Source organism: Pongo abelii, chromosome X, assembly GCF_028885655.2.
Source record: "Pongo abelii isolate AG06213 chromosome X, NHGRI_mPonAbe1-v2.0_pri, whole genome shotgun sequence".
Classification (NCBI taxonomy): domain Eukaryota; kingdom Metazoa; phylum Chordata; class Mammalia; order Primates; family Hominidae; genus Pongo; species Pongo abelii.
In genome coordinates, this window is record NC_072008.2 from 140,793,937 (window position 1) to 140,906,905 (window position 112,969).

At 40.8% G+C, this 112,969-nt stretch overlaps 2 protein-coding genes across 31 annotated transcripts; one reads left to right on the top strand and one right to left on the bottom strand.

Annotated features, from left to right (window-relative positions):
• Positions 1 to 665: 665 nt before the first annotated feature.
• On the bottom strand, positions 666 to 27,444 carry PABIR2 (PABIR family member 2). 18 transcript variants are annotated; one of them, XM_063721415.1, is made up of 11 exons: positions 27,336 to 27,444; positions 26,319 to 26,566; positions 24,026 to 24,104; positions 19,797 to 19,853; positions 19,440 to 19,483; positions 19,302 to 19,356; positions 18,947 to 19,048; positions 18,236 to 18,297; positions 16,640 to 16,704; positions 12,604 to 12,700; positions 666 to 3,382 (listed from the first exon to the last, which is right to left on the bottom strand). In XM_063721415.1, the coding sequence occupies exons 2-11, from the start codon at positions 26,414 to 26,416 to the stop codon at positions 3,238 to 3,240; spliced, it is 804 nt and encodes a 267-aa protein (XP_063577485.1). In that variant the 5' UTR covers positions 26,417 to 26,566; positions 27,336 to 27,444; the 3' UTR covers positions 666 to 3,237. The 18 variants fall into 18 exon arrangements, with proteins under 18 accessions (XP_063577485.1, XP_054401081.1, XP_009233548.1 ...); XM_054545106.2 differs by having other exon boundaries at positions 666 to 2,454; positions 27,336 to 27,430; XM_009235273.4 differs by having other exon boundaries at positions 16,640 to 16,701; positions 24,014 to 24,104; positions 27,336 to 27,430.
• PABIR3 (PABIR family member 3) lies at positions 26,960 to 80,570 on the top strand. Of its 13 annotated transcripts, none has more exons than XM_054545091.2 (12): positions 26,960 to 27,079; positions 34,375 to 34,521; positions 37,810 to 37,978; positions 44,953 to 45,031; positions 59,509 to 59,565; positions 70,689 to 70,732; positions 70,836 to 70,890; positions 72,871 to 72,963; positions 73,371 to 73,459; positions 74,658 to 74,719; positions 78,296 to 78,392; positions 79,596 to 80,570. In XM_054545091.2, the coding sequence occupies exons 2-12, from the start codon at positions 34,473 to 34,475 to the stop codon at positions 79,720 to 79,722; spliced, it is 921 nt and encodes a 306-aa protein (XP_054401066.1). In that variant the 5' UTR covers positions 26,960 to 27,079; positions 34,375 to 34,472; the 3' UTR covers positions 79,723 to 80,570. The 13 variants fall into 13 exon arrangements, with proteins under 13 accessions (XP_054401066.1, XP_054401068.1, XP_024096499.1 ...); XM_054545093.2 differs by lacking the exon at positions 79,596 to 80,570 and adding an exon at positions 78,585 to 79,587; XM_054545092.2 differs by lacking the exon at positions 26,960 to 27,079 and adding an exon at positions 30,974 to 31,312.
• The last annotated feature ends 32,399 nt before the right edge of the window (positions 80,571 to 112,969 follow it).

The window sequence follows — 112,969 nt, forward strand, 5'->3', positions numbered from 1 at the left end:
TTTTTGCCTGTTTTTTGTTTTTTTAAGATGGAGTCTCGCTCTGTCACCAGGCTGGAGTGTACTGCCACAATCTTGGCTCATAGCAACCTCCACCTCCTGGATTCAAGCGAGTCTCCTGCCTCAGCCTCCCAAGTAGCTAGGACTACAGGTGTGCACCACCATGCCCAGCTAATTTTTGTATTTTTAATAGAGATGGGGTTTCACCATGTTGGCCAGGATGGTCTTGATCTCTTGACTTCGTGATTTGCCTGCCTCGGCCTCCCAAAGTGCTGGGATTACAGGCGTGAGCCACTGTGCCCGGACCCTTTTGCCTGTTTATCTACCCTCATCTTTTTCTAAAAATAATTTATAGAGGCTTATCAATATGTAAAAATTTTAACAAGATAAACTAAATTGAAAACAAGGAAGAAAGATGTATGACCCTGGCAAGAACCTTCTAAGTTGTCAAATTCTACAAAATACTCTTGAAAATTTGATTATGTGGAGAGGTTTCACTTCGTTTTGGCAAACGGCCCCAACTTCATCATAGCTATTCGTTCTTTTGTGTTTCTGATATCCTTTTATTCAAACTTGACCTGCAATTAGACACAGAGAATAAACTACTGGGATATAGGGGCAGAAAATAATTATTATTAAGAACAAAGGACAGACTTTTAAAACACTAGTAAATTTTATGCATGTATACACACTTTATTAAATTTGCATTCTAAGATATACACAAGGCCAGCATTTCACAAAACTTCCTATTATTCCAAAAGCAGTAATCATGAAACAGTGATTATATAAGTCAATCAAGCAAAAAACATTATCTATAGGGTTTTATCATATCATCTCTTATACCTGTTTTCAAATAGAAGCCTGAAATATATGATATCTATTAGAATAGGAAGAGAGAATTTTACTTTATAACAATCACTTTTCAAATATTAGACTTTATATAAAAATAAAGGGGTCTTAACAAAGTTCATCTGTGAGTTAGCATATCTCTTTATTTCAAAACAATCCCTGCAAAAACTTAACTTTCCAGTCCATTTAAACAACAAAAACTAAAAATGAAGCTTGGTTTAAATAATAAAGTGAATCATCTTGTCTCCTAGTTCTCACACCATTGGAACAACTTCCATTTCCCGACCTAATTCTATCCCACCATTGAATTTCAAAAATTAATGTAAATACCATCATATTTCAGTTATTTCTTAACAGTGTTAAGTTCGAGCCTAAAAATGATGGCCAAGTGTCCCTTTAAGGCAAAGAAGACAGTAGGTGGATAAATCTCCTGAAAGACAAAACCATCTATTATCATTATAGAGGCAGAACATTTTGACATGATCTTTTACAAACAGAATAGATACACTGCATACCATCGAAGAATTTTTTCTTTATAATGGCATACTAGGGGACAAGCTTCATAATAGATTTATGTTACGTTTGAAGAAGTAGAGACTTTTCCCAGATGAGAGCAATACAAGAAATAAAGCCATTAATGGCTGTTATGGTTACAATTTAAAATAAAGGACACATCGGATGCTGTAACAGAACTACCGCACGCTAAGTGATGCTCTCTTGTAATTGAAAGAGAATGGGTTTCCCTTCAAGCCACATGCTATTACTAGTCTCTGAGTGCCTTCAAAGCACATACTCTTCCTTTAAAATCCAAGGATCTTTGCCTTCAAAAGACACAAATGCAGTAGTTTTCATTTCTTACATTCACTTAAAAATGGATTATGATTCCAGCAGGCAAATCTGCATATTAAATATAGACAACCCAACCACAGTATCTGAACATTAAAAGAAATCTATCACGACAGACATTTTACCTAGTTATAAATAACATAACAATAGATTACACTCAGATTTCTTAAACAGCTCACTCAGGAGTTTCCTCTTTTAAAAATTAAATAACTTATGGTACCTCACACTTATAGCACATACACAGTTCATAGCTGAAACAGCTTCTTAAAAGCAGAATGCACAATCACACTGACTTTTTCAGCTCCTAAAAGCTTCTTTGTAGATATTAAACTGCCCTCACTACAAGGCAGTATGAACAAGAACTGGATTCTGATTCTGGTGGCAACACAATAACTATAAGGCAGTAAGAACAAGAACTGGATTCTGATTCTGACAGCAACACAATAACTAAAACACCATTCACCACATGACAAAACAAACAAATCCAATGACAAAAAGGAATCGGGAAAAAAGCAGCAACAGAAACAGTATGTGGCAATCATACACATAAGGCCCCTCTTCCACCATACCTTATGATATACATCCCTTATAGCATGACAATGTACCCCAAGGCACCTGAGGCCTCATAATACCACCCGAGACACTGACAGCTCCATGGACGCTTTTGTACACAGTGGTTTGTGTGTAAATAACTATTCATTCATTTGTAGATGCTCCACACATCTGGTCAAGGCAGGAATTTCTTCTCCTTGATAACACCACCTAGAAATATCAACAATATTTTATATATTCCTTACGGCAACAGGTTTGAGGAGAAATATATCAACTGTGGTAGCAAAGTCATAAGAACCTGTGGTGACTAATCCAAGCATCCTGTAAGTCCGTTTACATTCTCAGCACTAAAATCAATGCTCACTTCACACACCCCAACAGCAAAGAAGCAATAAGAGTAATGAAAGCAACTACATATTTCTTCCCCTCTGTGAGAAATGGCATAAGCGGCTCAAACAGGAAAGGGAAACAAAATAATGAACTTTAAGCTGATGCAGAAAAATAAAAATTTAATATAATTAAAAGCAATTTATATATCATCATGAAATAAAGAGAGATTTGAAACTATGTAGTCAACAGAGGACAAAAAAAATCTCTCAAGCAAGAGAATTTCTGATCAAATCTGTCATATCACTGCTGCGGAAAAGGACCATTAAAGGCAATACATATCAGTGCCTTTCTTAAATGTATAGACTCAAAATAGGTGTTTTTTGAGGCACTAAGAAAAAAAATTCCTCTAAGCAATCAAAAATGAGCATTTGAGATTTCATCACTAAATCCAAAATGAGATCAGCAAAACCAGATATTAGTAAGGTCACTGGGCTCACAAAATTGAACTTTGGAGAAGAGAGATGCCAAAGAGTAATAATAGCATCAGAATGCGTGAAATCTGTAAAACTTTAATCCTCATTATGGATCAAAGTTCTCTGCGTTCCCCACTAAACATTTTATGTAGGAAACAGCAGTTAAAACGTTGAATCAGAAATGGTTAAGTCACTTGGGTGAGAGATCATCCATCAAGATGAACGAAGAGCATGAATTGGAGCATGCTACTGGAGACTCTGCGGTAGCGCTGCCTTTAGCCAGCGGGTCTGAGGATAAGCCACTGCTGCTACTACTGCCATCCAAAATATCTGAACTGAAGACAAAGCAAAAAGAATTATAAGCAAATGCAACTATCAGGGTAAACATAACATGCAATGACACAGTTTCAAGAGCTCACAAATCAGTAAATCACTTGTAAATAATAAAAAAAGCATAAAGCCACAGCAATGAACTACATAATATACTACACTATAAAGCCACAGAAATCCAAAGTAAGACTCTTTGAGGTCCTGTATCATTTGATTGTCCCCCCTGGAGGCACCAGACCGCCCAACCTACATTAAACATTCCTCGTGACATGCCGTGGTTTTCGGGAGGGAGTTCCTTCACTTCAGCTCAAGAAATTTCTATCCTTATGTTTACCTTCCCATCAGGCTTGGAGCAAGAGGAATGGTTACTTATTGAGGTAACCATACTCGGACTATCAGAGGTGTTCGATCAAGTACACTGCCTCATAGTTCCTCTACTCTAAAACAAAGTCTTTCAACTCCCCTAGAGTTGATCACTTCCCCATTCCCAAAGGGCCTTCAATTCAAACACATTTTTAAAATGATTTCCCCCTCCAATTCTATGCCATTTATAATTCCTTACACTATTTCCTTTCTTCTTGCTTTCAAAACCCAAAGGTCTATTTCTAGAAGAGTCCCTTTCTTTGATCCCTTCAGTTATTCTCCAGTTAAGCTTCTACAATGTATAATCTACACTCATGGTCTCAATACCCGTTGTCTATTGCCTCTTTATCCTGACAACTGGCTCCTGTTCCTATCCTTCCAGTAAAACTCCAGATCTGGACATCAAGAACCTCTATACCCAGCCCAGGGATTGCTTCCCTATCCAGCCCAGGGGCTCACTGTTCCCCAACCATCAACCTGGCCTGACTCATGAATCTGGCTCCATACTTCAGCAAGGAACTGAGAGCCTTTACAGTCTGGCATCAAGCTGCCTTTCTGGCTTTGGTTTCCATCAATCCAGTAATAAGCTCTATGCTTTATATTTGCCCTGAATTCAATCATTCACTTATTCTAATATTTACTGAGTGCCTGCCAAGTGCAGGAAGCACACTAGATATTAGAAATACAACGGTGTTTAAAACAGACGTGATCCCAGCCCTCATTGAATTTACAGTATTGTGCAGGAGACAGACATTTAAATAATCATGCTAATAAATATATAATTATAATTTGCAATAAAAGTGATAAAGGAAAGATACAAGGGGCTATGACAATATATAACATGGGTAACCTAATCTAATTCGGAGGAATGAGAAAAGGTTCCCCAGAGATGATGTTTGCTATAATCTGAAGGATGAGCAGGCATTAACTAGTTAAGATTTGGGAGGAAGCAAGGGTAGTTCCAGGAATCAAACAAAAGCAGACTACTGTGGCTGGGGTACAGAGAGTGAAGAAAACACAGTGACAGACAAAGCGGGAGAGGTAACTGGGCAGTTTTAGAATTTACACAGACACTTTTTATTTTTGAAAAGGAAAAAAGCATCGAATTGGAGAAGGAATTATGAATCAGGAAACGTGGGCTCTAGTTTAAGTTTGGTTACTAGCTCCTTTGAAAAAGCCCATTCCAGTCTAACATGCTCTGAGTCTAAATGTTAGGAGTCTTTAATATTATCATTTTTCTGAATGTCCAAGTTAATGTACTTCTAGTGTTAAAAGTAACCTATGGTACATTAGAAAGTTTCTGGGCCCTGTACTACCCTCAATGAAATATATCACCCCCACCCTCGCTTCTCTACTCTTCTACTTTTCTTTAAAATGTCATTTCATTCTATTGCTTGTGGATTGTTTTTAGATGGAGACAGACTACAAACAGGCTTCAGAAAAGTAAAAGTAAAAATGGAAACAGTATATTCCACACTACTCCTACTCTACACTCACTGCTGTCAAATGCATCATTAATAATACCACTTTTAAGTAAGAAGTTTGGAAATTTTAGCTGGCTCCGATATTTTTTCAACCAAATGGCAAAATGGATCTAAAATATGAATTACTCAAACTACTGAAAGAAAGTTGCACAGATAATCCAAGACATTGGAAAATCAAAAGACCTTTCTATTTGCCTTTGGAACATATGTGATTTTTCCTCCTGCAGCTTTTTGCCTAGACTAATATTAAAATGAATTTACTTTCCTAAAGCACATATTGGCCGGGCAAACGAAGGACACGCTCTTTGCTACTTGGCAGGAAGAAATGGGCTTAGATTAAAACTTGGCCACCAAGCAGATAATCTGAATATAAATAAAGAATTCTTTATTCCAACCACCAGACTTACGGTGAGCCCTGGGTTAAAAGATTCCATTTGTAATAAGGCCTGCTTGCTTGGGTGAATCCTGTATTCATTCAAAAACACAAAACATGACTCATGCAGTGAAATTTGACTTCTAACACTGCTGATTACCTTAAGAGAAATAAGCTAATTGAGGAGCAGAGAAAAAAAAGCCCTGAACATTTTATTTCAGAATGTCTTCCCTATTATTAAAATATAAATACATATAATTTTGTTCATTAACAGAAAATAGCACACTTACATTTAGTCTCCACTGCAATTTAGATTCAGAACTTGGTAAATCTTTAACCAGACATTTTCACTTAACTAAAATCTAGTTTCCGTTTGAAATAATCTGGTACAATTACTCATGGTCATGGAAGCAGAGACTTCACGTCACAAATCACTCATTGTTATTCTATCCATGTCAAGTAAGACTTACATGATTTTTTAACCCACAGCAACATCACTGCACAAAAGTAATTTTCACAGTCTACTATTAAATCTTCTACCAGAGCTTCTAAAAGCAAGAGGTCTGGTCTAATTTGAGTTTATCTCTTCTTTCTTTCCTAGCTTAAGCTCTGATGGAAGTGCTAATGAGCCTTACTTAGACTAATGGCCGAAAGCCAGACAACAGTAAAAAAGGATCCGGACAATTCAAATTGGACATAGGAATCCCTGAATCAAAACTGAACGAATTCGTTCCAGCCACTGAATATACATATTGAGGCAATATTTGAACCACACAACCAAAAGTACTTATGACTTGGCTGGGCGCGGTGGCTCATGCTTGTAATCCCAGCACTTTGGGAGGCCGAGGCGGGCAGATCACGAGGTCAGGAGATCGAGACCACGGTGAAACCTCATCTCTACTAAAAATATAAAAAATTAGCCGGGCGTGGTGGCGGGTGCCTGTAGTCCCAGCTACTCAGAGAGGCTGAGGCAGGAGAATGGCGTGAACCCAGGAGGCGGAGCTTGCAGTGAGCTGAGATCGCACCACTGCACTCCAGCCTGGGTTGACAGAGCAAGACTCCATCTCAAAAAGGAAAAAAAAAAAAAAAAGTACTTATGACTTAAAGTAGTGCCCTCTGTCTAGAAAAACTAAGGATGAAATATGAGCGACTCATTAAAACAGTCCAATGATAAAGTAATAAGAAAGGTAGGATGTCCAGTGTGATTCATGCCATCACCCCATCTGGCTGAGCCACTTTGTGCCTTGTCTAGTCAATAAGCTGGGTCCTATCAGATTAATGACAGGCAGGTAAATGCACTAGAAATTAGTCACAGCCCTATCAAGCCTAGCACAGATTTTGGTATAAGGTATGACTATAGGGCATCCCCACACCCCTTGCTCTGGGTTAAACTGATATATATGGCATGTTCTCTGGTCTCTACTATCTTACCTTAAGGGTCCCAGTATTATCCTTCTGAATAACCTCTAAGTTTCTAAGATCACATATTTAAATATCAGTCCACAGTCATGCTGAGGACAGGAGTGTTTTTGTTTTTTTTGTTTTAACTTGCTCATTTTTACGGTGAAGGTAGAGAGTAGTTTTAAACTATCAGCATAGATGTCTAAGTTGCTCACATAAACATCTCTAAAGTGTGAGTGTGTGTGTATACTCATGTACTTTAGAGATGTGTACAGACATACACATTCCTGTTAATTAATGATTAAAACTTATTTTTTGTACTTGTCACATATTCATGATGAAATTTTGACATGACACATATAACATTAAAAATAGTGTTAGAACCACCAAGACAAATTTAACAAAAAATGTGTTAAAACTATCACATTAACACTGAAGCACGGGGTAAGAAAATTCGTAAGTTTTCTGTTCATAAAAAAGAAAGAGACTATCATTTAATCATCACCGTATGGCCAGCAGCCCTGAAAATTCCTTTATTTTATATAGTATGCTGCAGACACACACAGTCTCACTCCCAACAGAATGAAGAGCAGATTAAGAGCTCCCAACATGCAGAAAGAAAGAATCAAAGGTAGACTTCTGAGTTATGCTCAAATTTTGATGTCCATAAGGACTAAATGCAGAATGACATAATTCCTGCCTTGTGGTTGATAATGTCCTCCAGATTTGGTTGGCAAAGACTTGGGAATTTTCATTTAGTAAAAGAAAAGAAAAGAAAAAAAAAGTATGCCTAACTGGACACAAACTCCAAATGGGTCCACACTCAAACTTCAAACTTAATTTATGCTTCAAAAGATGTCGGATTTTAAAGATTGTTATCTAGTATATAAACTTTAATCTAAAGGCTGTAAAAGCCATCTCTCCTTTTGTTGGGTGGGGCAGGGAATAGACTATAAATACTTAAGTGGCAAGATAACATCTAATGATCTGATCCTTTTTCTGCTCTCTAAAAGATAGAGGGCAGTTGTTTCTGTAGTTTCATTAAAATAGCAAATCATTAAAACCATCCAATGATAAAAGTACTCACAAAACTAAGATACCGGTTTGATTCATGCTATCACCCCATCTGGCTGAACCACTTTGTGCCTTGTTCAGTCAATAAGCTGGGTTCTATCAGATTAACAGCAGGTAGGTAAATAAACAAAAAATTAGCCGCAGCCCTATCAAGCCTAGCACAGATTCCTTAGTTTTGTTATCAAGTAGGTTGCCAACCTTGGTAGCAGAAACCAGAACACAGTTGATTCCTATCTCTATCCCCATTTCTAAGAATATGAACGTCTGATTCTGATTAATGAAACTACATTAAAGAGATAAAAGAGGCTGGGGGCGGTGGCTCATGCCTGTAATCCCAACACTTTGGGAGGCCAAGGCACGCAGATCACTTGAGCGCAGGAGTTCAAGACCAGCCTGGGCAACATGACGAAACCCGGTCTCTACAAAAACAGAAAAATCAGCTGGGCGTGATGGTGCACACCTGTAGTCCCAGCTATTCGGGAGGCTGAGGTGGGTGGATGGCTTGAGCCCGGGAAGCAGAGGTTGCAGTGAGCCATGATCACACTACTGTACTCTAGTCTGGGCAATAGACCAGATCTTATCTCAAAAAAAAAAAAAAAAAAAAAAGGCCAGGCGCAGTGACTCACACCTGTAATCCCAACACTTTGGGAGGCCGAGGTGGGTGGATCACCTGACGTTGGGAGTTCGAGACCAGCCTGACCAACATGAAAAAACCCCATCTCTACTAAAAATACAAAATTAGCCCGGCGTGGTGGCACATGCCTGTAATCCCAGCTGCTCGGGAGGCTGAGGCAGGAGAATCATTTGAACCCAGGAAGCGGAGGTTGCAGTGAGCCGAGATTGCACCATTGCACTCCAGCCTGGGCAACAAAAGCGAGACTCCGTCTCAAAAAAAAAGTTTCTGCAAAAGCAGGATCCAGTTTTTGTTTGTTTGGGTTTTTTTTTTGAGACAGAGTCTGGCTCTGTTGCCCAGGTTGGATGGAGTGCAGTGGTGTGATCCTGGCTCACTGCTACCTCTGCCTCCCAGGTTCAAGCAATTCTCCTGCCTCAGCCTCCCGAGTAGCTGGGAATACAGGCATGTGCCACCACGCCCAGCTAGTTTTTGTACTTTTAGTAGAGACAGGGTTTCACCATGTTGTCCAGGCTGGTCTTGAAACTCCCAACCTCAAGTGATCCGCCCACCTCGGCCTCCCAAAGTGTTGGGATTACAGGCGTGAGCCACCGTGATTGGCCAGGATCCAGTTTTTATATAAAAGAAATAAATCATATTTAAAAATCTCTTAATTATAGGCAAAAATGTCAGCATCATTAGTATATAAGGTGTCCCCAAAGTCTTAGCACAATTGTAAGCTTTAATAACCTCAGAAGTACAGTTGGTGCAAACTGATTAAAAACATCATCTGGAAGTTTAATTAATGACTTAACTATCTTTGACACTTAGTTTTGTGAATTTTGAGTAACAGATTTCTTTTTCAGATTATTTGAACCACACTTGGCTTGCTGACACTCTATGAGGGGCTGTGAATAAAGCAAATGTCTCTTGTGTGAGGCAAGAACTTTTTTTTTTGAGACAGTCTTGCTCTGTCGCCCCGGCTGGAGTGCAGTGGCGCGATCTCAGCTCGCTGCAAGCTCTGCCTCCCGGGTTCACGCCACTCTTCCTGCCTCAGCCTCCCGAGTAGCTGGGACTACAGGCACCCGCCAGCACGCCCGGCTAAGTTTTTTGTATTTTTAGTAGAGACGAGGTTTCACCGTGTTAGCCAAGATGGGCTCGATCTCCTGACCTCGTGATCCACCCGCCTCAGCCTCCCAAAGTGCTGGGATTACAGGCGTGAGCCACTGCGCCCAGGCACAACAGCTTTTTACGTTTAAGAATCAAAAGTTGGCCAGGCGCAGTGGCTCATGCCTATAATCCCAACACTTTGGGAGGCCAAGGTGGGTGGATCACCTGAGGTCAGGAATTCAAGACCAACCTGGAGAACACGGCAAAACTCCATATCTACTAAAAATACAAAAATTAGCCGGGTGTGGTGGCACGTGCTTCTAATCCAAGCTACTCAGGAGGCTGAGACAGAAGAATAGCTTGAACCCAGGAGGCGGAGGTTGCAGTGAGTCGAGATTGCACTGCTGCACTCCAGCCTGGGCAACAGAGCGAGACTCTGTCTCAAAAAAATAAAATAAAATAAAAAGTTTCCTTCATCACCAATGTTGACGTTCCCAGGGCTCTCCTAGCCATTCATGGGTCTACAGGGTAGGGGAGTAGTGACAAGGAAATAGAAGCCTCACAATAGTCACTGCTAGAGATGGTTTAGGTTGTGCTGCTCGGAGGAATAAATGTCTGGACAATGAGAGAAGACCCTTCGTAAATACCGCACCTTGTCTTTCCTTTCTTACTTATTTGCATGAACCTGTTTTACAGCATCCTGCACTGTCAGCCAAAGACAATAAAAAAATAAGTCACCTCACCCTGTATGTTTTTAGCTTGGTAAAATGCTGTCATATCTTTTACTTAACTTGGTCACTTGGTTAGTAACTAGGTAAGCAAACCTATTTATAGTCAAGTGCCTATTAAAACACACTTTACCATAAAAGTGATATGCACTTTCCACCAAGGATAGAGTTTCATCCAATAGTCCTCTTGACAAGCTTCAGAAGTTTTCTCTTTGCCATCATCTACATACCTGGAAAGGCACTCTGTACCAAAATTAGCACACTGAACTAGCAAGGACAGACAGCGATGAGAGGAAAAGAGACCATGGGGCTGAAAATAGCTAGAACAATCTAAAAGGCATCTATCTGTTCCAAGGCTAGAATAGTACTGATCAACAAGACTAACAAACTAGAATAATCTGTGACTTCTTGGTCAACTAGAAGTACAGGTTATTTCACACGAAACAATGAATAAGTGATTTGGGAAGAAGGGATCATCCATCCTTATAGCTTATAAGTGGCTTATACATTCCTTCCATTTAAGGGGTATGATCTTGCTATTTTTAAAGTGAGTGCTCTCATGGGCTTTTTAAAAAGACCTTCAGGCTGGGCATGGTGGCTCACACCTGTAATCCCAGCACTTTGGGAGGCCTAGGTGGGCGGATCACCTGAGGTCAGGAGTTTGAGACCAGCCTGGCCAACATGGTGAAACCCCATCTCCACTACAAATACCAAAAAAATAGCTAGGCGTGGTGGCCCATGCCTGTAGTCCCAGCTACTCGGGAGGCTGAGGCAGGAGAATCTCTTGAACCCAGGAGGCAGAGGCTGCAGTGAGCCGAGATCACACCACTGCAGTTCAGACTGGGCAACAGAGCGAGCCTATCTCAAAAAAAAAAAAAAAAAAATCCTCAGCTGTAAAACTCAGGGAACAAAAAAAAAAAATCTGAAAAACAGTACACAATTGATTACACAAGTATTCAGTGAGTTGATCAGAACATACTGAAATATTTCAAAATATTACCTGGTCACTGCTACTTATCCCTTCCCCTTCCTTCCAATGTGTACATAACCACTCAAGTGCTCAACTTCAGGTATCGGAAAAGAAGTTAACGTTCTCATGAAAACACTGAAGGCCCTTAAAGACCTAAACTAGGATGAGTAAGATTAAAAAAACACGTGTGTGACTAGACCGTAAGAATCAGGAAATGTTATTATAAAAATGAAACCTTAGCATTGTTATGAAATATTTCATAATTTTCTAAAAGATAACAATAGATAATGCTAATCAGAGAATACTATGCTTAAGAGAATCCTGGTATCCTCTGCTAAGTCAAAAGGACTGGATACAAAATGCAGGCAGAGCAGCTACAGTCAATACACATTACCCACAGCCACCCAGAGACTCTTTCTCACACCAGCCAGCAGTTGGCACTGCCACACCATTGGCAACTAATGACAGGCTGACCTAACAGGAGCTGGGAACGAAAGCAAAGGTGTCAGAAAGACATATACATTTCCAAACGAAATACTGTTGACTTTGAAATAATCTGTTTTTTCACATTCTCCTCCATAGAGATTTTCCCTTCATGGGAGCATGGATAAGAAGTTGAAAATATTTTAAATTAGAATCTTTGGACAATTTTGATGGTAAGGAGTTGGGGGGCAGAAAGCATAATTTTATTGAAGCTTCTTCAGACTTGAGGTGATGAAAAAATTTTAAAACTTGAGAAGCTTCTTCATTCACCGTAATAATTTTTAAAAATCTGTTAGTTACCAAGTCACCATGTTTTAGGACCACATTTCTGGATTCCTAGAGAATGCCATTTACTATGACTTGATAAAAATCTAAGTCCACTGCTATTCAGATTCATTTGCTATTAACGAAGCACCTGTATCAACTCTTGCTAATCTCTTTGCAACGGTGTTTTGAGTTTTGTCAGGTATCTGTTTTATAATATTGTCACATCCCCAAAATAATGATGTAAAAAATAAATATTAACAAAATTCAAAAAAAAATTTAAATTATCCCAATATACTTTCAATGTGGCTCTTTTAAAATGGATTATACTCTAATATACTTTTCATTTTATTTCATTTTTTTTACCATGAACTGAGATCAGACAATTGCGCGGCATCTGGAGATAACATATTGGTAGTGCCTTGGAAGAGTCTCTTGGGCTGACTTTCTGTCTCCATTTCACCTAAAACAGAAAGAGATGATGCTACTATAAAACAATTTTACAAATACCGGTGTGGTGCTAACATAGGATGACCTTTGTTTAACCAAAGCTCAGAATACTTCTTCAAACTACTGCTTAAAACTATTTTCCCATGTGCTTTAACATGGAAGAAATATGCTTCCACATAAACTCAATCAAAAAGTCAGCAGCCTTAAAAAACTTCTCACTCATTATCCACAGCGTGCTATGGACATATTCACATTAATACGAAAGTAGAACACTGACTGCATCAGGCAAAATGAAGCAAGGCTGACCACAGCAGAGATAAAGAATTCCCAAATAACTGAAACTCACAGTCAATATCGTATGCTACATGGTTAGCAAAGCCTATTGGTTTTATGTATTTTGATACCTGAACATTTCCTGAGATGGTGTCAAACTGGTTAAAAAATGTGTAGTCTGATAAGTAGTGTATAAGTAAAAAGTTGCTTTCACACTATTTAATGAAAATGAAGATTAAAAAGATAAGTTTGAAAACACATCTGTAATCAAAAGCAAATCTTACTCAATTCACAAAACTGGTATTGTACTGACCACCTCAATCATGCAGATTTTCTCAGAATTGCTAATAGAAAAACTTTGCACCAACAGGGATAATGCTTAACATTTTGCTACCAGCAGTACAAAGAGTAAAACCCTAAGTTAGAATAATCTCCTTTAAAATCAGGCTCTGATTTTCTTTAAAACATACACATTCCTTGGTTCTGAAGCTCTTCATCTGAGCTTGAAAACAGAATGTTCAAGACAATTTAATTCATGAGCCTGTCTATAATCCAGTAGAAAATTAGTAACTTTGAACTTAAAACTGTACAATTAGAATGAGCAAGAACAAACGCAACATTCATTTTGTCCATGTTATCAATTAATTCATATTATCTTTCCTCTGGGACTATTCTGAAAATTGCTGAAAATCTGCAAAAGTTGTTTTTTTCCATGCTTTAATATGCAGCTTTTAAAAGTTGCTGCTGGGCTTTTGAGTTCGCCTCACCAGCAAAAGACTTTAGCTCTTTTGTGCAAAGAATTCCTCCATCTGCTGGTGTATTTCGGAATAGCTGTAAAACTAGACAACCATACTAATTCCTTCAACTTCCTGCAACAAATTTTAAGTTAGTAATAATAACAACAATAATAGCTTTATTTCCAACTGTTATTTTCACTTACTGGCTACTGAGAACATTCCTAGGACTACAAATAACTCCCTACAAGATTAAGGAAAGACTGTTTATAAAATAAAACTTATACACTAAATACAAATATTGTCACCATATCAGGAACTATTTTCCAGAGCACACCATCTTTAATTTTAAGTTGTTTGAAATATAGCACTTTTGGAATCTGTGTATGATCCTATGACTGGAAAGTTTTCAAAGCCACAAATACCTGTTCCCCTAACATTAGAAAAGTTGGTCTGTTTAAAATTGGCCCTGAAGGTGATCCGCACAAAGAAACCACTTGCTGAATTGCTTTTAAAAGTACGGTTGGCCAGGTGCGGTGGCTCACGCCTGTAATCCCAGCACTTTGGGAGGCCGAGGCGGGCGATCACCTGAAGTCAGGAGTTTGAGACCAGCCTGGCCAACATGGCAAAACCCCATCTCTACTAAAAATACAAAATTATCCGGACGTGGTGGTGCATACCTGTAATCCCAGCTATTTGGGAGGCTGAGGCAGAAGAATAACTTGAACCCAGGAGGCGGAGGTTGCAGTGAGCCAAGATCACACCACTGCACTCCAGCCTGGGTGACAGAGCAAGACTCCGTCTCAATTAAAAAAAAAAAGTTATTGTTAATGACTGGTCTCAATTAAAAAAAAAAGTTATTGTTAATGGCTGGGCGCAGTGGCTCATACTTGTGTAATCCCTGCAATTTGGGAGGCCGAGGCAGGTGGATCACTTGAGGCAAGGAGTTTGAGGACAGTGTTGCCAACATGGCGAAACCCTGTCTCTACTAAAAATACAAAAATAAGCTGGGCATGGTGGTGCACTCCTGTAATCCCAGGTACTTGGGAGGCTGAGGCAGGAGAATCGTTTGAACCCAGGAGCCCAGGAGGCAGAGGTTGCAGTGAGCTGAGATTGCACCACTGCACTCCAGCATGGGTGACAGAGACCTTGCCTCAAAAAAAAAAAAGAGAAGTTATTGTTAAGACTCGTTTAAAATGACACCTGACACTTGCAATCATGTAGTCATATCCCCAGGAATAATGAATAAACCTGTGTTGCCGGCCGGGCGTGGTGGCTCACACCTGTAATCCCAGCACTTTGGGAGGCCAAGGCAGGTGGATCACCTGAGGTCAGGAGTTCAAGACCAATATGGTGAAACTCTGCCTCTATTAAAAATACAGAAAATTAGCCAGGTGTGGTGGTGGTGGGTGCTTCTAATCCCAGCTACTCGGGAGACTGAGGCAGGAGAATCGCTGAGCCCAGGAGGTGGAGGTTGCAGTGAGCCAAGATCACGCCGCTACACTCTAGTCTGGGCAACAAGAGTGAAATTCGGTCTCAAAAAACAAACAAAAACCTGTGTTGCTTTTTTTTTTTTTTTTTTTTTGAGACAGGGTCTCACTCTGTGGCCCAGGCTGCGATCTCGGCTCACTGCAACCTCTGCTTCCTGGGCTCAAGGAATTCTCCAGCCTCAGCCTCCCAAGTAGCTGTGACAACAGCACAAGCCACCAACGCCTGCTTAATTTTTGTATTTTTTGTAGAGACGTGGTTTTGCCATGTTGCCCAGGCTGGTCTCAAACTCCTGAGCTCAAAGCAATTCTCCTGTCTCGGCCTCCCAAAGTGCTGGTATTACAGACCTGTGTTGCCTTTTTAAAGAGATGCCATTAGGTGCCCTTTATAAGCATCTAACACTAGTGTTGACTGATACTAAACTATTTTAGCCTACTGCTTTGTGGTTCAAAATAAGGTAACTGAGAGCACCCTGTTATATAAAAAACTCTAGAATTGAATATAAGGCAATTCTTGCTTTGATGAAGCATAATTTGATGAGGGGGTAAACCTCACCTTATATTTGAGTATACGGCACATTTATGGATATGTTTGCTACGGCATTAGCATATATTTCTGCAGTTTATAAACTACGCATCTCTTTCATATTTAGATACCCGAGAGGCAATTTTTTTGAATATATAATGATAATATGAATATATGAATAAAACTGTTAAGAAGTATAAGAAAATATAGATGTATCAAATAACTCATTTACAAAATTGAGGATCAGCAGAGCAAACATTTGGAAGAATACTTTTGAGTTTCCCTAGAACACAAGAGAGCAATGCTGTTAGCTCATTTCAGACAGGAGTTCTAGTTTTTAATTCAAGCTTGGCTAGGTATAAGACCAGAAGCGTGATGCTTATCTTTTTCTTTTTCCCCCCAGCTTTACTGAAGTATAAATGACAAATAAATTTATATATATTTAAGGTATACAATGTGATGATCTGATGTATGTACATACTGTGAAATGATGATCACAGTCAAGTTTTTTTTTTTTTTTGAGATGGAGTCTCACTCTGTTGCCCAGGCTGGAGTGCAGTGGTGCGATCTCAGCTCACCACAACCTCCGCCTCCCAGGTTCAAGCGATTCTCCTGCCTCAGCCTCCCAAGTAGCTGGGATTACAGGCCCAGCTAATTTTTGTATTTTTAGTAGAGACGGGGTTTTGTCATATTGGCCAGGCTGGTCTCGAACTCCTGACCTGAGGTGATCCACCTGCCTCGGCCTCCCAAAGTATTGGGATTACAGGCGTGAGCTACCATGCCCAGCCCACAGTCAAGTTTTTAACACATCTTTTTCTTCACCTAGTTACCTTTTGTATGTGTGTGGTAAGAACACTTAAGATCTACTTTCTTAGCAAATTTCAAGTATGTGACACAGTAGCATTAACTATAGTCACCATGCTGCTACGTACCTTTTCTTTTAAGAGGACCAAGAACACTGGGTCTAATGCACTTGACTGGACTCTGACTTCTCCTGCTTTGATGAAAAAACAAACAGGATAATGTGAAGAACATCCAAGATGCAAGAGAAAACAGCAGTCCAGCCCAACAAATACATAAATAAAATGGACAATCATATAATGACTGAAATGGAAAATTCTTCTGTAATTGAGTAACTGAAATGCCAATACGTGATTTGACCCAGCATATGGCAACCTGGAATAATACAGCATTTTAAGTCATTTAAAAAATATTCTATATGACAAAATACCTCCAACAGTTTAAAGAAAAAAAGATACCTTATTTAAAAAGTATTTTGGGGCTGGGCCGCAGTGACTCACGCCTGTAATCCCAGCACTTTGAGAGGTCAAGGTAAGCGGACCATCTGAGGACAGGAGTTCAAGACCAGCCTGACCAACACGGTGAAACCCTATCTCTACTAAAAACACAAAAAATTAGCCAGGCGTGGTGGTGCATGCCTGTAATCCCAGCTACCCAGGAGGCTGAGACAGGAGAATCACTTGAACCCGGGAGGCAGAGGTTGCAGTGAGCTGAGATCGCACCATTGCACTCCAGCCTGGGCAACAGAAGCGAAACTCCATCTCAAAAATAAATAAATAAATATATAGATAAATAAATAAAGTAATTTGGATTTGACTGGTCTATGAACTTTAACATTTTTTCCTTATTCTTAAAAAGGATGTATTATTGTGGGGGGTGTGTGTGTGTGTGTGTGTTTCCCCACTAAATATAAATCAGCATTAAATTTCCCCTAAAAAACTCTGGGGCCGGGCACTGTGGCTCACGCCTGTAATCCTAGTACTTTGGGAGGCAGGAAGGCACGAGGTCAAGAGATCGAGACCATCCTGGCCAACATGGTGAAACCCCATCTCTATTAAAAATACAAAAATTAGATGAGGGTGGTGGCGCATGCCTGTAATCCCAGCTACTTGGGAGGCTGAGGCAAGAGAATTGCTTGAACCCGGGAGGCAGAGGTTTCAGTGAGCTGAGATCACACTACTGCACTCTAGCCTGGCGACAGAGCAAGATTCCAACTCAAATACAAAAAAAAGAAAAGAAAAAACTCTGGTAAAATGTTAATGGTAGACTATAGGCAGTGGGTATGTGGTTGTTCACCATGAAATTCTTTCACTTTTGATGTCTGAAAATTTCACAGTGAAATATTGGGAAAAAACGTTAATCTTTTTTTTTTTTTTTTGAGACAGAGTTTTTGCTCTGTTGCCCAGGCTGGAGTATAATGGTGCGATCTCAGCTCACTGCAACCTCCACCTGCTTGGTTCAAGCGATTCTCCTGCCTCAGCCTCCCGAGTAACTGGTGGCGCCTGCCACCAGGCCCAGCTAATTTTTCTATTTTTAGTAGAGATGAGGTTTCACCATATTGGCCAAGCTGGTCTTGAACTCTTGACCTCAGGTGATCCACCAGCCTCCGCCTTCCAAAGTGCTAGGATTACAGGTGTGAGCCACCACGCCCAGCCATAAAAAGCTAATCTGAGAGATAAATGTAATAAATGGCACTTCGACCACATTTAAAATTCAAGTTTGCTTACCTTGAAAATCGTCTTGGACTGGGAACTGGACTTGGTGGCAATCCACTGCTGCTCACAAACATCTGTAAGAATGGTGAAAAACATTACTAGAAAAAACATATTCAATATTAAAATAGTTCTAGCACTCCAGTTTTCTTTCTTTTTTCTTTTTTTTTTTTTTTAGAGACAGGGTCTCTCTTTTGCTCAAGCTGGAGTGCAGTGATGCGATCACAGCTTACTGCAGCCTCAAACACTTGGGCTCAAGCCATCTTCCTGCCCCACCTTCTTGATGAGCTAGGACTATAGGTGTGCGCCACCATGCCCGACTAATTTTTTTGTATCTATTTTTTTTTTAATGTAGAGATGGGGTCTCGCCATGTTGCCCAGGCTGCTCTCGACCTCCTGAGCTCAAGTGATCCTCCCACCTTGGCCTCCCAAAGAGTTGGGATTACAGGTACGAGCCACCATACCAGGCCCACAATCATTTTCAAAAGGCTCTTTTCAAAATGACAGAAACAGTATCTTTAGAATTGCTTGGCTGTCTGTGTGTCTCATAACTAAATTACATATATATATATATATAGGTATGTATATTTTCCAAATTACTACTGTAGATTTTCATTGATTTTTCTTCAAGGCATTGGATATTTTAAAAGTGGGGTGATTTGTGTGTGTTTTAGAGTAAACAGCTCAGTTTGTGAAATAGACTTAATATCTTGTCAATTATCTTACCTTTCCAAATCCCCTGGTGGGCGAAGGTGCTGGAGAAACTGGAGTGAAGTCAATTCTCTTAGGAGAATATAATTTCTCCGGCTTGTCAAAATCACTATCACTCTGTAAACATAAAGTGTCATCTCCTCATAATAAATTCAGCACATCACAGCTCTTATTTACTACTATAACACACCCAGATTTTCCAAGGAGAAAGGTATAGACTCTAATATTCTGCTGGAAAAGCAGAGATCAAAAAACAAGTATCAATTTGGAAGTAGAAGGGGAAAGAAATGTGCGAAAAAATTAATGAACCCAGTGAACAACATAAAAGTTTCTAGAAAATGAAAACCAAACAGACATGAGCAAACTTTACCAGGCTCAAGCTCTCATCCCATGATTGGCTTATCTGCATTGCCGTTTGCATTTCCCTAAAATAAACAAAGGGAAGGGCCGTCAGTGTTTACAAACAAGAAACTTATTAGGCTAGGCCCTGCTCTTGTAAAGCACTAACCTTTCATGTGCAGTTTCTCTGTTCACCATATCCAGGCCTTCTTCCTGCAAAGACAAACATATATGCTAAAAAGGCAGGATCACTGACAAAATATTAACTCTTCCACACACTGTAATTTTTATCCACATAGTTCTCTGCTTCAAATAAAATAAAAAGACTTTTTCTACCTCATTGACATAATCACAGTAGAGTGGAACATTCATGCCGCTTGTGTATTTTATCTGCACGCTCCAGAAGAATTATAATCTGTCTCCAACTAACCAGAGTTGCATCTTAACTCACTTTAATATCTAAATCTTTAAAATAAAAATGTAAAATCCAAAAAATTTCCAATCTGAGCTAGTAAGTAAAATTTACCCTTTTGATCTGATGCAGTCTGCTACTAGGAATACGATTAGGTGAGGATGACAGCAACTGGAAAGAAAAAGTAAACATTTACTATTTTCTGAATCACAAAGCAGCAGTCTGCTGTCAGTACTGGCGTACAACCTCTTCCTAGGTAAGTTTTCATATTCTTCTTCAAAATTTAGCTCTTTAGATCACTGAACATTAATGCACTAAAGGCAGTACATTTAGTCTTCAAAAAGTACACCAGGTGTCCAACCTTAAAGCGCCATCTGTTGCTAGACAGACACTGACTTCAGCACTTTTCCCAAATGAATGTGAAGCTACGTAAATTTAGAGAAATAAAGACTATGGGCCTTAGAAATATCCATTATCCCACTTATCTAAAATAAAGAACAATATGAGAAGGGAAAGAAAAAAAAACACCAATGCTATTAATTTTTATTATCAATGCAGCAATGGGGGAAGACAGGCTAATAAGTCTAGTATATAATATTTTGTCTATGATTGATGATTTTCAAAAACACTTTAAAACTGCAATAAGGAGGTTTTGCTTTCACGATCCAAATCCATTCTAAAATCTCATCATATGCTATCACTACAAATCTTACTAGTTAACAAAAAACAATTTGGAAAGACAAGGTGTATCTTTAAAATAACTGATGCTTTCCCTTAGATCATCATTTTTTAATAACACAAAGCAGAAATGATTTGGAGGCCAAATTATGTTCCTTCACAATAATTACAAGCTGGTCACAAACTGTAAGACACAATTCATATCAACGGGTCTTAGAGAGTTCTAGTGGTCATAACATAAACAACTACTATTTATTCTATAACAAAATGCAAGTGAACTTGTAATACTATAAAACCAAATAACAATTATCCTATTTAAGAGGCCCTACGCTATTAAAACTTATTTGAATACTAATGTAGTGAGCAGTACAAAATAGTGATAAAATGCTCTAAGTTTCTTTTTATTTTTTTTGAGACAGAGTTTCGCTCTTGTTGCCCAGGCTGGAGTGCAATGGCATGATCTCTGCTCACTGTAACCTCCGCCTCCCAGGTTCAAGTGATTCCCCTGCCTCAGCCTCCCGAGTAGCTGGGACTACAGGCACACACCACCACGCCCAGCGAATTTTTACAACCATTAAGGGAGACTGGAGTATAAGATAAATGTATTTTAGTAGAGACGGGGTTTCACCATGTTGGCTAGGATGATCTCGATCTCCTGACCTTGTGATCTGCCCACCTTGGCCCTCCAAAGTGCTGGGATTACAGGCGTGAGCCACTGCGCCCGGCCACTGGTGAACTCTTAATAAGATCATTTAGAAAACACTAAGCTACAAGGCAAGCAAATACAGCAGGAAGACTCTCCAACAGGAGACTGTGGAAGAGAGCACAGATGTGTCAGTTAGGGAAACCCAAGAAACTGAAGAAGCAGTGAAATGATCAGGAAAGCTGACATGAAGATGGCCAAAAACTAACTGGGGAGAAAGTCAGAAATTTACATGCTACATTTACATAATATACAACTTGACAATTTTAGACAAAACTGGAAAGTAGACCAGAAAGAAGAACAGAGCAAAGCTGTGTGTAGTACCAGAAACAACAGGGCAATGTATCGGCTTAAAAAAAAAAAAAGAAAAAGCCAGAACTCCAAGGAGGTGCTGGCTAATGGGGTTAAATAAAGCAAAGAGGTCAAGGGGGATAAGAAACGAGGCCCCTGACATTGGCAGTTAAGTGGGTACTGGTGACTTTCGCAAGAACAGTTTTTTAATGGAGTTGTGGTAGAAGCAGCATGATTACAAACTGGCCAGAAATGAGGAGACAAGGAATTAGAGGCAGTGGAGTGTAGATTATGCTTTGAAAGAGCTTGGAGAGGGGAAGGAAAAGGGAAGGAGAGACCTACGAAAAAGAAAACAGTTTGTTTTCCCCCATCAGATGCGTGAGTCTGGAGAAGGTGGAAAGAAGAGAGCCCATGAGGAATAGGGAAAAGATACAAGATAGAGAGGAGATGATAGACCGAGCAAAGCAACAGGAGAGTCAAAAGCGTATGAACCATTGGGGAGAAATGCCATATGTGAAGCTAAAGGCATTTCAAGGCAAAGAAAGCTGACATTTACACAAGATAGGTGTCTGTCTTCTTCGTAAAGTAAGAAGGGTCATCTGCTCGAAGTAAAAAGTGGTTACACTGGAAGCGGACAGAATCTTTTAAAAAAAAGTGAGAATACTGCTTTGAAGAACATCATGGGGCCAGAGGCACCTTAAATCCAATTATGTCCCAAAGAATTCATCTTCTTCCCCTTCAAACTACCAATCTCTACTCCTACTAAAGGCAGCACCAACCCCCGGTCACCAACATACAAAATTTCCATCACTTGGAGTTTTCCTTCTCTTAGTCCTTATATCTAATCAGCTGGTGAGCCACGAAGATCCTACATCTGCATATCCAGTCCATTTCATTTGTCAACACCTTACTCATCACAGGTTACCATGGGACACAGATAAACGTATTAAGATTTACAGCACATCCTGTGATAGAGTGTATATAATGTAATTAATATTATGATAGTTGTGGAAGCCTGCCCAAAGGAGATATAAGGATTAAACTGAGTTTTGGAAGACCAAAAAGCTAGAAAGGAGAGGGGTAGGAATGAAAAGATGCATCAGGATCAACAAAGAGCAGTGAGTCACCATGGCCCTTTCAGAAAACTAGGTATTTCAGTGAGAGATGAACCTAGACCACGGTTGATAAGAATCTTCTCATCTTACAAAAGAGATAAGTGAAGTGTAGAGAGGCAAATTCACTTTCCCTTCTTTGCTATGCTACCGTTATCAGGAGCATGGCTGTATAACATGTATAAACATTTTTCATATATCCAGCAAAAATAAGTAATATTTTCCAGTGTCCTCAGAGAAGGAGGTGAAATGAATCAAACCTCCAGATAGCTAACATTTCCCCCTGTAAGTATTTTCAGCCATTTCAGAAGGAAATCTTTCTACAATGTGTTCTATTTTTCCCTTTCTTAAACAAATTATACCAAACAGAATTGCACTGGGAGATCTCTATTCTAATCCCAGTTCTACCACTTACTAATTGTGCGATTCTGAGCAAGTGACTTCTAACGTCTTGAGTTTTAGCTGCTGCTTCTTTTAATTGGGAAAAATATCTTTGCCCTCCCTATTTCATATGGGCTGTTATGACAATTAAATGTGTGAAAGTACTTTGTAATATGTAAAATACTATACAAGTGTAGGTATTACTAGAATTTATGAATAAGTTAATGACCCAGGTATCCTTAAGAACATAAATTATTATATGATTCTACACCAGTGACATGCTTGGGGTGTACTGACAGGCTCTTAGCCCTTATACTAATTAGCCACAAACTAATTTTTTAAAAACGTCTGTTTTTCAGTTTTTCCCTCTCCTCCCTTGCTAGCAGCTATTAGTATACTTTTAACCAAAATGCATCTCTTCTAATTTGCTGCTTCTCACACACTATTGGATTGGAAGCTTATTATAATTGTGCATACATTTTAGATGATTCAGAGGTCAGAGGCTCTCCTATAAATAAACCGATGAACCTCTGTGCACAGACTATGGAAATCTAGTTCTGCCATTTAGGGATCTATCTTCTTTCATCTCGGATGTCTTCCAGAGAATTGAAGCTGCTGGATAAGTGAGTTCCACATGTGAACTGCCACTATATAAAAAACCTCATCATAATTTCTCCCAATGTGACCAACTAATAAAGCAATCCCTGACAGCTCTGGCTATAGAGATCAGTCACAATCAGTAACTCTTCAGAGAATATAAATACAAGCATTTTAAAGGAGTCTTCATTTTGGAAAACCAGCATTGTTTAACAGGTGTCAGAAACAAACACTCTGCTACCTCTAAGTGATTTGTGCATCCTACGACAAATGAAGACCACTGTTCTCAGCTATAATTAGGAGTTAATCCTGACTTACCTCACAAGCCTGATGCAAGTAGTGACAAATAATAATGAACAATTTTAAAAAATACAAAGTCACACAGCAAAGAAAAAATTTTAACCATGTATCCTTTTGGTACCAAAAGCTGAATGGCCACAGCATAAGCAGTAAACAACATAGGTAAGATCAATCTTTTCTTTCTTAAACAATTGTGCATAGCACATCATTTTAAGAAAGAACTCCATTTCAAAGCATTTTCCCCCATCTAAATCACTTCAGATACTTACTTCTATACTTACCAGGCTGTGACGGCTCATAATTGTTGTACTATTCCTCCGAGTTCTAAGTGTGTAAGGTTGAAAAACCTGTGAAAGGTCACTGAAAAAAACAAAAACAAACAAACAAAAAAACAAAATTAGTAATGTTTTCTAATGGAAGATCTCTTTCAAATACATTAGCATCAGTTCTCTAGTTAACAACGAAATCTTCCATGGCTCCTCATTTCATACAGAGAATGAACTCCTCACCGTCCTCTCTGCAGAGCTTCCCAAGTGGTATGCTGTGGATTACAGGTTTGCAGAGATACTGATCTCAGTGGTCGGGGGGCAGCTGGGAGAGGTGATGCAGGCGGAGCTCCAGACTGGTTGACTCTAGCTGCTTCTGGTCAGAGCTACGCCCTCAAACCGGTTACCACCAGACCTGAGCAGCCTCATCTGTTTACCCCAGAGAACCAATGAGTACTGTTTTCTGTGTTTGCCATGATGCGAAAAGGGGTGAGGAGCATTGTTCTACAATATGAGCTGGATCAAGACATCTCCCCCCTCACCCTAAACATGTGTCCTACCTTTGAACCCTGCTGATCGATGGAATAAACATAGCTGAGATTGTTGCCCCTTCTGCCTCAAATGCTCTCCCTCCTGCCACCATCTATTAAAATCCTTCCTGTCCTTCCACATCCATCTTGAATGCCATACCCTTCAGTGAAGGCATGGCACAAACCTCTCTTCAATCCACAAACGGAATGCAATCACTCTCTCCTTTGAACCCAAAGAGTACATTGGGAGATGAGATGCTTCTTGAGACACCTACTTTGTCTCTTAATTAAAGAGAAATGTGGATGTGTCTTAAACCCATTGGTAGAGAGGTGTTTTATTAATCTTTGTATAATATCCCTGCAGTGCCTAGCAGAGGGCGATGCCCACAATAAGGATGAGAATTCCAGAAGGATTTTCAGAACTGAACTGCACTGGGCTTTCAGGGCCCACTGAGATCACCTAATTCAGCTCTCTTAATTTTCAAATGAGAAAACAGACTCAGAAAGGTTAAATGACTCATTCGTGATCATAGCTAGTTAGTGAAAACTGGGACCAGGCCTGGTCTCCTTGCCCCTTCTTGTGTCACATCATGCTATGTTTTCAGTGATTATTTAAATCATGATTCAAAAAACAGTATGTTTTTGCTACAATAGTCTAAATACAGGTCAATAGAATTGCTGAAGTCCCTAGCAATTGCTTGCTCACGAGATTTCAAAAGACAATCAGAAAAAGACCAGTTTATTGTTATAGTAACCAAAATAAATGCAGGGCCAAGGACAGCAACAGGAAAGCAAAAAGTCACTCCTACATTCCCTCAGTTTCAAAATTATATTTAATAAATGAAAAAGTCAACCTGTTTTTTCCCCAAAATATGGATGTTATAATCAGTTCAACAGCAAGGATTATCTCTTTTTTTGCCCTCACTGTGCTTGATTAATATGTTTTTGGCTAATTGTACTCTCATCTCCTTTTTTGGACTAATGCCATTTCTACAGGGTCTCGCAAATTGGCTCTCTACCTAAGATGAATTGTCTCCTTATAAAAGTGAAATACAATAGGCTCAGGAGGTGAGCCAACCTAACCTTCACTATTACAAGATGCTACCTTAAAATAGACCCTCGATGACTTATTGACATGAAAACACAAGACCCTACCACTGAAATTGAAGAGTCGATTCTCTCCACCGTTTTCTAAAACCTGCCTTTTCACTGACCCTAAGCTACAGACCACCATTCTTTTTTATTCACTGCAATGCATTTCAGGCAGTTTTAGAACCCGAAAACATTAGGGCAAATCCAAATCACGTACTACGATGTGAACATACCACTTAATTACAGGTTATTAGATAAATTGTGATTTATTAAAGTAAACGTCTGTTAATGCCAGGATTCCTAAACTAAGCTTAGAAATAGCAGCTCTGAGAGACAGGTGTCAAGTTGCACATCTAGTTCCAGGGGCTTCGATCTGACATTCCCTGGTGTAAGTTAGTCGGGGCAAGCAACCTGTCAGAAGAGCCAGAAGCTTTCTGCAGTTCCTTTTACAGAGGGACAACATGGCCCCAGGTAGAGGGGGACCGTTTCCTCCACACTGCCCAAAGTTGGAGATTAAACTTTCACTCCACCATGGGACCCAAGTCACTGCCAAGCAAACAAGTCGCCACCCCCTCAGGCTGAAGAGCCCAAATGAGCTCAAACGTGCACTTTAAGGAAGGAAGATTGCTTGCATGGGGGCAAGGAGCCCCTGAATCCTGTACTCCATCCTCCCCAACCCTGCTCACCTGAGCCCATGGATTAGGGGAGCGCTGCTGGATCTCCTCAGGGTTCCCCCATAAGATGTGTCAGGCTCAAGGTCCAGCTCCATTTTCTCCTGAGCCATGTCAGACTTGCAGGCAGGCACAGCGGGCAGTGCTCAGCTCCTGGTGCTTAGCTATGGACTCCCAAGACTCTCACTGCAGGACTGAGCTGCTGGGGACTGGCAGCTGGGGGCGGGGGCTAAGGGGCGGAGGCTTGGGGACGGGGGCGGGGGCTGGGGGCGGAGAAAAGTAGGAGAGGAGGAGGGAAGGAGGATGATGATGAGGAAGGGAGGATGATGGTGAGGCAGGAGAGGAGGACGAAGAGGTGGTGGTGGAAGGCGACAGAATGAAGGAAAAGGATGGAGGAAAGAAGAAGGATGGAGGGAAAACAAGGATGGAGGGAGGAGGGAAGAGGGAGGGAAAAGGATAGATGGAAAAGCAGGAGGACACAGAGGATAAGAGGAGGAGGGCAGAGCGGGGAAAGGGAGAGGAAGGGGGCGGAGGAGGGAGGGGAAGGGAGAGGGCAGAGGGGAGGGAGGACAGAGGGTAAGGGAAAAGAAGCGCAGGGGCGGGAAAGAAGGAGGTGGTGTGGGGAAGAGGAGAGAGGAGGGAGAAGAGGAGGGGGAGGAAACTAGGCAGCGGCGGAACTCATGCTGCTATCTTTCCGGCTGAGGACCACAAGCGGGGCCGGGCTACAGATGCTGCGGCTGCCCGGGCAGCGCTAGCACCGAGGACCTGACAGTCGGGTAGGACCCGGCCGGGCGGCCTTGGCGGCTCCAGCTCCCCATGCTCGGGGACCCGGTCCAGCCCCCCATGCTCCCGGACCCGGTCCCGGAGGCTCCTCAGCCCTGGGATCGGTGCTTCTCCCCTCCCTGCCCCCCTCCCGCCTCGAGGACAGGTTGGGGGTTCGGCCTCTCAGCCGCCGCCGCGGTGCCTCCTCTTCCTCTCTCGGGTTCTAATGGTCTGGGGGAACCCGTTGGGGCCAAGACCAAAATCTACAACCTGCAGTCTCTTCCGCCTCCCACGCTTCAGAAGCGGGAACCTCCGCGGGGCCAGTTCTTCCGCGTCCGGGCACCCATCGGGTCCTGCGCACGCGTCCAGCGGCCACTCCAATGGGCCCGCGGGCACGGAGCGTGCGTGGGAGCCCCGCCTCGAAATCCGCCTCCAAAGGGGAGGAGCGTTTCCAGGGGGCCCGGCGCCTTCCTCGATGGCATTGGCCTGGGGACCCTGGCGCCCAATTTTGAAAAGAACCAATAGTTTGGAAATGCTGGAGCATCAGCTTTCAGGAGGAGTTTGGGCCAATATTCATGGGAAATAGAGAAAAACATGGGGTTTCCACGTTATTTCACTTCTAATTTGTACACTCCGACCTCTGTGATCCCCACTCATGCCTTAAATCCCTCGATTTTGCTGGTCTTTGTCTGGAGGGGCTGATTTCTTTTTCAGATCATCCATTCGGATGCACTAGACAAAAGAGAAGTGGGAAAACAAACGCAATGGGTAAAAATAAAGCGAATATCATGACAGTTCGTATAGCTAATGAGAAACTCAGCTCCATTTTGCAAGCACCTTTTTAGATTCAACAAAACTAGGAAAAGTCCTGAAGAACGGGTAGCAAGCAGAACCAAATGTTTTTTCTTACTAGGAATTACGGAGTCCCTAACAATCATGCCTCAGCGTGTGTGAGATCTGGATTTTTTTTTTTTTTTTTTTTAAACAGAGTCTCGCTCTGTCGCCCAGGCTGGAGGGCAGTGGCACGATCTTGGCTCACTGCAACCTCTGCCTCCACCCCCCCCACCCGGGTTCAAGCGATTCTCTTGCCTCAGCCTCCCAAGTAGCTGGGATTACAGGCGCCTGCCACCACGCCTGGCTAATTTCTTTGTATTTTTAGTAGAGACGGAGTTTCGCCATGTTGGCTAGGCTGGTCTCAAACTCCTGACCTCAGGTGATCCACCCCCCTCGGCCTCCCAAAGTGCTGGGATTACAGGCACGAGCCACCGCGCCCGGCCAAGGTTTGGATTTTTTATTTAACAAACACCTACACAACACTTGTTATGTGCTAGGCACTATTCTAAGAGTTTTAGAAATATTAACTGTCGTGGGTGTGACTGGCCAGTGGTGCAGGTGCTAAAGAAATTTACAGAGACAGTCATAGGTAACGAAAGGCAGATTTATTAGAGAAGATATGAAAATATGTTGCAAGGATGAAATGGGCAGCACTGCAGAGGAGCTGTCTGCAAAGAGGCAGGGGCTGGAGGGAAGTTTTATAGGGTCATGCTGGAGGCGGGTAGGTGCAGAAAGAGATCATGCTGCTGGGGCCACTGTGTGGAAGGTGTGCCCTCTGGTTGTTTGTGTTCATTGTTCTTCCCTATCTGGGGCCCACCTGGCCCCTTTCTCATTGTTGCTTACTTCTCAGGACTCCACATCCCACCCCCGTAACACCCCTCAGAACACCAATGACAAATCTTTGACATTGGGGCTGAGGTCTCATCTTCCAACTGCTTCCTGCTGATTAGGGGTGTAGAGTTGACCCTACCTATGGTTGTTGGTCTGTCAAGAGACCCTGTAGGTCATTGTCCCAGATTGTGGGACCTAGGATGTTGAATCTTGCTGGAGGAAGGGACTCATCACAGAGTAGGAGTATGTCAAGGCAAAACTGGTGACCAGCCGAATCCAGGGGAGACTCATAAAGGTAGCAGGGATCATTGGGGAGAGACTGATATCCCATTCACAGCATTACTTGAAAGTGAAACTGCTGAATTCTAGAAGATAAAAGTTTGTTTCTTAAGCCAGTTACTGGAAAGGACAACAAACAAACAAACCCCACAACCATTTGCAGTGTGACTCTTTTTCCTTATTGGGAGCCCATTTAGATAGCCTGGAAGTTAAACTCAATGAAAAAGTGTTTAAATGTAATTAGACACAAGAAGAGTGTATTCAGGGTTATGAATATAGCAGGTGAATACATGATTCTTAGGAAAAGCATGAAAAGTTTTTTGTTTTTTTTTTTTACATTGAGAATTTAGACATTTTTTAAAAGCCAGGGGTACAGAATTAAGTTATATTAGAGGAAAACATTGCTTAATTTTTTTGATTTTCAAGATGAAATATTTTAGCATTAGGCCATAATAACAGAATTGGAGGAAAAAGTTACAGGAGCTGACAAAAAATGAAGGAGAGAGTTATTATCTTTGGCATTCTCCAGGGAGAAAAAGCTGAAAGCAGCAGGGCACAGCAAAAGTTGAACTGAGATATTATTCTGTGAAGCTTTAACTTCTTACAGTTTTATTAAGACCAGATTAATATCTTAAGAAAATCTTGTTTTTAACATAGGGGACCAATGTTAGACTATCCTAAATAATTCCCTTTCAGTTATAACCAACTTAAACACATAGAAAATTCCTTTCATAACTTCTCCTTTGTGAACCTTCTCACTACTTGCACAGACCATTTATGACATGGACATTCTGACTTGGACACCAGGGCTTTCTGACTTGTCCTAAACACCCCTTTCTTAAACAACAGGTGATTTTACTTTAGGACAAAAATTTGTCATACAAGATCCTTTCTTGGCTGGGCGCTGTGGCTCATGCCTGTAATCCCAGCAGTTTGGGAGGCCGAGGCAGGCGGATAACTTGAGGTCAGGAGTTCAAGACCAGCCTGGCCAACATAACATGGTGAAACCCTGTCGCTACTAAAAATACAAAAATTAGCTGGGTGTGGTGGTTGGCACCTGTAATCCCAGCTACTCCGGAGGCTGAGGCAAGAGAATCACTTGAACCTGGGAGGCGGAGGTTGCAGTGAGCTGAGATCGCACCACTGCACTCCAGCCTAGGCAGACTTGGTGTAAAAAAAAAAAAAAAAAAAATCCTTTCTCATATATAATTTTTATTTAAAACCTTCCTTACCGGCCGGACGCAGTGGCTCACGCCTGTAATTCCAGCACTTTGGAAGGCCGAGGTGGGTGAATCACGAGGTCAGGATTTCGAGACCAGCCTGGCCAACATGGTGAAACCCTGTCTATACTAAAAACACAAAAGAATTAGCTGGGCATGGTGGCAGGTGCTTGTAGTCCCAGCTACTCGGGGAACTGAGGCAGGAGAATCGCTTGAACCCGGGAGGCAGAGGTTGCAGTGAGTTGAGATCACGCCATGGCACTCCAGCCTGGGTGACAGAGCAAGACTCCATCTCAAAAAAAATAAAATAAAATAAAATAGCCGGGCATGGTGGCATGTGCCTGTAAGTCCCAGCTACTCTGGTGGCTGAGGTGGGAGAATTGCTTGAACCTGGGAGGCGGAGGTTGCAGTGAGAGATCGCGCCACTGCACTCAGCCTGGGCAACAGAGCCAATATTTCTGGCTTTGGAATCTTTTACTAAAGGTAACCTCCTATGTGAAATTAAGAAGCCTTGGCCAGGCATGGTGGCTCACGCCTGTAATCCCAGCACTTTGGGAGGCCGAGGCCTGTGGATCACAAGGTCAAGAGATCGAGACCATCCTGGCCAACATGGTGAAACCCCGTCTCTACTAAAAATACAAAACTTAGCAGGGCATGGTGGTGCTCGTCTGTAGTCCCAGCTACTCAGGAGGCTGAGGCAGGAGAATCGCTTGAACCCGGGAGGTGGAGGTTGTAGTGAGCCAAGATCACACCACTGTACTCCACCCTTGCAACAGAGCGAGACTCCGCCTCAAAAAAATAACAAAGAAGCCTTAACTGAGGGGATGATTTAAACATGGACACATGAGGTGTCTCCAAAGAGATGGCAAGCAATTTATAAGATCTAGAACTGCCCGAAAGGTAACTCAGAGAAAAGAAAATTTCAAGAGGAAATCAGAAGCTGTCCATGGAGGGAAAAATAATCAATACATGGCAAAAGTACCACGAGTATTAAACCACGAAGGACTGACTTTCAAAGCCAGGAATTGAACCCAGGCGCCATTGTGATAGGGCAAAGCCTTAGCAACTGACCTACAGCACAAGGTGACTACTGTTGTTTTACTAGGAGTTTAGAGCATTTTCAAGCTTGCAAAAGGTTTTAACTGCTCAAGAGAATTTTCTAAGACTAGCCATGTTACTATTATGCATCCTTCTTTTAATTTAACCATTTTCTTTTCATGGTGCACTCAATTCCAATAGTGACTCAATCTAAATAAAAGCCTGTTAAAGTCCAGATAGTAATTTTCCAGGTTTTTACCACATAAGCAAAAGGTATTTCCAGAAAGGGGTAGAGGGGGCATCTCCATGATAGGCAGCTTTTTAACTCAAAAGGGAAGTTTATAATACTTGCCACCTCCAGAGTTGCCCTTGGCTTTGTTTTGTTGATGACTCGTGTTTGATCTGGAAGCTAGCCAAAGCAGAAAGCCCCCCTTCAGCTTAAGGCCTGATGATCATTAGGGGTTGGGATTATGTCCCAGGGACCCTTTGACCCTCCAGGGAAGTCCCATTTCCAGTGGCCAAGCTTGTCGCAGAGGGGGTAAGCCATGCGGGGGTTTTTCGTCATTCATGCCATAGGGCCAGTTTGCCTTCCAGTGGCCTGGGCTTCTGCACTGATGGCAGTTATCTGGAGGAGTATCCTTAGAGCAGCCTGGAATGGAGGCTGGGGGCTTGCAAAGCAGCCAACAGTTGAGCCTGCTTCTTGTCCCTGCATTTTTTTTCTTTCTCCTTAGCCCTGTCCTTATCCAGCTCTTGGTTATAAAAGACTGAGGAGACTAATTTGTGGTTTTCTGCATAGGGGCCATGCTGTATTACAAAAGAAAATTTGCCTCCTTTTTTTTTTTTTTTTTTTTTGAATCTGAGGGTTACATTTGTCTCAACGTTTTGGGATGCAACCCATAGGTGAGTCTGACGGAATAGAGGAAGTTTGTCCCATGGTGGGACTGGAAACGATGAGCTGCTGGGGGCTAATGTCTGCTGCGGACATGAACCACACTCTCTCGCCGCCCCCACCCCCCTGCCCCACCAGGAAGAGGGCTTAACTCACATCTGCTGAGGGATTCCAGTGCACTTTCTTTTCTTTTCTTTTCTTTTCTTTTGAGATGGAATCTCGCTTTGCCGCCCGGGCTGGAGTGCAGTGGTGGGATCTCGGCTCACTGCAACCTCCACCTCCCAGGTTCAAGCGATTCTCCTGTGTCAGCCTCCCAAGTAGCTGGGATTACAGGCATGCACCACTACGTCCGGCTAATTTTTTGTATTTTTAGTAGAGACGAGGTTTTGCCATGTTGGCCAGGCTGATCTTGAACTCCTGACCTCAGGTGATCCACCCACCTTGGCCTCCCAAAGTGCTGGGATTACAGGCGTGAGCCACCGCTCCCGGCCTCAAGTGCACTCTCTAAAGCGGCATCCCACCTATTAGAAAGGACATCTCAGCTCTGGGGCCTTACGCTGGATGGTTAGCCCAGGTACAAGGAAAAAGGGTGAAGGAAGAACTCAGCCTGGTCCCATCCCAGGAGAGAGGACCAGAATGGGGAGACTCACTGCTCTGAGGCTGCTTGCAATCACCTAATTTGGGAACGTCCAGAGCAGGAGGTCTGGCTGTTTTTGCAGGACTATTTAGAGTAAGAAAGAGGGGCTCTGAGCGCCCCAAAACATATGTGCCAATTGCACTACATAGGGATTGCAGAGCTTTTCACCAGAAGAGATAGGAGAGGGCCTTCTTCCCTTCTAGGCAAGGCAGCCAAACCTGTTCACACCCACTGGCCTTGAGGCCACACCAGGAAATGGCCCTGACCAGTTGCCATCAATTGCCAGAGGGATACTAGAATTTGTCCTCTGGAAGACTGAAAATTAAAGCAAATTCTGAACTCTCACAGAATCGTGGGACAGCAGTCTGGTGTCTTTCCACCAGGACCTTCTGGTTCCCTGGGGAGCAGCCCCGGCCAGGGACTTAAAATTATCTCAGGGTTTTGACGCTGTCCAACGAGAGGTTGGAATTGGAGGAAAGGGAGAAAGTAGGGGAGAGGCCCATACGGGCCACCAAAATGTTGCAGGTGCAGCTGGCCAGTGGCGCAGGTGGTAAAGGAATTGACCAAGACAGTTGTAGGTAAAGAAAGGCAGATTTATTAGAGAAGGTATGAAAATATGTTGCAACGAGGCAAAGGGCAGCACTGCAGAGGAGGAGCTGTCTGCAAAGAGGCAGGGGCTGGAGGGAGCTGGAGGGAACTGGAGGGGGCTGCATGTGGAAACAAGTCATGCTGCTGGGGCCACATGTGGAAGGAGGTCGTTGTGCCCTAGGTCTCTTAGAACAATTTTTCATTGTTCTTCCCCACCTGGGGCCCCTTTCTCATTGTTTCTTACTTATCTTATCAGGACTCCACAAACTCTTTTAATCCTCACCACTTGAATGGCCCTGGGGAAGAGAAGGCCATTGCATTGAAATGTAATAGTTCTGAAATTGCTTTCAAAATTCAGCCAGAAATAATAATTTTGCCTGCCTCTTTTCAATTATCCCATACTAAACTTGCCAAGGCCAATTGTCATTTTATTCCTCACTGTTTATGCTTTCTGCCTGCAGTATGAGGGATTTGTAAGTACTTTCAGATAGTTTCCTTTAAATTGCCTGTATTTTTCTCCCAGCTAGATTAGAAACAACAACCTCTGTTTTTGAGCAACTTAGGTATCTCTTTTTATCTCAAGGTCTCAGCAACCCTTAAGGCCAGCCCCACCTCCTACTCCCTGCTCAAAAGAAATTATAATACATTCTTTTGTTCACAATAGCTACTAAACAATCATTTGTTGACCGCATGCATGCACTGACCTCAGGAGCTTAACAATTTAGGAGAACGCGAGGAGAATAATGCTACTTTGGCCATCATTTCTAGGTTTTATTCACATCATTCTTGCCTGCTAGTTTTTTTTTTTTTTTTTTACCATTCATGTAAATCTTTTGGGAAGGTTTGGGGTGTTTGTGGTTTGTAGATTTGGGTTCGACTTGTATTTGACTTGCTCTTGTGGTAACTAAAGGTTACAACGTAGCTTCAAGGTTGTCATGACAACTGGTAAAATAAAGAGCTGATTATCACATGTTTGTTGGTTCCCTTTTATAGGTGAGGGCCTGGGACAGACGGCAGCAGACTGGGATATGCAAAGAGAAGAGTAGCCTAATTGTCAAGTCTAGATCTAACAAAAGCAGTGTCCCAAGATCATGGCATATTTCCCTGGAACTGGAAGAACTGATCAAGAAACACAGCTAGGTTGGTATAATAATGTGTGCGTAGAAATGGGGAAAAGTTAAAACAATTTCTTTAATGTTGTGTTTGCCATTGTAGCATATAGAATTCTTGCTGTTTTTGTATTACTTGTTCCTTTTGATATTCCAATTTGTGTATGTACTATGAGTCCTATTTATATCTTTACAGGTTTGGGGTTCTTGACATGCAGCTGTTCTTTTGTAAAAGAGAGCTCCTTCTCTTTGATAATAGCTGTAAACTTATTACCATCTCATATATTTAGTTATTTCATATTACTCCTTTTCTTAGAAACATAGTCCCTTAGTCACTCTTCCCTTGTCATTTTATTATACCTATTTTCTTAGTGGTGTTGTACTTATTTAAAAATTAGATACTTGTAATGCTTAGGCAGGATGAAATTTTGTCTATTTATTCAAAATATACGTATGAAACCTTACTAACCTGCCAAGAATACTAGCAAAAGTTGAAAATTAAAATGAACACAATGGAGGTAAGATTCCCTTGTTCACTGGCCTGCTTCATATTTTTCTGTTATTCAGACAATTTGTTTTTTGACTCTGTTCTGTCTTTAATCACTGCCTTCTGCATTCATCCTGAATTTACTCGGCTTTAACCACCATCTTTTATAAATGTTCAGGTACCCTGGGAATTTTAACAGTGGCTTTTAGGACATCTTGATACTAGCCTGAATTCTGCCGCTATCTAATTATGTGCCATTAATCTCTTTGGAATTTTATCCAACTGTAAAATAGAAATGATTTACCTACTTTACAAGATAACTATGAAAGATAGGCTATTTAAACCTGCATTTATTCATAAAATAATTTCAGAAGTATTTATCAAGTGCTTATGAGTACAGAAATTCAAGGAGATATTCTGAGGCATCTCATTTTTTTTTTTACTTAAACAGAAGGGCAGAGGAATCTTGGCTTTGCCACTTAGTAGTTGTAATTTGAGTGAACCCCTCTGGGCTTTGGTTTCCTCCTGTGAAAAATGGGCATTGTGATGGTGTCTACCTCAAAGAATTATTGTAAACTTTGAATGCAATCACCTATTTAAAGTGATTAGGACAGTACCTGGCACATAGTAAGTGCCCAGCCAACGGTAGCTATTACTAATCTGTCTTATATCAGGAATGGAGACTCCACATCATCCTCATGTCTGGGATTTAAGTAATCTAATTCTGCCTAATATACTCAAGTTTGTCTTATTCTATTCCCAGAATGAACAAAGAATACATATTTATTACCTTACATGTCATAACTTGTCACGAACTATCTCAAGACTGTCCCATTATTTTAAGTTCACCACTGGGTAGCTGAGCAGGGTTGATGATTGAACCAATCCAGATAAGTATGTGAAAACATTTTGTAGGCCAGGCGTGGAGGCTCATACCTGTAATCCCAGCACTTTGGGAGGCCAAGGCGGGTGGATCACCTGAGGTCGGGAGTTCGAGACCAACCAGACCAACATGGAGAAACCCCATCTCTACTAAAAATGCAAAATTATCTGGGAGTGGTGGCAGGTGCCTGTAATCCCAGCTACTCTGGAGGCTGAGTCAGGAGAATCGCTTGAACCCGGGAGGTGGAGGTTGCGGTGAGCCAAGATTGTGCCATTGCACTCCAGCCTGGGCAACAAGAGCGAAACTCCGTCTCAAAAAAAAAAAAAAAAATTGTTATCTGTAAAGTGCTATACCAGTGTTATGACTATTTTAATTAATAACTCCCATTTCACTAGGTTTATTTGCCTTCTCTGCCAGTTCCCTATATGGTTACTAAAATGTGTGGTTTTACAAAATTATTAGCATGGAGTTAAGATTTCAGTACTCAGTGTGGCTCATTAAGTGATGGTGAAAAGTTCTAAAAGAGTAGTTCTTAAAATGATATGAGCCATGGCAGCATTCTTAGAATGTATGTAGCTTCTAATACTACCTGAAATGAAAACACTGATTTGCATTGATACTAAATTCTGAGATATTTGTTTTTAAAAAAGCCTCACTGCTTTAACTCAAATCTTTGTAAATTAGCTGAGGTCTTTATTTTTTATATGAATAGCTGTGAGGAGCCAGATTATATATAATGTAAAAATACACACTGAGGCAGGCGCGGTGGCTCGCGCCTGTAATCCCAGCACTTTGGGAGGACGAGGCGGGCAGATCACCTGAGGTCCAGGAGTTTGAGACCAGCCTGGCCAACATGGTGAAACCCCGTCTCTACTAAAATACAAAAATTAGCCAGGCGTGGTGGCGAGCACCTGTAATCCCAGCTACTCGGGAGGCTGAGGCAGGAGAATTGCTTGAACCTGGGAGGTGGAGGTTGCAGTGAGCCGAGATTGCGGCCACTGCACTCCAGCCCGAGCAACAAGAGCGAAATTCCATCTCAAAACAAACAAACAAACAAACAAACCGTACAATTATGGTTTAAAAAAGAAAGACAGAAACCACACTGAAAACAGTAATTCGTTTGCCAAATGAGCTCAGTTAGGTTAGCACCTTAGCAAGACCCTTTAGGACCAAGTGGCCTCTAAGCACTTAGGTAGCAGTAGCTTTTTTTTTTTTTTTTTCAGACTTTTGCTTTTCTAAAATTACAAAGGTGTAGTGTGTCTGCTGTTACAGGATAGAAAAATGCATCATAGGAGGTTAGAAGCTTGTTGGCCTCAGTCATAAAGGGATAAGAAAAATGAGAATTAGGCATAGGGCAGAAAGGACCTCACTCCTCCCAACGCTTTCATTTCTAAATAATGCTTAAGGAAACCATGCCAGGGTTAGTAAAAGAGTAGAGGCACAACCACGGTGAGTGGTCATTGGAGAAAGAAGGAGGGCAGGACATGGGGATAAAGCGGCTTCTTAACTGCGCGTGCGCCCCTGGCAAAGCTGACTAAGGCGCGTGAAGTGACGTCATTGCCTGCGTCCAACACGCGTCGTCCTGCTGATAGCTTATCGCAGGCTCTGAGGGGCGGGACCCAACTGATTGTCAAAGGCGGCAGATTGTAGTTTTTGTTTTGGCCAGAAAGGCTTACCATGAGTTGCCAGGGCTGAGAGAGATGGAGAAGGATTCGCGGCGGTGACAGATTAAATTCCCCAGTTACATTATAGACTTGGAGGTGGGGGATCTTCTCATCGTTAGAGGCCCTGATCATGGGAGATAGGCGGTTCGGAGCCAGTCCTGCCTAACTTTGTGTTCACTAATGTTAGGGCTGCAAAGGTGGGCACCCCTACTCGTCTAAGAGCTTTCTCCTCTCTTCTCTTTTTCCCTTTTGTCTCTCTCCTTACATCACCTGCCCACTGAGTAGACTTGTCCTTGTGTGAACGGGAGCCGGAAAGCCTTGAGAACTTATTCCTCGACCCGGACATGGCACAGGAGAAAATGGAACTAGGTTTCAAGTCGCTGCCGAGTTCCACTACCGCAGACGGCAACATTCTGAGAAGAGTCAACAGTGCCCCTTTGATCAATGGACTTGGGTGAGCCGGGTTGAGATACTGGAGGAGGCAAGCGGGTGGGGAGGAGGTGTTCGGGAAAGTGATTTCCTATAGAATTCCCGTCCCTTTATTTGTTGAGGTTCTGCAGGTAACTCCGTTGTTCTGGTGTCCGGAGATCCCACCCTCAACTTTGGGTGGGGGTAGTGGGATGGGCTGACCTGAGGGGGAGCGTGCACCCACCCTGAGGTTGACAAACATCTGAATCTGAACATCCTCCCCGATAGTCCACTCGGACCGGAAAGCAGCAGCCAATTGGTGTGGAGCACGGCTTTTTTCTAACTTCACCCCATTTCTTACCCACTCCTTTGAAGAAACTTAGCATCCTCCCCCACTCACCTCCAGATCTTCTGCCATGACTGTAATATTTGTCATTTCAGCTGCTTTGTCACCTCTGACCTTCACCTCCAGCCGCTTGAATGGAAATGGTTGTCAAGCAAATAAGGTTTGGACTTTTTTACATCTTTTTTTTTTTTTTGAGACGGAGTCTTGCTCTGTCGCCCAGGCTGGAGTGCAGTGGCACGATCTCAGCTTACTGTAACCTCCGCCTCCTGGGTTCAAGCAATTCTCGTGCCTCAGCCTCCCTAGTAGCTAGGATTACAGGCGCCCGCCACCACACCCGGTAATTTTTTGTATTTTTATTTATTTATTTATTTATTTATTTATTTATTTATTTTTTGAGACGGAGTCTCGCTCTGTCGCCCAGGCTGGAGGGCAGTGGCACGATCTCGGCTCACTGCAAGCTCCGCCTCCCGGGTTCACGCCATTCTCCTGACTCAGCCTCCCGAGTAGCTGGGACTACAGGCGCCCGCCAACACGCCCGACTAATTTTTTGTGTTTTTAGTAGAGATGGGGTTTCACCATGTTAGCCAGGATGGTCTTGATCTCCTGACCTCGTGATCTGCCCGCCTTGGCCTCCCAAAGTGCTGGGATTACAGGCGTAAGCCACTGTGCCCGGCCTAATTTTTTGTATTTTTAGTACAGACAGGGTTTCACCATGTTGGCCAGGCTGGTCTCGAACTCCTGGCCTCAGAGGATCCGCCTGCCTCAGCCTCCCAAAGTGCTGGTATTACAGACGTGAGCCACTGCTCCTGGGCTACACCTTTTTTTATTGGAGCAAAAAGTTTTGGTACCACAGAAGCTTGATCTCCTAAATTACACATTCTCACTGGGTGATACTTCCCCCAAGGGGAGGAGAAAATAGTTCTTGGGGGAGTGTGAAAAATTTTTACTCTTTTTATGTATAAAGCACAGATATACATACAGTCTGTACACAGATATATAGTATATATGTGCTATTAAAATTTCACGGAGGGGGAGCAATTAGGGGAAAAAATGTCTAAAAAGGCTTTTTAGAGGGTCAATAATGAAAAAAGGATTTAGAAACACTGCACTAAATGATGGTTAACTGTATTTCTGAAGATCTGGGATTACTAAATCTTGTTTCCTTTTTTTTTTTAAGACGGAGTCTCACTGTGTCGCCCAGGCTGGAGTGCAGTAGCGTGATCTCGGCTCACTGCAACCTCTGCCTCCCGGGTTCAAGCGATTCTCCTGCCTCAGACTCCCGAGTAGCTGGGACTTCAGGCACCTGCCACCACGCCCACCCAATTTTTTGTATTTTTAGTAGGGACGGGGTTTCACTGTGTTAGCCAGGATGGTCTCGATCTCCTGACCTTGTGATCCGCCCGCCATGGCCTCCCAAAGTGTTGGGATTACAGGCATGAGCCACCACACCTGGCCTAAATCTCACTTCTTAAACTAGACTTTTAAAATGAGATTTTGGATTTCACATTTCAGTATTATAAGGTTTTCCAGATACCGTAAAAATGTCTGAAAAATGCATTCACTACATACGTTACTAACTTTGCTCTTCACCTTTTGTGGCATCATACTAATTGATAGTTGTAATTCACAGTACCATAGACTATCAGGAAGGGATTCAGAGACCAGCTTTACCCTCCTTGTTTAACATGTGAGGAAACTGAGGCCCATAAATCTCCAAAATGACATGTTTAGTGACAGAGCCAGTACTAGGAACCTCTGTTTCCTGACTCCTAAACTACTGTTCTGGCCGCTACTAACCAATACCGAAGCTGAGTAACTCTAAATAAATGCAGCTTTTGGGTCATTTGAGGTAGGAGAGAATATATTGTTCACAAAATGAAAAGCAAACTAAGATTGACCAAAAAAAAATACATTACCTTTTTAAAATAGGCAGGTAGAAAAACATAGAAGGGGGACTCTCCATGTTGTGCTGAGAACAAGAACATTTTATTCACTCAGGATTTTGCTCTAATCCTGTTGTAGGAATAAAGGAATTATGGAACCCACTCTACTAGTAGAAGACAGCAGTAGGGAGAATGTTGGGTTTATTGAAGACAATATAAAAAGAAATAGGTTGCAAATAGACGATGGAAGATGTGTACCAGAGGGAACCTGTGGATCCTCTTTAATGTATTAAATACACCAGAGAAGGAGTGGACCCTTCCCTAATCCTCAAAGCCCTGGAAACAGAGAGATCTCAGTTATCCCTTCATACCTTGCTTTGTTCTGCAAAGGATTTTTTTGTTTTGTTTGTTTGTTTGTTTTGCTTTTATCATATTAGAGCATAGCTACAGTGTTAAATTCCATAGCTTAAGATCCTGATGCATGAAGTAAAATTTGTACAGAAAGATAAGGGCCACTAGCATATTTCTCTAGTAGGAGTTTAAAGATATAGAAACCACAAAGTGGACGGAGTCCAGGGACTCTAGTCTGTCAGAAAGAAGTAACATAGGAATGATGTGTGACATCCCTGAGATTAGGGGACTTGCCCAGATGATCTGAGGGCATATTTTGTGCTGTTGTAGAAAATGTAGGGCATAGTCAGAGAAGTTATTCTGAAGCAAGAAAAATTTAGAGTAGGATTACACTGAGCCTTAGTTGAATTCATTTTCACCTCAGTTCTCATTTGCATATGTATACTGCTCACTTTTCTCCCTTTTTTTTTTTCCTTCCTTGGCCCTCTAATACTTGTGTACTTCCTCTTTCTAAACTATACCTGTCAGTAAAGCATTATTTTCAGAAAGGTGAAAGTCACTAGCGTATTTCTTTAGTAGGAGTTAAAGATATAGAAACCACAAAGTGGACAGAGTTCAGAGACTCCAGTCCATCAGAAAGAAGTGACATAGGAATGATGTGTGACATGCCTGAGGTCAGGGAACTTGCCCAAATGATCTGAGGGCATGTTTTATGCTGTTGTAGAAAATATTTAGCTTGCTAAACATTGTTGCACCTCTTTCAAGTAATTTTCGAACTTTGCTTGATGTTTCTTCTATATAAAGACCCTCTTGCACCAGCATTTGCAGAATTAAATTCCTTACATTTGTTTCTTTCATATCAACTCTTTAATACAGTATTACTGTTTTAAAGAAGTATCCGCACTGTTTTATGTATATCTTGAACTAATAAAAATTCCAACGTCAAAAGTTTTGAACCTCTTGGTTCTTTATACTCTTTATCCCTGTAGTTGGCTGACTTTATTACTGGTGTCAGTAACTATATTTAAAGCTAGGAGTGTTTTCTTCTCTTTATCTGATCCTTATTCAAAGACTCAGAGATTAGGTTCTTGTATTCCTGCCAGTGCCTCCCTACCTTAAAAACCTCTACCTTGACCCTGCATTTAAACTGTTACTGCCTCAATTCTTTTTTTTTTTTCTGAGATGGGGTCTTGAGGCTGGAGTGCAGTGGTTCAATCTCAGCTCACTGCAACCTCTGCCTCCTGGGCTCAAGCGATTCTCCTGCCTCAGCCTCCCGAGTAGCTGGGACTACAGGCATGCACCACCATGCCAGGCTAATTTTTGTATTTTTAGTAGAGACGGGTTTCACTATGTTGGCCAGGCTGGTCTTGAACCCCTGACCTTGTGATCCACCCACCTTGGCCTCCCAGAGTGCTGGGATTACAGGCGTGAGCCACCGCTCCTGACCCTCAATTCTATTTGAAAGGCAAATTACTGCCCCAGAGCCAAATGCAGCCCACCACCAGGATTTGCAAATAAAATTTTATTGGAATGGAACCATCCCCATTTGTTTAGTTGTTATCTATGGCTACTTTCCCACTGCAGTGGCAGAACTGAGAGTTACAACAGATACTGTATGGCCCACAAATCCTAAAATATTTACTCTCTGGCCCTTCGCAGAAAAAGTTTGCCCATTCTTGTGGAAGAATAGCAGCCATGAAAAATGATTGCTTTGGGAATATAAGTGACATAAATCTATTATAGTTTAGACAGAGCTGTTTATTGATCATTTGATGTGGAACATTGAACATCCATCCAGTTATACTACTTCTGCTTTTTCCGAGTTAAAAGTAGCACTTAGTTCAGATATCAGCTAGGGTTTTATAAATTCATGTTGAATGATGCATACCAGTTGAAGTATATATTGCCTGAATTCTTTCTTTCAGTTATAGTCTTACTAAAATTGGCAAACAAATTTAGGGTAGAATATATCATTGCCAGCCCTAAGTATTAAGCCCCCTACACATGTACACAAAAAAGAGTTGAAAGAAATAGCCCATTAGTGTCCCTCCAATTTTCTTATGAGTGACTGCCAGAACATATTCTTATTCTGACAAAGAAAATGACTGGGAAAGGAAGTAGAATTAGATACATCCATATACCTTCCATTCACAAAATATTAAGTTACTGCCTGTTATATGCAAATTATGATGTTGCAAAGATGTATCTCAGGGCTCAATAAGCTTTAATAGGGAATATAAATACTCGAAGGACTTAAATGTATGGTAGAGTAAGATAAGTGCGTAGGGAGCTAAAGAAAGTGCTAGGGGAATTCAAAGAAGGCAGGGAGAAATTACAGCAGGACTGGTGAGGGAGAAGGAAAAATTTATGAAGAAGGTGGCATTTGAGATGGGCCTTCATGGATTGATAGGATACACCCTGGAAAAGAGGGGGAACAATGGTTGGGATAGTATTTTAAGTATTATATATAGAACAGACTTGAAGGCAGAACAGCATAGATGTGTTCCAGAGAACTGAATGGTCCACTTTGCCTGAACCCCTGACTCCCAAATGTTCATCTGCTGATCAGTGCTGATCTCAGGTGAAGTTTTTTACCAATCCGTGCTTTTAAAAAAGTTAAGTACAGCATAATTAAAGATGTCATTATGTAGTTGTTAATTATCCTTCCTGGGCAGGACTGTACCGTACTCTGAGATTGTTATTCTCTTATTTTCTTAATACCAAAGGGTCATTTTAAAAATGAAATGATGGTGTTGGTCAATGGTGGGATTTAAAAAAAAATGACTTGGCAAAAGAAAAAGGTGGCAACTGTATGTTTCTGCCTAGATTTTGTTTTGAAATTGTACTAGTCCTTGAAATTGAAGAGTCTGGAGCCAAACTGGACAGCTTTGAATGTCATAGTAAAGACCGTAACTGAATTTGACAGGCACTGAAGAGAGTCACTGAAAGTTGTGAGCAAACTGTTCTTTAGGAGGATGCCCCTGGTAGTCTGTTAGCCTAGAGAAGGAAAGAAGAGAGGTGAGGAGCCCAATTATACTATGCAGTCTGTAGAAAAGGAAAAAGACCTTGAATTGGTTTTTGGCAAGGAGCCTGACAAGAATCAGGTGGATATCAGAGAGAGTATAGAAGTAAAATCTAAAATACTGGCAGTTGATTGGATATAGGCAGCTAAAACAAAAGTATTACAGATGATTTCTCACATTGGAGGAACCTGGATGAAGGGTACATGTGAACCATCTGTATTCTTTTTGCAACTTCTTGTGAGTCTTAAACCGTTTCAAAATAAAAAGTTATAATAAAAAGGAAACGATGCCAGGCACAGCTGGGATCTGTAGTCCTAGCTACTTGAGAGGCTGAGGCAGGAGCATCGTTGAGCCTAGGAGTTTGAGGGCAGCCTAGGCAATATATAGCGGGACCACGTCTCTGAAAAAAACAATGAAATGATGATTTCTTCAGGATTACAAGGTCAAATAGGACCGAGTTCACTTGGGTGGGCAACCATCAAAGCTGAGGACACAGACCTGTCTTCAGTGGGCAGCAGCTGCACAACTTCAGTCCATTGTTATCATGGGAATGTGGCCCAGTGTTGCAAAACCTTGCAACTTTTCAGTAGAAGCCAGAACGTTGGAATCTGGGTGCTTTTTTTTTTTAATTTGAAATCTCACAGTGTACAAAACAAATTCAAAAACGTTTTTAACACTGTGTAGGCCAAACCAAACACATCTGTGAAAAATCTGAGTTCCATCAACCCCTGCTGTTGGTTATTCCTCTTATTCATGTGAAACTTCGGGAGTTGAGCGGAATTGGTATTTGCACGTTGTATCTCTGATCATAAATTTAAATCATTTACAGGTTTACACTGAAAATGATGTATTTCCAAGTTCACAATAAACTATATTCATTCTCCGTAGCATGATTAGGAGTAAAGTAGTGTGCTTGAGAATCCCTTACCTTATATGGAGACTTGTTTAGGCCCAGCCAACCAAGGCTGTATGTGTGTGTGTGTTTTAATTTCTACCTTCGCACAGCTTGCCTTTACCCTTGCTGTTTAGGTATTTGAAATCTTCTTTAAAAGAATTTTGTGGCCGGGCATGGTGGATCACGCCTGTAATCCCAGCACTTTGGTGGGCTAAGGCGGGTGGATCACCTGAGGTCAGGAGTTCGAGACCAGCCTGGCCAACATGGTGAAACCTCGTCTCTACTAAAAATACAAAAATTAGCTGGGCATGGTGGTGCGTGCCTGTAATCCCAGCTACTAGAGGGGGCTGAGGTAGGAGGATTACTTGAACCTGGGAGGCAGAGGTTGCAGTGAGCTGAGATCATGCCACTGCACTCCAGCCTGGGCAACAGAACAGAGCGAGACTCTGTCTCAAAAAAAAAAAAAAAAAAAGAATTTTGTAATGGATTTTATATAACACATGTTTTCATTTTTCTTTTTAGTTTTAATTCACAGGTGTTGCAAGCTGACATGTTAAGAATTAGGACAAACAGAACAACGTTTAGGAATCAACGCTCTCTGGTAAGAAAATGCTTATAGTGGCCTCCCTGTCCAAGACTTGTGCTTACTGGTTTTAACCAATGGTCTTCAAACTTGAGCATTCACAGGGAGGGCTTATTAAAACACAGATGGCCAGCGGGAGTCTCACCCCCAGGGTTTCTGATTAAGTAGATGGGGATGGAGCATGAGAATTTGCATTTCTAACAAGTTCCTACTTTGAGAAACACTGCTCTAAACATTACTGAAGGAAAAATAAACACATTGACTACAGTTATGATTGCTGCAGCTGCAACAGAATTAATTTTTAAATCCCATATGGATTTAACATTGAGATTTTATGTATAAGCCCATCTGGTTTCCCATTTTTTTTTAAAGAAAATTCTAACTTTGAGAGGAAAATTTGTAGACTCTCCTAAAAGTAATTTTCAGGCTTTTAGACTTTTATCTCACATTTATCTTGAATTGTAAATAAGATTTGCTTTTCATGGTATTATCATGCAATCTCTAAATTATAACTCTTTTCTACTAATTATCCTGTAAACATAGGGAATATACTTGTAGATCAGTAAGCCAAGGTGAATACGTGATTCATTATATGATTTTTTTTATTGAGATGAAATTCACATAACGTTCAACTAACTGTTTTAAAGTATACAATTCAATGGCATTTAGTGCATTCAGAATGTTGTTCAACCAGTACCTCTCTCTAGTTTCTAAAGTGCATACATATCCTTGTCTTGTTCCTCATCATTGAATATGATTTTAGCTGTGAGTTTTTGGTAAATGTCCTTTATCATGTTAAGGAAATGTCCTTCTACTCCTACTTGCTGAGTATTTTTCTTTTTCTTTTCTTTTTTTTTTTTTTTTTTCTTTTTTTTGAGACAGAATCTCACTTTGTCCCCCAGGCTGGAGTGCAGTGACGTGATCTCGGTTCACTGCAACCTCCACCTCCTGGGTTCAAGCTATTCTTCTGCCTCAGCCTCCCAAGTAGCTGGGATTACAGGCACGCACCACCATGCCCAGCTAATTTTTTTGTATTTTTAGTAGAGACAGGATTTCACCATGTTGGCCAGGCTGGTCTCGAACTCTTGACCTCAAGTGACCTGCCCACCTCGGCATCCCAAAGTGCTGGGATTACAGGTGTGAGCCACCGAACCTGGCCTTGCTGAGTATTTTTATCATGAAAGTGTGTTGAATTGTTTCAAGTGCTTTTTCTGCATCTCTTGGGATGATCATGTGTTTCCCCACCTTGTTCGATTAATATGGTATATTACATTGATTTCCATGTTGAACTACCCTTGCATTCCTGGGATAAATCTTTTTGCATCTGTATTCATAAGAGATATTGACCTGTTGTTTTCTTGTGGTATCTTTTGCTAGCTTTGGTATCAGGGTAATGCTGGCGTCATAGAATGTATTGGGAGGTGCTCCTTTGTCTTCTACTTTTGTAAGAGCTTCAGTAGGATTTTATGTTGATTCTTGTTTTTTGTTTGTTTGTTTTTGTTTTTGTCTTTTTGAGATGGAGTTTTGCTTTTGTTGCCCAGGCTGGAGTGCAGTGGCATGATCTTGGCTAACTGCAATCTCTGCCTCCCGGGTTCAGGCGATTCTCCTGCCTCAGCCTCCTGAGTAGCTGGGATTACAGGCACCTGCCACCATGCCCAGCTAATTTTTTGTATTTTTAGTAGAGACGGGGTTTCATCATGTTGGCCAGGCTAGTCTCAAACTCCTGACCTCAGGTGATCCACCCGCCTTGGCCTCCCAGAGTGCAGGGATTACAGGTGTGAGCCACTGTGTGGCCTGGTGTTGATTCTTTAAATGTTTGGTAGAGTTCAGCATTGAAACTATCTGGTCCTGGACATTTCTTTGTTGGGAAGTTTTTGATTACAGACTCTATCTCTTGTTATATGTTTGTTGAGATTTTCTATTTCTTCTTGAATCAGTTTGGTAATTTATGTGTTATGTGTTATGTATTATAGATTTCTTTTATAATATGATTTTTAATGTGATAGAATCTATAGTATACATTTTAGTGAAATGTTATAGCTTGATACCAATTTAAAAATATTGCTCGTGGCCAGGCGTGGTGGCTTACACCTGTGATCCCAACACTTTGGGAGGCCAAGGCGGGAGGATCATCTGAGGTCAGGAGTTCGAGACCAGCCTGGCCAACATGGTGAAACCCCGTCTCTACCAAAAATACAAAATTAGTTTGATGTGGTGGTGCATGCCTGTAATCCCAGCTACTGGGGAGGCTGAGGCAGGAGAATCGCTTGAACCCGGGAGTTGGAGGTTGTGGTGAGCCAAGATCGCGCCACTGCACTCCAGCCTGGTGACAGAGTGAGACTTTCTCTCAAAACAAACAAACAAACAAAAAATATTGCTTGCTAATCTTAAAACTGGACATTATCTTCTTCATAGAATGATATTCAATATTGTTCCCACAAATGCATTAATTTTATAGTGGGAGAAATTATAACTGTTCATTAAATAAATATTTCTTCTTTCTACTCATTTACTCATTCATTCAACGATATTTGTTGAGCACCTGCTTGCCTCTCAAAGCCTTCCATACCTATCCAGTCTTCTACTCAGTGAAGCCAACATAGTGGTTTAGGACCCACTATGTATTAGGCCCTGATCTAGTTGCCAGGGTTGATCTAACCAAGTTCGGGGAGGAGATAACATCTTAGTTGAGATCTTACTGATGTGAGAGGGTTAGCTAGTTTGGGATATTGGTGGCAGGGGTAGACAATATTCCTGGTAGAAAACAGCATGCTTGAAGTCCTGGAAAAGGAAGTGTGGTGTATAGATAAAAGAGTGTATATAAAATTTGAAAGAAGTGCATTTTAGCTACAGTGAAAGTAAAGATACAGTGGTGAGAGATGTGGTTGAAGAAGTAGACTAGTGCAATATCTTGTAGGGCCTTCAAGTCATGTTAAGTATTTTGCACTTTATCCTAGGGTCAGTGAGAAGCCATGGAAGAGTTTTGAGCCAATGATTGACATGATCAGATTTGTTAAAAGATTGCCCTGGCTGCAGAGTGGAAAGTGGATTGGAAGAGGGCAAACGTATATGCAAGAAGATCAGATAGGCTACTGCAGTAACCCTGGCAAAGAGCTGATGGTAGCTTGGACTAGTGTGATGGTAGTGGAAATGGAGAAAAGTTCCAGATTCAGGAGAAATTTCAAAGATGGAATCAATGGACGGTGGGAAACAGTGGAGGCAAACCTGACTCCTAGGTCTCTAGCTTGGGCAGCTGATGGGATGATGGTGCCACAGAATAAGAAGGGACCATTGCAAGAAGAGTAGATTTACAAAGGAGGATGAGTTTAGCTTTGTACATGTTACATTTGAGGTTCTCTTGGACCTGTAAACTAGTGATGTTCGATGTACTAGTTTGAAGCTCAGGAGTGAGATCTGGACTAGAGATAACCATTTGGGAATCATTGGTAGATTGTTATTTAAAGCTGTGGGAATTAATGATATGACCTACAAAGACGGTATAGACAGAACAGAGAAGAAGTTGCAGGACAAAACTTTAAAAATCACCAACACTTAAAAATCAGTCAAAAGAAGAGTGATGGACTAAGTAGAGAGGCAGGAGGAGGCTTCAGAAGAGAGTAGTACCATGAAAAAACAAGGAAAAGTAGTAAGTCATATGCTGTCAAGCTGTCAAACAGACTGAAAAGTGTCCTTTAAATTACCAAAACAGATATTACTCATGAATTCTTATATTTGAAAGCACTTTCAGTAGAAGGAGGAGTGGGGTGAGATTAAGCCAGATTTGATTTTGAAGAATAACTGAGAGCCAAGGGCCTATAAATGGCACTGTACATCCAAGCTGTTATTTGCGGGGCAAATTCCTCTTCTGTAAAATGGGAATGTAAAAGTAACTGCTTTGTAGGTTTGTTGTGGATTACCTTGATCAGTATAAAGCACTCAGCACAGCACTGGCCCATACTAAATGCTCAATAAATATGTGGTTTGTTTTTATCAGTAATAGTACATATAATCAGCAACCAGTGTACCTGGCTTTTTAAAAATTATAATTTTAAAATCTTTTTTTCTAGTACCAAACACTTAAAGGTTTTTTTTTTTCTTTCTTTCTTTTTTTTTTTTTTTTTTTTTTTGAGACAGATCTCTTGCCCAGGCTGGAGTGCAGTGACGTGATCTCGGCTCATTGCAACCTCCGCCTCCCAGGTTCAAGCGATTCTTCTGCCTCAGCCTCCTGAGTAGCTAGGACTACAGGCATGCACCACCATGCCTGGCTAATGTTCGTATTTTTAGTAGAGATGGGGTTTTACCATATTGGCCAGGCTGGTCTCAAACTCCTGACCTCGTGATCCGCCTGCCTCGGCCTCCCAAAGTACTGGGATTACAGGCGTAAGCCACTGTACCCGGTGATTCTTGGCATTTTAAAAATGCATAACGTTCCTTAGGAATTCTAGGCTCTTAATTTGCATAATGTTCAGTTTAATATAATGTATATTTAAAATAAACCATCTTATATAACAGATTGTGTTTGGCAGAATTGAAGTCATTTTAACTTATTGGATGATGGGGATTTCAAGGCTTGTTGGTTTAGCTTGCTATAACAATACTATGCATATGCTTTTATTGTGTCTAAGTATCACTTCATTATTATTATAAGACATAAGTAAGTATATACTTACCTTTAGTATAGAACTGCTGAATTATCTAGGAGAATGACATGAATTAGAATGCTTTTGGCAAAAGCAGTAAAATCCAGTTAGAAGAGACTTAAACAGCCTGGGCGAGGTGGCTCATACCTGTAATCCCAGCACTTTGGGAGGCCAAGGTGGACGGATCACCTGAGGTCGGGAGTTCAAGACCAGCCTGGCCAACATGGTGAAACCATGTCTCTCCTAAAAATACAAAAATTAGCTGGGTATGGTGGCATGCGCCTGTAATCCCAGCTACTCAGGAGGCTGAGACAGGAAAATCACTTGAACCCGGGAAGTGGAGTTTGCAGTGAGCCGAGATCACACCACTGCACTCCAACCTGGGTGACAGAGTAAGACTCTGTCTCAAAAACAAAAACAAAAGCAAACAAACAAACAAAAAACAGAGAGACTTAAACAATAAGGAGCAATAAGGAGCATTATTATCTCAAATAGTAAGAAGCCCCAAGAAAAGGAAGTTCTAGGCCAGGTTAGTTCAGTGGGCCAATGACGTCATCAGAGACCCAGGTTCCTTCTATCTCTCTACCCTACCATCTTCAGCAGCCACAGTTAATTATGTAACTAGTAATTAGACCCAGGGTTCAAAATCAAGCTCTTATATATATTTATATAGGCAAGCTCTTATATATATTTACAGATGTCGAGAAGGATATCTATCAACCTATCTTTAGTAGATCTCTCTGGAGCATGACATTATCGGCAGAATTTTATTTTTACTTCATGCATTTCTATACTAGTTGGATGTTTTTCACAAAGCATGAGCAATACAGGTGTTTTCATTTCTAGTAGATATTATATTACAAAATAGAAATATTATTCTTGAAAAAATACAAATATTATTGAATGATATCATAAACTATAAGTTTAATGGTTATGTCCTATACTGGTCTATCCTTAAAATTGGTGCCACAGGCATCTAAAGTAGCCAAATTCATAGACACAGAAGGTAGAATGGTGGTTGCTAGGGGCTGGGAGGAGGAAGGAATGGGGAGTTGTTGTTTAAAGGATACAGTTTTGCAAGGGTACAATTCTAAAGGGTTTCAGTTTTGCACGATGAAAAGAGTTCTGGAGATTGGCTGCACAACAATGGGAATGTACTTAACACTGCTGAACTGTATACTTCAAAATGGTTAAGATGGTAAGTTTCATGTTAGTATATTTTACACAATTTTAAAAATTGGTGCTGCTTTTCGTGTATTTAAATATAGGTAAAACAGGCTGGGCGCAGTAGCTCACGCCTGTAATCCCAGCACTTTCAGAGGCCGAGGCGGGCGGATTACTTGAGTTCAGGAGTTTGAGACTAGCCTGGCCAACATAGTGAAACCCCGTCTCTACTAAAAATACGAAAAATTAGCCAGGTCTGGTGGCACGCGCCTGTAATCCCAGTTACTTGGGAGGCTGAGGCAGGAGAATCTCTTGAACCCGGGGGGTGAAGCTTGCAGTGAGCCGAGATCCCGCCACTGCACTCCAGCCTGGGCAACAGAGACAGAGACAGACTCCATATGAAAAAAATATATATACACATATATATATGTATATATATATATATTTTTATATTGTGTCTGTGTGTGTGTATATATATATATGGGTGTGTGTGTGTATACATACATATATAGGTAAAACAGTGTTTTAGAAACAAATCACTGTGACAGAGGGCATTGAGGAGCCATGGGTTTCATTCAACACAAAAATAAAGATGCATATTTTCCAAGCATTGTAAAAAAAAAAAAAAAAACTGTTCCCTCACAATTATTTTGTTTAATTAAGTGCAAATATTTTCTTCACTTCTCTCAGGAAATCACTTCACCCACTTCTGTTGAACAGAAGCCCAAAGACCTCTTCTGACCTTGAGACTATGCCTTCTCCCAAATCGCCCCTTTGCTTTATCTCCTAAGAACTCTGAAGTTGACATGCCTGTTCCTTTCTCTCCCACCAGGAATTCTGGCACTTCTGCTCAATCTGGGTGTCACTGCGTCACTTCTCCATCCCCACCCCCTCCTCTTCCAAAGGAAGCAGGGGAAATGTCTCATCTTCCTAAGAGAAAAGGTTGTGCTTTTCTTGAGCAATTCATCTGTTCTAATTTTAGGCCTACTGACATCTGTCTCATTAGGTTTTGCTTTTCATATTGGCAACCACAAACCCCAAATCTAGTGTATGGCCCACAAAGTTGCAAGCATGTAATACATTCCTGATCCTGCTTTATGCCCTGCGCATCTAGCCCATGTTCAGTTCATGTTAAGTAGCATTATAAACCATCTTAAATCATTTCTGAAACTAGGCAGAGACATTTATAAACATAGTGTACAACCCTTTGTTTCGGATTTTCTGAGCATTTTATCTCTAGTTACTATAGTAGGAAATGGCTTAAAAACAGCAAACCTAGGAAAATGAAAAATAATTTTTAAAAATGTTAATGTCTTTACAATATGAATTTTCTGTGATCTCTCTTAAATGAAACTGAGCTTGGTTTTTCCTCCTATCTTAATCCCCTCACTGGAGATAATTCTTAGGAATTAGCTTCTCCCAGCACCCTCCCTAACCTCCCGCTACTTCTACTTCCAGCCACCTTCACACCATGACATCATTCCTTGGTGCTGATACTCTTGGTTCCTTCCAAGGACTTTTCTTTCTTCCGGGAGTGTGAGAAAAAGGCACAGTGGGAAATTTGCACAAAAGATACCAGTGATGTTTATTACATCTCAGTAAACTCATTATTTCTATTTTAATACTTTGTTTCATGTGGAAAAATTATCTAAGGTAATTCCTTTGCAAACACCACTTGTAGTACTTAATTTGGGGAGAATTCTCTTCCAGAAGTCTTGTTTTCTGCAATTAACTTCTCACATTATTACTAAAAGAATCAGCCAATACAATATTTGATCTACATTTTGTCCAATTAAAAAATTCTTGTAGCTTATGTTTCTGTAGCTCAAGTTCAAATCCTACCTACCTCAGACATTTCACACTATCTCCCTGCTGGTGTCATCAATTTCAGTCCATCTTCTCATGATTTCCTGGATGAACTTTTTCAGTGGGAAATCCTAAGCCTTCACCTGAACCTAAACTGGTTCCTTCCCATCCCTTAGGTATAAATTAAAAATAATCTCTTCTAGGGAAGTCTTTCATCATTATTTTATGAAACAAATTTGCCATACCATGTTTTCCCACTTATAAGTGGGAGCTAAATGATAAGAACTTATGAACACAAGGAAACAACAGACACTGGGGTCTACTTGAGCGGGAAGGATGTGAGGAGGGAAGCAGAAAAGATAACTATTAGGTACTGGGCTTACTACCTGGGTGATGAAATAGTATGTACAACAGGCCAGGCGCGGTGGCTCACACCTGTAATCCCAGCACTTTGGGAGGCCAAGGTGGCCAGATCACCTGAGGTCAGGAGTTTGAGATCAGCCTGGTCAACATGGTGAAACCCCATCTCTACTAAAAATACAAAAAAATTAGCCGGGGATGATGGTACGTGCCTGTAGTGCCAACTACTCAGGAGGCTGAGACAGGAGAATTTCTTGAACCTGGGAGATGGAGGTTGTAGTGAGCCGAGATTGCACTACTGCACTCCAGCCTGGGTGACAAAGCAAGACTCCATCTCAAAAAAAAAAAAAAAAAAAGAAAATATGTATAACAAATCCTGGTGACACATGTTTACCTATGTAACAAACCTTCACATGTACCCCCAAACCTAAAATAAAAGTTAAATAAATAAAAAATTAAAAAATAGAAAGTAATTGTCTTATTTATGACATGTCATTATAATACAGCCAAAGTGTCATAATTTCTATAGAAAGTATATGTATACATTTAAGTTCAGATTATATATCTTTTTCATTAGATTATAAACTTTATAAACCATAGTGTTTCATGTTATATATTGTGAATTTTCTGGGCATTTGATTGATGAAGATGTGAACCTTAGTAGCATGAATTAAACGTATTAAAATTCTACCTCTTCAAAGTTGTGTGTGTTTGTGTATCTGTATATATATGTATATTTGTATACGTGTATTCTCTGTACATATATACATATATACATACACGTATACATATATATGCATATACACGCAAAATGTATACATGTACACATATATGTCCATGTGTATATGAGATTTTTTCAGGAAAACCTAAATTTTTCAGATTCTGTTCATGCCGCTGCACAACTTCTCAATTAGTGTTACTAAAGGGGAACACTGAGGAAGAATCTCCAAAACTGTATAAATCACAATGTTTTCTGCTTGCTTTGAAAGTTTGATTATTTTTATAGTATGCCTTAAGAATGGGCACGTAAATATTTTTAAATTAGCAATATTTGGGGTTCAAGGTAAAAAAGAAAAAAAAGTCACAATATCTAATGTTGAGAGGGTACGAGGAAATAGGTATTCTAATACACTACTGGGAAGTAAATTTGTATAAGTTTTCTGGAGGGCAGCTTGGTGATATGTATCAACAACCTTGCAACCCAGAAATTCCAGCTCTATGAATTGATCCTAAAGAATTAATTAAGGATGTGCACAAACATTAGCTTAAAAGATATTATTACAACATTATTTATAAGAGCTAGCAAAAAATATGGCAACAGCCTGAATGTCTAACAATAGGGAATAGGTCAATCGAAAGAGCCTTCATTACCTGTATTTGAATTCCAGTTCTAGCAATGACTGCATAACCCCTTGGACAAGTTGCTTAATCACTGTAGCCCTCAGTTTTTCTGAGGCAAAATGAAGGTGATAATAATGCCTACCTCATGGGGTTGCTATGAGAATTGAGTGAGATAAAACATGTGTGGCACATAATAAAAGTGCTGCTTATTATTATGGTACGTCCTTACAGTATAACATTCAGCACTTAAAATGGTGTTGCAGATGAATTTTAACATGGAAAGACTCAGAATGTATTAAATTATATATATTGAGTATATATGCTTTATAATGAGAAAAAATGTGAGCCAATTTCTGTTAAGAACAAAAAGATCAGGGCCAGGCCCGGTGGCTCATGCCTGTAATCCCAGCACTTTGGGAGGCCAAGGTGGGTGGATCACTTGAAGCCAAGAGTTCGAGACCAGCTTGGCCAACATGGAGAAACCCTGTCTCTACTAAAAATACAAAAGTTAGCTGTGCGTGGTGGCGCACGCCGGTAATCCCAGCTACTCGGGAGGCTGAGACAGGAGAATTGCTTTAACCCAGGAGGTGGAGGTTGCATTGAGCCAAAATTGGGCCACTGGCCACTGCACTTTAGCCTGGGTGACAGACTGAGATTTCTTCTCAAAAAAAAAAAAAAGAGAAAAAAAAGAAAAAAAACAAAAGATCAGGACAAACAGGCAGAGCATAGGGGAATTTTAGGGCAGTGAAACTATTCTGTACCATACTGTAATGATGGATGCATGTCATACAAAACCCTTAGCATGTCCAACACCAGGAGTGAACCTAAATGTAAACTATGAACTTTGGGTGGTAATGATGTGCCAATGTAGGTTCATTGGTTGTGAAAAATGCACCATTCTGGTGAGGGATGTTGATAGTGGGAGAGGCTGCACTTTTGTGAGGGCCAGGGGGTATGTGGGAACTCTTTATAATTTCTGTTCAATTTTGCTGTGAACCGAAGAGTGCTCTAAAAAATAAAATCTATTAAAAATAAATAAATGAAAGATCAAATAGGAAAAGACTGGAAACTGCTGGGTAACAGGGGACAGATAGCCTAGTTTTATAAATACTTAGCATATAATTCAAATTGTTTATGTATCATTAAATGATGTATTCTAGAGTGTTTGATGATCGTAGTAATAATGGTGGTAGTAGTAATAGTTACCATTTATTTAGCACTAACTCTGTGCCAGGTGTTGTGCTAAACACATTACATGCATTATCACCATTATCACATTTAATATAAATAGATGCTTAAAACAGCAACTCTAGCATGTTGTTCATAACACTATTGCCTATAGCAACAAATTATATATCCAATGTATCCCTTTAATATAGGTTTTATCCAGAAAAGATTTCTGACTTTTGTTAGAAGGGTCAGCTAGTAGCATTATTGATTTGAATTACAAATTTCCTTAAGATATCAACCCTGGAACATGATTAGTACAGGCCAGTCTGAGTTATGCACCAGTCAAGAGTCCACAACTGTCAGATTTTTTTTATTATTATTATTTTTTGAGTCAGTCTTGCTCTGTCATCCAGGCTGGAGTGCAGTGATGTGATCTTGGTTCACGGCAACCTCCGCCTCCCAGGTTCAAGTGATTCTCCTGTGGCAGCCTCCAGAGTAGCTGAGATTATAGGCACCTGCTACCACGCCCGGATCTTTTTTTTTTTTTTTTTTTTTGTCTTTAGTAGAGATGGGGTTTCACCATGTTGGCCAGGCTGGTCTTGAACTCCTGACCTCAAGTGATCTGCCTTCCTTGGCCTGCCAAAGTGCTAGGATTACAGGTGTGAGCCACTGCATCCAGCGTGACATGTTTATACCCATTCTCTGGATAGCAATAGAACCAGGCTCAGGGCTGATGATATGTATCTGAGTATGTCTATTCCAAAGTTAAATAGATGGTGCCATTAGGTGTAACCTGCTCTTCTCCTGTGTGTAACAGAGTAGATCATTTTCCCACAGTTCAAACTCTTTGAGCATGACATTTAAAGCTTTCTAGTATCTTCACGCTTTTGGCCTCAGAGTCCTTTCTCCCTCCACGAACTTGGCGTGCCACTCACACAGGGCCAGTATCCTGTCTTAAAACATGCCAAGCACTTTCACTTTTCTGTTGCTTATGCTGGCAAACTCCTTGTTCTGAAGGTCCAACTGAAATACCACCTTATGCCTTTCTTATTTGTCTTCCACCTCCCACCCCCTACACACACCCACTTCATCTTTGCTTCTTATTCCCACCCCACTTTGCTTTCATTTGACATGCACTTCCTTGTCTCTTATATAAAATCTGCTTCCAAGACTGGTTTCTTCAGTGGATTGTAAGGTCTCTGAGTAATAACTGAGGGTAATAACAACAGCTTATTAGCTGGCTTTTTTTTTTTAAAGAAAAAAATTCTCTCATTCCCCTCTGAGCAGAAAAATAGCTCATTAAACATAGCAAATATTCAAAACATAGTGAAATACTTAACAGCTAGCCATATTTTGACAATAGCGAATTATTGTGGTGAAGTAGTTGTTGCTAATTGTCAAATAAAATTTATATGTAGTAAATTTTCAGTTACCCACATACCAATTTTCTATTGTTATTTTTATAACCTTGGCTGTTTCTTCTACTTTCTAGCAAATGATTTGAAAAAAACAAACTGATTTTAATACTTTAAGCAACATATAATTAGTGAGGTAATATATTCCTTAAGCAGCAATATGATACATTTTAAAACTCAGCAAAAATTCAGACTATCTGCTTCATAGAAACATTTATTTATCCAACACATACTTTATTTATTTATTTATTTATTTATTTATTTATTTATTTGGAGATGGTGTCTTGCTCTGTTGCCCAGGCTGGAGTGCAGTGGCACGATCTCAGCTCACTGTAAGCTCTGCCTCCCAGGTTCAAGCGATTCTTCTGCCTCAGCCTCCTGAGTAGCTGGGGTTACAGGCACCTGCCACCATGCCTGGCTAATTTTTGTATTTTTAGGAGAGACAGGGTTTCACTATGTTGGCTAGGCTGGTCTCGAACTCCTGACCTCAAGTGATCCACCCACCTCCGCCTCCCCCTCCCGAAGTGCTAGGATTAGAGGCAGGAGCCACCACACCTGGCCCAACACATGCTTTTTGAACACTCATCTTCCCTCCACTCACTAACTCACTCCTCTTACTGCCTTTCATGGCCACACTCCATCTATTGGTTTCTACTGGGAACCTTAGCAACCTCTTTTTCAGCCTTCTGGTCATTTCTCCAATCTACTTCTTTCTCTTCACTCTCCCTTTTTCATTTAGACCCTCACCATCTGTGACCTGGCCTGTGACCCTGCGTCTAGTCCCTCTTCCATCCACCATCAATGTGTTCTGCATGATGTTGCTAGGGTTACCTTTTTAAAGCAGATATGATCTTGTTTAAACAACCTTTGAGGTTTAAGAACTCAGAGGAATCTGTGCTCTGGGTTTCCTATTGTGCTCAAAGGCTAAAGTCCAAAAACTACAATCTGGTTTTAGCCTAATTTCTCTAAATTTGTTTCCTGTTGCACCCTCGCAGGTACTAAGTTTCAGCCACCCTGAACCTTTCTGTTCCCTGAACATTCCTCTCTGCCTGAGTGTTTCCTCTCACTCCTTGAAATGTCCTCCCTCCTCTTCTCTATCTAATGAGTTGCTACTCCTCTATGAAGACTTCTCCAAGACCCACACAGAGATCTCTGTCCTTTGAACTCTGTCCTTTGAACCCAAATCATAACTCTGTTCTGCCATTTGGCTGTGACCTAGTTTCCGCTAACTAGACTTAGACTTTGACTTGCTCAAGGACAAGAAAATGTCTTATTTATCTTTGGATCTTCAGGGTCTAGCTCAGTGTGCTCTCTCTTGCTTTGACTTGCTCAAGGACAAGAAAATGTCTTATTTATCTTTGGATCTTCAGGGTCTAGCTCAGTGTGCTCTCTCGCTCTCTCCCTCTCTCTCTCTCTCTCTCTCTCTCTCTATATATATATATATATTTGTAGAGGTGGGTTTTTGCCATCTTCTTAGGCTGGTCTTGAACTCCTGGCCTCAAGTGATCCTCTCAAAGTGCTGGGATAATAGGCATGAGCCTCCCGTGCCTGGCCTCCAGGTCTTTTCTTTTATTTTTCTTAAAAATCCCAAGTAGCTGGGATCAGAGGCACGTGCCACCACGCACGGCTAATTTTTGTATTTTTAGTAGAGACGGGGTTTCACCATGTTGGCCAGGCTGGTCTTGAACTCCTGGCCTCAAATGATCTGCCTGCCTCGGCCTCCCAAAGTGCTGGGAATACAGGCATGAGCTACTGCGCCCGGCCTCATTCAATATTTTGAATGTACAACTCAATGTGCTCTTAAGATAGAATTTGAAACTAAGATATGGTAAACACATTATCTGGCATTTTAAGAAATAACCACGGTACAGAAAGAGTTTACAAATGAATTCTGAAGGTAATTTTCAAGCCTCATTTTCACACTTAGCTTTAAATCCCTCCATTCTTTCATTCCCCTCTTGTGTGGGTCCTCATAAGCTTTGAGAAAAGACTGAAAAGGAAAAAGTAGCCCCGAAAAAGAGAAAGGACCTAGACAAGAAGTATCTTAGCAACCAAGAGTAAAATGTGCTAAATGACTTGAAAGTGATTACCTTAAAGTCATTTCATATTATGAAAGTTTGGTTTCCCAGCTAGATTCCAGGATATTTGATGTACTTATTCTGTTTATGATTTTTGGGCAGTATGCTTGGCAAGCTAGCTACTGATTCAATGACTGTTTCAGCTTTTTGTTCTGGGTAATACCTCTCACTAAGCTTTAATGATGGGCTAAAACTGGCAAGAAAAATGAGGCAATTTTAAGATCTAGTGCCTTAGGAAAGAAAAGGTAGAGACAAACAAAATCCTCTACTGATGTTCTGCTCTGTATTTATTATGATAACAGTTATTTTGTTCTGTTTTGGAAAGTGCTGATTTTTGATTAGTATAATTTTCAGTCAAGATCCAGTTGGATCTTTTTTTAACTTTGAACCTAACTGATACTGTTGCTGGCATGCATAAGACACTAAATAAATATTTTAGGTAATTCAACATTGACTTAGTGTTTAGATGTAATTAATCAGAAACATTAAAGCAAGCTTGACTTCTATATTTTAAATTTCAGTTGTTGCCACCTTCTCCCTTTCATGGTTCCATCAGCCGCCTTCATCAAATCAAACAGGTAAGAAGACTTTCCAAACTGACAGCTGTTCATTTAAAAAAGTAAATTTTATTTTTCTTTGTGAAAATACCTATGTTTCAGTAATTCTAAGTGAGGTCACGTATAATATTAAGTTTTTATTTCTAGGAATGATTTCTTCAAAAAAAAAAAACAAAACTAAGAAGCACTTTATTTGGCTTATTAACTATTTTAATTAATTAATAATTTCTAGAAATACTGCATACTCTTATACCTTGAGTATAGCTTCTTTCTTCCAGGGATCTGAAAGTGGAATGCTATACATAAAAATTAATTTTCAGCTTCATAATAACTGTAGTTATTATTTTTTTAACCCTCAGATGAGTTTTTTTGACAGATAAAATGGCCTTCATGCTATTGTTTTGTTCTTAGTGATCTGAGTTCAGGGACACATTGTACCTCACTGGTTTATATTTTGTGCCCATGTGCACACATGCACGTCTCTGTGTTTGTGTGTTTGTGTTTGTGTATGTGGTTGGGAGGGTGTATGTGGGTGGGTGGGTGTGCACTCATGTGCACATGCATGCTTAATAGCACAAGCATAATACAGAATTCAACCTTTTAATTATCCAAGGATTAGCCACAGAACTCAAAAGATCAAATCACCACTACTCCACAGGTGGTATTTTTTTTTTTTTGACCCAGCTACAAGCAGACGTTTTTTCCCCCTAGGAGAGGCTTAACTTATTATTCACTTAGCACTAATAGGTACTTTACATTTGTGGTCTCATTTTATCTTACAGCAACTTTATAAGGTCAGAAACTAAAAAGGGGAGAAATTTAGCAATTTACCCAATCTCCAGAGTTGGTGAATGTCAGAGCCAAGATTTGGCCCCAGATTACTGGATTATTTTCCAGCTCCCCTTTCCCTGTTTCATTGCACAAAGCCCATAATACCATCTTGTAATCCTAGTTATTAGTCCTCCAACTCTTGCTTCTTTTCTCTCTCTCCCTTTCACCCCTGTGGCATGACTTCCCTAAGGTCAGCTTATCCACTAGCAAGAAAGTATGGTAAAAACAGTTTTTTTCCTTTTTTTTGAGACAGAGTTTCGCTCTGTTGCCCAGACTGGAGTGCAGTGGCTCCATCTTGGTTCACTGCAACCTCCACCTCCCAGGTTCAAGTGATTCTCCTGCCTAAGCCTCCCGAGTAGCTGGGATTACAGGCGCCTGCCACCACGCCCAGCTAATTTTTGTATTTTTAGTAGAGACGGGGTTTCATCATGTTGGCCAGGCTGGTCTTGAACTCCTGACCTCAGGTGATCTGCCCACCTCGGCCTCTCAGATTGCAGGGATTACAGGCGTGAGCCACCGCGCCAGGCTGTTTTTTTTACTTTTTAGTAGGTAAAACTTGCTTTTACTCCTGTCTTTGTATGTAACTATTTTAGAAATTCTTAAGGAATGAAACAAGTTCAAAGGAGTAAAGTGACCTTGTGTTTATCTGTGCAATATGTTTCTTTGCTTCTCCTAAATTAAACCAAATATTTGAAAATGGGTTACGTGTTGCTATTTGCTGGTGAAGCTTGATATAAATACTAATTTACACTGGCTAGGAATATAAGTTTAATGCAGTTTATTTCCAAAGTAACATAATACATATTATAAATATTTAAAAATGAAATATAAGTAGAAAATGAATGAGATTGGAAAAGAGAAAAACATTAATTTTCAGTCTGGATACTGATTGAATGGAAAATTAAGACTTATTTTCAGCAGTTTAGTGGTCTGATAGATATCTTAAGTTGCATTTTTTTTCCTTTGTTTTTGAGACGGAGTCTCACTGTGTCACCCAGGCGGGAGTGCAGTGGCGCTGTCTCAGCTCACTACAACCTCCACCTCCTGGGTTCAAGGGATTCTCCTGCTTCAGCCTCCCGAGTAGCTGGAATCACAGGCGCATGCCACCACACCCAGCTAATTTTTTTGTATTTTTAGTAGAGATGGGGTTTCACTATGTTGGTCAGGCTGGTCTCGAACTCCTTACCTCAAGTGATCTGCTCACCTCAGCCTCCCAAAGTGCTGGGATTACAGGGGTGAGCCACTGTGCCTGGCATAAGTTGTATATTTCTTTACATGTGTTCTTTGACTGACTTCTTTGTCCCGATTAAACTTAACCTTTTAAGTGCAAAACAGAAATGTCTGGTTCTCTCCCCATTACCTTCTGAACTTTAACAACATTAATAAGGGCATTGATTTTATCAAAATGGGGGGAATAATATTGGCTATCTCATAGAATTGTTTTGAGGATGAAAAGAATTACAACTGACCCTTCAACAACCTGGGTTTTTAAAAAGTAATTAATTTAATTTTTACGGGTGCCATGGGGTACATGAGATACTTTGATATAGGTATGCAACATGTAATAATCACATCAGGGTAAATGGAGTATCCATCCCTTCAAGCATTTATCCTTTGTGTTACAAACAATTCAATTATCCTTTTAGTTATTTTTAAATGTACAATTAAATTATTATTGACTATAGTCACCCTGTTGTGCTAGCAAATGCTGAGTTTTATTTGTTCTTTCTAACTATATTTTTGTACCTATTAACCATCCCACTTCCTCGCCACCCCTCATTTACCCTTCCCAGCCTCTGGTAACCATCCTTCTAATCTCTGTCTCCATGAGTTCAAGTGTTTTAATTTTTACCTCCCACAAATAAGCGAGAACATGAGGCTGGGCACAGTGGCTCACGCCTGTAATCCCAGCACTTTGGGAGGCTGAGGTGGGCAGATCACTTGAGGTCAGGAGTTCGAGACAAGCCTGGCCAACGTGGTGAAACCCCGTCTCTACTAAAAATACAAAAATTAGCTGTGCGTGGTGGTGGGTGCCTGTAATCTCAGCTACTCAGGAGGCTGAGGCTAAAGAATCACTTGAACCTGGGAGGCGGAGGTTGCAGTGAGCCGAGATCGCGTCACTGCACTCCACTCTGGAGTGCAGAGCGAGAGACTCCGTCTCAAAAAAAAAGAAAAAAGAAGATAAGTTAGAACATGCGATGTTTCTGTGCCTGGCTTATTTCACTTAACATAATGACCTCCAGTTTCATCCATGTTGCTACAAATGACTGGATCTCATTCTTTTTTTTTTTTTTTTTTTTTTTTTTTTTTGAGACAGTCTTGCTTTATCACCCGGGCTGGAGTACAGTGGCGCCATCTCAGCTCACTGCAGCCTCTGCCTCCCAGGTTCAAGTGATTTTCCTGCCTCAGCTTCCTGAGTAGCTAGGTTTATAGGCCCACGCCACCGCGACAGGCTAATTTTTGTATTTTTTGTAGAGACAGAGTTTTGCCATGTTGCCCAGGCTGGTCTCGAACTCCTGACCTCAGGTGATCCTGCCTGCCTCGGCCTCCCAAAGTTCTGGAATTACAGGCGTGAGCCACCGTGCCCGGCCTGGATCTCATTCTTTTTATGGCTGAATAGTACTCCACTGTTTATATGTATCACATTTTCTTTATCCATTCATCTGTTGATGAATACTTAGGCTGCTTCCAAATCTTAGGTATTGTAAACAGTGCTGCAATAAACATGGGAACGTAGATATCTCTTCTATATGCTGATTTCCTTTTTGGTGGGTGATATACCTTGGAGTGAGATTGCTGGATCATATGGTAACTCTATTTTTCATTTTTTGAGGAACCTCCAAACTTGAACAACATGGATTTGAATGGCGTGTGATGTGAAACCCTCCTATATGTATGGTTGACTTTTTGTATCCTGGGGTTCCAGAAGGCCCACTGTGGACTTGAGGATGTGTGGATTTTGGTATTGCAGTAGGGGGGTGCTGGAACCAATTCCCCACATATACCAAGGGACGACTGTAAGTAATTATGCATAGTGCCAAGAGTACTGCATTAAAAAAAAATCTTTTTAAATGGAAAATTTAAAACATGGAATATAGAATCTCCATGTACCTAACACCCAGCTTTAACAATTATCCACATTTTGTACATCCTTTTTCATCTATCTGCTTCTCTTTTAGGGGTGGGAGAGAGTGCTTTAAAGAAAATTTCTGACATATCTTTTTACTCAAGTTTATGGGTATGAGAAGGACTTTTTTTCTCCATAATCACAATGCCATCATTATGCATAACAAATTACCTTATTCCTTAATGTCATCTAAATCCATGTTATGTTTTTCCTAATTCTCAAAAATGCATTTTTTAACTGATCCAAACACAATCCAAATATGACATTTAGTTGATACATATCTCTTAGATCTCTTTTATTTAAAACAGCATTTTTATTTTATTTTATTTTATTTTATTTTATTTTGTGTTCCAGGATACATGGGCAGAATGTGCAGGTTTGTCACATAGGTATACGTGTTCCATGGTGGTTTGCTGCACCTATTGATCTGTCATCTAAGTTCTCTCCCCTCACCACCCACCCCCCAACAGGCCCTGATGTGTGTTGTTCCCCTCCCTGTGTCCATGTGTTCTCATTGTTCAACTCCCACTTATGAGTGAGGACATGCATTGTTTGGTTTTCTGTTCCTATGTTAGTTTGCTGAGGATGATGGCTTCCAGCTTCGTTCATGTCCCTGCAAAGGACATTATCTCATTCCTTTTTATGACTGCATAGTATTCCATGGTGTATATGTACCAAATTTTCTTTATCCTGTCTATCATTGATGGGCATTCAGGTTGGTTCCATGTCTTTGCTATTGTAAATAGTACTGCAGTAAACATGCATGTGCATGTGTCTTTATAGTAAAATGATTTATATTCCTTTGGGTACATACTCAGTAATGGGATTTCTGGGTCAAATGATATTTCTGGTTCTAGATCCTTGAGGAATCGCCACACTGTCTTCCACAGTGGTTGAACTAATTTACATTCCCACCAACAATGTAAAAGCATTCCTATTTCTCCACAGCCTTGCCAGCATCTATTGTTTCTTCACTTTTTAGTCATTGCCATTCTGACTGGCATGAGATGGTATGTCATTGTGGTTTTGATTTGCATTTCTCTAATGCTCAGTGATGTTGAGCTTTTTTTCGTATGTTTGTTGGCCACATAAATGTCTTCTTTTGAGAAGTGTCTGTTCATATCTTTTGCCCACTTTTTGATGGGGTTGTTTGTTTTTTCTTGTTTCAGTTCCTTGTAGATTCTGGATATTAGACCTTTGTCAGATGGGTAGATTGCAAAACTTATCTCCTATGCTGTAGGTTGCCTGTTCATGCTGATGATAATTTGTTTTGCTGTGCAGAAGTTCTTTAGTTTAATTAGATCCTATTTGTCAAGTTTTGCTTTTGTTAGAATTGCTTTTGACATTTTCGTCATGAAGTCTTTGCCCATGCCTATGTCCTGAATGGTATTGCCTAGGTTTTCTTCTAGGGTTTTTATGGTTTTTATGGTTTTGGGTTTTACATTTAAATCTTTAATCCATCTTGAGTTAATTTTTGTATAAAGTATAAGGAAGGGGTCCAGTTTCAGTTTTCTGCATATGGCTAGCCAGTTTTCCCAGCACCATTTATTGAATAGGAAATCCTTTCTCCATTGCTTGTTTTTGTCAGGTTTGTCGAAGAGCAGATGGTTGTATATGTGTGGTGTTATTTCTGAGGTCTCTGTTCTGTTCCATCGGTCTATATCTGTTTTGGTACCAGCACCATGCTGTAAAACAGCATTTTCTGCCTGTTTTTTGTTCCATGCCTCTTATTTATTGAAGAAACCAGGGAGGCCATTTGTCCTGTAAAATGTCCCACATCCTGATTTTGCTTCCATGTGGTGTTAATATGTTGTTTTATCCTCTATTTCCTGTAAAATAGTTTTTTTTTTTTTTTTTTTTGACGGAGTCTTACTCTGTCGCCCAGGCTGGAGTGCAGTGGCGTGATCTCGGCTCACTGCAACGTCTGCCTCCCTGGTTCAATCGACTCTGTAGCCTCAGCCTCCCGAGTAGCTGGGATTACAGGCGCCCACCACCCCACCCAGCTAAATTTTTTTTTTTTAAGTAGAGAGGGGGTTTCACCATGTTGGCCAGGCTGGTCTCAAACTCCTGACCTCAGGTGATCCGCCCATCTTGGCCTCTCGAAGTGCTGGGATTACAGGCATGAGCCACCGCGCCTGGCCTCCTGTAAAATAGTATGATGAAATTTGCTTTTAATTTAAATGAGCACACAGCCCCAAGTCAATGTTAGGTTCTGGGCCAATATTTGGTTTATGTTACACCTTTCCTATTAAGCAGGTAATGGACAATTTCTTCTCAACTGTTGTTGTTAGCTGTTTTCTAAGTATTAAAGAGACTGAGACATCAAACTAGAAGTTAATTTTCTAAACACAGTTATTATTCCTAAATAGGAATTATTTTGTGTAATTTTCCTTTCTAATAAAAATTTTATTTTATTTATCTATTTTTGAGACAGGTTCTTGCTCTGTTGCCCAGGCTGGAGTGTAGTGGCATGATCATAGCTCACTGCAGCCTCAACCTCCTGGGCTAAAGTGATCCTCTTGCCTCAGCCTCCCAACTAGCTAGGACTACAGGTGCACACCACCATGCCTGGATAATTTTTTTATTTAATTTAATTAATTTATTTATTTTTGAGACGGAGTCTCTCTCTGTTGCCTAGGCTGGAGTGCAGTGGCATGATCTCGGCTCACTGCAACCTTCGCCTCCCGGGTTCAAGCAATTCTTCTGTCTCAGCCTCCCGAGTAGCTGGGACTACAGGCACCCACCACCACACCCGGCTAACTTTTGTATTTTTAGTAGAGACGGGGTTTCACCATATTGGTCTGACTGGTCTAGAACTCCTGACCTCAGGTGATTCACCTGCCTCGGCATCCCAAAGTGCTGGGATTACAGGCATGAGCCACCACGCCTGGCCAATTTTTTAAATTTTTGGAGAGATGACATCTCCCTGTGGTGCCCAGTCTGGTCCTGAAATCCTGGCCTCAAGTGGTACTCCTGCCTCAGTTTCCCAAAGTACTGGCATTACAGGCATGAGCCACCATGTGTGGCCCCTAATAAAAATTGAGCTTGTATTCCAAAAGATCCGAATGCATTCAGTCTGTAGTTCCCTGTTTCCCAAAGCTCTAAACATAAATAAGTGCCATGCAGAAGCAGTTTGTATATTAGTTTGCTCAGGCTGCCATTGCAAAGTATCACAAACTGGGCGGCTTAAACAACAGAAATACATTGTTTCACATTTCTTAGGGCTAGAAGTCTGAGATAAAGGTGTCAGTAGGGTTGATTCCTTCTGAGAACTGTGAGGGAGGATCTGCTCCAGGCCTCTGCCCTTGGCTTGTTGATGGCTATCTTCATGTTCACATAGTGTTCTCTCTGTACATGTGTTTGTTTCTAAGTTTCTCCTTTTCATGAAGGACAGCAGTCGTATTGGATTAGGGCCCACCCTAATGACCTCATCCTAACCTGCTTGCTTCTGAAAATATTCTGTCTCTAAATAAGGTCACATCCTGAGGCACTGGGGATTAGGACTTCAACACTGGAATTTGGGGGGACACAATTCAACCCATAACAGTCTGCTCACAGTTTTTTGTTATATAGCTTTATATTTAATTCCTGATTTGTTAAACAGGATATGAGTCATTGGCACCCAGTAACAACTTAACTTTCTCTGTAGTGTCTTAAGTAAAAATCAATAAAAAGAAATTGAGCTGGGCATGGTGGCTCGTGCCTGTAATTCCAGTGACTTGAGAGGCCAAAGCAGGAGGATCACTTGAGGCCAGGAGTTCAAGACCAGCCTGGGCAACATAAGAAGACTCTGTCTTTAAAAAAAAAAATTTTTTAATTTGCTGGCCAGGCACGGTGGCTCACGCCTGTAATCTCAGCACTTTGGAAGGCCGAGGCGGGCGGATCACCTGAGGTCAGGAGTTCGAGACCAGCCTGACCAACATGAAGAAACCCTATCTCTACTAAAAATGTAAAAATTAGCCAGACCTGGTGAGGCATGCCTGTAATCCCAGCTACTCGGGAGGCTGAGGCAGGAGAATCGCTTGAACCCGGGAGCCAGAGGTTGCAGTGAGCTGAGATTGTACCATTGCACTCACTCCAGCTGGTGTGACAAAGTAAGACTCCTTCTCAAAAAAAAAAATTTTAAATTTGATCTTAGTTTACAGATTGTTTCGTTCTTTCAACAAGCCTTTATTGGGTACTGTGCAGGCACTCAGTAACTAAAATCTTTCAGATGTAGTCTCCTCGGAGAGCAAAAGTTGGTAACTTACAGTTCCCATTTTTACCATGTATCCTGAAAAATGGAAAGCTAACTTTAACATCCAAGTATAATAACTCTCCTTAAACTAGGTTTCTAGTATACTGTACTCTGCTTCTTACAGTTATAATGCATGGCTCTTGACCTTTTATACTTATTTTAACAATCTTATTTTATTATAAGCCATCTCGAATCCATTTTGGAAATAGGCAAGACATAAATGAAAAAGAGTCAACACTCTTCTCCTAACAACCTTCAATAGCTGATTTTAGCTAATGCTCCAACTTTCAGTGGGAGGAATATTAAGCAGAATTCTATCTCAGTTTCACAAAACTACCTGCTCTTTACTTGTTGACCGAATGAACTACAAAATACTTTGACTTTCACACTAGAGGAGAATATCTATATAATATTAAATCGAAGAACTATACTAACAATTACATTTTGCTGAATTTACTGTTATTCCATTGTTTTAAAAGACTAATTATCTTCTTAAATTACCTTTTCCAATTCCCTCATTTTCTGTACCTCATTGTATGGTATCAAAATAGTCACAGTTTTAAGACTCAAAGCTCTCGATTTGATACCTCATTGTATGGTATCAAAATAGTCACAGTTTTAGGACTCAAAGCTCTCGATTTGATACCTCATTGTATGGTATCAAAATAGTCACAGTTTTAAGACTCAAAGCTCTCAATTTGATACCTCATTGTATGGTATCAAAATAGTCACAGTGTTAGGACTCAAAGCTCTCGATTTGATACCTCATTGTATGGTATCAAAATAGTCACAGGTTTAAGACTCAGAGCTCTTGATTTATCTTCAGTTCTTCCTTATTTTTCTACTGTATCCAATTAGGCTTCTAATCCTACTAATTCTTCCTTGACAATATCCTCTTTGTTGTCACTGCTGCTTCCTTCTTCTGTCCCATAGGTCTAGATTACTGAAATAATATCCCAATAGATTTTCTGTCTCTCCCAGTTTATCCAACTTCCACAATCAAGACCAAGATAAAATTTTTTTTTTTTGAAACAGAGTCTCGCTCTGTCGCCCAGGCTGGAGTTCAGTGGCGCGATCTTGGCTCACTGCAACCTCTGCCTTCCGGGTTCACGCCATTCTCCTGCCTCAGCCTCCCGTGTAGCTGGGACTACAGGCACCCACCACCACATCCGGCTAATTTTAGTAGAGATGGGGTTTCACCGTGTTAGCCAGGATGGTCGCAATCTCCTGACCTCATGATCCACCCACCTCGGCCTCCCAAAGTGCTGGGATTACACACACGAGCCACTGCGCCTGGCCAACTTTTTTTTAAAAAAAAACATCATTTTCACTTTTTTCCCCCCATACAAAATGTCACAATGGCTTCCCATTACCTATTGAATAATAATAAAAATAGCTAATATGTGTTAAGCACTGAACTGTTTGCCAGGCAGTGTGATGAGAACTGTACAGCCACCTCATCATCCTCATTCTTATCGTCATCTTCATATGGATGAGACGGGGTTTCACCATGTTAGCCAGGATGGTCTCGATCTCCTGACCTCGTGATCCGCCCACCTCGGCCTCCCAAAGTGCTGGGATTACAGGCGTGAGCCACCACGCCCGGTTTGAAGGCTTATTTCTGTGCGCTGTATTCTGTTCCATTGCTATATGCATGTTCTTTTTTTTTTTTTTTTTTTTTTTTTTTTTGAGACAGAGTGTTGCTCTCTGTCATTCAGGCTGGAGTACAGTAGTGCAATTTCAGCTCACTGCAACCTTTGCCTCCAGGGTTCAAGCAATTCTTGTGCCTCAGCCTCCTGAGTAGCTGGGATTACAGGTGTGTGCTACCACACTTGGCTACATTTTGTATTTTTGGTAGAGATGAGGTTTCACCATGTTGGCCAGGCTGGTCTCGAACTCCCAACCTCAGGTGATTCGCCTGCCTCGGCCTCACAAAGTGTTGGTATGCATCTGTTTTTATGCCAGAACTACACTGTTTTGACTATGTAGTTTTGTAGGAAGCTTTGAAATCAGAAAGTATGAATCCTCCAGCTTTGTTCATCTTTTCAAAGACTGCTTTGGCTATTTGGGGTCCTTTAATATTCCATATGAATTTTCAGATGGGTTTTTCTGTTTCTGTAAAAAATGTGATTGGGACTTTGGTAAGGGGCGCATTGCATCTGTTGATCACTTTGGGTAAAATTGTCATCTAAACATTGTCCCAATCCATGAACATGAATGTCTTTCTATAGGTGGGTTATTAAAAAAAAAACTACCTATGTGAAAATGATACTTGCATATTAATAAAAAGTCAAATAATATAGCAATGTACAAAGGAAGAAAGAATACATTACTCCAGATCTCACTACTCATTGATAACCACTGTTAAGTTTCTGGTGAACATCTTTCTGAGCACCTCTCTTACAATTTTACATAAACAGGATCCATTTGTCTCCCATTTAATATGTAATAGTTGTTTTCTGATGTCAATGACTAGACTTGTTATGTTTGTCTCATCATTTACATAAGCAAACTTACCCTGATAGACATTTAATTTGTTGTCTGTGTACTGTGAGTAATTTTTATTAATATCATAGTATTAATGGCCATCCATAGCTATTGTGGACAAGTTTCTTCTCTGTCCTAGTAGACCTTTAAAAAGTTCAGGGAAAACTGTATAATTTTGAATGCTTAATGTTTTTGCTTTTGAATAAAGAAAAGTACAAAGTTTTTCATCGGATCAGTTCCTGCATAACTGATGTACTGTAATGCATAAGTAATAGATCTTTGGTGTGATAATTTGTGAAGCAATAAAGGGTAGAGAACCAGATACTCGTTTAGAGATTTATTTATTCTCTAGTTCTTCTATAGCCTAGTGAATAAAAATAATGGTGCATCCAAATGAAATCAAATTTTATAAAACCATAGGAACTGGGTATTCAGTTTATTCTCATTTTCCTACCTTTACAGGAAGAAGCCATGGATTTAATAAATAGAGAAACAATGTATGAATGGTGAGTACTGTACTTTGAATTACTATTCTGGTAATTTGTATATTTAATTATATCTTTTCTTTCAGGTGGGCAAACTGCAGTTTTGATTTCTTTTCTTTTGTAGGAAGCTACAAACTGTGATACAGATAAGTCAATCTTGGGAAGAAGGCTTGAAACTGGTATGATATTATAACTTCAGTTTTGTAGAAAATTTCAAATTTTTACTGACTTGCAGTGTTGGCATATCTAGTTTTGCTGTAATCTCTAGAAATCTAAGCTCTAGTTTGAAACAAAAATTGTATCTGTTGCATAAATAATTTTTGAGTGCTCTTTTTAATTTTTTTTTTTTTGAGACAAGGTCTCACTATATTGTCTAGGCTGGTCTTGACCTCCTGAACTCAATGGATCCTCCTGCCTCAGCCTCCCAAAATGCTAGGATTACAGGCTTGAGCCATTGCGCCTAGCCCTTGATTGCTCTTGAGAAATACTTCATGATTTACTCATAAAAATAGCTATCATTATTTGAAAGTGGGGTTCAAAGTAAACAGTTTTGTGACACAAAACCATGGCTGTTGTGGACCAGTTTCTTCTATGTGCTAGTAGGCATAAAAAAAGTTCAGTTGCACTAGTTAAAGTGCTTAGATAACAAAACAATAAATGATTTCACTCCCTTCTCCATAATTTATGAACTATATATTAGGAGCCTTAAACCACAGACAATAGACTTACTAGAAAAATATTGCATTTTTATGCCTGTGTGTTAGTCCGTTCTCACATTGCTATAAGGAAATACCCAAGACTGGGTAATTTACAAAGGAAAGAGGTTTAATTGACTCACAGTTCTGCATGGCTGGGGAGGCCTCAGGAAATTTACGATTATGGCAGAAGGCACCTCTTCACAGGGTGGCAGGAGACAGAATGAGTGCCAGCAGGGGAAATTCCAGATGCTTATAAAGCCATCAAATCTCGTGAGAACTCACTATCACGAGAACAGCATTGGGGAATTTGCCCTCATGATTCTATTGCCTCCCACCAGGTTCCTCCCACAACACGTGGGGATTATGGGGATTACAGTTCAAGATGAGATTTGAATGGGGACACAGCCACACCATATCAGCCTGTAACACATTCTCCCACTAACATTTTAATATAAAACCTTTAATTTAAACATACTTAGAATTTAGTTTCATCTCTTGTTAACATTTTTAAATGTCTGTGTGCACACTGTGGTTACCTAGTTGTGGTAGCTGAATGATATTTAGTGTTCTTTTCTATGGACATCCCAGATAGTGAAAAACAAGTACTGAGCTGAAAATTGAATAGGAGAGATTCTGACTAATGTCAATCTTCAGATTTTGGAGTTATTCGATATGGAAATGGATCATCAACAGAAGCAATGGCATCTTATTTTCCTTTGAGACCTGAGTACCTTACATGAGCAGTTATCCCTGATTTTGGAGTAAGTCCAGGAGAATGAGTAGATAATCTCTGGAGCCTGTCACTTTTCATGTTTTGGTGCTAATACAATTGATCGATACTGCTGGAGTCCTTTAACTGGCCCAATTCTAATTACTTTAGGTATTGGCATGGATGAGTAAGAGAATCGTAAGTGTGTTAGGAAGAGGAAGGGCACATGTAATACACACTTGGCTTATTTTAGAAAGAAAAGGGCAGATTTTAAAATCCTGAATTATGAAGTACTGATTTTGTCTATGTAAAATCTAGAGACAATTTCCATAAATGTAATTATTCCTGCTGTCTCATTTGCTTCTAAGTTCTAGCCAAAACCTTTTTGGTCCTTTCCTGGATGTAGCATTATAGTTTTCAATAGCAAAGCACAGTTCAAAGCCAAAGAGAAGAGCTTAAATTTAGGATTTGTGTTTATGGTATTGATTACTCATATTCTAGGACTTTCTGGCATGCTGGGAAGCCCCTCAATCACCATATAGCCCTCATCCCCAAAAGGGAAAAGGGTGCCTTTGCTTATTGAAGTGAATTTTGGGTTCCCTGATGATTGCTTTAGGATGACGAGAGCTCTTCACCATTGTGCAGCCAGTGACTCAGTAGTAAGGACTCACTTCCCTGTGCAACAGGTATCTCAAGTATTTGATTAATAAGCAATTGGTGCTACAATTGTACACTGCTTTCTGCTTACACAGAATGACAACGGCTTACAGAAATCATCCTCTCTAAAGCGCATTGATTTAATTCCAGTATCCTCAGTGGCTTCTTCCATCAAGAAGACTGGGAAGGTAAGAAAGGAGTACCTAAAAGTCTATATCTCTTGAAATATTTAGGAAATATTTAGGAACATTAATGGTCACCAACACAAATATTTTCGGGGATATATTTTGTCACAGTACATCTGATTCTAACTAACATTTTTCCCTTCTTTTTCATTTCTTCAAGTATTACTTATATGTAATAAAATTCACCAACTTTAAAGCATAGGGTTAGATTAATTTTGGTAATTGTGTATAATCCTGTAGCCACAACCATAATCAAGATATTGAACAGTTCCCACACTCAAAACAATTTCCTAATGATCTTTTGTACCCCAGTCTCCCTCCCTACCATCCCTGCCCCTCCCTAGGAAACCAATGATCTGCTTTCTGAGAAAAGTGGCGGTTTTAAAACCTCTGTTCCAATTTGATTTTAGCAGTGTTTCTCTCCATCATTACAAACTTGTGTGAGTTGCACTGGTTCGCCTTCAAGTCCTATTCCCAGTCCTATGCAACAATACATCATGTAAGTTTGTGTTATATGAAAATACCAAATTGCTTATAAAATAAGAATTATAGAAACTTAAAAGAAATTATAGCTCCAAGTTTTGTGCCAACCAAAGAAGTGACTTCTTTTTAGGGAAATTAAAATGTCATTGTTTCAGCTGGGCACGGTGGCTCATGCCTGTAATCCCAGCACTTTGGGAGGCCGAGGTGGGTGGGTCACCTGTGGTAGGAAGTTCAAGACCAGCCTGAGCAACATGGAGAAACCCCGTCTCTACTAAAAATACAAAAATAGCCGGGCGTGGTGGCGCATGTCTGTAATCCCAGCTACTCGGGAGGCTGAGGCAGGAGAATCGCTTGAACCCAGGAGGTGGAGGTTGCGGTGAGCTGAGATTGCGCCATTGCACTCCAGCCTGGGCAACAAGAGCAAAACTCCATCTCAAAAAAAAAAAAAAAAAGTCACTGTTTCAGTTTATCATTTGGTATATTGAAAAAGTCAGGTGACTAAGAACATAAGAAGAATTTAGTAATTCCTTCACCCTGCTAATACATAATCTTTCTCTAACCAAGTTTGTTAATAAGGATCAGAGCTATCTCTAGAACTTTAAACAACTTCATCCGTGATTCTCACCTTCATTCAAGGCAAGTCCCAGCCAGGAATGTAGGTTTTTGTAGACTCTAGGATTCAAAATCCTGAATCCTTGAGAATTAGAAGATAGTTTGCTCCTAAGGCATTCCAGTTTTTATCCATATGTAAAGAAAAGCAGTAAAATGGCCGAGCATGGTGGCTCACACCTGTAATCCCAACACTTTTGGAGGCCAAGGTGGGCAGATCACCTAAGGTCAGGAGTTCGAGACCAGCCTGGCCAACATGGTGAAACCCTGTCTCTACTAAAAATATACAAAATTATCCAAGTGTGGTGGTGCATGCCTGTAATCCCAGCTACTTGGGAGGCTGAGGCAGGAGAATCACTTGAACCCAGGAGGCGGAGGCTGCAGCGAGCTTAAATCGCGCCACTGCACTCCAGCCTGGGTGACAAGAGCCAAACTCTGTCTCAGAAAAAAAATAAAAATAAAAACAAAGAAAAGCAGTAAAATGATGTAATGTCCTACACAGAGTCCCGTTTTTGTGTATGTCCTTAGATCTGTTATAATGAAATAGTCATTGCTGATTTTGTTAAAAAATATTTCTTATAATGATCATGATGATTTTATTTTAGAAGAAGTCAAAATCCTACCAACATTATTAGACCAAGTATCCTTGGACCATTAAAAAGAAAAGGTACTTTTATCTACCAGTAGAAGTAAATATAACTTTAAGTTATTTTATAAAATATCTAAAATCAAATGTTATACAAAAATGTATTTTTAAAGGCTTTATTTATTTAAAATATATTTAATAAGGTATTAGAGGCCTTTCATTTTATGCAACTAGAAATATGTATAAGGACATTTTGAAAACTCTAAAATGATATATAAATGTGAATTGAGAAATTTAATTCCAATTTAGTTGGCTATTATGATTTTCAATATAATTCACCAAGCTAGCTATCTTCATTACTTTCTAAAACAATGTAGAGAATAAATGAATGAATGAACAAATAGAGTGAGTCAGTCATCAAGTATTTTGCTGAATGTCAACCCCTGCCTCACTGCCACACACACACATTGCTACCATATGAATAAGTTGACACAAATTAGATCCACTTACAACACTAAAAATATATATGAAGGTGTATGTTCTTTGGTGTTTAGTTTCTTTATGGGAGTTATTTTTGGTTAAATATATGGAAAGTGACCCACCTACTCAGTAATAAAAGGGCAGTGGAAAGAATAAAAGGGCAGTGGAAAGATGTCTTTTTTAAAAACTCCTACAATCCTGGATCCCCCTTCTCAATCGTACCTCACTAAATTATGCTCTTCTTCCTTTTTTTTTTTTTCTTGAGACAGAGTCTTGCTCTGTCACCCAGGCTGGAGTGCAGTGGCGCAATCTTGGCTCACTGCAACCTCCTCCTCCCGGGTTCAAGCGATTCTCCTGCCTCAGCCTCACCAGTAGCTGGGATTACAGGTGCCTGCCACCATGTCCAGCTAATTTTTTTGTATTTTTAGTAGAGACAGGGTTTCACCATGTTGGCCAGGCTGTTATCGAACTCCTGACCTCAGGTTATCCGCCCACCTCGGCCTCCCAAAGTGCTGAGATTGCAAGCATAAGCCTGTGTATTTAGTACAATTTTTAACACAAAGGGGAGGGGAAATGGGTGAATAGGAAAGGAGATTAAACTTAAAAATGTGTATTGTGAAAAATCTATTAAGGTAAGAAAGAGGAGTAAGAAGAATAAAAAAAGGAGAGAAACTGAAATGTGCTTTAATGTTCTTTGTATATTTTGGATTAATTAATGGCAGTCTTCCTAACAACATAACTAACTCAGCATGTACATTTTGTATTCTAAGATTAAGGGCTAGATAAATTCTGGAAAATACTCTTTTCCAAAGTAAGCACATTGTTTTATGAAGATGCTTCAGTTCCTAAGCTTAGGGGTCTTTTACATGTGCTGTGAAATTCGGGCTAGTGTTGAAAAAATATTCAAATATATCAGCAGTTTAAGAGCTGTTAGAAGTCAAGGATCAATTGAGTATTTAAAATAAAGTACGCTTAAATTGAGGAGTGTTTTACCAGATTAAAAGAGTTCTCCTTTTGAGACATGTATACATAAATATGTTATCACATGAAAAGTATCTGGAGTTTTCTTAGACTTTATGATTTAAAAATTATTTTTATAGATCAATTTTAACATAAAAGATGTAGTTTCTGCCCAGTGTCTTCGGAGATGTGACCTGTCTCACACTTGGTTTTCAGCTGCTCTGAAAGATGACTGCCTTATTTCTTTGAGGTGTCCCTGAGGGAACTCCAAAGCAAATTCTGTATATACCACCTAGTCCATATTTTAAGTCATACCCCACCCTCCAAAGCATGGCCTGTACAAATGTGCTGAAAATTCATTTGGCCATTTTTGGCCAGATACAATAACAGATAAACAAATTGAAATTTATTCATATATTTTGGAATATGCATATTCATTTGGGAAACAACAAACTGTGTCCTATTTGGACCCCATTAATACAAATTAAATGTGGGAGAAAGGTAGCATAAAAATAAAAGAGAGGTCCTGAGGCAGGGGGCGGGGGGAACTAAAAAGAATGAGGATTATGTGAAGTGAGATCAAGATTAGCATCTCCAAAGCATATGACGTCATATTTTATGGTGAGAAGCAGCAGTGACTTCCATTAGGAATAAGCGAGAGCATGGGCCGGGCACAGTGGCTCATGCCTGTAATCCCAGCACTTTGGGAGGCCGAGGCAAGCGGATGACTTGAGGTCAGGAATTCAAGACCAGCCTGGCCAACATGACAAAACCCTGTCTCTACTAAAAATACAAAAATTAGCCGAGGGTGGTGGTGCGTGCCTGTAATCCCAGCTACTCAGGAGACTGAGGCAGGAGAATCGCCTGAATCCAGGAGGCGGAAATTGCAGTGAGCCAAGATCACACCACTGCACTCCAGCCTGGACAACAGAGTAAGACTCTGTCTGGAAAAAAAAAAAAAAAAAGGAATAAGCGAGAGCAAATAAGCCTTCACATCGGAATACTGCAGAAATTGAGCAGCTATAAATATCGTTTGACAAGTAATGCTGCTTTTAGCAAAGAAAGATCTAATTTTCTTTTATGAGGAATTTGTTTTGATTTGTCATGTTTTCAATGTTAAACCAAAAAGGAGAGCTGAGTAGTTTTTCTATAGTGACATAAGTGTAATCTGGCAAGGCACGGGACACCAGACTTCTTTTAAACTTTATGAGCCATGATTACACTTCTGTGGAAGGTCTATGCAATATCTTAATGGTGACCTTAGGGTTTTATCATTCAAATAGAAGTTATGGGCTTGAATGTCAGTTTTGCTCAGGTCCAGAAATGATTATCATATGAATGTGAAACACTGTGCAGATTTTAACATTTACTTCAAGGCAAAGATTACAGAAATGCAGTTTTTTTTTTTTGAGATTAGATGTTCTACTTTAATCTCTAAAGATACAATTATTTTGTTCATTATGTGCTGTAAAAGAACTTACTTATTTAGTTCATTGTGTACATTTAGCAAAATAAAGATAGCAACAACCTAAAGTTTTAAAATAAAGAATGACATTAAACTCATTAAACAGCCTTACTACATAGGTATATCAAATCATCTTGCAGGGCCGGGCACAGTGGCTTATGCCTGTAATCCCAGCATTTTGGGAGGCCAAGGTGGGTGAATCACCTGAGGCCAGGAATTTGAGACCAGCCTGGCCAACATAGTGAAACCCTGTCTCTACTAAAAATATAAAAAATAGCTGGGCGTGGTGGTTTGCACCTGTAATCCCAGCTACTCTGGAGGCTGAGGCACAAGAATCGCTAGAACCAGGGAGGCGGAGGTTGAAGTGAGCCCAGATCATGCCACTGCACTCCAGCCTGGGTGACAGAGTGACTTCTTCACAAAATAATAATAATAATAATAATAATAATATCATCTTATAGAATTTAGTTAATAATATAAGAAAATTATAATCATTGAAAACAAAAAGTAAATCTAAAAACATTATATATGGTACAAACCCAATGTTATTTAAAAATCAATTGTGTATACAACATATTCAAAAATTACTAAAGAATGGTTATGTCTGGATAATGGTTACTTAAAATTGTTTTCTTTGTGCTTTTCTGTATTTTATAAATTAATTGCAGTGAATAAGTATTACTTTTGCAATTAAAATAATAATAAACATGTTAAATAAAACATATCTACCTTGATCTTCTGTATTGTCGTAGGTGAAATGGCATTTCAATATCAACCAAGAAAGATCTTCCAAGGCACAACCAACATGCTTTCTTCTGATACTTCCCAACTGTCAGAAAATAATGTGTGGTGAGTATTAACATGACATTTTAAACATTCATTGATCATTTTTGCTTTGTTTTTAAGTCTACTTTAGCTATTGTATGTATTCAGAATTATGGTACGTTATTAACTGTTCTTAGAAGTTTTTAAACTAATATTCCAAATGGATACTATAAACTTGAGTTATTTTATTTTCTTTTTTTTCTTTTTCTGAGACAGGGTCTCACTGTGTCACCCAGGCTGGGAGTGCAGTGGCACAATCTTGGCTCACTTCAACCTCCACCTCCCAGGCTCAAGCAGTCCTCCTACCTCAGCCTCCTGAGTAGCTGGGACCACAGGTGTGCACCACCGCGCCTGGCTGATTTTTGTATTTTTTGTAGAGATGGGGTTTTTCCATGTTGCCCAGGCTGGTCTCAAACTCCTGGGCTCAAGCAATCCGCCTGCCTTGGCCTCCTAAAGTGCTGGGATTACAGGCGTGAGTCATGTCACCTGGCGGAGTGTTTTTCTTATGAGATGTGTGTGACACTAATATATGGTGGATACAGTTTTAGAAGTGAGATTTTGGCATTAGATTAAGAGATATTAGAGAAATACATAAAAATGCATCCTTGGAAAAAGTCATCTTCTGCCCATCTTTTCTTCCTTAGATTTTTGTCTACCTTGTTGGGTTGAGAGTATTATTGAAAAGCATGCCTAAGAAAGCATGTTTTAATGATAAAAATAGGAAATACCGGAATGGATTTCTTTCTTTTTTTTGTTTGTTTGTTTGTTTTGTTTTAGACAGAGTCTTGCTCTGTCTCCCAGGCTGGAGTGCAGTGGCACCATCTCGGCTTACTGCAACCTCTACCTCCTGGGTTCAAGCAATTCTCCTGCCTCAGCCTCCTGAGTAGCTGGGACTACAGGCGTGTGCCACCACACCTGGCTAATTTTTGTATTTTTAGTAGAGATGGGGTTTCACCATATTGGTCAGGCCAGTCTTGAGCTCCTGACCTCGTGATCCACCTGCCTCGGCCTTGCGAAGGGCTTGGATTACAGGCATAAGCCACCACACCTGGCCGTGGATTTCTATTTATTGTTACTGGTGGTTTCATTGTATGACTCTTAAAAAACTTTGCTTGTGACAAATGCCAGTTGTTAGTCATGTATTTTGCATTCATGTGTAGACAAAGCAGAGTATACAAAGAGATCTCTTGAGTTCTGCTATCAGTGAGTGGCATTTTCTTCTTCTAGTCTACTTCCAGCTACTTTTGATGGAAACAACAGCAATGCTGGATCTTCTGGTAATTCGTCAGCTGAAATCGGCACTGTCACAAACTCTCCTGTGTCACCTTCTGATACTGGTTCTCATTTGTTCTAGTAGACAAACTTTCAACTAAATGATTCACCCATCCCAAGACTTTCTCACCAATGGAGAAACACACACATCAAGCAAACCAAGTCAGAGCAATGAGAATTGTACTGTATAATTTAAACTATCTCCTATTTATCTTTTTCCTCAATTTCCTAAAATTCTATTTATCTATAGAACTTGCGTGTATAATTCTTGTGTACGTCCTTAAATTTAATGTAATAATATGTTAAAGATGTTTTCCAAATAGGAACCATGTTGAAGATACAAGCATAAATTGTAAGGCTGCTATTTTCTGGAAAATGCTGTACCTTGACTTTTTAAAATAATCTTATGAAACATAATTCTGATAAAATATAATTGTTCAATTAACAAAGTAAAATGATGTTTAACAATTATGTACTTAATGATCCATGCTAGTCTTTAATGCTGTTTTCAGTAACTACTAGCTTCCACTTGGTAAAGAAAAGTCACATATCAAAGGCAATTTTTACGACTAAGTTATACCATACTGATCCAAGGATTGCTTATTTTGCACATGAATCCTTAGATATTCAATTTGTTGGGAAGCAGTAGGTAGGAGAAGAGCAAGATGAATTAAAGTTAATTGAATAGAAAGAAAATAATATGTAATTGAGGCTTCATTCAATTGGTACTCAACCTGATTAACCCTGATTAATTTTGTATTCTAATTAAGTGTGGGAAAATGCTGATAAATTGTAGTCTTTTACATTTTTATCATTTACGTTTTATTCATCATCATGACTACTGATGTGATTAAATACAGGCTTAATATGTCAGGACTTTTCTGCGAAAATCATGTGCTTCCAATTGTTCCCTAAGGGCTATAAATGTTTGTTTAAACCCTGATTTTCTATTCGAAAATCTTAAGGGTTTTTTTTTTTTTTAATAGGAAAAACTGTGTGTTAAAAAATTTAAATTTAGGCTGGGCGTGGTGGCTCATGCCTGTAATACCAGCACTTTGGGAGGCCGAGGCGGGTGGATCACAAGGTCAGGAGATCGAAACCATCCTGGCTAACATGGTGAAACCCCGTCTCTACTAAAAACACAAAAAATTAGCCGGGCGTGGTGGCGGGCGCCTGTAATCCCAGCTACTCGAGAGGCTGAGGCAGGAGAATGGCGTGAACCCGGGAGGCGGAGGTTGCAGTGAGCCGAGACCCTGCACTCCAGCCTGGGCAACAGAGCAAGACTCTGTCTCAAAAAAAAAAAAAAAATGAAATTTAAAATATGTGCTGTAAGTAATTGGGGGTAGTATTAGCATTTTGAAAAATAGAAACATACTCTCATGAAATGAAGCTCAGAATGGTTTAAATTGCCTCAGCTAATAAGACAGGAACAGTTATCTCAAATACGTATAAAAGACTTCTTTTCATCGGAAAGAATCAGAATGATAGAAATCTGATGTGGGTATGCTGCCATATGGGAAAAAGACTGTGGCACTAACAGTTTTTTGACAGTGACCCTGATGGAACTGATCAGAATTGATATATAAGTGGGAGAAGATTCTATTCAATTATGAATAGATGAAACCAACTATTTATAAAATGACTAGGATCATGATGGTCTCTTGAAACTGGGACAGGATTCTATAAATTGGCTAAGAACAAGGAAACTATAAATATTGCCTTTGTTACTTGCTTCTTTACTTGCCAGCCCTTTAGTGGACCAGTTGTGAGAGGGGCCCCTGATGGAATGAGGTGTGGTTGCAGTGATGTTTCTTGCTGAAACTGTAGATCATTGACAGACAAAGGTTCACATGTACTATTGACACCTTAGCCAAAGAGAGTTTCGCAGAATGTTCAAGCACAAGGACTAAGGATGCAAAAAGTGACTAATGGGGATAAGACTACCACTCAGTTGTATAAGGAAATTTTATCAGCAAATCTTGGTAATCTTGACTATCTCAATATACTTTTCTCAACTCAGACAATTCCTTTCCCTCTATTCAGTTATTTTTATTTATTTATTTTTGAGACGGAGTCTCGCTCTATTGCCCAGGCTGGAGTGCAGTGGCATGGTCTCAGCTCACTGCAACCTCCGCCTCCCAGGTTCAAGCAATTCTCTTGCCTCAACCTCCCGAGTAGCTGGGATTACAAGTGCATGCCACCATGCCTGGCTAATTTTTGTATTTTTAGTGGAGGTGGGGTTTTGCCATGTTGCCCAGGCTGGTCTCGAACTCCCGGCCTCAGGTGATCCACCCACCTCGGCCTCCCAAAGTGCTGGGATTACAGGCAATGAGCCACCCCCCGCCCCAGCCCTATTCAGTTAGTTTTTATTGATTTAGCTGTACACTAGGATGCCACAACTCACTGTAATATGCTCAGACTCAAGGATTCCGTAGTTGGTTCTCCATTCTGTTACCTTTTGAGCTTGTGTATTGGGAGGATCCATTTTTAAAATGATTTTCCATTTATTGTTGATTTTAAGACCAAAATGATTGTAACTTTTACTTGCTATTCTGTGTTTGATTTTTTAAAATTATGGTAAGGCGGCCGGGCACAGTGGCTCACGCCTGTAATCCCAGCACTTTGGGAGGCCGAAGTGGGTGAGTCACCTGATGTCAGGAGTTCGAGACCAGCCTGGCCAACATGGCAAAACCCTGTCTCTACTAAAAATACAAGATACTAGCTGAGCGTGGTGGCAGGCACCTGTAATCCCAGCTACTCAGCAGGCTTAGGCAGGAGAATCGCTGGAACCCAGGAGGCGGAGGTTGCAGTGAGCCGAGATCACGCCACTGCACTCTAGCCTGGGCGACAGAGTGAGACTCCGTCTCAAAGAAAAAAAAATTATGATAAGGCTATATTTTGTCTTCCTAAACATGCCGAAGAATTATCATATCAGTTTTCTATAGTGAAGGACATGTATTAGTTTCCCAGGGCTGCCATAACAAAGCATCACAAACTGGGTGGCTTAAACAATGGAAATTTATTGTTTCACAGTTCTGGAGGCTACCAACCTAAGATCAAGGAGTCAGCTGGGTTGGTTGCTTCCGGAAGCTCTGAGGGAGAATCCTTTCCATGCCTCTCTCCTTGCTTTTGATGGTTGCTGGCAATCCTTGGCTTACAGATACATCACTCCAATCTCTGCCTCAGAGAGAATCCTGTGATTCTCTCTGTGTCCTGTGTCGTCATATGGCCTTCTTATAAAGATAACCAGTCATTGGATTTAAGGCCCACCCTAATCCAATATGACCTCATCTTAATTCGATTATATCTGCAAAGACCCTGTTTCCAGATAAGGTCAAATTCACAGGTCCTGGGGGTTAGAATTTCAAGATATCTTTTTGAGGACACAATTTAACACACAATGGTATAATTTTAGAATTTTGATTTTGCTTGTTTCATCTTTCCTAAATTAGTTTTTTAAAAATGTCTCTCCTATAACTCATCTTAAAAATGTGAGAACAAGAGGTGACTATAAAGCATCATTATTAAACCTTAGTTATGTGTTCAATCAAGTATTCCTATTTTACTTATAATCTTATAAAAGTAGTGCTCCAAATTTACCCTAATGATTCACTGATATTCAACATGAAAACTCACTGTAGTAATGAGTTGGGTCCTCAGATCAGGAAAATATATATATGGTTTTTAAAATTTATAATTACTAAATCAACCAATAACATTTATAATTTTAAATATATTCAATAAATATCTAATGAATACTTTCTATGTACAGGAAACTGTACTAAAACTTTTATGATATATGAGGATGAGTGAGATACCTTATCTGTCTTCAAGCAGGATAACTAAATACAAAAATAATGATACAAGATAGTCTATGATAACATGACTATAGATACACATAAGAAAAGACACTTTTACTGTAAAAATAGGATAAAAAGATAATACTGAGATCATGTAATCTTAGTATTCAGGGATTTTAGAAGTCTTTGAATCTACCTCTCAATGCAGAAATCCTTTTAAGAATTCCAGACAGATTATTTTTTAGCCTTAGTTTGAAATCTTGTAGGAATGAATGGACTCTGTCACAAGACAGTTCATTGTATTGTTGGACAGCTCTAATATTTAGAAGTCTCTAACATTAAAAGGGGGGGATGAGTATAGAGTTTGTATTTAGGTGGCCTGTTTCATTGGCTCTTTAGAATTGAGACAAATCAAATGAGCTATTAAAAGCACATGAGTTAAGGTTCTAATTCTGCATTAATCTTTGTCCCTACTCCTTGAATTATTAGTACTCCCACTACAGGATATATTTAATCTCATCTCCTAAATGAATTTTGAAAATTCACCTAGAAGCAACTATATATAAATACCCAAGATGAAAATGCATGTATGATACTTAGGTATCTGTGGGGAAAACTAATTACAATTTGCCTGAAGTGTTTTTAAATATTTTAGATCTTAAAAGTCGAACTTGAAAAATCTATCATATAGGTAGACTTCACTGTCAGATAGTTACAATTGTGCATTTAGAAAAGGTCAGGGAACCATAAGTACCCCAGCAAATACGTAACTTCTTCGTTTTCCTGAAATTCCATAATGTCTCGCAGATTTCTTACAACGTAGTTCTTAACCCAAGGGTAAACAAGATTGATTTCCACAAGTGTCTATAACGTATAGGTGGAGAGAATCATACATCAAATAGGAATCCCGGAAACTTGCTCAACCCCCTTACTAAAGGGAGACTTGATGACCATGGTCTCTCAGAAGAAATGCATTAAATGAATGCAGTCATTAACTAAATCCTGTAAGTTGACCAACAGCTACATATGTGCAATTGGAGATTTCTGTGGCTTTACTGACAGCAAAGTAAATCAGTAACATAAATGCTCGTGTCAGCCTTTTGGGAAAGTTACCAAACTACATTCTTAGTAAGTATAGGAGTCAGGAGATCTGACTTGTAGCTCCAGTTCTGCCACTAGCTATGTGGGTCTTTGGTCAGGTCACTTCACTGCTCTGGGCTTCAGGAATCCAATATGTAAAACAGATCACACTAGTTATTTATAAGGTCCCTTCTGCCTCTAAAAATTTTATGGATTCTGTGAAAACATCTGCCTTCATCTTTGCTAGTATGACAGTAAAAGTCATGGTGGCATTTAAAATATTTAGGAAATTAGAGAGCTTTATACCTAATATTTTTATTCTTTCTGGCAACAAGAAACTCATTTTACTTAGCTTCATCAATAGTTTCCTCTCTTTTCTGAATTATGCATGATTTATGATGAAATGTGGAAAGCTAATTTCCCCCTGGTTTCTTGTTTTGTGTGAATAAATGATCCTCTCAGGATTTCCATATTAATAACAAGTTCCCACTGACACAGCACTCACCATAAAATTTTCATTGTACTGTAACAACAACTTGAGACAAAACAAAGATATACTTGGTATGTTTGTTTCAGAGAAGCAAGAGAGACATGGCCAAAAGCTACATCAACTATAAAAACATCATCCCAATACAAATTCAGAAGTGCTCAATTCACACTAAAAAGCAGACTACCAGTAAAAGAGCTTTTTCTTTTTTCTTGATAATTATTATATGGCAATAAGAAAAGCCTTCAGACGTTAAGTTGGTTTATTTCTTGGCATGGCTCTTGTGCTTGGTAACTCTGCATTGAACACCAACAAAAAAGGACAAACTTGAAAGTTGCAAGTAGCTGGCTTGTGACTTTGTTCTGAGAAAGGAAATACTTTAAAATTACATTATCCAGCAGAGGAACCTAATTATACTTTCCATTTCTAGTCTCCCTCTTCTGAGAGGAAGGGTTTAGTTTGCTTCCTTAACTCGACTTATATTAAACTCTAAGAGTGGGGTCTTTGGAAAGGATGGTACTGAGGCCAGCACGGTAGGGCTGTGAAGGAAGAAGGAAGTTCAGCAAAAACTCCTAATTTTTTTTTTTTTTTTAACAGAGTCTAGCTCTGTCACCCAGGCTGGAGTGCAGTGGTGTGGTTTCAGCTCACTGCAGCTTCCACCTCCCAGTTCAAGCGATTCTTGTGCTTCAGCCTTCTGAGTAGCTGGGACTACAGACGCATGCCACCATGCCTAGCTCATTTATTCTTTTGTATTTTTAGTAGAAACAGGGTTTCTCCATGTTAGCCAGGCTGGTTTCAAACTCCTGGCCTCAAGTGATCTGCCTGCCTTGGCCTCCCAAAGCACTGGAATTACAGGCGGGAGCCACCACACCTGGACCCTTCGACTTGATTTGGAATACACCCATGCCACATTGATTAGCAGAAATTTTTAAAATTTTAAATAATATACAAGGCTGTTGAGAGTGGGGAAAGTGGTGTTTGAATTTACTGTGGTGGAGTCCTATTGTCCTTTAATGAGGAAGTTTGGTAGTGTGTATCAAAAGCCTTCAAAAAATGCATCTCTTTGGGGATAGCAATTATAGGAATTTTTCTTAGGGAAAAGTACGGGACAGGTTGAAAAATATATTTATTGTAATGTTATTTGTAAATGTGAAAAAATCAATTATGAAAAAAACTTACTGTCTTCAACAAGTGGTGCTGGGGCAACTGAGTAGTCACATGTAAAATAATGAAATTTGGCCATGAAAAGGAATGAAGTCCTGACACATGCTGCAACATGCATGAAGCACAAAACATTATCCTAAGTGAAATAAGTCTGACACAAACAGGATAAATATTATTTCACTTATATGAAATATTTAGAATAGACAAATTCATAAGGACAAAAAATAGATTACAGGTTACCAGGGACTAGAGGGAGGGAGGAATGGGGAGTTATTAACGGGTACAGAGTTTCTGTTTGGGGTGATAAAAAAAGGTTTGGGCCGGGCGCGGTGGTTCACGCCTATAATCCCAGCACTTTGGGAGGCTGAGGTGGGCGGATCACAAGGTCAGGAGTTGGAGACCAGCCTGGCCAATATGGTGAAACCTTATCTCTATTAAAAATACAAAAATTAGCCGGGTGTGGTGGCGGGTGCCTGTAGTCCCAGCTACTCAGGAGGCTGAGGCAGGAGAATCGCTTCACCAGGAGGTGAAGGTTGCAGTGAGCCGAGATGGCGCCACTGCACTCCAGCCTGGGAGACAGAGCAAGAACCTGTTTGAAAAAAAAAAAAAAAAAAAAGGAAATAGTAGTGATGGCTGCACAACATTGTGAATGTAATTAAGGCTACTGAATTGTATACCTAAACATGGTTAAAATAGTAAGTTTTATGTTAAAAAACCAACAACTAATGTGTAGTTACACTAAGATCAGTTAAATTCGCATTCCTCAGGGTGCTTTTTATTGGTGCAAAAGTAATTGCGATTTTTGCTTTTAAAAGTAAAGGTTTGCTCTCCACTAAAAATACAAGAAAAATTAGCCGGGCGCAGTGGCGGGTGCCTGTAGTCCCAGCTACTCGGGAGGCTGAGGCAGGAGAATGGCGTGAACCCGGGAGGCGGAGCTTGCAGGGAGGCGGAGCTTGCAGTGAGCCGAGATAGCGCCATTGCACGCCAGCCTGGGCGACACAGCGAGACTCCGCCTCAAAAAAAAAAAAAAAAAAAAAAGTAAAGGTTTGCTTTTAAAGGCAAAAACCGCAATTACTTTTGCACCAACGTAATAAAATGTGAATAAGTAAATATCCTGAAGAATTGAAGAGGAAGTCCAGGGGAAGTCCATGGTCAAGTAAGTTTGGAAAATTCAGTTGACTTGTTTCTTTTAACATTCTGAAAGCCCAAGAAAGAGGATGTGGTATGAAGCATTTTCAAACTGTTTAACCCACATTCTCTTGTTAAGGGACAGCTTGTGGGATTGATGTTATATAGAATACCCTTTGGGAAACATTGGGTTACAATAGATTGCAGTACATTCATTCCATGGAAATCTTGGCACCAATGAAGAATGATGGCATGGTCGTATATCACTTGACATGGAAAGATGTTTACACTAGATTGTAAAGTTAAAAAGCAGCGTAATTAATGGGATCTCGTTTTTGTTTTTTTGCTTTATTGGCTTTTTTTTTTTTTTTTTTTTTGAGATGGAGTTTTACCCTTGTCACCCAGGCTGTAGTGCAATGGCATGATCTCAGCTCACTGCAACCTCTGCCTCCTGGGTTCAAGCGATTCTCCTACCTCAGCCTCCCGAGTAGCTGGACTACAGGCGCCCGCCACCACACCCGGCTAATTTTTGTATTTTTAGTAGAGACAGGGTTTCACTGTGTTGGCCAGGCTGGTCTCCAACTCCTCACTTCAGGTGATCCGCCTGCCTCAGCCTCCCAAAGTGCTGGGATTACAGGCGTGAGCCACCACACACTGCCTCATTTTTGTTTTTAAGAAGTGTATGTATCTATATATGTTATGTAGATATATAACAGAAAAAAGTTCTGTAAGCTTATATGCCAAAAACTTACAGTTTCTAGGAGGTAGGAAAGTTGATGGTTTTTATTTTTATTTGCTTTTCTCTTTGCCTTGTCTGTACTTTCAGATTTTTCCACATGGACTATTACTTGTATAATCAATAAACAATAGAAGTTAAATATATTTTAGAAACTCATATGCAGTTATTAATTTTGTAAGAGATGGGGTGAGAGGATCCAGAATCCTGCCTCTATTTAAGCTTTTATTCAATTAAAGTCTAAGAGTCTTTCAACTGTTGGAAAGTTCTACTCATTTAAACATTCTTTCTGATATGGAACCAAAATCTACCTTCCATCCTTTGGTCCTAATTTGTTCTAGAGAATGCCACAAAATAAGCAAAACCCATCTCCTCTCCAATAGATGGACTTTCAGATATTTGGCAATGGCTATCATGTCTCCACAAATCTTTCTTCCTCTAGATTTTCCATTCCAGTCTTTTTTTCTTTGAGATGGTTTCCAGACCTTGATACTATCCTGACCATTGGCTTCTGGACATTTTCCAGTTTATCAATATGTTTAAAGTGTGGCACTCAGAAATGACCACAACACTCCACGCTTTTTCTACATTTCATTCTCAGTTTCTATAAATTGTGGTATTAGAGTTCTCTGACTTAAAAAGTAATTTCGGAATACTTCCCAGTTCAGTGTGACTGTACTCTGAATCCTGTCCTATGATTATGCAGAAGGAGCAGGACTGAAATAATAAAAAAGAAAGAAAAATAATAATGAAAAAATTAAGATTATATGAGAGACACTCAATTATCTATCCCTCCATCTTTTAATTTCTAAGGTTATATAGATGGATAAAGCTTTCCAGATCAATTTCTCATCCAGCCTCCTGCAATTATTAAAACGTTAGTAGAACTTTTTACCAAACATTGAAAAAAAAATGAGAGAGCTTCTCTACTGATGGGGAAGGCAAAGGATTCTCTGTAGCTTGGACAAGGAATTTGAAGACTCTCTTGTCCTATACCATTTTCTACTCTTTGTCCCAGTCGTTGGTACCAGTTTTTCTGGCTTTTGATCAACATTAGAGCTGAGTTAGACAAGGTCAAGCTGCATGCAGATTGATTGGCCTCTCAACTGAGAGGCACCCCACAAGATGATAGTGAAAGGCCGGGGTTCATGGTGATGTGTAGAATATCATTTCTTGCCCTTGGCATGTTCTCAGCTCTCCTGCTAAACCCAGTGTACACCCTGATCTTCTTACCAGCCTAATGAGTCCTTTGCTTTTTGTTCTTTTTGCCATTCCTCCTACATAGTAGGCACTTGTTATTAAAGCGTGATAAATATATGCACCAGCTCCAAATAACACCGAGCCCAGCGACTTCCACCATGCATATGGGCCTGTGTGCTTAGTTTTTCAAAAGAGTACTTGCTTAATTGTAGTTACTGCATCTTCGTAAACAGGATGCTTTATATTTCATGCTTGCTAGGCAGAAATAACTTTAAATCTTCAATTTTGAAGTTTTGTATTTATGCAGCTTTTATTTTATTTTTATTTTTATTTTTTATTTTTGAGACAGAGTCTCACTCACTTTGTTGCCCAGGCTCGAGTGCATTGTCATGATCTCGGCTCACTGCAACCTCTGCCTCCTCGGTTCAAGTGATTCTCCTGCCTCAGCTTCCCAAGTAGCTGGGATTAATTTTTGTATTTTTTAGTAGAGACAGGGTTTCACATGTTGGCCAGGCTGGTCTTGAACTCCTGAGCTCAAGTGATCCTCCCGTCTTACCCTCCCAAAGTGCTGGGATTACAGGAGTGAGCCATCGTACCCGGCCTTATGCAGCTTTTAAAATCAATTTTATTGAGGTATAATTTACGTATTACAAATTGCACCCATTTTAAGCTTACAACTAAGATACAGACCATTTCCTTTGCCACAGAAAATGTCCACTGCCCCTTTGCAGTTAATCCTCCTCCACACTCACTGCTGGCTCCAGGCTACACTGATCTACTTTTCATCACTGTAGATTAGATTTTCTTTTTATAGAACTTCATATATATGTAATCACACAATATGTACTCTTTTGTGTCTGGTTATTTTTGCCTGGAATAATGTCTTTGAGATCCATCTGTGTTGCTTCCTCCATCAGTAGTTCATTACTTTTTATTGCCAAATCGTATTTCACTGTATATATGGTATAATTTGTTTATCCATTCATGTGTTGATGGACATTTGGGTTATTTCCACTTGAGAGTTGTTACTAATAAAGCTGCTATCAACATTTGTGTTTAAGCCTTTGTGTGAACATATATTTTAATTTATCTTGAGTAAATACCTACTAGAATTGCTTTATTATATAGTGAATGTATGCTTAGCTTTATAAGAAATTAGCAGCCTGTTTTCCCAAGTGATTTTACCATTTTATATCCTTACCGGCAGTGCATGTTCATTTATGTAGTTCATATATGTAGCTCTTTTAAACAATGTTTTGATTTTGAGATCCTCACTTTCAAAATAATTTGCTGTGTTAAATGTTGCTTGACAAAAGAAAGACATCAATGAGCATGAGGGAATATGTTTAAATATGTCTATTTTATGTAAAATGTTGATCTAATTTTTTTTTTTTTTTTTTTTGCGGTGGAGTCTTGTTCTGTCACCCAGGCTGGAGTGCAGTGGCACAATCTTGGCTTACTGCAACTTCCGCTTCCCAGGTTCAAGCGATTCTCCTGCCTCAGCCTCCCACGTAGCTGGGATTACAGATGCATGCCACACACCTGGCTGATTTTTGTATTTTTAGTACAGACGGGGTTTCACCATGTTGGCCAGGCTGGTCTCAAACTCCTGACCTCAGGTGATCCACCCGCCTCGACCTCCCAAAGTGCTGGGATTACAGGCATGAGCCACTGCTCCTGACCAATCAGATTATTTTTGTTTTTAAAGAATTTCATTTATAGATCTTGGGCCTTGGTATTTAACCAGACACAATTATTCATTACTATTTAAAATGATCAGCTAAATGGCATACTTCCTTCAGAAGAAAATCTAATGTGATCTAGAGAATAAACTGACCTTTCTCTAGAGTCTCCTAACATTCTTAGGAATAGCTTCATATGACGTTCTACTTCTTTTATTTAACTTGGAAACTCATGAAAAAGCATATTCAATTAAAGAAAGGCTGTGACTTGCTAAAGTTCCAGTGATCAGTGACATACTATATGTCTAAGTGGCCTCCTGAACTCCCCCACTTACTGACAGGAAGAGAATCTGATTTCATAGATACTTGCCAATGTCCTGTTGGTTAGGGGCGGTGGATATCTGGAAAGCCACAAAGCATGGTATCATCCTTTGGATCTTGGTGACAAGAAATGAATAAAAAAGCAAAGCAAAATAAAACAATAGATGTACTTGGTCTATTTCATCATACCAAGATCTAAGGGTTTATAAGAGCACATTGTTACCAAGCAACAAGCTTTTTGCTAATCCCACTTTACCAAACTGAAACTCCAGCATAAGGGCCAGGGTTGTCTGAATCTTGTCTGTGGCTCCCCAAATGTGGGCAGGAGAAAGAAGGCATTTGTGTAGTAGATAATGTAGTCCCCCATTCAACAGGGTGTCAACGAAAGGAATCTGATGTTTCCGTTCCTGAAATGTGAAATCAGGGGTAATGTGCTTGCCTTTGGGGATTTCTATCCTCTCCTAGATGGTCCACACCGAACAGATCCAACGTTGTGTTCCTTTGTGTCACAGAGCCTACATAACCCATCACATCTGTGGGCTATGAGGGGTCATTAGGCAATGCCAGCCCTGCACCATCGATCTAACCCCTTCTACTCTTAGCTTTTTAGTTTCCATGAGAAGCTTTTCCTTACTCTCCAATTTCCTCTAAGCGATTTAAAAATATTTATTCTACACATGGGTTCATCTACTCCAATGCTCACATTCCAGGGTTACTACATTATATTGACTTTTTCTTGATTGTAAGTAAGCCTTTCAGGGAACGTGGGTTCGTCTGTGTGACTTCGTGGAATTCTCATTATTCAATGAGAACCAAAACCAGAGAAAGACGACATATCTCTAGTTCAAAGTCTTTTTTTTTCTTTTCTTTTTTTTTTTTTTTTAGACAGGATCTCACTTTGTCACCCAGGCTGGAATACAGTGGTGTGATCTTGGCTCACTGCTGCCTCAACCTCCTAGGTTCAAGTGATCCTCCCACCTCAGCCCCCAAAGTAGCTGGGACTACAGGTGCACTCCACCACTCCTGGCTAATTTGTTATTTTTTGTAGAGATGGGGTTTCACCATGTTGCCCAGGCTGGTCTTGAACTCCTGAGCTCAAGTGATCCCTCGGCCTCCCAAAGTTGTAGGATTAACCAGTGTGAGCCACTGCACCTGGCCTGGCTCAAAGTCTTTGATCGAGTAGTTCAGAATCCAATATTATTTCCTATGAATGAAAATGACTTTTTTTTTAAGATACAAAGATGACTTCTCAGGAAGTCGAATAGCAGTAGTATACTTTGAGAGACTAAGCAGGTTAACAGGACCAAGGTGCTGTCTCTCTAATGATGTATTATTTATTGTCCGTTAGATTCTGCTTCCTCCGTAAAAGGACTTGAATTGGAGACAGCTGAAGCTGACAGGGTTCGTCTTTAGTTTCTTTCCACCTTGCTTTCTGCTGCTTCTTTCCCTCCAGCTCCCCACCCCCAATAGCTCAGAATCTACTCTGCTCTGACCTCTTCCAAAAAAGGGCCTATGCTCCCAAGGCACATCATCTTCCCCTCTTCTAATCAAAACCTCCCATCCTAGCAAGGCTGAAATCAATTTGGACATTCTGATTAAAGTTCTTCATAGGAAAATTAAAGTGACTAATAAATTTAACTCTGGGGAGAGGTGTTTTAAAGCAGTAATTTAGTTCTAATCTCAATTGTTGGCATTGGGAAGGCAGTCAGGGAATGCTGCAGCTGGGAGCCTCTGTCCCCTTCCTGTCCCCTCTCCAAGTCTCCCCTAAGCATGACATGGAGTGGGGAGAAGCTAATGGGCTCTTCTCTCCTGTATTCCCATTATTGTCCCCATTTATTTAGGAGGAAACTGAGGTTTGGGAAGGTTAGTCACTTTACCGAAGTTTCTTCCTAAACCAGCAGGGACAATAAAGGTACCTACCTCATAGGGTCATTGTGAAGATGAAATTATCTGCTGCATGTAAAACCCTAAGCTACCTGGAAAATAAGTACATAATTTAGTAAGTGCTTGTTTTTGCCGTTATTTAATAACTGACCTACAAAAGGAAGGGAAGAAGACAGCGCTAGGTACTCTCCAGTTTCCCTTTCTATGTATTTATTTATTTTTTATTTTTTTATTTTTTGAGATGGAGTCTTGCTCTGTCACCCAGGCTGGAGTGCAGTGGCATGATCTCGGCTCACTGTAACCTCTGCCTCCTGGGTTCAAGCAATTCTCCTGCCTCATCCTCGCGAGTAGCTGGAATTACAGGAGCATGCCACCACGCCCGGCTAATTTTTGTATTTTTTTAAGTAGAGATGGGTTTTCGCCACGTTGGCCAGGCTGGTCTTGAAGTCCTGACCTCAAGTGATCCACCTGCCTCAGCCTCCCAAAGTGCTGGGATTACATGCGTGAGCCACCGCACCCGGTCTCACTCTGCCGCCCAGGCTGGAGTGCAGTGGCACAATCACAGTTCACTGCAGCCTTGACTTCCTGGGCTCAAGTAACCTTCTCACCTCAGCCTCCCAAGTAGCTGGGACCACAGGTTCATGCCACCATGCCTGGCTAATTAAAAAGAAAAATTGTGTGTGTAGAGATGGGGTCTCCCTATGTTGCCCAGTCTGGTCTTGAATTTCTGGGCTCAAGTGATCCTCTTGCCTCGGCCCCCTCTAGAAAGGTCTTCCCTTTCTAGACATTTGTGACAGCAATCCTGGGTTTCCATTTATGCTAGTGTTGTGAAGTTTCCTTTGAAATGAATCTAAGTAGGGGAGGTAAGCTGATTTAAAGAGAATAATTAGGTTATCAGGTATGTGGATGTGGCAAGTTGGTGATAAATATAAGTGACGCCTACTTCTTCATTGTAGAGTATGTTCAAAGTCCACAGTGGGGTAGCCACTGTACTTCATATCGCAACTCTCAGCACTTCTGATCCCCTTTGGCCTGCTGTACTTTTCCTTTTCTCTGTAGAACTTATCACCTTCTAACATCCCATATGTTGTTTGCCACTCTCTGCCAGAACGTAAGCTCCCCCAGGGTAGGAATCTTCTGTTTTTGTTCAGTAAGTGAACAAAGTATCTAAAACGGTACCTGGTCTGTAGTAGGTGGTCAATAAAGATTTGGTGACTGACTGAATGAATGACAGTGACATTCACGGTCCTTCATGATTTGGTCCCACTATATTTTCCTCAACTCTTGCCATTCTTACCTCTGTTAGTCATCAATACTAGCAGTTTCCCATGCACGTCATTTGAGCCTCCACCTCTGTGCCCTTACTCATACTCTTTCCTCTCCCCTGGATCAATAATCGTGGATCTATGCAAAGATCCAGTTATAAGAATGTTCTTCATGGTCTGGGTTTGTATCAGTTAGAAATGTGAAACAGTCTCATTACTTCTTTATAAGTTAAAGAAATCATGGTAACTTGCACTTGATGGAGGCGATTTGACCATATCTATCAAAATTACAAATGCACATAGCCTTTGGCCCAGAAATTCTGCTTTTAGGAGTTTATCCCACAGATATACTTGCTCTTGTGCCAAATGAATGTGTGTTGGTGAGTCACTGCAGTGCTTTAGTCACTCCTATTAGACACTGCAGTGACAGAACTCATTATATTCTCATGTAGAGCTATATTTGTTGACGTGGGAAGATCGTAACAGCTAACGTTAATTCAACTTGCTATGTGTCACTGTGATAAGTGTTTTTCTATATTTTTATCTCGAGTAATCCTCATAACAACCCTGTGAGGTAGTTACTATAATAGTCCTCACTTTACACAGGAGGAAATGGACTCACTCAAAGAAGTGCATTTACTTAACCAGTATTTATACTATGGTCCAATTTTGTAAAAAATACGTAAATGTATATATATGCATATAAAAAGACTGAAAAGAAATACATGAATATGTCAATAGTTGGATGGTGGCATTGTGAATAATTTTGATTTTTGCCTTTTCACTCGTCAGTATTTCAGATTTTTCTATTAAATTTGGGTGCCAACATGGAAGGAGGAAGTAAAGCCAGGAGGCACATTAATTGCTAAATTTTAAAAGTCCAGGCCAGGCGCGGTGGCTCACGCCTGTAATCCCAGCACTTTGGGAGGCCAAGGAGGGTGGATCACCTGAGGTCGGGAGTTCAAGACCAGCCTGACCAACATGGAGAAACCGTCTCTACTAAAAATACAAAATTAGCCGGGCGTGCTGGCGCATGTCTATAATCCCAGCTACTCAGGAGGCTGAGGAAGGAGAATCGCTTGAACCCAGGAGGCGGAGGTTGTGGTGAGCTGAGATCACACCATTGCACTCCAGCCTGGGCAACAAGAGCGAAACTCCGTCTCAAAAAAAGAGTCTGGTGGTGATGTGGAACAATGACACAGATATGAAGGAAGTGTTTTTAGGCTGAGAGGGAAAAACTAGTGATGTGGAAGAGCTTGCCCAAAGGGAAAGAGGATGGCTTCTGGGGCCGAGTGTAGGAGAAAGCAAGAGAATATAGTGCCAAGGACACAACTGGAAGGGGTAACCTTGAGGAGGAAGTGCAAGACAATATAGTGCCAAGGACACAACTGGAAGGGGTAACCTTGAGGAGAAAGTACCTCCTTCTCATGAAGGTGGTGTGGGTGGATGAACAGGCATGGGTGAATGTGCAGAGAAGTGGGGAAGGTGAGGTGAAGAGGGGGACATTGAAGGAGTTCCTGCTTGATAACCTATGTCCTGTCATTGAAATCCAAAGCCGGGCCCAGTACCAAGGGGTCTGGCACAAGGATGGGGTAGGGGATATGAGGAGAGGGAGAGGAGTTGGAACAATTGCTGAGAGATATTTGATATATAAAAGGACTGCCTTGCAGCCCTTGGGGCCCAGCTGAGGCTGCCTGGCCTGGCTTTGTAGTGGAGCCAACTTCATGACTTTCTCCAGCAATAGCTAGCCGCCTGGGAGCAGGCAATGGAGAGAATGTATGGTGGGGCTTTCACAGGGCCAGGGATTGGCAGAGCAGGTGCTGCCGAAGGTCACGGGGAGAGTGAGTCCAGGGGATCAATGCTAGCAGAGCTAAAATGGCCGATGGTGGGGCTGACTTGGAAAGAGGAGAGGAAGCCAGGAGGATGCTGATGGTCTCTGGAAAAGAAGAGAGGAGGAAGGATAGGCTGGTGGGTGTGGGGCCCAAAATGTGGTTGAGGGAGACCAATAGGAGGCTAAGTTCGGAGGGGCTTTTCTAAATTTGAGATGTGGAAGTGGTCCCTTGACCCTTGGAGTAAGAGGAAAGGAGCAGCAAGGAAACTGTGCATGATGAAAGGGTGTAGACAGCATTCAAACAGCTCTTACCTTTTGGAGGCCATTGGGCAACTGCTATCATAATTACAAATGCACACCCCCTTCTATCCAGCAATTCCATTCTGAGGAATTTTTCCTACACATATACGTACTTGCTTTTGTGCAAGATGAATGTATAAGGCAAATCACTGCAGTATTGTCTGTAATGGCAACAGGTCGGAAACTGCCTAAAAGTCCATCAGTAGTAATTTGATTAGTTAAATAAATTATGCTTCATAAAATGGAATGCTAGGTAGCTGTTAAAAAGGAGGAAGATCTTTATGTATTGATATGGAATGATCTCCAGAATATTTTGTTAAATGGAAGAAGCAAGGTGCAGAACACTGTGAGTAGTTTATAATCTCTTTACTAGCATATGCATAAAACATCTCTGAAAGGATCCATTAAAAAACTGTTGCTGGGTGCAGTGGCTCATGCCTGTAATCCAAGGGCACTGGGAAGCTGAGGTGGGAGGATTGCTTGAGACCAGGAGTTCAAGACCAGCCTGGAAAACATAAGAAGACTTCATTTCTACCAAAATAAAATTTGTTAAATAGCTGGACATAGGGGTGGATGCCTGTAATCCCAGCTACTTGAGAGGCTGAGGCGGGAGGATCTCTTGAGCCCAGGAGTTCAAGGATATAGTGAGCTATGATCATACCACTGCACTCCAGCCTGAGCAACAGAGCAAGACCCTGTTTTTAAACAAAATAATAAAACTGTTACTATTCATTGCCCCTGAGGAGAGAGAGCTGTTGGCAAGTGAGCAAGGGTTGGAAGGGAATTTTCACATATCCTGTTTTTTTGTACCTTTTGAATTGTGAACCATCTGAATGTATTACTTACTGAGAAAATAATTAACTAAAAACATATACATACACATAATTTGAATCTCTTAATTTTAATATTATGTGTACATATGTAATTTGAATCTCTTTTATAGATATTAAGTCATTAAAACAAAAGCACAACAAAAACTTCCACCAGAGATTTCCTTCATATCAGTCAGTTTATCGGAATAATGGGTGGGGATTTGGAGGAAATGAAATTGACCATGTGTCAATAATTGCTGAAGCTGAGGGATGGGTATATGGGGGTTTGTTTTCACTTAAAACACAAAATTGCCATGTTTGTAGATCAAAAATGGTCAAATTTTGGCAATTTCATGTGGCTTAAACTAATACTGTTGTCATTATTTTTGTAAATTTTTCATAGCACAAAAGTTTAAAAAGAAAATAAAACTCCCACTAGGTCCTTGCTAAGAACATTGGCGCACTTTCTCATCCTGGCTCGTGTATCTCATAATTGAATGGAAATTCCCATTCCCACATCAACTTCTGAAACAGCAGTACTGCCTCCCCGATTTCCCTTTATTACGGGACCTGGTACTGTCCTCAGGATTTTTTCTATTAACAACAATCTCTCCCCATCCTGTTGTGTGTTAATTGGCTACTACCTTATCCTTATTGCTGGTAAAGCTCATCCTGTTCTCAAAAAATCACTTCTTTAGTTCCTTATGATCACTTGACATTCTCTTCCTGCCGTGACGTTTATTATTAGCAACTTAAACTAATTTGGGGTCATGCCCTTATCCAGGTTACTTGTATTTATCAATCTGGGGCCTGATACCTCTCAGGCATCCACTATACATCACCGCAAAGGTCATCAGTAAACACACTTGTGTTCAACCTTTCAGCCCCAAGCTGTTTTGCTGATGTCTGTGCTTCTTATGTTACCTTAGAGGCTATAACAACCTCAGCCTGGCCTCTGACACCTGCTAATCTGTGCCTTGTTGTCTGTCCTCAGGAGGCAGGTGGCTTCCTCTTGCTGCTTAGAGGTCCAGGCTTGGCTTCTTCCCCCCAACTTCTTGCATGTCTCACTGGCACCCCAAGCTAAATAAGTTATCCCAACTCTAAGCCTCCTCTTTCCCTCCTCTGTAGAGAGCCCCACTGACTCCCTTGCTTGAGAAGTCTGGGTTTAGTGTCCCTCCTCTGTGTGCTCACAGCATCCTTCATCACACGGAATTGTGCTTGCCACTTTGTCTCCCTGCTTCAGACTGTGAGCTAAAGGTAAAGATCATGTCTTGTTCTCCCTTGAATACCTCACACCTAGCACAGCATTAGGCACATAGTTAAATGCTGAAAATAATATATTTTTAAATTTTCAATTTGAAGTACTTTCAACTTACAGAAAATAGTATGCAAAAACAGTAAAAAGAACTTTCACATACCCTTTATCAAGACGCATCTCTTGTAAGCATCTTGTTACAACTGCTTTATCATTCTCTCTTTCTACTCATACGCACACAGACACACATATTTTTTCTAAAACACTTGAGAATAAATTGCAGACGTCATGTTCCTCTTCTCCTTAATACTTCAAACTGTGTTTCCTAAGAACAAAGACAATCTGTTATATAAACACAGTAGAGTTATCAAATTCAGGAAATATAGCATTATTGCAGTGTACTAATATATAATCTGCCGTCCATATTGAAATTTTAATTGGCCCAATAATGTCCTGCATAGCTTTTTTTTCATCCATGATCTAGTCTAGGATCACACATTGTATTTAGTTTTTATGTCTCTTAATCTCTTAAGTCTTCTTAAATCTGGAACCGTCCTCAACCTTTCTTTGTCTTTCGTGACATCAACACTTTGGAAGAGTACAGGCCAATTATTTTGTAGAATGTCCCTCAACTTGGGTTTGCCTGATGTGTCCTCACGAGAGCTAGGTTACACATTTTTGGTGGGGGTGAAACATAAAAAGGCATGTGATGGTTGGTGATGTTAACCTTGATTCCTCGGTTAAGATGATGTCCACCAGTTTTTTCCACTGTAAAGATATTATTTTGTTTTTATGCTTGATAACTAACATATGGGGAGATACTTTGAGACTATGTAAATATCATGTTTCTCATAAAAATTTCGCTCTCTAGTTTAAGAATCTGTTGATGACTCTTGCCTGAATCAGTTATTACTTTGGTGGTTGCCAAATAGTAATTTTTCAAAATAAGACATATGCACTGATTAAATGAATCACCTGTCTGTCCTACAGAAGGGATACCTCCTTTGCTAGGATGGCAGCCTCTGGTTGGTTGCAAGAGTAGAGGAGTCTAGGCAAAGACAAGCTGTCAGCCTGGCTCTGAAGCACATGATACAGTATAGCTGGGTATATTAGTCCATTCTTACGCTGCTAATAAAGACATACACACCCGAGACTGGGTAATTTATAAAGGAAAGAGGTTTAATTGACTCACAGTTCAGCATGGCTGGGGAGGCCTCAGGAAACTTACAATTATGGCAGAAGGGGAAGCAAACACGCCCTTCTTCATATGGTGGCAGGAAGAAGAAGAATGAGCAAAAGGGGGGAAAGCCCCTTATAAAGCCATCAGCTCTCATGAGAACTCACTCATTATCAAGAAAACAGCAGCATGGGGGTAATTACCTCTCACCAGGTCCCTCCCACAACACGTAGGGGATTATGGGAACTACAATTCAAGATGAGATTTGTCGGGGGGACACAGCCAAACCATATCACAGAGGTATTCAATCTTTTGGCTTCCCTGGTCCGCATTGGAAGAAGAATTGTCTTGGGCCACACATACAATACATTAACACTAATGATAGCTCATAATGTTTTAAGAAAGTTTGCTAATTTGTGTTGGGCCACAAAGCTGTCCTAGACCACATGTGGCCTGCGGGCCACAGGTTGGACTAGCTTGCAGTATAGTTCTTGGAAACCTTAAATGAGGCTGGTTCTCCTGCAAGCCCCTGGCCTTTATCAGGGCCCAGAATGGACCCCCTGGATTTCCCAAGATAGTCTCCATGCTGAGAGCTAGCAGCAGCAGCTGTTTACTCAGCAGTTCCCATGCCTGTGGGTCTCATGCCTGCCTGCTCTTGCTATTTTCCATCAAACTTGAGAACAGAAAGCGTAAAGGAGGGGAACCTTGGCTTCCACCTTGACTTATTTGAAAAATGTGCAATGGCCGGGCACGGTGGCCCACGCCTGTAATCCCAGCATTTTGAGAGGCCAAGCGGGTGGATCACGTGCGGTCAGGAGTTCAAGACCAGCCTGACCAATATGGTGCAACCTGGTCTCTACTAAAAATACAAAATTAGCTGGGCGTGGTGGCAGGCGCCTGTAGTCCCAGCTACTCGGGAGGCTGAGACAGGAGAAATGCTTGAATCCGGGAGGCGGAAGTTGCAGTGAGCTGAGATTAGCCTGGGCAACAGAGTGAGACTCTGTTTCAAAAAAGAGAAAAATGTACAATGAAATTCAGAATTCCATGCAAGCTCTTCTGCCATTCTGGAGACCCACATTTTGAGGCTCTTGTATCAAAGCATTGTTTATTATGTGGATTCAAGTGCAGAAAAGGAAGGGGCATCTGACCACCTGGAGAACAGAGGGAAGGGCTGTGGCTGTTTTGGAACTGTATTGGTTTCCTGGGGCTGCCATAACACAGTGCCACAAACCGGGGGGCTTACAACACAGAAATCTATTCTCTCACAGGTCCAGAAGCTAGTAGTATGAAATCAAGGTGTTGGCAGGGCCGTACTCCTTCTGAAGCTTGTAGAGGAGGATCCTTCCTTGCTTCTTCCAGTTTCTGATAGCCCCAAGCATTCCTTGACTTGTGGCTGCACAACTCCACTCTCTGACTCCATCTTCACATGGCTGCCTCCTCTGTGTGTCTGTGTGTGTCTTCACATGGCATTCTCCTTTATCTGTGTCTGTGTCCAAATTTACCTGTTGTAAGGACACAAGTCATATCAGGCTAGGGCTGACCTTTATGATCTTATCTTAACTGGATTACATCTGCAAAAACCCTATTTCCAAATATGGTCAAATTCACCGGTACTGGAGGTTAGGACTTCAACATTACATTTGTAGGAACGTGGTTCATTTCATAATGGGACCTTATCTGAAATCCAACCCACTTGAGAACACAAAGTGGAGTGCTATTCTCTGTAACACGTAGCCCAGCACAGCATAACTCTCTTTGTTTCTCCTGCTCACTCTGGTTTTGGTTGGCTTGACAACATGTAAGGAAGGAAAATGAGACAGGCAGAACATGTTCAGCCCCCTTGAAATAGACTTAGGACATAATTTTCAAGTGATCACAAGCTATTCATGTAACCATTACATAGAGGACAATAATAGAGAACAAGCACAGTCTGCAGAGCTCTCGCCCCTGCATTCCCTCATATAATTCTAATAATTACTTTATGATATAAATATATCTGTCGCCATTTGGCAGATGGGGAGCATGAGACCCAGAGAGATGAAGTGATTCCCGCAGGTCACACAGCTACAAACGTAGTAAATTCCATATGGGGCAGGATCAGGTCTGTTATGCATAGAGCCTAGCCCCATGTTAGGCATTCAGTAAATGTTTTTTGGCTGAATGAGTGAATCTGGGACTCCAGCTCTGGTCTTCATTTCCTGATCCATTACTCTTTCCACTGGACCTCACAAATGACTACTGACTGAGGTATGGTCCCAAGACAGTGATTAGGTGTGGATGTAACAGGGTCAATTTCAGATTCTTATGTTAGAATTGATAACCTTCTGAATTCTGTGGCAATAAGCACGTCAGTCTGTAATTGCTTCTTGTTCCTACTTCACATCTGCAACAGATCAAGAAGCGATTTTGTCAAGATACTTAAACCATTGGCTTCTAATTTTACTTGAGCTGCATAACTGGTGTCTAAAATTATGTTTGCACTAAAGGCAGGACTTAGCACATGAGTTTTGCTATAACAAAGTATCAAGGAAGTAAAGAATTCAGCATGTTGGCCGGGCGTGGTGGCTCATGCCTGTAATCCTAGCACTTTGGGAAGCCGAGGCGGGTGGATCACATGAGGTCAGGAGTTCAAGACCAGCCTGGCCAACATGGTGAAACCCCATCTCTACTAAATAATACAAAAAATTAGCTGGACGTGGTGGTGGGTGCCTGTAATCCCAGATACTTGGGAAGCTGAGGCAAGAGAATCGCTTGAACCTGGGAGGCAGAGGTTGCAGTAAGCCAAGATCGTGCCATTGCACTCCAGCCTGGGCAACAGAGCGAGACTCCATCTCAAAAAAAAAAAAGAAAGAAAAAGAATTCAGCATGTTACCCTCATATCACTAAAATGGAATGTTGGCATTCCCTTATGTTCATTTCAGGTCCCCATCAGCATTACTGAGGCAGCCAGGAAAAGTCCGTTTAGCCTAGCCAATGAGGAGTCATTAACAAGTTCTTGTGTGCCCAACCCTAGGCTAGGTACTGGGGGAGAAAGAAGGGAGGGAAGCTCCGTGAAGGAGCTTACAATCTAGTGAGCGATGTGCCATTCACATAGGAAACAATGAGCAGAGAAAGGAGAAAGCTAATATCTGCTGAGCACCTGTTAGGCGCCAGGCACCTTACGAACCCTGTAAAGCAAGTTTTGCCCCCATTTAACAGGTAAGCAAACTGAGGGGCAAAAACATTTAGACAACTTGCCCAAGATCACATAGCTAGTAAGTGGTAGAACTGGGATTTGACCCTACACTCCTCTAACTCAAAATAAGAGAATACTGTGAGATGACTTATCGTCAAGTGCTAGGTTGCATAGGCCAAAGAAGATGCAATGGAATAAATGTAGGAAGGCCAAGATGGGGCCTCTGGGAGATAGGCTGTGTCCGGAATGGGGCAGCCTGCAGCAGATGCTGCCATCCCAAATCCCTTTATGACCTGTGCCCGTTACAACCACCTGTTCCCATCGAAGGGCTCAGGCTTTGTTCATCTCCTCTTCTGGTGTAGTTAGGGAGGCTGGGAGGAAAAGCTGGTTCAGATTTCTACATTCAACTCAAACTGCTACCCTCTCTGAAGCTAGCTTTCAAGTGCCTGATGTCCTGGGCCAATTTCTCTGTGTGTCTCAACCCCAAAAACACAGCTCCTCCTGAGCTGAGAGAAGCCCCTCTGCTTTGTGTGGTGGCCTGGTGCTTCTCATTTCAGAACCACAAGACCCCACACTCTCCTGGCCTGCCCCTCCTTCCTTCCTACTCTTATGCTTCTATTCACATCGAAGGGATGAAAGGAATTTAAAATGTTTCTGCTTTTATTCCGTGGCAGTAAGAAGAGCTGGCTTAGCTGGCTATAGAAGCTTTCCAGTCTGCTCAAGCCATTACTAGTGGAATAGCTCCATCGGAAATATCGGATCCATAGATAAAATAAAAGAAGGGCACATATGTTCTCTGACTTTTTTTTTTTCTCCCAGTGGAGAAATTAAGATGGAAAAGTTTGTTTCTAAGTCTGTAGTCCTAGTTCTCAAGAGTCAAAGAGTTATGGTATATGGGGTAGGGGTGGGATGGGCTTCTCTTGAAAGAAAAATTGGATAAATGAAGGATTTCGTAGGGCCCTTAAAAGAAATGCAGGATTGCCCAGGCACGGTGGCTCACGCTTGTAATCCCAGCACTTTGGGAGGCCGAGGTGGATGGATCACCTGAGGTGAGGAGTTTGAGACCAGCGTGACCAACATAGTAAAACCCCATCTCTACTAAAAATACAAAATTAGCTGGGCGTGGTGGCACATGCCTGTAATCCCAGCTACTTGGGAGGCTGAGGTGGGAGAATCACTTAAATCTGGGAGATGGAGGTTGCAGCGAGCCGAGATGGCACCACTGGACTCCAGCCTGGGCAATAAGAGTGAAACTCCATCAAAAAAAAAAAAAAAAAGAAGAGAAAAAAAAGAAAGAAATGCAGGATTGTGCTTGAAGGTTTAACTCTTTAGATTCACAGGAAGTTGCCCTTCAGCTAGTATCCCCCAATGATTACATCTCACATAATTATAGTACAATATAAAGGCCAGAAAATTTGACATAGGTACAATGCGTGTGTGGGGGGGTTCTATGCCATTTTTGTTTGTTTGGTTTTTGTTTTGCACTAACTGTTCCTTCTATATGCCATTTTATTACATGTATGTATTCATGGCACCAGCATTGCACTCAAGATGCAAAACACTTCCATCACCACAAAGATCTCTCCCATGTACCCCTTTATAGTCACACCCCTGCCCCCCACCATCCCTAACCTCTGATAACCATTGATTTGTTCTCTATCTCTATGATTTTGTACTTTAAAAGGTACAGTTTCTTTAAGAAAATAGATTGGCACCTCTAGTTTTCACAGAATCTCAGGCTTGAAGAAGTGGCTTCTCCAGCCCAGACTTGTGTCCCATACCCAAATTCCCTCCACAATATCCCTGCCAAGTATCCATCCAGACCCTACCACGTGCAAACCAGAACCTCCTCTGGGATTTCAGGAGTAATGAAGAATTTGATATAAACATTTAAAGCAAGGACATTGTTTCCTTCCATAAACCCATTCCATAATTAGCGAAATTCTTACCTTTAGATTAACTACTACAAAATGCCTTCTCACGTGCTGATTTCCCCATTACACACTGTTCTGTCCCAAACAAGCATCTACTTTTTCTGTTCCTTTTACCTAACAAGAGGGATGAGGTTCAGGAAGCCTGGAAGGCTCACAGAAAATTCCAGAAATCCCCTCCTAATTACAGACTAAATAGCCTGGCCTCTAGCAGTAGGTACCCTTCAAATAAACGTGGTTCATGTGTGGAGTTTCATTCCCAGGCTGATTATGAATGTGTTATCTAAATGATATCTATACTTATTGATCCATGAGATCATTTGAACTGGACCCCAACTCCCCAGCACTCTTTTGTGGTTAGGAGAGCCATACTGGACACTCTATTGCCCATTGCAACAACATCAGAAAGTACTGTCAACAAATATAAAGCCAATCCCTCAAGAGGGATCCCAAGTGACTAAATTTTTAATGGAATCAAGTAGCCATCTGATGACTAGAGGTCAGAAAACCCACACTTATGTTTAACTTTGGGACTTTCAGAGCTCCCCTGAAGCAACCAATCAGAGCTCACCTGTAGCAACCAGTCAGGGCTCATCTGTATCAACTAATCAGATCTCAGATGTGTTGACAAATGAGAACTAATCAAATTTGAATCCTTCATTTGCATAAAAGGAACCTGATTGAGAACCTGAACAGGAAATTTTGCTATAAAACCTGGACCCTCCCTTTATTAGAAGGCTGTGTTTCCTCTCCACCCTCTGCCCCCCACCAGTTTATTCACTGGAATAAAGTCTCTTCTTCCAAATTCCTTATGACAGAACTTTTGTTCACAGTAATGATTCAAAGTCATGTTAAGACTGTAAGAGGCTAGCAGAAGTGAAGCCATGGTGATGCCATGGGTAGGATGAATTTGGATCCCCCACCCCCTCTCCCCTGGCCTCTTGGCAGCTTTTCACTTTGCACAAACTTCACTTGCTCTTCACTTCAGGAAGAGCACCGTAGTCTCCTCAGCTGCATAGCAGCCCATACACAAAGCCAGGCTCAGGTCCATTAGGATGTGGTGCTCTTTGGAAGAAGTGACTTCAGGCTGGGCGCCTGAATCCCAGCCCGGCTCAGCCTGTAATCCCAGCACTTTGTGGAGGCCAAGGCAGGTGGATCACCTGAGGTCAGGAGTTGGAGACCAGCCTGGCCCCATCTCTACTAAAAATATAAAAATTAGCCAGGCTTGGTGGCAGGCACCTGTAAACCCAGCTACTTGGGAGGCTGAGGCAGGAGAATCACTTGAACCCAGAAGGCAGAGGTTGCAGTGAGCCAAGATCGTGCCATTGCATTCCAGCCTGGGTGACAAGAGAGAGACTCCATCACAAAAAAAAAAAAAAAAAAAAAAAAAAAAAAGAAGTGACTTCAAACTAATGACTCCCTCCACAGCCGGCCCCACAGGTAGCGATCAGGGCAGGCATCTGCCTTTGATCCAGGAGACACTGTAGCCCAGGAAACAAGGCCCCAGTTCCCTACTTTTTGAGTAGAGACCACTGCTTTCCACAATACTCCTCACTTCCCCTTAGGTGAGGAGAAGATGAGCAGTGAGGGAGGGAAGGAGAGGATGAAGCTGGCTCTGTGCCCCACTCCAAGGGCCACGGCTTTGGGTCTACGTCACCGCCCACAACCAAGGGCAATCATAAGCACAATGAGTGCGGCTTCTTACGTCTCAAGTTTTCTGCCTCATCAAATAACCCACCAGGTGTAATTTATAATTTCCAAAGAGAAAAGGTATTTTCAGCTAATTTAGTAAACCTGACATGTTCTCAGTTGCCTTGGTTTTTGTAGGAGGTCATTTTTGTGGCTACTACTGTCGTGCTGTCTTTTTCTTCAACTTATGAGAAGTGGAAAGAATGCAGGGCTGGCACGTGATCTGCATGCTGGTCTTGGCTCTGCATCTTACTCACTGGGAGGCCTTTTTTTGGAGGGCAAGTAACTTCAACTTCAGAGTCTCAGTTTTCTCCGCTGTAAAAGAGAGATAAATAATAACTGCCCTTCCAGTCTTACAATGGTGATCATTGAAATAAAATTATGGCTTAGAAAAGTCTCGTGAAGCTTTGGAGGGAAAATACAGTGATTAATACATTATCAAAATACGGTATTAATAGTACCCTATTTTAAAATGTTCTTCAGTGTTTAGAAAAAATTCTTAGAATAACTCTTAAGGTCTTATCTATTTACCCTATATGTTTTTTGGTTTTGTTTTTGCTTATGTTTTTGCTCTATTAATATTGTTCATTCCATTTTGTAGTATGAGGGCAAGGTTGGCCACGAAATATTAAATTCATTAGAATGTGGGATAAAATGACCCAAATGGTTATTTACATGGCAGGGAGATACACTAAGAATTTGATCTCATGTATAAAGACGATTAGTTTTGTTGAGCCAGTAGGTTTACTACTTTTCCATAGTATATTACTGTTTCACAACAGCACATTATGTCCAGGTCATTTGGTTATAAAGTAGAAAGTCAATCATAACCCCATGGCGACCTATCATCGGGCAAGTTTGTGAGCCTCTTCACCTGGTCTTTTTGATTATGAGAGCAGATTGCCCTGAACTGCATCCCTGGAGCTTTGAGCTAAGAACTTCATCAGATTCCTGCTAGAGGCTAATTAATCATCAAATCAGCTCATCGCAAAACCAAGTAGCCATGCTGATCCATTAATGCAAGTCCCCAGAATCATTAGGGCAGCAAAAGAGAAGGAAATGTCCTAATCTCCTCCCAGGATTAGAAGGGAGAAGTTCCTGAGATCTAATGAGTTCCTGCTAAACTGGGGGTTGTGCTCCAAGAATTATGCTTTTTCTACCTTTTCCAGTAATATTCCTTTCAAAAAGCTACCCAGAAACAAAAGCGCCTATTGTATTGCTCTGCAGTGCTCAAGCATTTAAGTTTCTCTTCTTGGTGTAAGCAATTCAACACTCATGCAGAGCTACAGGCTAAGGTCACTCAGTGGGTTAGAAAGAGAAACAGCAATCAACTACCTGCCCTTTCTGCCTACATGAAGTCAGACTGATCTGACTGATTTTTTAAAATGCCTTTACCAGTTATGTGGGACTATAGCAAATCTTCTCTTTGTTCTGGAAGAGCATGTGGTTTGCAATTTGGTTCCTATTTGGGTTAACAGTCACTGACAAGAGAGAATAACTTTGATAATTGCTCTAGGTTCTTTTTCTGATTGCTCTGAAATATTTAGCTGTCCAACATGACACCATAATAACTGGCTGAAACGTGAAAAGCCTTCTAGTGGAGCAAGTAGCATGCAAGCAGCTTGCATGGTAGCAGTTTGGTTTTCTACTGTTGTTGCTGAGATGACTGGTTGTTTTGGTGTTATGTATACACATACCATCCTGGTTTCTTTTTTTCACTGAGTTGCCCTAAAAGTAAGCTCCTTTATTTTATTTATTTATTTATTTTTGTGACAGAGTTTTGCTCTTGTTGCCCAGTCTGGAATGCAGTGGTGCAATCTCAGCTCACCGTATCCTCCTCCTCCTGAGTTCAAGCGATTCTCCTGCCTCAGCCTCCCTAGTAGCTGGGATTACAGGCATGCACCACCATGCCCGGCTAATTTTTGTATTTTTAGTACAGACAGGGTTTCACCATGTTGATCAGGCTGTTCTTGAACTCCTGACCTCGGGTGATCCAGCCGCCTCAGCCTCCCAAAGTGCTGGGATGGATTACAGGTGTGAGCCACAGCGACCGGCCAGTAAACTCCCTTTAAAAAAGCGAACTCTCGGCCGGGCACAGTGGCTCACGCCTGTAATCCCAGCACTTTGGGAGGCCGAGGCGGGCAGATCACAAAGTCAGGAGTTTGAGACCAGCCTGGCCAACATGGTGAAACCCTGTCTCTACTAAAAATACAAAAATTAGCCGGGCGTGGTGACGGGTGCCTGTAATCCCAGGTACTCGGGAGGCTGAGGCAGGAGAATCGCTTGAACCCGGGAGATGGAGGTTGCGGTGAGCTGAGATCGTGCCATTACACTCCAGCCTGGGCAACAAGAGCGAAACTCTGCCTCAAAAAAAAAAAAAAAAAAAAAGCAAAAAAAAAAACGTGAACTCTCTGAGAGGAAGCATGCTATAAATCATAGACTCTGAAGCCAGACTGACCTAAGTTTATTAGCTGTGGGATCTTGGAAAAGCCAAATAACATATCTGCACTGTAGTTATCTCATTTTGTAAATCTGACATGATGATATCTGCCTTGTGGTCTTGTTGCAAGATTGTTAGGAGGTTGTTTAGAGCCTACTCTGTGCCAGGCACTCAGTACTTCCTAACTTTCAATACACAGAGCACCTGGGGAATCTTGTTAAACTGCACACCCTGGTTCAGTCAGTCGTGGGTGGAGCCTGAGGCTCTCCATGGCCAGTAAGCTCCCAGGTAAGCCCATGCTGCTGGGCCACGGACCACACATGGAATAGCAAGGGTCTAGATATCATTTGCAAAGTGCCTAACACAGTTAATGCTCGATACTAATGCCTGTTTACCCTGGAATAATTCAATCACTCATTTTAAAGTGGGTGAGAAGTCCCTTTTCCACAAAAGTAGTATCAGTCTGCCAATAGCTATGTACCCATATCCTTTACAAAATCCATCTTGGCCCCACAGGTGGCTCACGCCTGTAATCCCAGCACTTTGGGAGGCGGAGGCGAGTGGATCGCTTGAGGTCAGGAGTTTGAGACCAGCCTGGCCAATATGGTGAAACCCCATCTCTACTAAAAATGCAAAAATTAGCAGGGCATGGTGGCACGAGCCTGTAATCCCAGCTATTCGGGAGGCTGAGACAGGAGAATCGCTTGAACCCAGGAGGTGGAGGTTGCAGTGAGCCGAGATTGTGCCACTGCACTTCAGCCTGGGCAACAGAGTGAGGCTCTGTCTCAAAAAAACAAAACAAACAAACAAACAAAAAACACCAAAATCCATCTCATCACGATTGGCCATGGTTGGTAGTTTCTGAAGGCAGGTGATAGGTACACAGGCAGAGTTCATTTATACTATTCTCTTGACTTTTGTAAATATTCCAAATTTTCCATAAGAAATATTTTAAGGTAAGAAAGAAAACCCCAACAGAGGGTTTTTAGGGCTGTGAAACTACTACGTATGATGCTATACTGGTGGGTGCATGTCATTAAACATTTGTCCAAACCCATAGAATATATTACACCAACAGTGTAATTACCCTAATGTAAACTATGGGCTTTGAGAGATCATGATGTGTCAATGTAGGTTCATTGATTGTAACAAATGTACCAGTCTGGTAAGGAATGTTGCTAGTGGGAGAGGCTGTGCATGTGGGGGAGGGAGGATGGAGTATATGTGAACTCTGTACTTTCTGAACAATTTTGCTGTGAACCCAAAACTGCTCTCAAAAATAAAGTCGATTAAAAGAAACAAAAAACATCTGCTCCCTAGCAGCCTGAGAACAGCAGAAGATACAGGTTATCTAGTACAGTGATTAGCTGCAAAAACATGTTTATTAGGAGAGAGGGTGCTTTTGTTTAATAGATTGTATTCCTGGCCGAGTATGATGGCTGACACCTGTAATCCCAGCACTTTGGGAGGCCGAGGTGGGAGGATTGCTTGAACCCAGGAATTCCAGACCAGCCTGACAAAGTGAGACCCCCATCTCTACAAAAAATAATAAAAAAAAATTAGCCAGGCATGGTGGTGTGTGCCTGTAATCCCAGCTACTTGGGAGGCTAAGGTGGGAGGATCACTTGAGCCTGGGAGGTTGAGGCTGAAGTGAGCCATGATCACAATACTGCACTGCAGCCTAGGCGACAGAGCAAGGCTCTGTCTCAGACAAAAAAAAAAAGAAAGAAAGAGAGAGAGAGAAGGAAAGAAAGAAAGAGAAAGAAAGAGAGAAAAGAAAGAAAGAAAGAAACCAAATCCATTTCTAACCGTGCCTCCTGTGACTTATGATTGTGCAAAAGTAATTTACTGTGGGATTTCATCTGTGTGTATGTGCGCGTGCCTGTGCCACATTTGCATTCTGCTTTCTATCCCAGAGGTTGGCAGTTCTCTTAACATAATCACACCTCACACTTCGTTTTGTCAAGACAGATTTCGCATTGTTTCTCTCTACCCTGGTGGACTAAAAAATCTGTCTGCATTCTTATGAAATCATTTCATTTATTCTTTTCACTTTATCAAATCAAGCCTTTCCCCCACCTACCTGGATCACATTCTGAACCGTCTAGCTTATGTGTTTGTTAAGTCAGTGATTCACAAAGCAATCACCCAGCTAATTGGCAAACGTATTTAGTGAGCTGGACGTTCCTCACCATCATCTTCTTTGAACTGGACCCAGTTTCTATTAGGCGCTGAAGCTAACATAGCCCATGGCAGGTGTCACTTTAATTTGTTGACTATCTTTTGATTAACTAAGTGATGGGCAAATCACAGAAAACCTAAATGAACAAAATAAACAGCCAGCTTGCATTTTTGTTCTCTCGGTCATATAAAGCCTCTCCAAACCAGTGTCAATTTATTCCTCCTTTTTCTGCCCATGGCTTACTTAAAGGGTCTTTGATGTGGTAACTGGACAGGCCTCTCTTAGCTGGGTCAACTCTTTGTTATTCTGTTTGGTATTTAATCCCGGAGACTAATGTTCTGCTCTGGTATGTTGTTTATCACTTCCAGATTATAGGTGTAGCAAATACTTTCCTAATGAAATAATCACTAACTTGACATTCTGCTTCTAGGATAATGCAGCTAGGCTGGCTGGGCCCCTCCATTTGAATCTTCTAAGATAGCTTTGTGGTCCCAGTTCCTCCCACCCCCTAACTTCCTTTAGGTCTAAATTGTTCCTTTTAGGCATGCTTTCTCTAAATGGCAGGGTTTTAGGTACCACTTGAAATCTTCAATCTCTTTCATAATAGTCAAGTTTTGAAACCTTAGCGTCTATTTCCGTGTGTGTGGAAACCCTGTAGATATCACCTCTGCAGCTGCTATAGTCCTTCAACTTACTCGTTCAGTGAATGAAAATATCTGGGAGACACTCGTTTCCAGAATCTTCCAGAAACTTAAAACTTCACATGCCAACTTTGTACAACTCCTTTTGAAATGAAGTCGGGTGGCAGAACTGTGCTGGCCTAACGATTTCGAGGTGGCAGAAACACCCGCAGTGACAGATAATTGCAACTATTGCCATGTCTCTTGCTGTGTTTCCTGTTTGCTAGCTGCCTTCAGGATGAATCATATTTGTTTTCACGAATTACTTCTTTACCTCTTCTCTGACTAAATTTTGTGATACCTGTGGCCCCTTGGCTAGCTTAGTTCTTTCCTCATGAGCCTGTGTTCATCCCCATGAGTCATGGCAGTAAAGTTTTCTTCACAGCAGACAGGAAATAATGGAACACACAACAGCCTCATCTCCCTAGACATTATTTCAAAACAAATCTCACCTCGTGGCACATCCTTGCCTCTTCTTGTGAATCCAATTCCTCTCTGTATGTGAATTAAACTCACCCTTCCAGAGCCAGCTCAAGCCCCAGGTCTGTGACTACTCATGAAACTATTATTGTTTCTATAGAAAAGAAATAAGAACATACAGGTTGAGCACCCCTAATCCAAAACTCCAAAGTCTGAAATGCTCCAAACTGAAACTTCTGGAATGCTGACATGATGCCCCAAGTGGAAAATTCCACACCTGACCTCATGTGATGGGTCACAGTCAAAAGGCAGGTGCACAACAGTTTATTCAATGTCCCCAAGGGAAAAATAAAATTACCTGCTATGTGTATAAGGTATGTATGAAACAAATTTCATGTTTAGAGATGGGGTCCTATCCCCAAGCTATCTCATTATGTATATGCAAGTATCCCCAAATCTGAAAAAATTCCGGAATCCTAAACACTTCTGATCTTAAGCATTTTGGATGAGGGATGCATTTTGGATAAGGGATACTCAACTTGTATATGTTTTGCATAAAGAAACAGAAGTAGCCTGGCCAACATGGCAAAACCCTGTCTCTACTAAAAATACAAAAATTAGCCAGGCGTGGTGGTGCAAATCTGTAATCCCAGCTACTCAGGAGGCTGAGGCTGCAGTGAGCCGAGATTG

What these genes read in the sequence shown, in the direction of transcription:
- PABIR2 (XM_009235272.4), bottom strand. Translation starts at nt 26,416, where the DNA reads ATGGCTCAGGAGAAAATGGAGCTGGACCTTGAGCCTGACACATCTTAT. An exon ending in CCCCTAATCCATGGGCTCAG is followed by an intron (nt 24,105 to 26,318) that starts GTGAGCAGGGTT and finishes TGTTTTTTTCAG; the next exon opens with TGACCTTTCACAGGTTTTTC. An exon ending in GACTGCATCAGATCAAAAGG is followed by an intron (nt 19,484 to 19,796) that starts GTAAATTTTACT and finishes TTGTCTTTGCAG; the next exon opens with GAAGAAGGCCTGGATATGGT.
- PABIR3 (XM_054545091.2), top strand. Translation starts at nt 34,473, where the DNA reads ATGGCATATTTCCCTGGAACTGGAAGAACTGATCAAGAAACACAGCTA. An exon ending in CCTTTGATCAATGGACTTGG is followed by an intron (nt 37,979 to 44,952) that starts GTGAGCCGGGTT and finishes TTTTCTTTTTAG; the next exon opens with TTTTAATTCACAGGTGTTGC. An exon ending in TGGACCATTAAAAAGAAAAG is followed by an intron (nt 74,720 to 78,295) that starts GTACTTTTATCT and finishes GTATTGTCGTAG; the next exon opens with GTGAAATGGCATTTCAATAT.